Below are 141,438 nucleotides of genomic sequence, written 5' to 3' on the forward strand. Positions count from 1 at the left end.
AGATTTTTCCTGTTTCCCCAACAATAATATATCTAAATTCCCTTAGTCCAGTTTTTCAGCAATCTTACAATTCACAATTAATCTGACGTTTATATGAGTCGCAGTTATTCCCTCTTTTTGTTCACTTTTTGTCTAATTTCAACAACAGTGTTCAGATAGACACAAAGACTGATTGAACAGTCTTATTGTTAAATATAGTCACTCCAACTATGAAAAATGATTATAGCCATCACAGCCTGTGACTCTTGATTGAAGACAGACTCGTAAAAAGTTACATTATTGTCTAAGTCTGCAGTATTTTTTTTTTCTTTTCTTTGTTTAAACTTTGGATAAAGTACAGTCAATTTATCTGATAGAGCAGCAGCATCAGGGCCAGTGACAGTAAACACACACTATGTTGCATTCAATTTTATTATTTTGCTTAAGACTTAAAAAAAAAAATTATAACAGTAATTATAACAGTAGTGCAAGGAGGGAAATTTACATTAATTTACAAACAACTATCTCAGCATAGGGGTTAATTTGGGCCAGTTTAACATGGGCAGTATAAAATTCTACATGATTTGTAAATGAAGAAACCTTTCCCATTCCAAAATCAGCTGATTCGAATTGTGTAGCACCTTTTCACAACCATCATGACACCAGTCCATTCAGGAGCTGGAGACTCCTGCAGAAACCTGGTTCATTGTAACATCAGGGTTCGCAGATACAGTAGCGGTGGTCTAAGCGAGTCAGGACAGGAACTGGGACATGAAGGTCACGGCCTGGTGAAGGTCCTCTGTCAGCTCCTCCGGTAGGGACAGCACCAGCGACGTCAAGCTTTGAGTTATTTCTAATATCCTACAAACAGAATAACACATTGTTATCAGATTGCTGCGATGAGTGCCACCTCCAGATGAATGTTTGCCTGTGAATTCACCAGTTGATGTAGTGGGCTGCGAGCTGAGGTTCATGTCTGGAGCCCTCATCTATCACGAGAGATTGTTTCATCTGTTTGAAGTTGGCTTCAATATCTTTCTTTATTTCAGAGAAGACCTGAATTCCCCTGAAAGAACTGATGACTTGCTGCAAGAAAAAAACAATGAAATGGAAACAGCTTTCTTTTTTCTTTTTTTTTTTGAAAAGGCATTTACAGATGATAGAAAACTGTGGTTTATTCCCCTTACATATATAACTGAGAGCTGGTGGGCGATGTATTTATGACTTCCAAGGTGTCTGATATCTTCTTCTAACTGCTGACTCAGCACCAAGAGCTGGTTCAGTTTGGCAATGTGGAAGAAGTATTCTGCAACAAAAATATACAGAGTTTAGCAATCATATAATCATCATGCAACTGACCTACATGGAGGACGTAATCTTAACTTGTTGATTTCTGGTTAACATGACAAGATTATGAAATCGTACATTACTGTGTACTAAGAGTTTCACCTTCATCTTTTAATTAGTTTTTAAAATAATCTTGAACTGAATTCCTGCTAGCATCCTCTTGCAAGATGGGGATATGTTTCCTCTCTCACCATCCATTTGCGGCCTCTCCAACATTTCCACAGGGCTGCCTTGAATTAAGAACACCTCTACACGAGGAAACATTGCTGACAGACCCACCATGTCCAGGTAGTCCTGAGAGAAAATTCATAAAATGATAAAATAAGATTCAAGTTCCTAACCCTAACCAAAATTATAAAAAAATAAATAAATAAATTTAAAGAATTGTGTGATTTGGTGGTCATTACAAGGGAAATACTGGGAGATGTGTGCTTTACTCATATGATACCTCCAGCTGTGGCATAGGCTTTGGAAGATGTTCAAGGCACTGCAGCATCTGGTCAAGAATCTCTGATCCTTAAAGAAAATACCATGAAAATATCAAACACACATGAGCAACCTAAGTCAAATTAAGTACTGTGATTCTTTTCCACTTGTACCTTGAGCCTGGAAAGTGTCTGACTCCTCTGGGCTGCAGCCTTGTCCTAACTGCTCCTGGAACTGAGATATAGAAACTATGAATCAGAGAATAAAATGAGGCACATCAATGTAAAATTATGGGAAATGCTTATAAACAATGCCACACAGTGGACATAAAATAATATATCATGTTTAAGCTGGCAAATCCTCCTCAAGTCTAATACTGCCTCCGAGTGCTGCTCAAAGCTATCGGGCAGCCGTACAAAGACAGTCAAAAAGTTCAATAATATTGGGGGAAAGTGGAAATTGCCTCTCAGCTGGTTTTGATCCAAGTGGCTAGATGTGAATTGTGGGGTTGCAAAATGAAAAACCTTTGTGGAAGAATAAACCAACCATGAGTGCAGGGCCCTTAACAGCTCATAAATATAATTTACCTCAATTCATGGCTATACATCGCCATAATTTTTAACTGTTTCCACAGAAAATCATCCATTACTTCTGTTTTGGTAGAGACATTGGCTTAAAACTCAGTTTTATTAAATGACTGTTTATATTTTATATGGGTGATTTGTTTTTCGTTTTGAGCACAGCGCCTGCCAAATCTCATAGAAGTGCATTTATAGGACTATTATTGGACTCCTATAATTCATGAGACAACTCACAAATTTAGACCTCTCTGTACTAGTCTATCTTTATTTATTTGTCAGTGAATCATTTAATCCCTCATAGCCTACTTGAGCCTACTTGTTTGCGATGAAGTACAGGGTTAACATAAAAAAAATATTATTAATATTACTATTATATTTAATAATAAGAAAAGGTAAAGCAAAAACAAAGGTAGAGCACTGTTACTGACACCAAACAATGTATTAAATCAAGTAAATAAGGCCAATGCCAAAAAAAGGGCCTCTTTAGTGTAGGTGGAAATCATTTTATGTCAAATCCATATTATCTGCAGGTAATATTCAGTGACATCACTGACCTTTAATTATGGGTGTGTATTGTGCGTTAGATGCTTTTTTTGTTTGCTGTGGTTTAGCTGACTGAGGTGCCTTTTTGGCAAACTAAGTGTAGAAGGAACGTGTGTCTGTTACAGACATCTTTACTTGATGACAGGATAGAAATTCATGCAAACTAGTGTGCAGGTGGCACAGATGGATGCCACAGTGGAGGTGATGGGGTCACCCTACCTGCTGCATCTGTGCCCTGATGAGGAGGTCCAGTTGCCCACAGAAACACAGCATCTCCAGGCCCACCTGCTCTGGACCCAGCTGGACTGGCATCAGAGGTCTCTTCACCTGTAGCTCCACTGACCACAAAGCAAATTCACATCAGATCGGGCCTGTCTGACACACCCTTCACCTCTGAGCAAACACAAAGACCGGCCTGAGAGAGAATAAGACGCCTTGCTCTGCTCCTGCAGGTCCAAGGAAGTGATGGCTGATGGAGACTAAAGGGGAGTGGTCAGTGTGCTGAAATGAGCCCGGTCCTGCAGGGCTCAGTCCTCCGGGAGGGGATGAAAGCTGAACATCAGAAAGATTTGCAGAAATCAAATGCAGACTTACCTTTGAAAGCTTCGTGGTAAACACACGGCTGACTGAGCGGCTCTGACGTGCTCACTGCCATCTCTGACTGCAGCCGGTTGATATCACACCTATTCACCTAAATCTGTTCCGCCGATAAAAGCCATGGGAAGCCCACCAAAGCTGAAGCCATGGGAGGGGAACCAGCTGAGAGTCTATTCATTTATTTTATTGCATTTGATCGGAACCAGCTCTTGCAAAGGGTGCGTTCAAGTGTCAAACGTTCAGGCGGGACAGACAAAACGCCGACTCGATATTTCCTCGTCCGCAAGTCGTCGTTTCCTCGCAGGTGATGATGCTCATACGCAGCTGCGAGCCGGCGGATGCGCCCATCATCCCAGGAGCACCCATGGAGCTGCTGAAACACACGCCCTCTGCAACAGTCCGTGATTTGCAGTTTTGAACGCAGCCTTTAAGGATGATGTCATGTTTTAGGGAACAGCATCACCGTTTTCCACAGGCGAAATCTGGGTTCACAATCAAAACCAAACCTGACCTGAGGTGATGGAATGGACTGGATATACTCAAGTATATTCATGTTAATGCCATTTTCAGGCACTCAACCTACAATGAGAAGGATTTTTCTACAAATGTATTTCCAAAGTTACACTTTATTTTACTATTATCTTAATTATAATTGCTGACTACTCCGTTTTTTCTGCCCGGCAACACATAAGATTAAAAATTTTACGTCAAGTTATTTTTACAGATTAAGTTCAGTAGAAAATATTAAACCGTATAAACTAAACTAAGCTGCTTCCTGAAATGACTTCAGCACTAGAATTTGCTCAGTTCAATTTAACGTGACTCATCGTTTTCATGTCAATGCATGAATAGGCATGGCTGGACGTCTGGTGTTACATTATCCTCACTGTGTGAAAATACTTTCACAATGTCTTTTAAATAAAAATCCAAGTGAAAAGAAGTTTCATTTTAAATGTAAATAACAACTGAAAGTGAAGCTCTTGAAGTTAAAGTGTTTAAGAGTTGAAGAGTAATTTTAATTTCAATACTCTCCAAATGTTGCTGTACTTTTGCTGAAATCTTTAGTTCAGCAACCCCTTCATTTTCTGTTTTCATTATGTGTATTACTCAAATATAATCGTAAAGGAGCTGATTGTTTTAGAACTGCCAGTGGAGGAGCCTCAAAGCACGAACCAACTGTGGGCTTGGTTTATTAAATAGCAAAGTCAGACAAGATGTCTCAAATCTTTCAATCAAGACTCAAAATGCATCTTAGTAAAATACAACTGGCTTATAAAGTTCATCACAGTTTTACAGTATCCAAAGTGAAAGTTTGAAATAAAAAAAATTCAGAGGTCTTGACAGCATAAAGGCAAGAAGACATTTAAAGAAGGAATATATCTCCTGATACTACAATATCAGTATAGTGTAAAGAAAAAACTGAAAACTGAAGTCAAGACTCTAGCAAAATTCTAACTCCCCTGATTCTTTTCAACACTCAAATATACAACAATATACATTATTTTCGTAAACAACCATAATTTGAATAGATAATCTAGTTTACAAGTGCACCTGGAGGAAAAAAATAAAATTTTTATCCTTTTGTATCAAATGCCCCTTCCCCCTTACCTCCCCTATCTGAGATTTGCTTGAACAGTAAATGTTGTTTACAAGCTCACATCAAGCACACAGACTGTTGTCCATGCCTCAACATATTTTACTCCCTTTGAAAAAAGTGATTATACATCAGGTCCAAAGTCCAGAGGTTGAATCTGAGAGGAGACATGCTGGATTCTGATATCTGGGGACTACAACTGATCTTCTCCTGTTTTGTCTTAGCTCAGGGAGGGACCTCAGTGTGAAAGGGACTTAGCTGATTTCCAGCATTTGAATTTGTTTCTATTGACGAGTGCCAGGGGGTAGAGTGAGGTTGGCCATCAGTTCGTGAACAGAAGTAAATATTGTACACTCACCTAAGAGAAAGGAAGAAAATATGCAGTGTTAGCAAAGATATTTTGATACTACCCTCAGTTTAAAAAAATGATTTGATATGAGTTTTTCTGTATGGTAAAGTATTCAGCCTTTTTTGCATTGAGGGCTGTGTCTCACCCTGTCTTGCTGGGTGCAGCTCATTAAACCTCTTAAGGATGTTAGAGACCATGAGTGCTGCAGCCCCAGATGAGCTGTGTTGTCTGGGGATGTCAGCCTGCTGAGTGAGGCCTGTGGCCATGTCGTACACAATGGGGACAATGATGCTCACTGGCTCCTGGGGCACTGGGATACGCTGAGTCAGCTGCAACTGTGAGACAAAGCAGACCACACACACAGAGTCAGTTAATGTGTTTGAAATGATGCTCAGCAGGTAGTGTATGAAATTTGTCCTGGTTGAGGAACGTTTATAGTGAGGCTGAGCTGTGACATACAAAGAAAAGCATCTTGGACTTGAGCACCACAGCAATAGTCCCAGGTGGGGCAATAGGAGGAGCACTGGGAGGGATGGTGAGACAGAACTGAACGTTCCACTTGAGCTGTGCAGCCTGATCAGGAAACTATAGAGAGGACAGGCAAGTTTATTTATACAGCATGATTAAACAGAGAGACAACTCAAAATGTTTTAACTAAAGTAAAGAAACACATTAGGGAACTGCCTAAGAAGGTATCATTAGCTCAACAGATAATTCAAAGTAATTTACCCACTGAAACTGCCACGATAATTAAATACGCAAGGGCATCTAACAACCATCCTGAAAAAACAAAACAAACAAACAAAAATAACAGCTACTCACCAGCTCAAGCTTCATGATGCGCACACAGTCTCTAAGAATGGTAGTTGGTGCACCGAGCAGCTTGGTAAAGGCATTCAGAGTGTTGTATTTGAAAGGAGGACCAGCAACCTAAAACGATGACATCAGGAGAACAGTGAAATAACATTAAGTGTATTTATTACCAAAAACTATCTCAATTGACCATATCTGAGGTCATAGTGGTAGTTCAGTTGTTTAAATTCCTGTCCGATAATTTGAAGTTTGAGTGTTGAAGTTATTTAAGAATTGAAGCTTAAAGCACATGGTGCATTCACATACCCGTGTCTCAAAGAACTTCTCCAGCACCTGAAGTTCCTCCTGGGACCAGGGACCTGTATTTTCTGGAGTGACTTTGAGCTGCAGTGTCTGGTAGTTTTTTGGATTGAGAGCAACCCGGCACTTGAGTACATCAGTCTTGAACATGATCACCCCAGGTTCGTTAGAGTTCACAATGGACAACTGGAAGAAATTTGACAGAGTAGTGGAAGTAAGAAGAGAAGAGTAAGAGCAGGGTAAAGTAATATACCAATGATCCAGTGAGCATAATTTGTGAGCACTCACATTGGGTTCCTGCTGAATGATCCTCTGCAGGTGCCGCCTCATGATCACTGAACCCAGAAAGCGCTCCAGAGGCGAGCAGAGGTAGCTACCTGCCAGGCCTGGCACCAGACAGGGAGTGGGTGACGGTAGCAGAAGCACATGCAAGGCATTGTGGGTGAGGATGGTAGGAATGGAGGCAGCCCAGGGGCGCTGAGGTAGCTTTCGGGGTGGAGGCATACTGGAAGGCATGACTTGTGAACCTAATACAAAGCATGAAAGAAACATGCAGAGTGTAAACATTATATTTTGTATGGCAATTACACTGGTTACATTAAAAAATTTTGAATGTGAAGAAACCGTGAAGAAGCAGAACTTACTGGTTCCAGCACGCGGAGAATGGGGATCAGGGATTGGTGAGTGCAGCGATGGGTTACCAGGAGACATACCATGGATCCGTGCCCCGGGTGAAGGCCCTGAGACCTGAGGTGATCCAGGCCACTGGCCCCTATGGCTGGGAGACACAATGGCATAGGGAGAGCTGGGGTCCAGAGCACCTGGGTTAAAGTATAGATAGCCATGAGCCACACAGCAACACATCAAATGCACACTAGCCGCTACCAGATTCAGATAAATACACCACTGTGTGCCCAGATTTTACAGGCTATTTGTCATATACGCCCTCATGTCTGCACCCTTCAAGTGTCTAGTTCAGCCACTTCTAGCCTTTGCCCAGCAGATCAAAATAACCACCAGGCCAGGCTACCGTTCTGCTTACCGTGGGGGCTGGCAAAGCTGGTCTGCCCCATGGCTATGCCCAGAGAGGACGGAGATGGGGTGGGCCCAAAAGGAGAGGGTGCCCTCAGAGCCCCACTAGGGGAGCCAGAGGCATGGATGTTCCCTGCATACACACACATACACACACCAAAGGGCTCGTCAGACTCACGAGGTTGACAAGTTCTCCTCACACACAAACACACACCCTCTCACACGCTCACACACACACACACTAAAGCTGGGCGGAAGGGCAGTAGTCTCTGGCTGGTGGGCTGAGATGGCGAGGAATGGAAGGAGCAGGGCTAAATGCATGCTTTGTTCCCACTTAGCTGTGCAGTGTGTGCATGTTGCATGAAGAAAACAACTGATCTCATGGTTGTACAAAATTAAAATGGGCACACATGGTCGTTCTTCTTCATTCCCTCTGACATGCAAACGATACGCTCTTGCTGCAACTGCACAAGTCTGCAGGACAGTTGGTGACAGTAATATGATACATCGCAAAACGATGGTTTGTTGGTCATCATGCTCAATGGCAGCTTTGCAAGCTCAGATGACACAATAGCAAAATATTATCCAGACGTTCTTTTGCACACATAACTGGACAAATATGGTGTAGCAGGTTTGCTATTACCTGGTGACTGGGTGGGCATCATGGATGGTGGCGTTACATTGGCATGGTAATTTGGTGGTGGTGAGGTGAGGGGAGGATATACACCTCCTGCTCCCCCCCTTATTGTCTGCGGCTGCTGTGGAGGTTGCAGCTGGTTCATCAGACTGTCCATTACATCCACACCCACTGGTGAGGGTGGGTTATCGTCTTCGTTGACAGAGCGTCTGCGAGGATCCTGATTGCTGTCTACAAACATGTTCAGGAATGTCTGAAAAAGTGGAGGGGCAGCAGCTGATGTTAAAAGCAGGACCAAGAGCATGTACATTGTGAAATATCAAACTGCATATCTACAACATGAGAGTAAATTTAGGCCAATGTGATAATCAATTTTTTGATTATGAGGTCTTATTTTTCCTGGTTGAACAAGTTGGTTCTGTTGCTTTGCAGCACAAGTCTCATGGCCTCGTTGCATATGATTTGTTCTTGCATAACATCACCCTAAATCTAAAATAGTTGGCTCATAAACTCCTTGAAAAAGTCTAGCTCTCCGCCTCCGGCCCCAGATTTTGCACAGCAGCATGACAGCTCCCCATGTTCATTTAATGATGGGAAACCCACATTTGTTATCAACATTAATATAGGTTTACTTGTGCTCTTTAGTTTATGACCGTTTCTCCCTGGAGTGATGAGACGGGAAAAAGCAGTTAGCTTATCTTAGAATAAAGACTTAAGACAGCTAGTCTGGTTGGCCAAAGATAACAGAGTCAGCCACCCAGCCCCTTCACAGCTGAATAATTAACACTTGTTCAATCCTAACAGATAGTGTTGCATTCATTGCATGTTTTGCATGTTTTTTTTAAATTGTAATTATTCTTCCTAGAGTCTCCAATATTAATTGAGAAAAATCAATGTGATGACAAGACTTGAGAAAACTGACTTTAGTAGTGGTATCAATCCCATTGGCTAACTCTAAGCTTTGCTAATAGTATTTCCCAAAATGGGATTTTCCCCACTCTCAAATTATTGGTAGACTTTTTTTTTTTGTCCTGACAGAAACTTCAGTTAAAGAGAGGCTTATCTAATTTTTCAGATGAAGTCTGTTAATTAACAACAACTCTATCTCTGAGCTTTGTATACCTTGAGCCCTGGAGCAGGGTAGAATCCATCAACAATCTTAGTGTTGTCAAAAAGACTGTAGGCTCCATCTCTGATGGCAACCACTCCACGGCTGCGACAGTAGATGTCGATGCAGTACATGTTGCGAAACGCCAAGCGTATGTGTGTCGGTGACTGGGGTAAGATGGAGAAGCACTGGTAGGCAGTGTTGGTGCGCTGGGTCAGGCCCAACATGGGCACTGTTGGTAACTTGTTGATTGCATTCAGAGGTGCTTGTGTGTCAGAAAGCACCTGAGGAAGATAATACATAGAGACCTGGTCAGAATATTACACAGAAACAACTACAAACAATGTGTGTGATTTGAGATAAAGAGCACAAGTAATGTTTTAAAGTATTCTTTTAGACCCACATAAAAATCTACATAAAGACAGTGTACCTGCAACAGCTGCATCACATTGGGGCTCTTGTTAAACATTTCTTGTAGTTGATGGAGGATGATATTGTGGCAGTTGGAGCAGCCAGAGTTGGGCCCCACAGTCCCCAGTGAAAGATGGAAACGTTGGCTGCTCGAGTTCCATTGGATAGTAACAGAGCTGCCTTTGGTGGTGCCATAGCACAGGACTAGCTTACGGTAGTTATAAAGCCGCACCTCCGAAAACAGGCTCAGGTAGGATGGCATCTCTAGAGGGAAGCAGTCACAATCCACAGATTCATTAGATGTGCGTTTCTTGAAAGGATGAACTTCGACGAACAGATTTATCTGGATTTTTAAATATGATGTGACAACTTGTTAATTTCACTTCAAATGACAAATGTTTTCTACACATAATTAAAGTTGATCAATTTAACTGCTTAAAATAGCTTTTTCTTTAGCTGCAGGAAAACAGCTAAAGAAAAAGCTGTGAAATACTAAGCAACTGTAAGTACTCTGCTGGAGCCTAAGTATTACAGTCATTGATTTTTGCTCAAGTATATAAACTTGGCTTTTTAGACAAGCCTGTATATACCTGGCAGTGCACGAGCAAAGTTGAGAACACACTGGTAGAGCTGACTGATGGCATTCCAGTCATTGAGGAACATCTCTACAACCTTTCGTCCACCCACTGGCTCTGACAATGGGTTTTCATAGGTCAGATACACGTGTCGTGTGGATGCTAGTAGAGAACAGAAAACAAACAAGTTCTTCTTCAGGAGTGGCAGATTACCCTTCTTCATATTAGGCCATGTTCTCAGAGGTGTATGAAGGACATTCTATACTTTTAAAAACAGTCTAAGTGTCAATAATATTTTGCTTTATTCATAAAAAAAAAACGTTTCGTGATAAAGTCACAACAGTGAATGGGATGTGTACCTTGCTCCTTGCTGTGTGTGCTGTTGAGAGGACAATTTGCCAGCATAAGTTCAGCAACCCAGGTTCTGTTGTTTCTGCCCTGCAGTCGGAAGGTACAGTCTAGCAGGGACCGCTCTAAAGCTTTCCTGGTCTCCTCTCCGACTCCTTTACAGGGAGGAATCCTACAGAATAAAACCAATTTTTAGTAATAGAAAGTTTTTATTAAAAAAAAAAAAGATATTTGCCTGATGATTGTGTGCGCATAAATGAATGCTCGTGGGCCTGTGACTGTCTGTATTACTTTAGTAGACGTATTGCATGACTACTGCCATCTCCCTCCACTTGGACACCCTGGTTTGGAATCTCCATGTTAGATAGCTACCAAAAGACAAATAAAAAAGAGATTGGCATAAAATGTGTATGACAGCAATTAATGATTCAAACTGTCTGTGCACTATGACTTACCTCTGTTCTGAGGCCAACAAAAGGCATGTTGGTGTCACACATTGCTACCAGGTGAGCCAGCTCTTTGTTGAAGGCACACATTTCCCCAGACCGCTTAGGCTTCTTTGGCTCTGGGTCTCCCTGGTCTCCACATATCTACAAAGCAACAATGACAAATAAATGCACATTAAATACCAACTTATTTGGCTTTATACACCCACCAAAAACTAGCCACACATGATGCATATGACCATTACAAACAAAAAGTATATTTATATTTATATATACTGATATATTTACTAAAATAAAAGTGAAATGTTAACTTGGTAGCTGTGCCTTGTGGGTGGCTTTTAAATATGGGGATTTAATTTATTATTGTCATTTACATTTCACTTTTCCCATGCAGTCATAACTGTCTTGCTCCAACTTCTAGAGAAGCACCACATCCATTAAAACCAAATTAATATGCTGATATATAGTTTGGATGACTACTCTCACACCAACTACCTTTCTCTTAGTCCCAGGTCGAGCCCCTCTTCCTGTTGTTGTGTCCTGTACAAAGTGTTCCAAATTTGGCTTGAAATGCTGCAGTAGTTGTGCGCACATGGGTCCATCATCTCCTTCCAACTGAGATACAGACAAGAAGGAGTACTTGTATTGCAAGGCTGTGGGGCTACTAGGCACTTCAAGCATTTCCACCACCTATGAAGAGGAGAAAACAGGAAAGGAAACAGTTGAGGGTAGAAAAGCAAAAAACAAACACAAAATTGAGAATGGGGCAATAAGGAAACTACAATTTATCTTAACTTTGTAGTGGAATTTTTGTTTAGCTCCTTTCAGGAGTTAAAAAACTCACAATGTAGTACTGCGGAAGACGCGTGAGCTTAATGAAGAGTTTGTGTTTGGACAAGTTGCCAACAGGGTGAGAGGCTGAGTTGGAGAGGTGCAGGACATCTGTGCACACTATAGGAAGGTGCTTGACAGACTGCCGACAGCGCTGTTCACCCAACCAGAACCTGGCCAGAGAGCAAGAAAGAACAATTTAGTATATAATCAGTTAGTAGCTTCTATTTGCACTTAATAGATTTAAAGCTAGCACAGGACTCTCAAAGTTCAGGTAATAGATCAACTTGCATCTTGCCGGCTGCTAAGCCAAGTGTGAATTTTGTCAAGCTATAATCAGGTGTCAGACCATATATACATTATGCAGTCTATGGTAACATCTACTATAGGTGAAGGTGGACTTACTTCAATTGCTTCAGCCAAGATATAATGCGCTTCATATCATCATTGATGGTTTTTTCAATGTCATCCAGCATGGCCTGATCTTTAGAGAGAAAAGAGGTTTTGTTCATAGAGCCGAACATTAAAATCAGTCAAAGGCAAACAAATAAAAAGGATTTCTGCTCATTTTAGCCAAATAGTTTTATCCCTTTATTATAATACAAAACAATTCCACAAAGTAAGCACGACTGGGCCAATTTTTTTTTTTCCTTACAAGGACAAACATAACAGATAAACAAACAAATACAGACAGTTCTGAGTTAATGTTTGGTCCTCCTTACCTAATCCATACAGCATGGGCTGGAACATGCCAGAGTGCAGGTCAACAAAAATGTGCAAGCACTCTGAACGACCACAGGGCTCAAGTATTGGAATTACAAGTGTGGGTAAAGCAGTCTCAATGAATGCTGGAATAAACAAACACAAATTGAAGTATCTCCTTTCAATACAGCAAATGTTTAAAAACCATGGCTTCAGTACAGTCATTGAATGAGAATGGCAGAAGCGTGGAAAAAAAAAAGTTTCTATTTTCAAATGGTAGTTTTGAATGTGCAGTTGATCATAATTTTTGTCAATTAAAACGTAACACAGTAAAGGGCTGCAACAGGGAGAAAGTAGAGTAAATACATACAGTTGTCACTGGGATTGTTGGCCTTCAGAATAGCCTTCAATTCCTGTAGCTTCTGATGAGACCGTGCATGCACACTGTCAATCAAAAGTTTCTCCACCGACAGATGGTCAATCTAGAATATAAGTGACAGAAAACAAATGTTCTTAAAATGCAAGATGTTTGTACATTAGGCCTTACCAATTTATTCCTTACATTACACTGAGAATATTAATATCCTCTTTACCTTCATGGCTCTCTCCATTAATTTAGAGTCGCAGACAGGGAGAGGAGGTTCATGAGATATCTGCAATGGCTTTGATCCATCTGATTCATCAATCTTGATAGTAACTTTATGTACTGATGCTGTACCAGTTTTCCTACCCAAAACCTGTTGGCTGGAGAAATAAAATGAAAGTGGGACAGGGGGAAAAAAATAATGGGTCATTGAAAATGGTCTTCTGGACAGAGACAATTCTTGGTTTTAAAACAGTTTTTAAATGATTTAAAGATGTTGATGTGTAGCCTTACTTCCAGACAGTGAGCGTGAGGTATTTTGCAGGTACATATCTCTCCTCTTGCACCAGGTCTCCCCATCGCTCTCTGATCAGCATCAGAGTCTGAGAATGAAGCACCTCTAGCTGTAGTGACAGACAGAAGGAGTCTGGAAGCAATGCAGTTAAAGAAAACAGCGTGGGAAAAAAAAAAAAAAATCAAGTCCAGGTGATCAGACATAAAGTATTCTACAGATCTTTCCATTAAGATTCAAAACACACTCACACATATCCTCAAAACACATACACTTTGTTGGTAAAAGGGCTATTTGTGCCCCACACAGACTGCTCTTTGACACATTAAGCTGCACTGCGAGTGTTGGGGTTGGGAGAGGCAGAACAGAGATGTACTGATTAGCATTGTGATTTGCATGGTTGTGCTCAGCTTGCATACTTGATTGGGATCTTTGATGTTAAAATGAAGTCTAATGAGTTGATGTATTTTTCTCTACATTTCACTATGAGTGAAAAAAGTCTGAAGAATGGCATGGTCATCTCTCCCTAAAAATCATCCTTCAAATATCAGGTGCTGGGTTTTGAGTTTGACGGGAATCTTTTGTACTTGCCCGAGAAACAAGGACAGTTTTAAGAACAATATAAACACGGTCTTAATAGCATATCTCCAAAGAATTAACCACACATCACTTTCATAAGAGAAGGTTATAGTGAAAACAGTGTTGCCCTCAACAAACAGCAGTTGTGTTGTTTGGGTTAAAAAGGATGCAATTCTGCAGCTGTGTATCTCATTGGAATGCTGTACTCATCTACTTAACGGGTCAATACTCTATATGCTCAAACATACACCCCTGCCCCACTGCGGTAGCTCAAAGCAAACTGGGACAAAAGCCAAGCAGTTGCAGGCAGGACATACACAAAATGCTTGAGTATGTGTGCACATAGGCAATAAAACACGAAGAAAGGATACGCAAACAATTGTACATGTCCTGCAGGGGTTTTTCATCTGCACAAAGACGAGCCTGGACCAACTCATGGATGAAGTTCACCTGCAAACTGTGAACCAATGCTCGGCCATCTGTCAGTGTGGACAGAGAGGGGGATCAGATGGAGAGTTGGGATCAGGTGACAGACAGACAACCCAGGTGAGAATGAAAGGGAAAGGCAAACACATTAAATTAAATGTATTATTAATCGGCTTGTAAATGGTACCAAATGTGGTATGCAGAGGATGAGGACACACCCTACCTCCTGTTTCTTTGTCCTCCACCAGAATCTCCAGTTTAAGCAGCCTCCAGGGAATATCAGGGTCATCACCCATCACAGTCAGAGTGGCCTCAAACTCCCCTTCCACACGAAACTTTACACGCCCATTAGCTACACAAACATACAAGCAAAAATACATATAAGCTATTCTTATCTTCTACATACTGAAAAACCCATACATACATACATACATACATACAAACAAACAAAAAAAAAACCCAAAACAAAACAAAACAAGAATGCTTAAAAATATTAATGCAGCATTGATAGTGAAAGCTGCTTACCAACTGTGAGATTTGCAAGTTGGGGTGGCAAGTCTGTGGTGACAAGGCGGTGTCGCAGAATCTGATTAAGCTGATTCAAGGTGGTCTGCTTCTCAGCCTTGGTAATGGGATCTGGAGGAATGATCTTATCCTATATAAATGAAAAGACATTTAAACAAGTATGCTGACACAACCAGCATAAACAAGAGAAAGATGCATAGAGCCATGAAATTTGATATTGAAATAGTTTTTCATAAATTACTATATATTAAATAGCAAAAGCCTATCAACAAACTTACTCGTATGCATGTTGGCAAACGTGGGTATGACCCTGTGGTGAGAACATCGATGGCGAAGGGGATGGCAAAACTGGGCAAACGGGCATGAACCAGTGCATCTCTGGCTAGCGAGGCTAGCCTATCTGCTGTATCCACAAACAAGATGGTCTGCTGATCCAAGAAGCTGGATATCATCTGTTGATCCATGGATACCACAGGAGATAAGTAAGATTGAACTTGATTTATCATGACTGTTGTTACACTACATTACACTATCCTTTGTTGCTATTTTCCCCAAAGAAAGAGGGTAGGGTTTGGTTGTCAAAGCTCTTCCTAGTTATGGAAATTAAATAAAAATAAATAACAACATACCGCACATTTCTCAACTTTCCCTGCATTGCTTGCCCACTTCACCAGGGCAAGCAGACGCACGAATAGCTGCCTTGTTCGGCTGGCAAACTGGACAATCTCGATTTTCCTGAAAGAGGTAAAACGGAATAAAAATAAATAAAATCAAGAAGCAACACTTTATCTGAGCAGCCGAGGAGGCGAAGATATAAGCAGTTTCTGAAATAAATTTAACAGCACATACCTCTCCATGTCTGTTTTTCTGGGAAGCCTAGAAAAGAAAAACCCAATTAAAAGGTTTGAATTACTGCCACAATCCTCTTACTTCATTAAGGCAAACAGCACTTGAGAGCTCATCTACTATGAGTGTATGCATTTATGACAAGTGACTGTTTTTATTACAGAAAATGAAACAGTTCATCTTCATTAAGTTTACAACAGGGAGAGGATAAAAATGGCTTTGGGAGTGGTTCATCAAGTGGTTCATCCTCAACCTGATGTCCCACATATTCACGTCCCCTCCCATTTATAACATTAATTTTAGATGAATAACCATCACAACTTCAGGACCTGTAATGGGTTGTTAGCGGTACGCCCCCTCATCACTCTACTCATCTGTGTTATCAATTTAGCAGCGTTTTCCATAAGAAAGTCTCCAGTCACTTGTCGATTGCTCCTAAATGTGGACTTTTGGCGTTTGCAGCCCGTCAGTTTACTAACATGAGCCGATTAGCCCGCCAGACATCCCGGTTAGCTTTGAGGCCTACAGCGCTTCACTGTTACTTACAGCTCCGCCAGCAGGGTAATTTCATGGTAGGTCCTCTGGAGAAGGAACTCGATGAGCAGGCTCAGCCGGATCCCGTGTGTGGCCGGGGCCCCTGGTGGTGGCGGCTGCGGACCCGAGACAACCGGACCACCGAGCGGGACGAGCTGCCCATCTGATCCAATCTGCACTGGGGCCATTTTACAATGACGACTCAGGACTAGTTAGCAACGGCGACGTACAGCCGGAGCTACAACGGGAAACTATCGAGCTGTAGACGCTAACTCCTTCTAAAAGAGATCCCCTTCGTAGCCTTACAACATTTTTTCCACTACCCGAGCCACTCGGTGTGGAGTTTGTGCTCCACGTACGGCTTAAAAACCTCAACAAATGCACCAAATCTTGTCACTCATTAGGTTGAAGACTTAACGCCGCGTAGCCGCCATCTTTGCTGTCGGGGGTGATTATAAGAGAGTGGGCGGGAAAGAAAAGCAGGACTGGAGCTTTGAAGAGCGGGAGTCTGGACCAAAAGGGGCAACTGTAGACCAAACTATTTGATTAAAGTCGGGTTTACGGTGCCAGATAAGTGTTTTGATACAGCCCGATAGCCTGCACTAACTGATTAGTGTTTACATCATTCACTGAACGTATTAATAATGTTGTATTGCAAAGTATTTAATCGTTATTAATAGTCCTCCTTCGATAACATATTCAAAAAATGTAGTCAAATGTCCCTCGGTTCAGGGAAATGGCCCCTGTACTTGTATACTTGTATGTCTGTATTAAATAATGTAACTACTATATTGCTACTATATTGTATAAATGCATAAATGTTTATTGTTTGATTTTGTTTTACACTTATAGTCGTCAGAAGTGGAGCTCATTATTATCATCATTATCATCATCATCATCAAATAGTGTTCTATTTGAAGCTTTATGTTGTGTTATTCATGTGTGCCTTTTTTAAGCCGGGAGTGTGCAAAATTTCCTTTTATGTTATTATGTCCTCATAATTACAATAAAGACGCTTGAATCATTTTCTACCAGTTTTGTATAAGAATGCAATCAATAGGTTATAGGTTGATATAAAGATTATTTTCTCAGTCAAGCTCATCAAAATCAGCTATGTTGAAAATCTTTAACACACTGAAATACAATTACTGTCCTGTGCTAAATGCCACCTTTGTGCCTCTAATATCTGGTTGTCGAGGGTATTTATTTATCTTAATTCTAAGTTTGAGCCACTAAACAAGTGTGGGATGATATCTTCATCAAGTCATTCTACTGTTAGACAGGTAGGAGATTGGTGTCTAGTCAGGAATTATTGGATAGGGAAAGAAACTGAAAAAACAAAACAAAACAAAACAGAAATTGGTTCTTTGTATAAATATCACATGACTTGTTGGTTTAATCCAGACATTGTTTTGTGAGACACACATTTCAAATATTTCAAATGTCTTTGAAAATATTAGGCTTACAACATTGTAATCATCTGACTGAGATGGCCAAAACCTCAAATAAGCTTCAGGACAGTGGATTTTGTGCCCTGTCACTGACACTAATATCAGTTTAATAGACAGATTGAATATTAACATAGCAGCCTGAAACATAAAACAATCTTTTCCTCCGGCATCCAAATAAATAATGGTCAACTCATAGTTTACTTGCCATTGCAATCACGTCATCTATGAGAATAAAGGTAATCAGTAAGGTCTTTTGAATGTGCCCATCCAACCTTTCCTGTTGAGGGCTGACATGTCAGCTTGTACGCCGTGAAGCTTTGACTCAGTAGTTTTCACTTTCTTTAACCGGTACCAGATGCCGTCGGACCAGCCCGGCCGTCAGGGGGCGATGTAGGCGGGGCCCGTCCTTCCTTCGCTGCTGGTTTTAACCAAACTACGGATCGGAGTGGCGGCTGAAGCCGGAGTCGCTTATTGGAAATAGAGAAGGGAATTATGCCCTTTCCATTCAGCGGCTGTTGTGTTTTCTGAACTGCACTCGGTTGCGGCGCAAACTAGCTGGTAGACAACGCCGGTCGACGGAGTTCACACAACCGTCTGGATCTGCTTTTTTTCCCCCTTTTATTTTTTCTGTTTTTTCTTTTTTTTTTTTTTTTGAGCAGCATTTGTGTCCGACTGCGCTTCCGCCATGTTGAACTGATTCAAGTTGTGAGTGACTGCTGGGACCGAAGTGACAAGCCCTAGAAATCGGACTAGACAGAGTTAGGGGGGCTGTTACCGCGCCGGTGACGCAGGAAAAACACCCAGAAGCAGGGGGAAAACCGTAGGAATTAGATTGGTCTAGTAACAGGTTTGTGCCCAGCGAAACTGTCACCGATATAGGCCACGTTTATGTAATATACGACGACACCATCGCTGAAGGCTGGACGTAGCCCGTGAATAGAGGGGGAAGTCATATCAAATTCCTGGTGAGTTGTTAGCTAACTAGCTCGGTGCGCTGGCTGCTGATTGTTAGCTGGCTACCGCTAGTGTTAGCATCAGCTGGTGGTGGATGCAAGGTAACATTACTGCATTTGGGTTGCTTGTGATATTCAAACGTTTGTGTTTTTTCTCTCACTTGGCTGGTGCTCACTGAATCTTTGACAATGTCAACGCGATTAAACTGCAATTCATGGTCTTTATCAGTTCGTGTGTTCCCATTAGCTCACTCAGCTAGATCCACAGAAACCAAGCTAGCGCTAGCTACCCGCAGATAGTGCCCGGCACTGGCTACAAACTGAGAAGGAGCATTTCCTTTAAACGTATCATGTTTACAAGTTAGTGGAATTTGGTTCGTCCCGATATCGCCATTTTTAATATATAAATATATATTTATTATGAATAATTTTTGCATGAAAGCCACTGTGCAGTTACCGTTTTATTTTACTCTGGCTTTGGAGATTTTACTATCAGTTTGTTTTAGCTAAGTTATAAGTTAGCGTTAGATGATCCAAGTCAGAACGCTCAGTGAAATTTCAGGAAATAGACGACTCCGCTGTCACTTGCATATTTAACGTACCCCAGATAGCTAGCTAGGTTAAGTTATTATGAAGGCTGAAATTGTCGTTGAGCGACGTAAAGCCAAGTCGCAGTGATCATTTTGCAAACAGGTAAACGAATTAGTTGTCGAGTCATATCAGCAAGCTGCTTGTCAAAATAGAAATGATAGCTCAATGCACCTTTCAGAAATTTACTCGCACGTAAGCTAACGGCTACCCAACATATACTGTTTATGTGAATTGCTCCTCGTTAGCACGGCCGATGCTCGACATAGTTGGTCAACAAGGACGCCGGGGAAAGTGTTATTACATCGATCATGATTTTAGCCACCGGTCCAGACCCTTGTCCATATTGTAGCCAAGGTTTGTTGGACAAATATAATGTCAGGGCCTGACCGAATAATGAGGCCTGCGTGTCTCGGCGCAGTGGGCTTTGGACGAGGCCTTCGCTGCTCCGCCGTCTGGGCGGATCGCCTCGCAGGCTAACCTAACGTTAGTTGCCGCAGCTAGCTGGCTAGCTAGCTAGCTAGCAGCAGACGTTAACTAACTAAACCAGCTGTTAACGGTAGTTAGGGCGCTAGTTTATCATAATAGTTAAATATTGTCATCGCGTACCGTTCGTGCACCTGCACTATCTAATTCTCAACACGGTCCACGGTAAGACACATCATGTTACATGGTTGATATGACCGGCCCTGAAATGGCTTTTAATAACATTAACGGGAACGTTTCAAAGCCGGTTTAGTCCTAAAGGCCGCATTTGGATTTAGCACAATGTTTTTCTCTGTTACGCGTTGTTCCAGTGCCAGTTTCACTCTACAATGTAAAAGGTAGCATATTGGGGTTTTTTGATCTTTTTTTTGTGCGTCATGTAAGAAATCTATCCTGTACCATATTAATAGGTGGATAGCCACTGAGTGGTTTTACCGATTGTACCTCTATTTACATTTTGTGACATTTTGTCCCTGACAAGCCAAAGGCCCTCTCCAGATATTACTTATAATAATGGCTGTTGATGTCTGTAGTGACAGCTGCAACTTTAATTGCTGATGCAAAGGCCACCTGTACAATAGGAAATAAGAGATGTAAGAAAACACTGTTACAGTAGATAAGCCTAACCATTCTCTTTACCTCCTATTTATATCTACCAAAGATGAATGGCGGTTCGATTAAATAAACAAACAAATAAATAAATAAATAAAAGCACCAACAAAATCAATAAAACCCACTAACTTCTGGCCACAAAAAAGTCCAATCATGCATTGGTGTACCATTTTGGTTATAAGTTGTTTACAGACTTGAGACAAACCATTGCTTTTAGCTTTAGTAACTATTATTGTTTCCCAAGAGCATTAAGAAGTAAAAGTAACCATATTTTATGTTATACACTCAAGCTTGTTGTCTGGAGCTAGTTCAGATCTAGTATCATGAGGGTGGATGACTTGATTTATTCTACACATTTTGTATATGGAACATGAAGTCATGTTCTCCATAATGCACTGCATTATTGAATATGCAATCACTTAAGAGAAGGTGTCATTACCAGTCTGTAATTGAAACATTAGCCCCCCCCCCCCCCCAAAAAAAAAAAAAAAAGAAAGAAAAAAAAAAAAGCATATCTTAAACATGGCACTCTAAACACAAGTGTTGATTTTGATTATAGGAAGACTGAAGGGTGTGGTATTGATTGCCTCCTTGTCAGGGGCACAATGTTTTTTGGCAAGCATAGTGTTGAGTTATATCTCTTGATAGTATATTACAGTAGGTCAATCTATCAGCATAATTACAGTTATATTTTAATGCCGTTCAATGCTGTGTTTTTGGAGGACTAGTAAAAACCTGTGGTTGTTTATTTTATGGTGATATTAGACTTTAGTTTCACTGCTTGATTTACAAGCATGTGCGCCAATCAAATGGCATCAAAAATCCTTGCAGTTTATGAATAGGGCTATCATTTTGCTACAATCCTGCATGAATGCCTGCCTCTTTAATATTTTGCTGTTTCATGGTCATACAGACATTTCGGTCCAAGCTACATCTTATTTTCTTTCTTTCTTTCTTTCTTTTTTATTCACTCTACATATTGGCGATGGATGTATTGGACTCTACAATTTAATTGCTGAGCTCAGGGAGTGCCAAGATATTGCCAAAAGAAATAGGTCAGGGAAAGGAATATATGCCGATGGACAATCATAAAGGCAACCTTTTGTTGGACTATACTTTTTGAAGTTTTATCTTTGAGAAGTGAGAGGAGAATCACAGAGGGGTGCATCCAGGTATAGGTTACTTAACCACAAACCATTTTCAATGAAGCCAGATTTTGTCTCGCATTTGCTTATATGCTAAGGTTATCGAGGGTTGTTAGCTAGGTTTAGTCATTGGAACATGCACATAAAACTCTGCTATAGATGTCTTTGTACCCATCAGTTCCTTCTACCCAATGGGTACCAAGTGTACATACAATGTCCATCCTCCACTGTATATCAACTGTGTGTGAGACAGAAAAAAAAGTTGGATGCAAAGTATGTAGTGAGGCTGTGAGTGGATGCCCATTGCTACCCTCACCTCCACAATTCACCATGAACACCATAGTACAGCAGGCAAAGCTGCTTCTTGCATAGATGTTGCCAATTTGATTTAATTTAAAAGGTGCATGTTCAGAACACTTGTACATGTATGGAGCTTGGACTCCAGGAGTATAAATCAAAGGAACTTCTCATGTTTGTAGTCCATAGCTGTCTGTATCACAATAACTCAGGCCCCAGGCCAAGAAATGACTAAAAACTCTAGATTTGACAGAAGTATTCAGAGTTAACAATTATTTAACAGAAATTACCCAGACTTTGTGTGGTAAACATCCATCATGGTTCAAGGATAATTTTCCTGGTTTTACCATTGACCTGTTATAGCTAGCATGGTTATGTGACTGATATCACAATGCTCTGATCATATGATAACTTTCTATTTGGCTGTGGAATGTAATGATGCCACCATTTTCAGGATCTTTTGTAAAAAATTTTTAAACAAGCCATAGGATATATGGAAAAGAGGAAAGACTCAGGTATTCAAACCAGATTGTACAAACAGATTAAATAAATTGGGAAATAAAAATAAGACTGATCCAACTAGAATTAATGAAAGTGGGTTCAGAGACCTGTTTAAAGTTTCTTTTAAGAGAGCTGATAATTCTCACTTTCAAATTAGCAGTCTGCATCACTTTCCTGTCAGAATTGGATGATGTGAATTTTGATTGACTAATTTTGTAGCACATCATTAAGCCTTGAAGAGAAGATTTTCACAATGGAAGTTGAACGTATTTTCACTTTGCACTCCATCATAACTGACCTGGACTATAAACACCTGAGGATGTTACCATGCATCCACCACAAATTGCATATTTTGCTGTTGACTGTGGTTGAACTTGAGATGGATTCAGACAGGCATTATCAGGTGACTGCTAGTTGGCAAGATGCAACAGAATGGACGGGTTCAAATAAAAACATGAGACTATAAAGAGATGCCCTTTACCTCAGTTTTGTGCCTACCGTGGCAAAAAAGTAAATAGTGGGACAACAGGTTTATGGCAGTATTTTTCTTGCAGTAGCTGGTGCAAGCGACTGGTTGCACCAGCTACTGCAGTGTTGACACCAACTTGGTTTGAAAGCTGTTTAAAAATGTTTGTTAGTAATGTTGTTTCACCTTTGAAATATGTCTGGTATTTTACACAAGCATGCAGGGGCTATAGCTAGAATTGTAAGGGTGAAAATGACAAGTTGTTTTTTAGGAGTAATTAAGATGCAATGAGTCAGGGACAAATTTTTATTTTGTATTTTGATATTCTGGATCTAATGATATTTAAGTCAGTGATCCATATTGACCCTTCAAAGTCCGAATTCAGAACACATTCAATTGGTCAGCGAACAAAGAACCTTTTGATTGATAGTTTTTAAACTCTAGTTGTTAATTAACAATCATGGCACAGTTCAGAATGAGTTAATTTACATGGTCATTTATAGCCATCTACTTAATGTAACTTAACCACCCAGCTCATAAATCTGACCTTTACCCCTCTTCCTCGCTCCAGGTTATGCAATGGTCTCAGCGGCACATCCAGATCTCCAGGTGCTTGTGTCCCTCTCTCGTGTGTTCGGGCTCTCTTCCCTCTGCTCTACAGCTGAGGTGGCTGTGATTTCCCTCCTGGCCAGCGCTCCCTAAGAGGCCAAGATTGCCAAGATCTGCCCTGTGGCGAGCATGACTGCCACCACGCGTGGCTCTCCGGTGGGGGGCAATGACAGTCAGGGCCAGGGTCAGGCACCTGATGCTCAGAGCCAACCCCCGCTGCCACAGAACCAGGTCAGCATAATCTTTTCAACTTATACACACATCCAAATTTTTGCCTTTTGCATCGAATATTTCTGATCTTTTTTCCATCTTGCTAATACTTCCATGAAAATCTGCCCAACTGCATTTGTTTTAAGTGTCTCCATTACACTTTTAGCAGAAGACATATGTAATTAAATTAACCTGTGAAGGGAAAAGGGATAGTGCGTGTTTATTATTATTATTTTTTACATTTCACTTTTTCTTAGTTCAGACACTGCAGCAGAGGTTGTTTTTTTTTTTTTTTTTTTTTTAAACGGATACTTGCTCTTACCTAGCCACATACAGATGGCCATGGGGACGAAAAAGGGAAGGGAAGAGGGAGCGGAAAAGAGAGGAGAAAAAGTAAAGGGGAGGCATCAATGAACAGAGCCTCTTGAGTGATAGATAAAGTGTGTGTGTGTCTTTGTGTGTATACATGTGCAGGCCCGTGTTGGTAAGAAATGAGCCATGGTGAGACGTGAGAGGCAAGCTGCCTATGTAGGTCAGCCAAGCAGAAGGAGCCTTCACCACACACCCCCACATTTCATATTTTTCAGTTGTGCATCTCTTTCAACTATGTGTGTCCCTCTTTTACTCTCCCATACACAGCTGCTCTGCTGTCACTAATGTTTATACACACATGTAGGATGAGTAGGGACATAAAGAGAATGGTCACATTGGTGCTGAAATACACATACATAAATGATCATTGTGTGTTTTGTTTCTCTGATATTCTTATAAAAATATCTAGAGGTGCACCCTTTTACTTCCACATTAATACTTTGGAAACATACATGTTAGCTCTAACTTTTGGTTCTTCTGGGCAGATAAGCATAAAGAGTATTGCTCTGGATCCCCAAAACTTGAAAGGCTTTTATTTATGGGCTTTTCAGGAGCAACACCTGCCTCTTTGTACCTGTATGCATGTATACTTAGGGACTAGAACAATAGGAACCCAACTCCCATACAGTAAGCTGTCCCTAGTTCTTGTAGAGTTAGAAAAATATCTTTTAGCCAGAAGAGCTGGTCATGCACAATCTTAACTGAATTGCATCCTGAAGTCCTGTTTGCCATGACTTTGGATAATTTTGCAAGAAAGTAATGGGATCAGCCATATATTCATGAACGTCCACGGAGTGAGTGATCAGAGTGTTTCTACCATTGGTCAGTTGAATGCCGCATGACTCAGCTAAAGTTTTCTTATAGGCCAAAGATCCCTCAAAAAATATTTTCACTAAACAAGTTGTAACAAGGGAAGTGTTGTTGCTAGATTGATAGACGCAAGGCTGGAAGTGCGTGCCCAAATTTTGTGAATTAAAAAAAAAAAAAAATTAATAGCATGAAAACATCAGAAACTCCATTGAACCATTTGACACTTTTTGATGTGTTGAGTTTGTATTAATATATAATGCAGCAAATGGGAGCAACTTAAAACAAGGCTTTGTAATACAATACTGGTGTGGCCAATTGTGCATAAAAGAAGAGGCAATTAGAAATAAGGAACTGGCTCTAAGGCACACTTGATTACATTTTTTGTTGCTTTGTGCAGTTGAGGTAAATAAAGATCCTGGTCCATTTTTCAGGATTTACAGTTGTCAGAAACTCTTGTGTAGACCAGAACGATGCTGTGCTAAGAGAGAGAAGAAGACACATTCTGCCGCTTCTAACTTGCTGTAGTTTATGTTAGTTGAATTTTGTCAAATGATATTGTGGCTGAAAATTTTACCAGTGCAGAGCAGCAGTTTGATCAGGACTTGTAACATATGATGTGGTATTAATTGGCTGTCACTATTTCAAACAATAGAATGTGTAAATGAGACCCCTTATTTGTAATTCTACTCTGCGAATTTACTGTATAATTGAGAACTGAGAGAAGCAAACAGAAAAGGCTGAAACAGGATGACACTCAGCTGAAGCCAGTATGGCATGATGTCAGTTGTTTACTTCAGCTCCACAATTTTCAATTGTTTGTAACTATGTGATTAATTTCATACGACCATACACTGTCCAGCCATATACAGCTTGACGTAATCTTGTATTGCATTTATTTATTTTAAATAGAGTATCAGCTCCTTAAAGCAAAGTCTGCTAGCTTTTGTTTGCTCCAGCCACAGCAGCTATAAAAAATGCACCACTGTGCCCCATTAAAACGTTACAATCATACAGCCTTAGTACTGAGTGACCAGAGGAGTGTGCAGATTAAATAAACAGCAGTCTGCAGTTTAATGAGTGCATAATGAGCATGAAAGCTTAATGAGGCCCTGTAGCCCCACTACAAATGCATAGTCCTGTTATTTATAATCTGAATGAAGATTATTTAGATTATCAATTGTATTGGTGTTACATTTTGTGTGTGAGATACATGCAAAGATGTCTATACATTCAGTGATTATTATTTTTTTGTATTATTATTGTTTTTAATTATCTTCTTTAAATTATATATATATATTTTTTTCCTCAGACATCATCTCCTAACTCATCTAATGAGAACTCTCCACTGAGCCCACCAGATGAGCAGGGCCAGGGGGATGGGCCCCCTCAGCTGGAAGAGGAGGAGCCCGCTTTCCCTCACACTGACCTAGCCAAGCTGGATGACATGATCAACAGGTAATTTTTCATAGCCTGCTACAAAGTTTGCAATTTCTTCTCTTCTACAAAGACCATTTAAATGTGCTCCACATATAGTACGATCACTTGACACAGGCTATCAACAGCAAAGTAGACTGAGCAAACTTGGAATTTATTTTTTATTTATTTATTTATTTCTACCAGGCCTCGTTGGGTTGTTCCAGTTTTGCCAAAAGGAGAGTTAGAAGTCCTCTTGGAAGCTGCTATAGACCTGAGTAAAAAAGGTAGGAATATACACAATATTCTCCTGTTCCTGGGTTGCTTTCTGTCATTCATATGCTACAGGCAGTGCTTCTTTAGCCTAATCATGCTGTGCAGCCTGTTAATAATCACTGATTAAATTAACTGTCGAAAATAGGACCAAATTAAAACGGTTACTTTATACAAAGTTTAATTCTATATCCTTCTGGTATTGTTTGAGAACATATTTTAAGAAAGAAAATATATTTGATCAAACAGAGGTATTTATTAGCTTGGTTCAGAAAGGGAATTGAATTAGGGCTGTCCTATGTGTGCTTTAGGAGCAGTAACCTATGAATCAAGCTGTTTGTTTCAGTTAAACCATTGTGTATAATCTGCTATGTTTTGGATTCTTTGCACAAGAGTTTCTGACTTTGTAAGACTTTTTTGATTTACCTTTACCTCCAAAGTGAGATCTGGACTTAAGAAGCATATTAAAATACACACACCTATGCCAAATACTTATATCATGTTTAAATACTTTAGGCTTTAATGTCTTCTCTAGCCAAAAGGCTAATAAAATTTTCAATAAATTTGTGATAACTGGAGATAATCTCAGTTTTGTACCTAATTCATTCTTTCACATGGTAGCACATTTTGTATGAGTGGTATTAAATTAACAATGTCTTTCGTTGCAGGGCTGGATGTGAAGTGTGAGGCATGTCAGAGGTTTTTTCGGGATGGCCTGACCATCTCCTTCACAAAAATTCTGACAGATGAGGCAGTCAGCGGCTGGAAGTTTGAGATTCATGTGAGTCTTTATTGGTGCTGCGTGTTTTGTAGTGCTGGGGTGATGTGCTTAACTCCGAATTCTACCAGAATACTAGGCTACCAAATCAATGTGTTGTCACAAATGCTCCTTGAGAATAATGTTACTGAGTAAACAATGCGCACCAAATCTTTTTTTAAGTTTTATTTCAGCATCATCAAACAACTGATTCTTTTATTCTGAAGCAGCAAACAATCTCGAGGTTGAAGTGTTGACTTGTGAACTTGCAGCTTCTTGTGATATGCTGGTCAGGCTACGCAGCTACCAAAAAGAATAGCGAGTCAGAAGTAGTTTTTTCTTTTTTCTTTTTTCTTTTTTTTTTACACTCCTAGTATTGTTGTGCTTCAAAGATGAGTTTTGTTGTTTTTGTTTTGTTTTGTTTTGTTTTGTTTTTTATGAGCGAAGGGATCCATTTTAACACACCAGCCTGCTCTGCTTTCAAGGAAACATTTAATGTTTTCATTTAAATAATCAGCCCATAATTGAACTCTTCAGATTCCCTCTCACTCATCTTTAAATATAATGTCAAGTGAGTGCGTTACGCTGGCTTGTATTGTGTATTTTTACTGATATGCAGTTGCTCAGATTATTTTCATTACACAAACGTGTTAAGGAAGAAACAAGATGGCTGACAACTATGGGACTAAAGCATCTGAAAGAGAATTCTGTAGTAAGCCAGTCCCATATCGATTCTGCATATCTGGTTTCTCTAGAGTAAGCCTTTGAGGAACCATGCAGGAGGACGATTTTAATCTTAAGTAATGATATAATTAGGCAGAGTTTTTGTTTTTTGTGAATCATGTCTTTGGCTTGTCTGCCTGGTGATATCTCAGGACAGGAGCCACACAATTTCTTCAACTTGGCTAAAGTAAGCTATAGAATTAGCATGTTCAAAGTCATGGCACATAACTGGCCTCTTTTTAATTTGTGAATACTCTTGACTGTGCTGCTCTGATATTAGCAGCACAGTCAATACTCCAGCCCCATCTCCAGCTTCACAACTGTACATCACTTAACTCTACATATACAGTTACTTGCATATGCTATATATGAGCACAAATGTTCAATGGATGTCCGATTTTTCATTGTAATTCACTGCAAGTTCTTTGCCTCTCTTATTTTTCTTGAAACCCTTGCCTCACAGAGGTGTATCATCAATAATACACACCGGTTGGTGGAGTTGTGTGTGGCCAAGCTCTCTCAGGACTGGTTCCCTTTACTCGAGCTGCTGGCCATGGCCACAAACCCTCACTGCAAGTTCCACATCTACAATGGCACGCGGCCATCTGAGACTGTCCCCGCTGGAGCACAGCTGGCTGATGATGAGCTCTTTGCCCGACCACCAGACCCTCGATCTCCCAAGGTGAGTCACTGCAAAAGATGAACAGGGAATTAGTATTCTTGAAATAATGTAGTACATATACTTTTTCCAGGTTAATACCTCTTTCCTCCAATCTTTTCAGCTTGCTAGGATTTGCCCTTTTCTTAAGACTGACCACATTTCTTTCCCTTGTATCATGTAAGATGACTGTTATTGAATTAACAGTTCAGATTGCACATGATGTCAATTCACAAAAGTATTTTTTACACAGTATAGCTATTTGTAAAAATTTGAAATCATCTTGTTACAAAGACCCATGCAGAAAAGAGGACAGTCAGCTTATCTTTATTCTCTGTACACAAAATCCACTGAGGGACATTTCAGACTTACCCTTGTGGCTCTTGTGAAAGAAGGCCCCTCTGTAGAATAGGCTGATAATGAAAATGTGGAACTTAGTCTATAAGATATTTAATGCTTGAGTCAGAAAGCAGATTGTGTAAAAGAGAAGGTGGATACACCAGAGAATAGGAATTTAACAGTGAAAGAGTGATGAATGCAGCGTGGGCATGGGGTCAGTATGAACAGTGCTGAAGCAATGCTTGCCTGTCTGCCTCTGTTGGCAGAGGGCCCAGGACTACTTAGGGTTCCACAGGCCCGCTATTAAGTCAGATTTTGCTACGGTTGGTCTTCTTTCTCTCGCTTTTTTTTTTTCCTTGAAGTTGACATCCAGTCAAACTTAAAATAATTTTACTGACAAAAAAACAGCAAGGACGCTTTTGGTTAAACGCAGCTTTTTAAAATTTTTACATTCTCTAGCCCCCTTTAAAACTGTCTCTCTTCCTCATGGTCTGGAATTGCCACTAATGAGACAAGAATAAGAGCAAAAGAAAGTTATTTCTTAATCTAATTTACTGTTTTTCTCCCTTGTTGACATTTATAGGGCTGGTTGGTGGACTTAATAAACAAATTTGGCACGTTAAACGGGTTTCAAATGTTGCACGATCGCTTCATGAGTGGCCAAGCACTGAACGTCCAGATCATCGCTGCACTTATCAAGTGAGCCTATTGTTTGGTGAAAATATTGTACATATTCAACACTGCAGTAAAGGACTTTTTTAAAAATTTTGCATTTAAGCATGCTCACTTGAGCTGTGTTGGCCCAGTTTTTTTGTAGCTGATATGCTCTTGTTTCTCTTCTTTACAGGCCTTTTGGCCAGTGTTATGAGTTCCTCACATTGCACACAGTAAAGAAGTACTTCCTTCCAGTCATTGAGATGGTTCCACAGTTTCTAGAGAATCTCACCGATGAAGAGCTGAAGAAAGAGGCCAAGAACGAAGCCAAAAATGACGCACTGTCCATGATAATCAAGTCTCTGAAGAATCTGGCTTCACGTGTACCAGGACAGGAGGAGACAGTGAAAAATTTAGAGATTTTTAGGTTAAAAATGATTCTTAGGTGAGTAACAAAAGATAATGTTTTGCCCAATGTCAAATTGGTGTGTGCGTGTGTTCGTGTTCTTTTTGGGGTTTTTTCTTTTATGTCTATATATAAGGATTTTTTAAAATGGTAGCACAAGTAATGTCACACATTTAATGACGTGGTGCTCATTTAATTCTTGAATTATTGTGATTTTTGTTTTTGTTTCACCAGGTTATTGCAAATTTCATCTTTTAATGGCAAAATGAATGCACTAAATGAAGTCAACAAGGTGATCTCAAGCGTGTCCTACTACACTCATCGGCACAACCCTGAAGAGGAGGAGTGGCTGACTGCAGAGCGCATGGCGGTAAACTCTCCTCAGCTCTTCACTTTTGAACCTGCCATCAAAAAAAGCTCTCTGTTTGTTCAAGTCTATTGTTTCTGTGTCGCTTTATGCCACCACAGGAGTGGATCCAGCAAAACCACATTCTGTCCATTGTGCTCAGAGACAGTTTGCACCAGCCACAGTATGTCGAGAAACTGGAGAAGATCCTGCGCTTCGTTATCAAAGAGAAAGCTCTTACAATGCAGGATCTGGACAATATCTGGGCTGCACAGGTACAGTGCAACTTGCAATAGGTTTGGTAATCTCCACATCAATGGAATGTTATTAAGGGCTAAAGGTATGCTAATGTCATAGTTCAGTGTGTAAGTCAGTTAGGTTCAGTCCATTTCACCATCTAACCATCTCACTGAGTGTTATCACTTGAACATGTGGTGGTGTTTTTGAAAAGTCTGTAATTTCTTTTAATGCTTCTGATTTAACCAGGAGTCTCTTGAAAATGTGATTTGAACTCTCAATTGGATCTAGCATTGTTAAATCATTGATATTTGAAAGAATGTTCAGAGTATATAGTAGAAGTAGGGAGTCACTTGCCTGTAACTCAAGCACAACTGCAGTTGTAGATGGCAGACAATATGTTGGTGTTAATTGTCTATTGTCCACATTGCAGGAGCAGCATGTCCCTGACACTGCTAAGACATCTGGTTGTGTATATTAGAAATGTTTCTTAACACAACAGTTGGGCTGTTGTCTTTGTACATTTGCAGGCTGGTAAGCATGAGGCCATTGTGAAGAATGTCCATGATCTCCTGGCCAAGCTGGCATGGGACTTCTCACCTGAGCAGCTTGATCATCTTTTTGACTGTTTCAAGGTGAGTAAGAGTTGTTCTAATCAATCACACATCATCAAAGCCATTTCTAGACAATACACTGATTCTCTCCGTTTGGTTCATGTTTGATGACATTACAGATTAATTGTCAACAACATAATTTTGTACACACTATATTAACATCCTGACTTGGTTCTTCTTTTTGTGTAGGCAAGCTGGACCAATGCCAGCAAAAAGCAGCGTGAAAAATTGCTGGAACTTATCAGGCGCTTGGCAGAAGATGATAAGGATGGTGTGATGGCCCACAAGGTCCTCAACCTACTGTGGAACCTGGCACACAGTGATGATGTGCCTGTAGACATCATGGACCAAGCTCTTAGTGCCCACATCAAGATACTGGATTACAGTTGCTCACAGGTACATGTTGTTACTATGCCTTGAAGTAAATAGAATACAAACATAACAGAAAAGGCTTTTTAAAGTACAAATACTGAGGATGTTAATTTTCACTAACAGGACAGAGACACTCAGAAAATCCAGTGGATAGATCGTTTCATAGAGGAACTACGAACCAATGACAAATGGGTGATTCCAGCCTTGAAGCAAATCAGAGAAATCTGTAGCCTCTTCGGAGAGGCTCCTCAAAACCTTAGGTAAGGTCATGGTGGAAGTAAATTTTGTATTTCTGGAATAGAGGAGAATCCCATTGTTAGAAAGTATTAAGCATATCCTTTTTTTAGTTTCCGCATTATTCATTTTGTGCTGAACTAAGAAAAACTACTCTTGTTAAACCATCTGACATTTCCAATATTTATTATTTAAGCGTGACAACTTTGACGATGCCAGTTCACCATTTAACCATAAGGGGTGTTTAGTTTGTATGTTCTGTTTCACTGTGTGTGTTCATGAGATATCTTCTTAAACTAAATGTTACAGGTAGTAACCCAAAACTCTGTTATTTATTTATTTATTTATTGAAAGATGGTGTATGTGTGGTAAGAAATGCTCAGTGAACTGAAAGGAGCTGAAAAATGAAGTTACTTTATCTGCTTTGTCTTACTTAAACAAATTTTGCAGTAATGTAACTTGTTGAAAAAAGGGCGTCTTAATTTCATAGAATCAGGTCCAAGCTTAGCCACTCCAAATCTTTGCCTAAAATTCAACCAAGCAATCACAATCGGATAAAATGGGCAATTTTATCAACAGCAATGTAGCTGTTTATCTCTAAAGTCTGGCTGTTAGTTTGTGAAGTACAAGTCCAGTGAGGTAAGACCAACGCAGGTGTCAGAAATAATGTAAAAGATACCTGTGTTTTGTACCACTTAGCTGTGATAATAAGTTAAAATGCACTTAAGCAGGATCTTGATAGTGGCTTAATGGAGCACCGCCCTCATTGATTTTATTATTTACACTTGTGCTTTTCAACTTTGCCGAGTTAACTGTCTATCAGCAAAATTGTCAGTTGTCAGCTGAAGTACTTAAACTTGGGATTTTCTTTTTAATTATTTTTCTTTTTCTTTTTTTGTATTTTCTTTGGGGGGGGGGGTGCGGTTCAACTAATTTAAAAGACATGGAAATCTGACCAAGTACTGTACAATTGATATTAGGTCATACTGTTCATCATTATTCATAAATTGTTTTGTTTTGAATTAGTGTTTTGTTTTTTTGTTTTTCTCCTTTTCATAGTCACTATAGAAAATATGTAGCATACATGCCTGTTGTTTTTCAGAAAGAAAATGCCATTTAACATACAAACGAACTTAGTGGGGTAAGTTGAGTGCTAATTTCAGGGTTCTTTCTATTTCTGTGTTACGTCAAGTCTAACTTTCTCTTTAAAATGTGTATAATAAATATTATATAAAATGTAAATCTCTGCCATGAAAATGCTTAAGCAATTCTTCCTTGGGTTTCATCTCAAATGACTCTGCACATAAGTATTTCAGTCACGCAATGGGCTATTATCCGTTCCCTGCTCTTGGTGAAACCTGGGTACCACAGGAGGCATAGCTCTTGAACAAACAAAAAGCTTAAATAGAAACACAAATAGATCAATAGGACTAAAAGCTGCATCAACAGTATTTGATAAATTGCATTAAAACCCACCAAAAATGGCAAATAGAATTCTCATTTTAATTCTTAGTATTTAATTAAGTAGTGTAATTAGAAAAAATACACAGACACACACGTATCAAACACAATTTTCTCGATAAAATCGAGGTGTGGTTAATGATTTTAACCCAATTCCTCAACAATGTATGAGGTGTGGTTACATTATGTCTGAATAGCAAACATGTTTGTTCTATCTAGCATGCAACATTTCCCTAGAGGCACCTGATGGGAGTGTCTTTGCAGTTTCTTGGTACTAAATACAAGCTCTTGTACATACACAGAAACTTGTCCTTTTAAACTAGTCAGTTACATGACTAAATGAACGGTCCTTTGAGATGGAGCCCCATTCTTCCTGATGCCAGCTCCTTTCAGCTCAAATCATTCAATGCACAATATCAAGGGTATTTCATGCCTTTGACCAATTTATTCAAATAAGTATTTTGAGTTTTCACTTGAAAAATCTTGTATCTCCAGTCTGTTTATAGTAGTCGTTACTGCTGTTCAGCAAAGTGGAGTCATTTTGTGACAGGGGTATTTTTTGAGCCACCTTTCCCCCCCAAATAAAATTGGTGATTTGATGTCAAATCCCACATGGCTCTTTCTAGTATGTGGTCTTATTTGATACATGACTTTGGTATTCAAAGCCAAAGCGTTTTATTTGGAAAAGGGCATGAAATATCTTTCATTGATATGACTTCTTCTGCTGGTTATTCTAAGACAAGTACACACACATAAATACACAAAAAGCTGCTTTCTTTATGACCCCAATAGGCACAAATGGGAAATTAGTTACGCTATATTTTCTTCAACAGAAATTGTGTGACTAAAGGTATTAAAATGTCAGCCTCATTCTTCATTGATTATCTGTTTCTGTCTTCCTTACATCCATCGCTCTTCCTGCTATTCTCTCTTTAGTCAAACCCAGAGAAGTCCTCATGTGTTTTACCGCCATGACCTGATCAATCAGCTGCAGCATAACCATGCTCTGGTGACCTTGGTGGCTGAGAACCTCTCAGCCTACATGGAAACCATGAGGCAGTTCTCCAAAGGTAGTTTGTGAGGACTTTTGTGAGACATTTCATTTCCACAGGTAAAGCTTACCTGCCTGCAGACTGACTGGTTGTACATGTGCTTTTACAGAAGAACAAGCTGAGTTTGACCCCCAAACAGTCAGGCCAGGAAGTCGCTACAGCCATGTCCAGGAAGTACAGGAACGGCTGAACTTCTTGAGGTACAACTTTGTCCTAACTTAACTCTCAAATCCAAATATATCCAATCAACTGGGGTGTCATAGATCCATAAGCAGTAGCTGAAGCTACAATTAGGTATAAGCTGAAATATCAGTGTCAAATGATTTGCAAACAAAAAACACATTGTTGTATTTGAGCATACTTGAAAATTGTAGTGTTGATTTTAAGGTGTGAGCAGTGTCTGGGAGTGCTACACTCCCAGACTGGTCTGTGGCCACTGCTGCTGCACTGAAGTACCTTAGTCAAGGACAGTGGTTGATAATTGGGGAGGAGTATACTCCCCAGTGACTTTGCTCCAACAGCAATTATGATCTACTCTTTGACCTTCTCAAGCACGTTTCTCTACCTCACCAGTGTCAATGATTGATTTTCTTTTCTTTTTGTTTTTCTTTTGTCAGGTTTCTGCTAAAGGATGGCCAGTTGTGGTTGTGTGCCCCTCAGGCCAAGCAGATCTGGAAATGTCTGGCAGAGAATGCAGTGTTTCTCTGTGACCGTGAGGCCTGCTTCAAATGGTATTGTTGGGTTTTTGTCTCCGTCTGCCTTTGGCTTGGATTAATTACCTTACTTTTGTTGATCAGGAGACGTGTCAGGACTGAATTTTATGTAACTTTGCTGCAACCCAATAGGTACTCCAAGTTGATGGGTGATGAGCCAGACCTGGACCCGGACATCAATAAGGACTTCTTTGAGAACAATGTGCTTCAGTTGGACCCATCTCTGCTGACGGAGAATGGCATGAAGTGCTTTGAGAGGTTTTTCAAGGCTGTCAATTGCAGGGAGGGCAAACTGGTAGCAAAGCGCAGGGCCTACATGATGGATGACCTGGAACTAATAGGCTTGGACTACCTTTGGAGGGTAAGGACATTGTTTACAACAGGCTCTCAAAAGTGTTCTTTTTTTTTTTTTTTGAATGGGAGGCAGATTTACAGTATTTAGCCTTTCATCTTAAATGGATATATTTACAAACTGTAAATGAGATTTCCATTTCATCATTTTGAGCACCACTTAAATCACTGAAACTGAACAGATGTCTGAATTTTTTTTTTTTGAAAGTTTCTGGTTAGACCATTTTCAAGTCTGTGGACACTGAAAGCATGATACTTGGCCATATGGAGAACAGATTGATATTTTGGAGGGTATGGGCCAGGTGCACTTTGCTCTTGTCATACTCTTTTGCTCTCTCTGCTTTACACTTTAAAAACCTTGATAAATGAGTCAGACTTTTGTGTGAGAGTGAGCAACAAATGTGCTTGTTAGTACTGTACACTACATTATGAAGTTGGAATCACTTTATCAACAAAGAAATAATTCAGTGCACAGAGTAATGACTTGCCCTATTCATATTCATTTCACATCATCTTTCCCCTGAGACTACTGCTGTTAGATGTGACTGTAAGGATGACGAGCTTTACTACCATGTTTATACAATGTAAACCCATATGCAAAATACGCTAGGAACATTTATGCCAAGGGTTTGAAGCCTCTCTTTAGTCCTTTGTACTGCCAGATTTGTTTGTGTTCTGAATGTGATGAATGCAGCTTGAGCAAAAAAAATTAAGGTTTTTCTTTCATTATTTCTTCTTTATTAGGTGGTAATACAAGGAAGTGATGACATTGCTAGCCGTGCAATAGACCTGCTCAAAGAGATCTATACCAACCTTGGACCAAAACTGCAAGTGAATCAGGTAAGGTGACTGTTCTGTGTCAGTTAAAATCGTGGTTTAAAACTTTTTCGTTCCTTGCCTCCTTTTTCCCTTCTGAAGTTGGAAGTCAATGAAAATACTTTGCTGTAGGCTAATCTTTAATGTTGTACCTATTTCCTCACTTTAGGTTGAAATTCATGAAGATTTCATCCAGTCTTGTTTTGACCGTCTGAAGGCATCCTATGATACCCTGTGTGTGTTGGATGGAGACAAAGATAGCATCAATTGTGCACGTCAGGAGGCCATCCGCATGGTGCGAGTTCTCACCGTACTCAAAGAGTACATCAATGAGTGCGACAGTGACTATCATGAGGAGAGGACTATACTGCCAATGTCCAGGTACAATCACAATAAAACAATGCTACATATCGATAGTCGCCAATGATACGAGCAGTATCACGATGAAAGAACAAGAATAAATAGTCTACATTATTGCCAACATAGGTTTGTGTTATATTGTTGTTAATGTAAAATGCCATCTTAAATATGTTGGTGCCCATTGTAACTGCTATCCTTTTTAGTGCAGGCTCCATAATATAATTTTGCTTCATTGAGATTCACTGCCTTGTGAGATAAAAGGTTGGGTGTTTTTGTTGTTGTTGTTGTTTTTTTGTTTTTTTTTTTGTTTGTTTGTTTGTTTTATTTTTTTTACATATCACCTGACATCTGCTCCCCCCATTTCTCTTGCAGAGCATTTCGTGGGAAACATATCACATTGATCGTACGTTTCCCCAACCAGGGGCGACAGGTAGATGACCTGGATATCTGGTCACACACCAATGACACAATTGGCTCGGTTCGGCGCGGCATCCTCACCAGAATCAAAGCCAATGCTGCACATACGAAGATAGAGCTCTTTATTGGTGGAGAAGTTGTTGATCCAGCTGACGACAGGAAGCTAATTGGACAGCTGAATTTGAAGGACAAAACGGTGAGCATGCTCTGCTCTACCACTGGGGGGAAAAAAACATGGTCCATTGAAAGGGTTGCACTGTTTTATGAAATGTAATTGGTGATTTTGTTTTTAATTTTCATTGATAATGGATTAAAATAATATGATCCCAGCTGTTGCATTCACATAAACTTTATATTTAGAGGCCAATGTGAATGCATTTGAGAAATATATATATATATACACGGTGGAGAATTTTCTACCCATTATATCAACATTTACGTAAACTGTTGTTTGTATAGCTGATCACGGCCAAACTGACCCAGGTGAGTGCCAACATGCCTTCAAGCCCAGACAGCTCTTCTGACTCATCTACTGGCTCTCCTGGTAACCATGGCAACCACTACAGTGATGGGCCCAACCCTGAAGTGGAGAGTTGTCTTCCTGGTGTGGTGAGTTTACTGCACATGAACTATGTACATGCAACCATTTCACTGATGACTCAAAACAGCTTTGATTCTGAAATTAAATTATTAATTGAAGATATGTAAAGGATGTTGATTCTGCTGCACTCCTAACACTAATTTCTATGGATTCAAGTGTAATTTTCAGAGCTAAAACCCTATTGTTATGTTTTCTGTTTGGCCACTGGACTTATTATACAGAGGTGTGCCATTGTCTGTTGAAGCTGACAACTGAGGAGCAGTGCTGTAACACCCTCTGCAATATTTTACAGATCATGTCGCTGCATGTGCGATACATCTCCTTCCTGTGGCAGGTGGCTGACCTTGGCTGCAACCTCAACATGCCTCTGCTAAGAGATGGCGCTCGGGTTCTCATGAAACTTATGCCCCCAGGTATATGTGCACCTATGCTCACAATATTAAGTTTATTCACTTGAGAAAAACATACACCTACACAAACACACACAGACAATGGTAGCTCAGTCCCATATTTCTGTGTCCTCAGATAACTCTACAGTGGAGAATCTGAGAGCTGTGTGTCTGGACCATGCCAAGCTTGGTGAGAACAGCCTTAGTCCGTCACTGGACTCGCGTTTCTTTGGCCCCTCAGCCTCACAAGTGCTCTACCTCATTGAGGTAAGTATCACTGTAGCTTTGTACATTAACATGTGCGTAAGTATGTGGTTCTAACATACACAAATACCCCTATAACACAGTAAACTTGCTCTGTAAGACAAGGGGCATTGTTTCTGTCGCACAATAAGATGGTTCACACTATTCTTGGCCATGTTCCAGGTTGTGTATGCTTTGCTGATGCCAGCCAGTGCCACTCTGGGCGAGGATGCCAGTGACTTCCAATACAACTTCTTGAAGAGTGGTGGTCTGCCTCTGGTGTTGAGCATGCTCACTAGGAACAACTTCCTCCCATCAGCAGATATGGAAACACGGCGTGGAGCTTACCTTAATGCACTGAAGATCGCAAAGCTCCTCCTCACTGCTGTGGGCTTTGGACATGTGAAGGCTGTGGCTGAAGCATGCCAGCCAAACGCTGAGGGAAATATTCCTGTCTCTCCGGTTAGGCCACACACATAACTCCCACAGAGGCATACCAGCATAAAAACTTCCTCAATAGCTGACTACATATCTCAACTATCACTGTTTAATTTTCTCCACAAAATCATCACCTACCCTGCATTATCTACAGATTAACCAAGCCACCCATGACCAGGCCCTCGTTCTCCAGAGTGCCCTGCAAAACATCCCGAACCCTGCCTCAGAATGTATGCTGCGCAATGTAGCCATCCGCCTGGCCCAGCAAATTTCTGATGAGGTAATCTTAAATAAGGGTTGTAAGATTTGAATGCTCTGAAGTAGTGATGACCATTGATTTGAATGATTTTGAAAAAATTTGATTATCCATTAATATATTATAATATATAGTATATAGTAATGTAAGGGTTTAAGTCTGAATAAAGGTTAAATACCCACTCTTGAACTCCAATGTAATGTTGATTTTAAAGTTGAGAAGATGATTGTTACAGACGTTAAAGCAAACAGCACATGAGAAGATAGGAATTTTAGTGGTACTTTTTGTAATAATAGATTTTGTTGGACTGTTTTTTCATCAGAATTTCTTCCAGGCATCAAAGTACATCCCAGACATTTGTGTGATCCGAGCGGTACAGAAAATAGTGTGGGCATCAGGTTGTGGTACAGTGCAGCTTGTCTTCAGCTCCAATGAAGAAATCAGCAAGATATATGAGAAGGTAAATGTTCATTTGCATCAAAATATTTGTCTTATATTTTTAGATTATTTTATACATTATATATATATTTTATTTTATTTTATTTTTAAAAAGCATGACAAAAGCACATTGGAGTGATGATTTAACTCCGCATTGGAATTAAGTCTTTGCTGCTCTTCAGTCTGTATCGGTATATGGTTTGTATAACCAGGGGGCAGATCAGTAGAAGGTCCTAAACTTAAAGCAAGAGTGATGTTTTCATATCTTCATCTTTCTTTTTCTTGTTAGACAAATGCAGCTAAGGAGCCAGATGGTGAAGATGAGCAGGTGTGCTGTGAAGCCCTGGAAGTGATGACACTGTGTTTTGCCCTCATGCCCACGGCTTTGGACACACTCAGTAAAGAGAAGGCTTGGCAGACCTTCATCATAGACTTGCTGCTACACTGCCATAGCAAGTGAGTAAACCACTGCCCCTTCCAACAAACCACTGTGGCATAAATAAATAAAATGACTGAAACAGACACCTTCATCATCAGTAGCCTTTTGAAGGCTGGACTGAAAATAACAATGTTGATGTTATCTGCCTTTGACAGATCTGTTCGTCAGATGGCCCAGGAGCAGTTTTTCCTGATGGCAACTAGGTGCTGTATGGGCCATCGACCTCTCCTCTTCTTTATCACCCTCCTCTTTACTGTGCTAGGGGTAAGTGGCTGTACATCTTCTGTTAGTATCAATAATCTCTCCCTTCTTTTATTAAATGAGTCTTATTCAGTCTGATTTCAGTCTGATTTAATATTTTGCATGTCTTTGTCCAGAGTACAGCCAAGGAGCGAGCCAAACATGCTGGGGACTACTTCACTTTGCTCAGACATCTGCTGAACTATGCCTATAACAGCAACATCAACCTGCCAAATGCTGAGGTGCTGCTCAACAATGAGATCGACTGGCTGAAACGGATAAGGGTAAAAATGCCAATTAACTCTATATTCCTGGTCTGTTTTATGTCTGCCATCTAATTCTTGCCCTCACAAATGGGCTTGTGATGCTCAACGGTGCGTTATATTAATATTTTTATAGGATGAAGTTAAAAGGACAGGAGAGACTGGTGTGGAGGAGACCATCCTGGAGGGACACCTTGGGGTAACCAAAGAACTTCTAGCCTTCCAGACGCCAGAGAAGAAATATTACATTGGGTGTGAGAAGGGGGGAGCGAACCTCATAAAGGTAGAATACACACACAGCATCTGAAATGGATTCTTTAAAAAGAAAACCTTTTTTTCCTAGTATAACATGACTAAGAATGGGTCTTTCCTTTTCTTTTTAATTAGGAGCTGATTGACGACTTCATCTTCCCAGCATCCAATGTTTACCTGCAGTACATGAAGAGTGGGGAGTTCCCTACCGAGCAGGCCATCCCAGTGTGCAGCACGCCTGCTTCCATCAATGCTGGCTTTGAGCTCCTGGTGGCACTGGCTGTCGGCTGTGTTCGCAACCTCAAGCAGATAGTTGACACCCTGACAGACATGTACTACTTAGGTAGGGTGACCGAAGTTTTGGAATTTGACCAAACACTTACAGTTTACTACTTGCAACTTTCCGGATACACTAATGCGTTTTTTTTCTCACCTCTCTTTAAAGGATGTGAGACATTGACAGAGTGGGAGTACTTGCCTCCAGTGGGGCCACGGCCCAACAAAGGCTTTGTAGGCCTGAAGAATGCCGGCGCCACCTGTTACATGAACTCAGTTATTCAGCAGCTGTACATGATCCCTCCAATTCGCAATGGCATCCTGGCTATCGAGGGCACGGGCACTGATGTGGACGATGACATGTCAGGAGATGAAAAGCAGGAAAATGAGGTATTGTCACTTGTTACTGAGAAATGATGAATATCCTTCAGTCCAACAAACAGAGCAAAAATCCAACGCAAACTTTCACAAGTGACAAAATGAGGAAGTCCACGCAGGTTGGCCATATAGTAGCTTGGTGCTGAAGGACATCACAGTAACAAGAAAGAGCCATTAGATGTCACCATGATATCCAATCACAAAAAAGCATGAAGTTGTGGTTAATTCAATGTGTGTCTCTTCTCCACAGAGTAATGTGGATCCTCGGGATGAGGTGTTCAGCTACCACCATCAGTTTGACGATAAGCCCTCCAGTAAATCAGAAGACAGGAAAGAGTACAACATCGGGGTACTGCGTCATCTACAGGTCATCTTTGGCCATCTGGCTGCATCCAGGCTGCAGTATTATGTCCCTAGGGGATTCTGGAAGCAGTTCAGGTATTTTGAAGATAAATCTGTATTGGCACTGGTCCTGCTGGGTATGCAGTTGATGATGTCTGATTGCCTTTGTGGTTCGTCCCTGTTAGGTTATGGGGTGAGCCAGTAAACCTTCGGGAGCAGCATGATGCTCTTGAGTTTTTTAACTCTTTGGTGGACAGTCTTGATGAAGCTCTGAAAGCTCTGGGTCACCCTGCCATGCTCAGTAAAGTATTGGGAGGATCCTTTGCCGACCAGAAGATCTGTCAGGGCTGCCCTCACAGGTGAGTGCAGTCCTCCCTGTGTTTAGCTATTGGACATAATTCAAGGGGAAAAAATTTAAACTTAGCTTACCTGTTGATCATTTGTGTTGTCAGGTATGAGTGTGAGGAGTCATTCACAACACTCAATGTAGACATTAGAAATCACCAGAACCTGTTGGACTCCATGGAGCAGTATGTGAAAGGAGATCTGCTGGAGGGAGCCAATGCCTATCACTGTGAGAAGTGTAATAAGAAGGTGAGAATGAGGCACCCATCTGGTTGCCAGTTAATCAGCCATGAGAGAATAGACCTGCTTTCTTCTCCTCCTTAGCCTCTGTAAGATTATGAAAGGGCCAGAGAGGTAATCTAATGTTTTCTCTCCTCGTCAGGTGGACACAGTGAAGCGCTTGTTGATTAAGAAGCTCCCACCAGTGTTAGCCATCCAGCTGAAGCGCTTTGACTATGATTGGGAGAGGGAGTGTGCCATCAAGTTCAATGACTACTTTGAGTTCCCCAGGGAGCTGGATATGGAGCCGTACACGGTAGCTGGTGTGGCCAAGTTAGAGGGTGATGATGTCAACCCGGAGAACCAGGTTATTCAACAAAACGAGCCCTCTGAACCTACGCCTCCGGGAAGCTCCAAGTATCGTCTGGTGGGAGTGCTGGTCCACTCAGGCCAGGCTAGTGGCGGACACTACTACTCCTACATAATCCAGAGGAACGGGGGTGATGGCGAGAAGAATCGCTGGTATAAGTTTGATGATGGTGATGTGACTGAGTGCAAGATGGATGATGAGGAGGAAATGAAGAACCAGTGCTTTGGAGGGGAGTACATGGGCGAAGTGTTTGATCATATGATGAAAAGGATGTCATACCGAAGGCAGAAGCGCTGGTGGAATGCTTACATCCTATTCTATGAGCGTATGGACTCACTGGACAAGGATAGCGAGCTTGTCAAATACATCTCTGAGCTGACCATCTCCTCCACCAAGCCAAATCAGGTCAAGATGCCTGGTGTCATTGAGTGCAGTGTCCGCAAGCAGAACGTCCAATTCATGCACAACCGAATGCAATACAGCCTGGAATATTTCCAGTTCATAAAGAAACTTCTGACCTGTAACAGTGTCTATTTAAACCCTCCTCCAGGTATGCATCTTTTTGTGTATGCTGATACGTGGGTTTTTAAATGAAAGACTAATTCAGTGGATGATTATTTATTGTATATATTAGAAGAAAGAGTTGCGTAGGTGAGGTAAGTATGTTAGCTATTAATGTAAAATCAAACATTGGGGGCTGTTGTAGAGGCTCTGTGCTGTATGAATTCTGGAATCTTGTTTTTATTATGTCCTATCTGTTTTTACCACGTTGTGTACTTGGGTCAGAACAAATCCACGTTCTTGGCATTAATTTTGTTCTGAACTACACAGCTTTCAGGTTTTGGACTGTATGTGACAAGGTTGCACCACTATTGTGTATAAAAAAAAAAAAAAAGTTTACATAGGCAGACACAGTCACATTAACATTTGCCGAAGAACTCACAAGTACTCCCCATGACCATGTTTTGTCATAACAACACACACACACACACAGACTTTCAAAATGAATGCAGTCCTGCTGTTCCAGCTGATAAATATCAGACAGACCATTAAACAGACAAGTAATTAGTCCTTATGTGTTTTTTTTTTGTTTTGTTTTGTTTTGTTATTTTTGTTTGTTTGTTTGTTTGTTTGTTTATTTGTTTTGTTATGTTTTGTTTGCCCCCGCCCCACACACACAACACAGGCAAATACAACTGTCACAAACTGACAATATACCCAATGGGAAAAATTAAACTATATAGCTATTGTCTTTGAATCTTGAGAAGAACATGATCTCTTACAGTTGCTTATGTCAGACCTCTGGTTATGACTTTGCGTATTTAATAGCTCCATTGAGTACCTGGGTACCTCCATTGATCTTTTGCACTCTTTTTTTTGAATTCTTTATTATATCTACTGCAAATTTTAAAGCTTCCCTCTAGAAGATGATTTAATCACAGATTTCTGATGTTCTTCAATTGGATTTGTAAGTGATGCTTATAAGCAGCATTACTGTAAAGAATCTGTGGTCATAGCATTAGCATGGGCTCCCAAGGACTGCACTGCTTCTGCACTGGGCATTAAGAAGGTCATTATTGGTATAATGCATTATTAATGCACCCAGAGCCCTACAGTGCTTCACCGGAAAATACAGTTTTTAGGGCAGTCATCAGCACAGAAGCACTTGATTGTGACTGAATGATTCATTTGATCAAGAATACATAGTATTGGTCTGTCTGCTACTGTGGATACAGCCAATATTTCACTTTAAAATGCTTTCCGAGCCGCTGTGATGTGAATTAACAACGGATTGGTTTTGAGTCTTGAGATGTTTGATTTGGTAAATGATTGACCAGCTTTACTCAGACCAGTTGGCATGTTGTTTTGTAGCTTGTTTGTACCCTGTAGCTGCTGTCTCACATTCTGAGCAAACTCATCCCCCGGTTGCTGTATTACATCACATTTTTTTTTTTTTTTGGCTTAACCTCTAGAAAACAATAATCTAAATGAGACAGAAAGAACATTTGAATCTGACATTTTTTTTCTCAGTTTCAGTATCTTTTAGATCACTATTCATAATATGATATATATGTAACTACAGTCTACAAGTAAGGAGACATTCACATTTTCATTGTGTTGTTGAGTCTACCACGACACTTCGTGCATCTGTCAGCTTTAGTTTGTGTATTTGGTCCTCCCTAATTAAGTGACAGTTGCATGGACAAAATTATAATAACAGAATTAAAGCTGAAAGGCTGAACTGTAACTTTATAGTCATCATTCCAGTGTGTTGGAAGTTTGAAACCAAAACAAAGAATGTGTCACTGCCCCACTATATGCATACTGCAAATATTAATGTATCTTTCTGTGTGTACTGTATATATTCACATAAGTAATTTTCTTCATGTACTTGAACTTTGGCAAACCTGTAAGACTACTGCATGTTAATCATCGCTCTCTTTTTATCAGGACAAGACCATCTTCTGCCAGAGGCAGAGGAGATTGCTATGATAAGTGCTCAGCTGGCTGCTAGGTTCCTCTTCAGCACAGGTTTTCACACCAAGAAAGTAGTACGGGGTCCTGCCAGTGACTGGTAAACTTCCTCCGCCTGAGTATTTTGTGTTTTCTCTCTGTTTTGCCAGTTTTATAAATATTCTCCTTGTCCTTCCCTCTAGGTATGATGCCCTTTGCATCCTGCTGAGACACAGTAAGAATGTACGCTATTGGTTTGCACACAACGTTCTGTTTGCTTACCCCAACCGGTTCTCTGAATACCTGCTTGAGTGCCCGAGCGCTGAGGTCCGTGGTGCATTTGCCAAGCTCATTGTCTTCATCGCTCACTTCTCCCTGCAAGATGGCCCCTGCCCCTCCCCCACTGCCTCTCCTGGAACCTCCACTCAGGTTTGTGCCAGACTGACTTTTATTAGCACTTTCTGGGGATGCTTTAAAGTGTTTTTAAACACCATTTTTCTGGATAACGTTTCCTGTTGTAGCTTCAGAGAGAGGTTTCCTGTGATGTGCTTTTGATCGATCTAACCCAGCTGTGGTTTTTAACTGCTCTTTTCCATCTTTGTACATCAGGGCTGTGATAACCTCAGTCTTAGTGACCACCTGTTGAGAGCTGTACTCAACCTGCTCAGAAGAGAGGTTTCTGAACACGGCCGTCACCTGCAGCAGTACTTCAACCTCTTTGTCATGTACGCCAATCTAGGTAAGGAGCACAATGTCATCGTCCACCTGTCATATACATCTGTTCCTCTGTGAATTGTATAAGAGAGATTTCCACAAGATATAACTAACGATTTTGGATTTAAAACGCTACTTTGTGCCTCAGGCTTGGCAGAAAAGACCCAGCTGCTAAAGCTGAACGTCCCTGCCACGTTCATGTTGGTTGCACTGGATGAGGGTCCTGGTCCTCCCATTAAGTACCAGTACGCTGAGCTTGGCAAACTCTACACTGTGGTTTCCCAGCTGGTTCGCTGCTGTGACGTCTCCTCACGAATGCAGTCCTCCATCAATGGTGAGTGTATTTGAGTCTCATACCACACAAAACATGACATAAAGTCAGCTGGTGTGAAACAGCCTGGAGTAGTGGTGCTTAGAGTTGGAGCCCCATGAGGATTTTCATCCTTGCTCAGGATCTAGTGACTGACAAACCAGCCACTCCAAGCCTCCGTATTGTGTTGGCAGAGCTTGGAGCTGAGGGCTTACAGGAGGAATTAAGGCAGACAAGAAAGGAGGAGAACCTGTATTTTCTCCATATTGCATATCAGGATATATTTACCTCTTCTTTTGTTTCTCCAGGTAACCCCCCTCTTCCTAACCCATACGGGGACACCAACCTGACAGCCCCAGTGATGCCTGTGCAGCAGCTGGTGGCAGAAATCCTGTTCGTGAGGACCAGCTACGTAAAGAAGATCATTGAAGACTGCAGCAACTCTGAGGAGACTGTGAAGCTGCTTCGCTTCAGCTGCTGGGAGAACCCACAGTTCTCTTCCACTGTGCTCAGTGAACTGCTCTGGCAGGTAAATACCTAATTGCTTCTTTTGACAAATAGGCCATCACAAACTCTGGGGTACATGAAAGGAAAAGCCCAGCAATGTGTCTACATTCATTTAAACACATGGTTTGTCCGCAGGTGGCATACTCCTACACCTATGAGCTGAGGCCTTACCTGGACTTGCTGCTACAGATCCTGCTGATCGAGGACTCGTGGCAGACACACAGGTAAGTGTAAATTATGAGTGCTGCTTGTTTTCATTGTGATCATAGATAAAACTACTTCTTGTTTTTGTTTTTACAGGATCCACAATGTGCTGAAGGGAATTCCAGATGACAGAGATGGGCTCTTTGACACCATCCAGCGATCCAAGAACCACTACCAGAAACGAGCTTACCAGTGCATCAAGTGCATGGTGGCACTGTTCAGCAACTGCTCTGTGGCTTATCAGATCCTGCAGGTGCACCAATCACACATGGATATGTCTTGTTACACGACATATATGCCATGAAATTGGTTTCTGATTTGGAATCTCAAACTGTAGCTCTTGGTAAAACTTGCCAACTACTTCGTGCCTCCTAATCAGCTCTTGTTTTCTGGTGTGTACAGAGCAATGGTGACCTGAAACGAAAGTGGACATGGGCAGTAGAGTGGTTAGGGGATGAGCTGGAGAGGAGGCCATACACAGGAAACCCCCAGTACACCTACAACAACTGGTCCCCTCCGGTCCAGAGCAACGAGACCTCCAACGGATATTTCCTGGAGCGTTCACACAGTGCACGTATGACACTGGCCAAGGCCTGTGAGCTCTGTCCTGAGGAGGTAATGGAACTGAAGTTGTACTCTTTTCATACATTCACACACTATTCCTAATTTCCACATTACGTTATCTTACAGTATACCGGAATATTTATTAGCATACTAGTATCTGAAGCTCAAAGACCGGATGTAATCATTATGATTGAGAATGAAAGACGTTAGACTTTTCTGATCAAGTCAAACATCAGTATAAAAGGGGTCTTTCTGTTATATGCGAATACAATCAAGCAGGCTGCATGAATATTGACCTAAAGAAACACCACAGGATGATAAACCTAAAGTATTTTAACAATGGTGTAGAGTGGTGAAAGTAACAGAAAATTCCCCAGAAATACTGAATGACTTTGCCAGAGGAGCTTTATCAACGTCAACCTGATGTGCACCATCGCACATGAGCAAACCTTTGAGTTGCATGATAGTAGCATTACAGTATTTAACTGGCTCGTCTGTATATGTAATAACAGTGAAAGGACGAGCCAGAAAATTTGTTAACAATTTTAATGATATTTGCCGTTTTTATCTCTCATGTATTATTTTCGCCTTCACACTTGATGTGATTTTTATAGTCAGAAAAATTAAAACCCTGATATTTAATGGACTTGATTGATCAGAATGTTTTGTATTGATTCATGGCTGCAATTCACAATGCATACCAATATAATATTTTTGCTCATCAGTAAACTAAGTAACTTGTATTTTTATGTTGACAAATCCAGTCAAATGACACACTTCTCCTGTAATATTCCATACACAGCTCAAGTGTACTCAGGGAAGCCCAGGGAAGGTCAGTATTCCAGGCACCACAACATCAAGGCAGGAAATGAGACAAAATTTGATTAAAGAATGAACAGAGAATAGTTTATCAGGGTTTAGGTCTCCAACACAGTCTACACTTGTTAGAATTGCATAAATTTTATTTTTCCTATTATGTGGACAGTCATCAGTGGCACAAGCTAGGAACACTGTGTCATATTGAGTTTTTACGTGTTTCTTCTTCATTTTTATTTTGGACACAATTTGAAACAAGTACAATATAAAACATTATGAATAATAGAAGTCAGAGCTGTGTTTCATTTGATTTCCAGAGCATCACCCGTTGAAATGGATATTATTTTTCTTTTCTTGTGTATGCTTGCTTTTCAAATTATACTCATGTTCAAGCTGTGCTAGAAAAACAGATGGTGACATACCATACAGTGTAACAGGAATAAGTAATCATGTAAAGCAGCTGGAGACGATGAACTGGTCTTTGTTCTCCTGCTGTCCTGTTGCCCAGTCCCATTGATTTGTCAAAGCAATATAAAGGCTTTTTTGCAGATTTTGGCGTCCTCCCCTGATAACTAAAATTGTGGTGCTGCCAGTCAACTGCGTCTGATTGGAAACCCCAGGCCCAGCTATTGTTCATTTCAGGAGTAGTTACAATATTTGAGCTTAGACCTGGACGGTGCTCATATTAGGAGAGAGTTTGTTTTGCAATTGTAGCTGAAAATTCTGAATATTTATGGGTTTTTATCATTTTGGAAGTGATAGGATAACATCAGATTTGATATAAATCGAAATTTAAAACTGGTTAGTAAAAGGGCACAAGAAAACAAAACAACCTGAAACCTCATCAATAAGTTCTGAGTTTACAGCTGAGGCAGTCAGTCTTTCGTTAAATATTGACTAATGACTTCTTTTGATAACACCCTTGCTTATAACATTTATAAACAACATCAGCATGATCACTTACAACACATGTTCATGGTCTTAACATCGTGCAATTTTGTTATTACTCGGAAAAGGTTGTGTTATTTTTCAGTTTTACTTGTTTTTATATGTACATGTTCCAAAAATAGATTATCTATATGCTCTAACAGGAAATTATCCTTTGAGGTGGTTCATGTGCATACTGTGGTAGTCTTTTCTTTTCTAAAGAAACAGCAGCTCTCATGGAGAGGATGCTCTCAGGTGTAGAATCCACCCACACACAGAATTAAACTCATTTAAGCCTCATTTACTTGATAGAACACCACAGTTGGAAATTTGACTTTCCCACACAATTGTTTAAGCTTAAAATCAAACCTGCTTTTTTCAAATAAATTCCTATCGTATATATATTTTATATATTGTCCTTGATTATTGAAACTTATGATCATTTTCTCACATCTGCTAGGAGCCAGATGAACAGGAAGCACCTGATGATCAAGACTCCTCCCCGCCTGAAGACACCTCTCTGTACCCACATTCTCCTGGAACCACACAGTTCCAGCAGGTAGATCTCACGTCCTCGTGTCCCTCTGTGATATTTAAAGGATGTTACATGAGATGATTTTCTTTATTCGGCTGGCATAATACATTTTACTATCTGCCTTGGCTATAAAAGCAGAGCAGAGAGGTACAGCATAGAGGTTTTCCTTATTTCTGTAGCCAGTCTCTCACATTAGCTGTGCATAATGCCAGTGACCATGGCAACAAAAGATTTTTCCTTCACCTATTGTCAAGTTTTTTTTATTTGTGCACGAGTCTTCACACAGTCAGTTTAAGCTAATACAACACATTTCTCAACATTGATAAGAATAATAAATGGTTTAAAACAAACTGAATGTGGTTGTAAGCATGTTTTAGTGGTAACAGCTATAAATCTAATCTAAAAAAAGCTGAATTGGAACCTTGGATATTACCAGACTATGTAAGACAATATAATAAGATAAGATGTTGATTTAGGAATTTACATAGATAATACTTGTTAGCTTAGTTAATTGTTGATAACCTTTTCATGGGATTTGTTAAATGCCAAGAAATTTTTTTTTATATAAACAGTGTTGTAATTTAAAGCCACTGATTTAAAAAAAAAAAAGAAGAAAAGAAAAAAGTAATAAATATTTCCCCCCCTTTCTCCCCCCAAAACAGAACAACCACCCCCATGGGCAGCCGTACACCGGACCTGCTGCTCAGCACATGAACAACCCCCAGCGTCCTGGTCCCGCCTCCGCTCCGACTCCTGGCCCTACCCAGACCCCCACCCCAGGCCCTGGTCCCACTCCTGGCCCAGGTCCGCGAGCACAAGAGAACTGGGAGAGCACCGAGGAAGTCACCCCCGCCCCAACCTCCACCCCAGCACCCGCCCCGCCGAAGGAGTAATGTCCCCTCCCCTTCTGCTGTGCCTCGAGCCTCCATCGTCCCGCTCTCCTTCCTCTCATCCTTCGGTCAACAGAGCTCCTCATCGGGCCTCTATCCTTCTCTTTCTTTGGCCCTAGGCCAGGGCAGAGCCAGGCCTCCCACCATCTCTCCAGGCCACTTGTCTCGACCGTCAGCCGGAGGGGAGGTGCTCTTCCCTGGCCTGGGGCTGCCTGACCGTGTGACAGGGGCCTGCTGGTGGCTGCAGAGGCGAGGGAGTGGACAAGAGTTCTAATAAAGAAAACAAATTTACCCAGAGCTGACGATGCTGATGCGCTTGTCTACACGACAAAAAGGTGTACATAGTATGTTAATGTTTTTGACTGTTCAGGTCCCCCAGTAGCATAACTCTGTGTGGTTTGCTGTTGGGAGATGTTGCAGATATTATGAAAAACAAAAATGGATATTATAAATAAGAAAAATACCCAAAAAAAAAAACAAAACAAAACAAAAAACTGTAAGAAGACAACAACTTCTCTTTGTTTTATCACCCATGCTCAGCAGTAAAGTTTGTTCTACCATGGGACAGTTACTGGTCATTCAACTGTAGAAGGACGCATTGTTATTATCATAATTAATATTATTATTCTTAAGCTCCTTGGCAACCTTACGACCCATGCCAAATCAACTCACGAGCTGTGGTTGGTTTTAGTGTGAGATGTAGAATGGTCGGGTGGACTTTTACGGTGTTTGGTTGATGTGAAAAAGCAGTGATGCAACATTGTTCTGAAACTCATTGCCTTTCTTTTTCATTTTTTTTTTTCTTTTTTCTTTTTTCTCTTTTTCAGGTAATTAATTCAACCCTTTTTGAAGCTGTAGTTAATATGCTGTAACATTTAGCATGGCTTCTCACCAGACTAGTGTAGCCCAAGGGAAGACTTGTGATCATAACGGCGTAAAGATGTTCTTAATCCACATCTCCTGAGGGTGTTGTTGACCCTTAGGTTTTTTGTTTGTTTTTGGGTTGTTTTTTTTTTTTTTTTTTTTTTTTTTTCTTTTCTACTTGTCTACCCTGTCTACAATGAGGGCGATATTTTGAACCAATGTATGAATAAGTGGCTTTTCAATTGCTCATCATAATCCTACAACTTTACATTTGGCAGCCAGTTTTGATGGGATAGACAGCTTAGCTTTCATCTATAGGAAACCTGAAAAATGAAACACATATGCAACAGAATTGCTGCACTGGGCTGTCTGGTGTATTATAGACTGTGTGGTTTGCTTCTGTCTCTTCAATAGAGCCTAGTTGTAGACAGACCTGTTGCCCATCGGCTTCCCTTTTCTGCCACGGAGCTGGTCACGTTTGGCATCTGACTGTGGTTCGGGATGAAGTGACAGATCCTGAGCGGCAGTGAGACCTCGGTCCTCCCGCTCTGTGGAGAACGGGTTCCACGGCAGGATTGCACAGTGAGATTAGCAGCTGGTTAGTCATGTTGCATCTTCAGATAACTTGTAATTCTGTAGGAGTAAAAGGTAAACATCAGTAAATACTGTACTTAATTGGTAACTTGAATGAGTGTATTTTTGATTTTTTTTTTCTTTCTTTTTTCTTTTCTTTTTTTTTTTTTTTTTGTCTAAAACATACCAAATACTCCTGCAAATGAAAATATTCTGCCCACCGTATTATATTTAAATATTTTGCTCTTATTTTATAGAATTTATTTTGTTGTATTTCACTAAAAATAGAATTTGATTTAAGAGGAACATTTTGTCCTTGTGTTATTTTTAAAGAAGATATTGACTGTACAGAGTTCTGCGCCCTGTTTTTTGCCGACTTTTGTTTTGGCCATGGTGTGACGTTGAATTCTGGAGCTACAGTCGCGATGTGGACTTTCACTTTGTGAGGTTTTTTGTGCACAGAAATATAACAAAAAAAAAAAAAGCATTGCGCCCTTAGCAAATAAAGAACATGGAATCTTGCCTGTGTCTCATTTCTACTTGTTGATGTCCAGAAACCAACCAATACAACACACAAACAGCAACTAACAACCAATTTCATTATTAATTTGATTGGGGGGAAAAAAACAGGTTAACCTTCAGTTTTTCTGGAGCTGAAGTTGATTAAGTCAAACTACATAACACATATTCGTTAAGGAGCCACAACCAGTTTATTTTTCATTTGAACTTTAATAAATGGAAAAGGAAAATACTCTGCCATCTCAATAAATACATTCAGCATTGATTTATAGCATAACTCCCTAAAGGATGACTGTTACTGTTGGTTAATTCTGCTTTGAATATTAAAATGGCCACACTTAACTCCTTTGTTTTTTTTTATTACAGTTTTAATACACATGGAGTCAATGTTAATGGTTTAAACTAATACAGTAAATAAGTTCTCACTTCATCAGGCTGTTGAGGCCTTCAGGTCCCTGTGGAGGCTGCAGTCAGTAAAATGCAGCACAGCAGATGAGATTCTTCAAAATGGTGACAGTCGAATCAACATAAAGCTAGAATGGTTTCAACACATGAAAGGAGGATTTATTACAGAGCTGTTGCATTAGACAGCATGAGTTTTAATTTGACAGTCGATGGAATCATCTGTTGGTTTCAATGCAGCACTGAAGTCGGATAAGATGTGAAAAACTTAGTTTCCTCATACATTTTTTTATCTCTTTTTTTATTTTCTGGATAACCACTCCTCAACCTCATCCTGTCAGCAAAAAAGTGAATCTCCTTCATATACAGCTTACAAGAGTCACGAGCTCACAACAACTGAGGCCCTGTTCCATAATGGACACCGTCGATCCAGCACAGCAGAGGAACTCCCTCTAGTGTCAGTATACCCTGCTGGTTGTGTTAGTTTAATGCAGTTATTTTATGGTGAATCCTTCCTTCATGGTGTGGCTTCAGCTTTATTTAATAAACAGAGGCATTATGGTTACAGCTTTAATTCTTTCCAGGTACTCTTACTTCTGTTAATTTCAACCCTTTGGGCCCAACCTGCTGTGTCATCAGTCCAGGCGCACTGTTGGTATGAGGGCATTTTCTTGCCACTTTTGGCCCATTCACACCAATCAACATATCAGTCATGGTTTACAAGCCACTGCGTCTTGGTTGCTCAACACCATCTGATTATCTGGTTTATAGATCAATCAGTTTACTATTAAGAGTCGCTAATGAAATCTAAAAGTTGTGCAGCTGTAAAATCACATCACATTATAACATATCTGACTAAAAGGGGAAGTGATGTGTGTGTACCCAGACACAAAACACACAGACAGATTCTTTTGGAACATGTTTTATTATCAAGAAATTCAGGTTTAGTTCTCCTTCTCCTGGACGGTCTTTGTTCCACGCAGTCTGCCTGTGCGACGGGCAGCGATAAGACCGACCTTGCGACCAGCAGGTGCATCCCTCCTGATTGTTGAGGGTTTGCCGATGTGCTGATGGTTACCACCACCGAAGGGATGCTCAACAGGCTGCAGGGAGAGAGAAAAGGGGTCAGTCTGAGGAACCTGGGCATGTTTTCACACTGAGACAGGCTGCGACTTCGTCCCCCCCCCCCTTCAGGGTCATGGATGGACTTGTGTCTCGCCTTCAGGGATCTTTTTTTTGAAGCTGGTGTATAAAAAACTCCAAACCCCAGATTGCATCATATTAAATATCTTAACACCAACAAGATTTCACCACCTAATGTTTTCATTAGACTCCATCTCAGCCGCTGATGTCCATTTGATAATTATGATACATTTTTACAAACTGCTTCACACATTGAGAAGTAAAAGAACTTAATGTGGTTTTCTAAGATGTAGACATACAAAAATGCAATCAGAAAACTCTAATGGCCTCAGGACTCTCCTGTCAGTGCCACCTTGTTGGAAACATTTGCTATCAAACAAAACTAATGACAGACTTATGTTATTAGGTTACTTAGGTTATTAGCTATAATGTTAAAAACCTCCCAAAGTGAATCAACAAACTGCTCAAATCTGCCAAAAAAAAGGAAAAGGAAAAAGAAACACAAGGCAACAGTTTTGCTTGTTTCAATCCATTAACAATATAGTTGAATTGCTTGTCTGTTGATTAACTTAATGTTGCAGTGCTACAAGCTGATTATTCTAAGCAGACACCAGACAATAAACCACCTCACACATTCACATCGTCTGGCAACTTTCTAAAACATTAGTGTATATTGTTTTTGTCATCATCTCTTTAAACAGAAAATCGATTTTTTGTCTCTGCTTCCCCAGCAGATTAACTTCCGCTTCTTTTCCTTATTTATAGTGAATTACTTAAATCCCTCATGATGAAACTTTTTTCCTCCAAGTGCTACAAAAATGTCCTACAAGTAAAACAACCTCATTGGATCAGCACATCTACTCCCAGATTTAGTAAAAAGAATATGGAAAAGGAATAAAACAGTTTTAGTCTCTTCACTTACGTTCATAGCCACACCACGGACACGAGGCCAGCAGTTCCTCTTGGCCTTGTACTTATGGTAAGCACGACCAGCCTTCAGGATGGGCTTGTCAATACGACCACCTCCAGCAACAACACCTTCAACAAACAGGACAGAGCTGCTCAGGTTGTGCACCAATACAACCAAACCCTTTAGTTCAGAGGCTGAACATGACCAGTGCAAGGACTGAAGTATCTGAGGTCCTTACCAACAACAGCTCTGTTGGCTGAGGAGATTACTTTCTTGGAGCCTGAGGGCAGCTTCACTCTGGACTTCTTGGTCTCAGGGTTGTGGGAGATGACTGTGGCGTAGTTTCCTGAAGCGCGGGCCAGCTTGCCTCGGTCACCAGGTTTCTCCTCAAGGCAGCAGATGATGGTACCCTCAGGCATTGTGCCAACGGGCAGGACATTACCGATGTTGAGCTGAGCTGTGGGATTAAAGGTCATGAGCATAGGCTTCACTCTGACTCAAAGGTCCATTGAGCAATGTGACCCAAATTTTAATCAATTGCAGGCGCGGCATTTGGCTAAACCTGCTTATCTAAAATTTCAGCCAAAACTACTGTGCTGTCCCCACAACTTTCAATGTCACATATTTGAAATGGCAAAATATAAAAACTGGACAAGAGAGGGCAGCAGTTAATGAATATCAATTAACTAGCCATTATATAACACACACTGGCAAAAGTACATGTTAATATCTGTGAGCACATGGGACATCACTAAAAGTTGTCACTTTGGCCAATCCCCAAATCATAATCAACACAACAACAAATTTTCATATTTAAAACCCCAGTGGCATTAAGTGTACATACTAAATATTCACAGCATACCAATACAGCAGGTGCATTATTAGATAAATATATAGAGGCAAATATAAGACCTCAAATTCAACAAATGTGTCTAGTTGTCTGTATATTTTATGCAGCTGGTGCACCAGAAGCTGTTAGGTTTATACATCAACACTGAAGGACTCCTAAACATCCTGAACAAATACTAAGTTGTGATCAGAGCGACAACAGGATGTAATTTAGCCTGCTAAAGCTTTGATCTACTTTGACTTTCATACCCTTCTTGCCGCAGTAGATGAACTGCCCAGTGTGGATGCCCTCAGCGGCGATGAAGAGCTCTGTCCTCTTCTTGAAGCGGTATGGGTCACGGAAGACCACTTTGGCCAGGGGAGCACCACGGCCGGGGTCATGGATAATATCCTGAGAGAGGAGAAAACAAGACAAATTCAATGTTAATACACTCAAATTATGTGATATTCACCTTCCATCAAAATAAGTCACAGGTCCTAACTCACCTTCACAATCCCCTTGATGTAACCATGGCGTTCAGCAAAGTCAACGTGACGGAGTCTAGCAGCACCTTTTCTGTGCTTAACGTGGGCTTTGAACACGGAGCCCGCACCTTTTCTCTGTCCCCTGATTACACGTCCCATCGTGTACTGAAACAGACAACACTGTGTTATTTCAAGGCTCCTCCAGCTTCAAAATGTGTACTTAAGCCTATAATGAGAAGCCTGAAATTTGCCAGGTGAATGAATTTGACTTATTAAACTACTTTCCTGCCATTAATCACAAATACTCCAAATAATACAGAACCCTGGAAAAAAAACCTAGCCCTGTGTGCATTGGTCCTGGGCAAGATCCTCAAATACTTATTTAGGTGAAGGATGTTTGACAAACACATCAAAAGCCTTAGATAATAAATAACAAATAAACATGGTGGCTGTAGTACAGATTTAAATGACTTGGTGGTGATTCTTAGCTTTGGGGCCTGTGGATAACAGTAGATGGCTTATTTATCTGACCTGTAGAGTGAAATCAGCTAAAAGTGACAGAAAGTAAAAACACATGTCCAAGTCAGACTAAGTTGTCAGCTAACTTGCTAGGCTAACTAGCATGCTAGCTCCGCAGCTTATCGATGGTCACTTCGATTTCCGCTAGTTTCTATTTACCGAGTAACACCGTGACATGTTAATAAAGCAGACAGTTTTGGACCACATTAACGCAAATACAGCTTCTCTAAGCGGCTCATGTCAGACAGAGCTGGCCGGTGTGGAGGGACCGGCCTCCGGAGCCGCTTCACACCATCTCTGCGCCATCTCACCAAAGAGACACACAACCATTAAAACGTCCAATCACTCATCTGCCGGCAAAATGCTCAGCGGATCTTAGTGGCACACATTTGCAGCACATGTAGAAATGTTTCATTAGAGCGGATGATCAGAGAAAATGGAGATTTAGAGCAGATTTAAAGAAGCGAATCAGACAGTCGGTGTCCTACCTAAACTCCGCTGACGGAAAGAGGAAGAGCAAAGGCAAATCACAGGTTTTCTTCCGGAGAAACAACCGCGGGGGGTGATGGGAGTTGTAGTCAAAGGGGGACAGTATCTGGGTCGAGACGCGTTCAGGAAGGGAAAGACTTGAAAAAATAAATTGAGATAAGAAGATGGAGAAGACGAAAGTCAGATTCTAATTGTTTGTGACAAATGTTATTGTTATTATTATTTTTTTTTCCACAATAAAGCAAATCTGTTTCAGGATGGTGAGATATCATGATAGCCCACAGCCTAAGCAATAATAATTTAAAATTTTTGTTTGTAAAATTTTGTTTTATTTTTTAATTGATTAATTATTTTATGACAGAAAATATTGGATATTGTGTGTCTTTAAATAGCTTGCTATGTCTTTGAAACCCTAAACATTCAGCCAAGCCCCAATTCTAAGGGCCGAAATCTAACAAGGAACTCTAATCCTGAAAAATACTCAAGTTAAACAAATACATCCTGAATTATAGGTAGACACTCTTTTTTAAACAAACATATCTAATAAGGAATGTGTCTTTTTTAAGTAAGAGTCATGAACCTGTAATTCTCATCACATACACAGTTTAGACATTCAGGGCCGCTGCAGCCAATCCAAGTTGACACCGGGCCCAGCGAGCAGATGTATTTCAGAGCCAGCACACCCAGAAAATGACCTACAACCCACAGGACCGGGAATCGAACCCGGAACCTTCCTCTGCTGATGCAGCGGGGATGACCGCCACACCTTCCTGCAGGTGCAATCAGGCCAATCACATGGTCAAGGTGTTCTTTCTGCACATGCGCAGAGCTGATCGGAAGTCCTCCTATAAGTATCAGTGGGCAGCGTCAGATGGCGGTCAGTGTACCTGCCGACTGAGGCCAGAGGGCTAATATCTGAGGAATAACCCTTTTTTAAGTGAACTTACTCTGCTGACAGCGGCCTTGGGTGAGTCGAGTTTGCATTTTCCTCTTTAAAACAGCCCGTAAAGTCACAAAGGTTGGAGTTTGTAAGAGGCACATTTTCTTTTTGGGTAGCAAGTTGCCTCATTTAACTAGCTGGCGATTCAGCCGCCTGAGGAAATCAATTAAGGAGGGCAGTTCTCCTTTCTTTCACTTTGACTCAAACTGCTGCAAAAATCATTGAAAGGTGTTCATAAAGTCCAGGTTTGGTGACTCGGACAGTTTAACGACTTCGTGTTACTTTGGCAAAGCAGAAACTTTTAGTTGGCTCACGGAGGGTGTGTTTACAGCCGTGTACGTCATCTGTCTGGCGGGCTCAACTTAAAAATACTGAGCCCTTTTAGTCGAAATGGGCCCGCAAGGCCTCCGTCCGTTATGACGGCAATGCGGACTAAAAATTGTACATTTGAAACACACCTGTGGAATTTACCTGCACGTTTTTAAACATTGGACTCGGTCGTGTTGTTTCTCCCTCTCTCTGACTTGAAGTGCGATTTTTTTTTATTATTATTATTTTTTTTTTTGCAAATGCTTGATAAGACCTGTTTCTCTCAGGGTGAAGACTCACGTCAATTGGCATTTATATTTATTGTATTTCTTTTATATAATTATACTAATGGAAGAGAGTAAAACTATCAATGCATTTCATTACCCCTTTAAAAGTCCCTTAAAGATATTTTCAGCACACTCAATTCTTATGTTATTATCGTGGCTCTGTATGATGTTTCAGACATGTAGTCTTTACCCAGGAAAGCCAATTTTAATGGAAAAGAAAAATCAAAGAAGCCCCTACAGGTTGGTGGAACTGAACTCGTTTCTTCTTTCGTTTTCTCTGCACCAGTAACATTATGTCAGACAGATATTTCCAGGACAGATTCCATTCCCAATATGACTGTGAGGCACCAATAACTTTGTTCAGACTCTGTATGGACCGTGCGGTTTGTGGTCCAGTTAACATACAGTTGTTGCTAAATTGTGTGCAATGCCGATCGCTGATTGTTCATTGTTATGTGAACTTTGTCAGCTAAAGTAGACTCTAGATTTTTCAGATTTCTTTAAAAGAGAAAATTTATTTGAAATAAGTCTACTAAACTGACGTTGTTGGTTGTTATTCCTGATGGAAGCTGCTTCCCTTTTTTACTTTATATTTATTGAAGTGCTCTACAGTTAACTTAGTCTGCAGGAGATCTGCTGTGAAGTGTGTTCAGCTCTCTTTTTCACAAAGTTGACCAACATGTGGCTGTTGAATGAAAAAGAAGCATGTTGTTTTCAATTTATCTCAAGAATTTTAAACTGAGGTTTGACACTGCATTTTTTGTTTTAGCTGAAGTGTCTTCATTAATGTAATTCTTCATGCTCTCGACCATTCTTGAAAAATTTATAATCAGTCTGATTTCTGCTGTGGCTGCTTCCCACAGAACTGAAAATGAGTAGCTTACTTTCTCTTCTCTTGCTGGATGGTGCTGCAAAAATATTCTGTAGACAAGAGCTCATCAGAATTTGAGAAATCATTATTTTAATGTTGACCGCTGTTTTTATCCTGTTCTGTGCTGAACAACCAGCATCTATAATTGCAGAGTTTCTGATGACGGGGACTGTGTCTGCGCTCTCACATTAAACGTGTAATGGAAATAACTTCTGTCTTTGCGGGTTCTTTTTACATGTAGAAGTTTGTGTAAATATTTGCAGGGAATTACTGCTGATTACTTTCTCAAAGGAAACAGAAAGTTTTCATAATTAAGAAACAAATATTGTTCTGGTGGTAGAAACTTTTTGATGGCATGAAGCTGCAAAGTGGTGATCTGCATCTGGTTGTGAAATGAGCCAAGCAAGTAACGACGATGGAATTGTGTTGTTAACGCATGTTTTATTATGTTATGTTATCGAAATCACACAGAGGAAACTGGAAATGAAATGCTGCTGAAACAGTATTGTTCCCCCTCCAGATCAATAGGTGGCAGCAACAGGAGGGTCGATTACTCATCCAGAGCAGGCAAAGAAACAGGAAGTGTTTGTCACGTGGGAGGGTAAAATCTGATTTGAGTTTTCGATATTTTCTTTGATTTTTCAAGTTTCTTCCAGTCTGATGTGGTTTTGTTTCTCTTGAACTTGTATTTGGACTGCGGCTTGTTTTTTAGAAGGAAAAACGGATGAAATCGATGTCTCTAAGTCAGATTTTGTTGCGGAAGTGCAGCATTGCATGCTGGGAAACACAAATATCAAATTGAAGATGAAATAAATGAGATAAGAATGAAATGTGTCGCTCCGTATTGTCTGCAGTGACTTTGTACACATCCACAGCCCCTGTAGACTGCGGCTCTGTTGGCTGCTGTGAGTCATGGGCACCATGAGTGGAGATGGTTTGTCGGTGACAGAGACCCCCTCAGTGTGATGTACAACTCATACTTACCTGGCAGGGGAGATACCATGATCAAGAAGGTGGTTCACCCAGGGCGAGGCTCAGCCATTGCACTCCGGTTGTGCTGACCCCTGCGAATTCCCCAAATGTGGGAATCTCGACTGCATAGTTTCTGGTAGTGGGGGACTGCGTTCGCGCTCTCCCCTGATCAAGTGTTCAAAGGAAACATGTGGATTAATATGGAAGAAGTCAAAGTGAGGAGGAGCGGAGAAAATATTCTTTAAGTGCTGCTTCTTTCACAGAACGTGTGTCAGAAGCCCAAATCTTACCGTTTCTATAACTGAAGTTCAGATGTTGTTGAAAGTTAAACTATTTACCCAGATAATTTTTTTTTAAATTAAAAGTCCTATTTTTTTTTCTGGGAATCACACGTTATCATTAAGTAATACTTGTTGTTATTACATCTGTATGACGTTTTTGTGCACGCGAGGAGGTTGTGTTTTGACGTTACTGGCTGTTATTGGAGGAAGGAGTGTCATGTGACCAGGAAGCAGCGTTTGCTTTGTGTCCTGGGAAGGAAGTGTGTTGTCTTCACCGTCATATTTGGAAATGAGACAAAAGTTACAACTAATCAGGGTTTGAAATTAAAGAGTTTTTTTTCGTGACATTTCTCAGATTTAAAGTGAAATGTCACTTCATTTTTCATGTTTCTCAGCCATTCTTTAAAGGTGGAATTTCAATATCACTAATTTCTGCTGCTGTCTGCCACAGAACTGTAAAGCTTAGTAAGAACTGCAAAGGCCTGTTGGTCCTTCAGAGGATGTTGTGATATATGACAGGACGGTGTATAACAGAAATGAAGTGGAGTCACAGTCTGATGGAGCTGCGTCCGTTCTCACTTTATGTTGTTTTCAATGCTCTACAGTTAACTTAGTCTGCAGCAGGTCTGCTGTGGAGTGTGTTCAGCTCTCTTTCTCACAAAGTTCACCAACACGTGGCTGTCGAGTGAAACCGAAGCGCGTTGTTTTCAATTTAGATCAACAATTTTGAAGTGCGATTTTAGACTGCAGTTTGTGTTTTAGCTTCACTTCATCAGTCTGATTTGTGCTGTGGCTGCTTCCTACAGAACTGTAAACAAAAAGTTCCTGTGATATGAATTGAACTGGAGGTCTCTCTGTCTTAAGTAATCAATACTTAAAGATGCACTGTTATTACATCTGTATGACGTTTTTGTGCACGAGAGGAGGTTGTGTTGTCATATTGTCATATTTGGAAATGAGACAAAAGTTACAACTAATCAGGGTTTGAAATTAAAGAGTTTTTTTTCGTGACATTTCTCAGATTTAAAGTGAAATGTCACTTCATTTTTCATGTTTCTCAGCCATTCTTTAAAGGTGGAATTTCAATATCACTAATTTCTGCTGCTGTCTGCCATAGAGCTGTAAAGCTTAGTAAGAACTGCAAAGGCCTGTTGGTCCTTCAGAGGATGTTGTGATATATGACAGGACGGTGTAATAAACAATAACACGAAACTAGACCAACATCAGGTTGGTGTACTCCTTATATACGAAACAGACAATGTGTTGTAGAAGAGTTTGTCTTTGAACACGTTTAGGGACCCTGCTGTAGAAGCAGGATATCAAAAATTGGAGTAATCTCTTGTTGTTCCTCTCCACGGAAATCTTTAGTAAAAGGCGAAAGATTTATACGATCTGAAGAGAAACAAGAGTTTGACTCCGCTCCTGTTTCAGACTCCTTCCTGTTGCGGGGACGCGCACTTCACTGCTGGTGTTTTATTAACCTATTCATAAATTACAATGAAACACACGTCTTAAACACAGTCCCTCATAAAAATGTCGAATTTGACCCCGTTAACTTTAATATTTTAGTCAGACATTTTCAGAAAAACGTCCGTTTTCTTTCGTTCTACCTCTGACGCAATGCATGATGGGATTGGAGATTTTGGTTTAAAAAAGTTGAGTCATTTTCTTTCAATTCAAACAAAAAATTATCTTCGAATCAAAAGTGATAAATTGTTAGCGACAGGGTCGATTTTCGGATCGATCAGAGCTTTAGGGGTGCTGAGCACTCCGTGCTGGGTGGCAGGCAAGATACATTTCACTGTTTTGTACATCTTAATGCGTTTTGGGCCATCATTTCCACATTTATGAAAGAAAAGCATAACCCAATTTGGGTAGAGAAAACACTATGACGAAACCAACAGGTCTAAGAAAAGTTATTCAAATGCTGAGCTACAGCAAAAGAGGAATGGATTGGACTCATAAAAGAAATGTATAACATAGAAAAGCAGACTTTATCCCTGAACCTATGCATGGACAAATTTACAAAGTTCTACAGGAAGACAACTTATTTTGATACAGCAGCTCATCAACAACAACACATACACAGTATATATGTATGTTTCTGGAGAAAAACAATCCTCTATAGCGAGAACCAAAAATACCAAAAATGGACCCGAGTCTTATTTTTGGGCTTTTATTTGAAATGCAATGCACAACATGAGAAACGCATGAATTAATTCTGCTATTTTCTTTCTTGTCTGTATTATATAATAATAGACACATCAATAAAATTAAACTTCTCAAAAGAATAAAGTGCGTGAACTCGCCAAAATAATCATGCTAATAATAAATAAATAAATAATTAAAAGGGAAGCAACCCTGCCTAAGGTACAATGTTGACTGACCACCTGTAGCGTTTAATGGCAAGAAAAAACGTCAGCTAACTCCTACCTCACAACATAAACAGTGATCTACGATTCAGTGCAGCTGAAATAGGACTGGTGATGATAATGTGTTGGTATTGAGTGGTAGAAGTAAAGAAATATGTCACATATCCTGGTTTAGGCCAGGCACCACTCACACATCACACTTTGGAAGGGCTTTGTGAACGCTGTCTGCAGACGAAGCGCTCAGAGCCGAGAATGGGGTGGATCAAACCATTTTCGAAGCTTGGGGGGGGGTCGTTACTCTATTTTTGTTTAAAATTTTACGTTTAAACCATATCATTGCGTGGTTTTGACATTTTTTTTCAGCTTATTAAACATGGATATATAGTAAAAATGTCTTAAATCGAAAACGAGCTAGAAACGCCTTTGGTTAGCGAAGAGGTTTGACGTGATGACGTTACTGGCTGTTATTGGAGGAAGGAGTGTCATGTGACCAGGAAGCATCGTTTGCTTTGTGTCGGTGGTTTTGTCTCTGAAAAAACAGACTCGGCCCTCTGAATGAGCGGGTCGGTGCAGAGAAACAGTCGGTTACCTCCGACAGCTGGTCGGTATCGCTTCTCGGCCTTTTGGCTAAGATCAAGTGTAGTATCTGTTCTTATCAGTTTAATATCTGATACGTCCCCTACCCGGGGACCATATATTAAATTGATTTTTGGAACAGGGAGATGGAATAGGGGCTTGCTCCGTCCACTCCACGCATCGACCTGGTATTGCAGTATCTCCAGGAACGGTGCACCCCCTCTGAGTGTATAACAGAAATGAAGTGGAGTCACAGTCTGATGGAGCTGCGTCCGTTCTCACTTTATGTTGTTTTCAATGCTCTACAGTTAACTTAGTCTGCAGCAGGTCTGCTGTGGAGTGTGTTCAGCTCTCTTTCTCACAAAGTTCACCAACACGTGGCTGTCGAGTGAAAACGAAGCGCGTTGTTTTCAATTTAGATCAACAATTTTGAAGTGCGATTTTAGACTGCAGTTTGTGTTTTAGCTTCACTTCATCAGTCTGATTTGTGCTGTGGCTGCTTCCTACAGAACTGAAAATGAAAAGTTCCTGTGATATGAATTGAACTGGAGGTCTCTCTGTCTTAAGTAATCAATACTTAAAGATGCACTGTTATTACATCTGTATGACGTTTTTGTGCACAAGAGGAGGTTGTGTTTTCATATTGTCATATTTGGAAATGAGACAAAAGTTACAACTAATCAGGGTTTGAAATTCAAGAGTTTTTTTCGTGAGATTTCTCATATTTAAAGTGAAATGTCACTTCATTTTTCATGTTTCTCAGCCATTCTTTGAAACAAACAAAAAATATATGCAAATCACACATCTTTTTGTAGTTGTCTCAAGTAGTAGTAGTATAGTAGCTAACAAATTTCAATTTGTTTTCAATTTAGATCAACAATTTTGATAATTTCTCTGATTTAAAATGAAATGTCACTTCATTTTTCATGTTTCTAAGCCATTCTTTGAAGGTGGAACTTCAATATCACTAATTTCTGCTGCTGTCTGCCACAGAACTGTAAAGCTTAGTAAGAACTGCAAAGGCCTGTTGGTCCTTCAGAGGATGTTGTGATATATGACAGGACGGTGTAATTAACAATAACACGAAACTAGACCAACATCAGGTTGGTGTACTCCTTATATATGAAACAGACAATGTGTTGTAGAAGAGTTTGTCTTTGAACACGTTTAGGGACCCTGCTGTAGAAGCAGGATATCAAAAATTGGAGTAATCTCTTGTTGTTCCTCTCCACGGAAATCTTTAGTAAAAGGCGAAAGATTTATACGATCTGAAGAGAAACAAGAGTTTGACTCCGCTCGTCTTTCAGACTCCTTCCTGTTGCGGGGACGCGCACTTCACTGCTGGTGTGTTTGACGCAATGCATCATGGGATTGGAGTCTTTGGTTTTTCGGTGCTCCAGTGTTTTGTTTTGTTTTTTTTTTTTCAATTCAGCAAATCACACATCTTTTTGTATTTTTCTCAAGTACTTGTATTTCTGAGTTGTTCTCATTCACAGCTAATTGTACTCCGTCTTTCTTTCTGTTTTTGTCTCATCGGTGTGCTCTGTGATGATTTCTGTCTCTCGGAGTCATGTTGTCAGTGAACCAGACTCGGCCTCTGAATTTGCGGGTCTATTGTTCTATAGTTGTTTAGTTTCTGATGACGGGGACTGTGTCTGCGCTCTCACATTAAACGTGTAATGGAAATAACTTCTGTCTTTGCGGGTTCTTTTTACATGTAGAAGTTTGTGTAAATATTTGCAGGGAATTACTGCTGATTACTTTCTCAAAGGAAACAGAAAGTTTTCATAATTAAGAAACAAATATTGTTCTGGTGGTAGAAACTTTTTGATGGCATGAAGCTGCAACATGTTGATCTGCATCTGGTTGTGAAATGAACCAAGTAACTGAGTGAGATGATGGAAATGAAATGTTTTACTGTCACATGGGAGGGTAAAATCTGATTTGAGATTTTGGTATTTTCTTTGAATTGTCAAGTTTCTTCCAGTCTGATGTGGTTTTGTTTCTCTTGAATTTGTAGTTGGACTGCAGCTCATTTTTAGAAGGTAAAACGGATGAAATTGATCTTTTCAAGTCAGCCTTTGTTGTGGAAGTGCAGCACTGCATGCGGGCAAACACAAATATCAAATTGAAGATGAAATAAATGAGATAAGAATGAAATGTGTCGCTCCGTATTGTCTGCAGTGACTTTGTACACATCCACAGCCCCTGTAGACTGCGGCTCTGTTGGCTGCTGTGAGTCATGGGCACCATGAGTGGAGATGGTTTGTCGGTGACAGAGACCCCCTCAGTGTGATGTACAACTCATACTTACCTGGCAGGGGAGATACCATGATCAAGAAGGTGGTTCACCCAGGGCGAGGCTCAGCCATTGCACTCCGGTTGTGCTGACCCCTGCGAATTCCCCAAATGTGGGAATCTCGACTGCATAATTTCTGGTAGTGGGGGACTGCGTTCGCGCTCTCCCCTGATCAAGTGTTCAAAGGAAACATGTGGATTAATATGGAAGAAGTCAAAGTGAGGAGGAGCGGAGAAAATATTCTTTAAGTGCTGCTTCTTTCACAAAACGTGTGTCAGAAGCCCAAATCTTACCGTTTCCATAACTGAAGTTCAGATGTTGTTGAAAGTTAAACTATTTACCCAGATAATTTTTTTTTTAAATTAAAAGTCCTATTTTTTTTCTGGGAATCACACGTTATCATTAAGTAATACTTGTTGTTATTACATCTGTATGACGTTTTTGTGCACGCGAGGAGGTTGTGTTTTGACGTTACTGGCTGTTATTGGAGGAAGGAGTGTCATGTGACCATGAAGCATCGTTTGCTTTGTGTCGGTGGTTTTGTCTCTGAAAAAACAGACTCGGCCCTCTGAATGAGCGGGTCGGTGCAGAGAAACAGTCGGTTGCCTCCGACAGCTGGTCGGTATCGCTTCTCGGCCTTTTGGCTAAGATCAAGTGTAGTATCTGTTCTTATCAGTTTAATATCTGATACGTCCCCTACCCGGGGACCATATATTAAATTGATTTTTGGAACAGGGAGATGGAATAGGGGCTTGCTCCGTCCACTCCACGCATCGACCTGGTATTGCAGTATCTCCAGGAACGGTGCACCCCCTCTGAGTGTATAACAGAAATGAAGTGGAGTCACAGTCTGATGGAGCTGCGTCCGTTCTCACTTTATGTTGTTTTCAATGCTCTACAGTTAACTTAGTCTGCAGCAGGTCTGCTGTGGAGTGTGTTCAGCTCTCTTTCTCACAAAGTTCACCAACACGTGGCTGTCGAGTGAAAACGAAGCGCGTTGTTTTCAGTTTAGCTCAAGAATCTCACTTCAATCTTGAACTGAGATTTCAGACTGCAGTTTGTGTTTTAGCTTCACTTCATCAGTCTGATTTGTGCTGTGGCTGCTTCCTACAGAACTGTAAACGAAAAGTTCCTGTGATATGAATTGAACTGGAGGTCTCTCTGTCTTAAGTAATCAATACTTAAAGATGCACTGTTATTACATCTGTATGACGTTTTTGTGCACGAGAGGAGGTTGTGTTGTCATATTGTCATATTTGGAAATGAGACAAAAGTTACAACTAATCGGGGTTTGAAATTAAAGAAGTTTTTTTTTCGTGACATTTCTCAGATTTAAAGTGAAATGTCACTTCATTTTTCATGTTTCTCAGCCATTCTTTAAAGGTGGAACTTCAATATCACTAATTTCTGCTGCTGTCTGCCACAGAACTGTAAAGCTTAGTAAGAACTGCAAAGGACCGTTGGTCCTTCAGAGGATGTTGTGATATATGACAGGACGGTGTAATAAACAATAACACGAAACTAGACCAACATCAGGTTGGTGTACTCCTTATATATGAAACAGACAATGTGTTGTAGAAGAGTTTGTCTTTGAACACGTTTAGGGACCCTGCTGTAGAAGCAGGATATCAAAAATTGGAGTAATCTCTTGTTGTTCCTCTCCACGGAAATCTTTAGTAAAAGGCGAAAGATTTATACGATCTGAAGAGAAACAAGAGTTTGACTCCGCTCGTCTTTCAGACTCCTTCCTGTTGCGGGGACGCGCACTTCACTGCTGGTGTGTTTGACGCAATGCATCATGGGATTGGAGTCTTTGGTTTTTCGGTGCTCCAGTGTTTTGTTTTGTTTTTTTTTTTTTCAATTCAGCAAATCACACATCTTTTTGTATTTTTCTCAAGTACTTGTATTTCTGAGTTGTTCTCATTCACAGCTAATTGTACTCCGTCTTTCTTTCTGTTTTTGTCTCATCGGTGTGCTCTGTGATGATTTCTGTCTCTCGGAGTCATGTTGTCAGTGAACCAGACTCGGCCTCTGAATTTGCGGGTCTATTGTTCTATAGTTGTTTAGTTTCTGATGACGGGGACTGTGTCTGCGCTCTCACATTAAACGTGTAATGGAAATAACTTCTGTCTTTGCGGGTTCTTTTTACATGTAGAAGTTTGTGTAAATATTTGCAGGGAATTACTGCTGATTACTTTCTCAAAGGAAACAGAAAGTTTTCATAATTAAGAAACAAATATTGTTCTGGTGGTAGAAACTTTTTGATGGCATGAAGCTGCAACATGTTGATCTGCATCTGGTTGTGAAATGAACCAAGTAACTGAGTGAGATGATGGAAATGAAATATTTTACTGTCACATGGGAGGGTAAAATCTGATTTGAGATTTTGGTATTTTCTTTGAATTGTCAAGTTTCTTCCAGTCTGATGTGGTTTTGTTTCTCTTGAACTTGTAGTTGGACTGCAGCTCATTTTTAGCAGAAAGAACGGATGAAATTGATCTTTTCAAGTCAGCCTTTGTTGTGGAAGTGCAGCACTGCATGCGGGCAAACACAAATATCAAATTGAAGATGAAATAAATGAGATAAGAATGAAATGTGTCGCTCCGTATTGTCTGCAGTGACTTTGTACACATCCACAGCCCCTGTAGACTGCGGCTCTGTTGGCTGCTGTGAGTCATGGGCACCATGAGTGGAGATGGTTTGTCGGTGACAGAGGCCCCCTCAGTGTGATGTACAACTCATACTTACCTGGCAGGGGAGATACCATGATCAAGAAGGTGGTTCACCCAGGGCGAGGCTCAGCCATTGCACTCCGGTTGTGCTGACCCCTGCGAATTCCCCAAATGTGGGAATCTCGACTGCATAATTTCTGGTAGTGGGGGACTGCGTTCGCGCTCTCCCCTGATCAAGTGTTCAAAGGAAACATGTGGATTAATATGGAAGAAGTCAAAGTGAGGAGGAGCGGAGAAAATATTCTTTAAGTGCTGCTTCTTTCACAGAACGTGTGTCAGAAGCCCAAATCTTACCGTTTCTATAACTGAAGTTCAGATGTTGTTGAAAGTTAAACTATTTACCCAGATAATTTTTTTTTTAATTAAAAGTCCTATTTTTTTCTGGGAATCACACGTTATCATTAAGTAATACTTGTTGTTATTACATCTGTATGACGTTTTTGTGCACGCGAGGAGGTTGTGTTTTGACGTTACTGGCTGTTATTGGAGGAAGGAGTGTCATGTGACCATGAAGCAGCGTTTGCTTTGTGTCGGTGGTTTTGTCTCTGAAAAAACAGACTCGGCCCTCTGAATGAGCGGGTCGGTGCAGAGAAACAGTCGGTTACCTCCGACAGCTGGTCGGTATCGCTTCTCGGCCTTTTGGCTAAGATCAAGTGTAGTATCTGTTCTTATCAGTTTAATATCTGATACGTCCCCTACCCGGGGACCATATATTAAATTGATTTTTGGAACAGGGAGATGGAATAGGGGCTTGCTCCGTCCACTCCACGCATCGACCTGGTATTGCAGTATCTCCAGGAACGGTGCACCCCCTCTGAGTGTATAACAGAAATGAAGTGGAGTCACAGTCTGATGGAGCTGCGTCCGTTCTCACTTTATGTTGTTTTCAATGCTCTACAGTTAACTTAGTCTGCAGCAGGTCTGCTGTGGAGTGTGTTCAGCTCTCTTTCTCACAAAGTTCACCAACACGTGGCTGTCGAGTGAAAACGAAGCGCGTTGTTTTCAATTTAGCTCAAGAATCTCACTTCAATCTTCAAGTGAGATTTCAGACTGCAGTTTGTGTTTTAGCTTCACTTCATCAGTCTGATTTGTGCTGTGGCTGCTTCCTACAGAACTGTAAACGAAAAGTTCCTGTGATATGAATTGAACTGGAGGTCTCTCTGTCTTAAGTAATCAATACTTAAAGATGCACTGTTATTACATCTGTATGACGTTTTTGTGCACGAGAGGAGGTTGTGTTGTCATATTGTCATATTTGGAAATGAGACAAAAGTTACAACTAATCGGGGTTTGAAATTAAAGAAGTTTTTTTTCGTGACATTTCTCAGATTTAAAGTGAAATGTCACTTCATTTTTCATGTTTCTCAGCCATTCTTTAAAGGTGGAACTTCAATATCACTAATTTCTGCTGCTGTCTGCCACAGAACTGTAAAGCTTAGTAAGAACTGCAAAGGACCGTTGGTCCTTCAGAGGATGTTGTGATATATGACAGGACGGTGTAATAAACAATAACACGAAACTAGACCAACATCAGGTTGGTGTACTCCTTATATATGAAACAGACAATGTGTTGTAGAAGAGTTTGTCTTTGAACACGTTCAGGGACCCTGCTGTAGAAGCAGGATATCAAAAATTGGAGTAATCTCTTGTTGTTCCTCTCCACGGAAATCTTTAGTAAAAGGCGAAAGATTTATACGATCTGAAGAGAAACAAGAGTTTGACTCCGCTCGTCTTTCAGACTCCTTCCTGTTGCGGGGACGCGCACTTCACTGCTGGTGTGTTTGACGCAATGCATCATGGGATTGGAGTCTTTGGTTTTTCGGTGCTCCAGTGTTTTGTTTTGTTTTTTTTTTTTTCAATTCAGCAAATCACACATCTTTTTGTATTTTTCTCAAGTACTTGTATTTCTGAGTTGTTCTCATTCACAGCTAATTGTACTCCGTCTTTCTTTCTGTTTTTGTCTCATCGGTGTGCTCTGTGATGATTTCTGTCTCTCGGAGTCATGTTGTCAGTGAACCAGACTCGGCCTCTGAATTTGCGGGTCTATTGTTCTATAGTTGTTTAGTTTCTGATGACGGGGACTGTGTCTGCGCTCTCACATTAAACGTGTAATGGAAATAACTTCTGTCTTTGCGGGTTCTTTTTACATGTAGAAGTTTGTGTAAATATTTGCAGGGAATTACTGCTGATTACTTTCTCAAAGGAAACAGAAAGTTTTCATAATTAAGAAACAAATATTGTTCTGGTGGTAGAAACTTTTTGATGGCATGAAGCTGCAACATGTTGATCTGCATCTGGTTGTGAAATGAACCAAGTAACTGAGTGAGATGATGGAAATGAAATGTTTTACTGTCACATGGGAGGGTAAAATCTGATTTGAGATTTCGGTATTTTCTTTGAATTGTCAAGTTTCTTCCAGTCTGATGTGGTTTTGTTTCTCTTGAACTTGTAGTTGGACTGCAGCTCATTTTTAGAAGGTAAAGAACGGATGAAATTGATCTTTTCAAGTCAGCCTTTGTTGTGGAAGTGCAGCACTGCATGCGGGCAAACACAAATATCAAATTGAAGATGAAATAAATGAGATAAGAATGAAATGTGTCGCTCCGTATTGTCTGCAGTGACTTTGTACACATCCACAGCCCCTGTAGACTGCGGCTCTGTTGGCTGCTGTGAGTCATGGGCACCATGAGTGGAGATGGTTTGTCGGTGACAGAGGCCCCCTCAGTGTGATGTACAACTCATACTTACCTGGCAGGGGAGATACCATGATCAAGAAGGTGGTTCACCCAGGGCGAGGCTCAGCCATTGCACTCCGGTTGTGCTGACCCCTGCGAATTCCCCAAATGTGGGAATCTCGACTGCATAATTTCTGGTAGTGGGGGACTGCGTTCGCGCTCTCCCCTGATCAAGTGTTCAAAGGAAACATGTGGATTAATATGGAAGAAGTCAAAGTGAGGAGGAGCGGAGAAAATATTCTTTAAGTGCTGCTTCTTTCACAGAACGTGTGTCAGAAGCCCAAATCTTACCGTTTCTATAACTGAAGTTCAGATGTTGTTGAAAGTTAAACTATTTACCCAGATAATTTTTTTTTTAAATTAAAAGTCCTATTTTTTTCTGGGAATCACACGTTATCATTAAGTAATACTTGTTGTTATTACATCTGTATGACGTTTTTGTGCACGCGAGGAGGTTGTGTTTTGACGTTACTGGCTGTTATTGGAGGAAGGAGTGTCATGTGACCAGGAAGCAGCGTTTGCTTTGTGTCGGTGGTTTTGTCTCTGAAAAAACAGACTCGGCCCTCTGAATGAGCGGGTCGGTGCAGAGAAACAGTCGGTTACCTCCGACAGCTGGTCGGTATCGCTTCTCGGCCTTTTGGCTAAGATCAAGTGTAGTATCTGTTCTTATCAGTTTAATATCTGATACGTCCCCTACCCGGGGACCATATATTAAATTGATTTTTGGAACAGGGAGATGGAATAGGGGCTTGCTCCGTCCACTCCACGCATCGACCTGGTATTGCAGTATCTCCAGGAACGGTGCACCCCCTCTGAGTGTATAACAGAAATGAAGTGGAGTCACAGTCTGATGGAGCTGCGTCCGTTCTCACTTTATGTTGTTTTCAATGCTCTACAGTTAACTTAGTCTGCAGCAGGTCTGCTGTGGAGTGTGTTCAGCTCTCTTTCTCACAAAGTTCACCAACACGTGGCTGTCGAGTGAAAACGAAGCGCGTTGTTTTCAGTTTAGCTCAAGAATCTCACTTCAATCTTCAACTGAGATTTCAGACTGCAGTTTGTGTTTTAGCTTCACTTCATCAGTCTGATTTGTGCTGTGGCTGCTTCCTACAGAACTGTAAACGAAAAGTTCCTGTGATATGAATTGAACTGGAGGTCTCTCTGTCTTAAGTAATCAATACTTAAAGATGCACTGTTATTACATCTGTATGACGTTTTTGTGCACGAGAGGAGGTTGTGTTTTCATATTGTCATATTTGGAAATGAGACAAAGGTTACAACTAATCGGGGTTTGAAATTAAAGAAGTTTTTTTCGTGACATTTCTCAGATTTAAAGTGAAATGTCACTTCATTTTTCATGTTTCTCAGCCATTCTTTAAAGGTGGAACTTCAATATCACTAATTTCTGCTGCTGTCTGCAACAGAACTGTAAAGCTTAGTAAGAACTGCAAAGGCCTGTTGGTCCTTCAGAGGATGTTGTGATATATGACAGGACGGTGTAATAAACAATAACACGAAACTAGACCAACATCAGGTTCGTGTACTCCTTATATATGAAACAGACAATGTGTTGTAGAAGAGTTTGTCTTTGAACACGTTTAGGGATCCTGCTGTAGAAGCAGGATATCAAAAATTGGAGTAATCTCTTGTTGTTCCTCTCCACGGAAATCTTTAGTAAAAGGCGAAAGATTTATACGATCTGAAGAGAAACAAGAGTTTGACTCCGCTCGTCTTTCAGACTCCTTCCTGTTGCGGGGACGCGCACTTCACTGCTGGTGTGTTTGACGCAATGCATCATGGGATTGGAGTCTTTGGTTTTTCGGTGCTCCAGTGTTTTGTTTTGTTTTTTTTTTTTTCAATTCAGCAAATCACACATCTTTTTGTATTTTTCTCAAGTACTTGTATTTCTGAGTTGTTCTCATTCACAGCTAATTGTACTCCGTCTTTCTTTCTGTTTTTGTCTCATCGGTGTGCTCTGTGATGATTTCTGTCTCTCGGAGTCATGTTGTCAGTGAACCAGACTCGGCCTCTGAATTTGCGGGTCTATTGTTCTATAGTTGTTTAGTTTCTGATGACGGGGACTGTGTCTGCGCTCTCACATTAAACGTGTAATGGAAATAACTTCTGTCTTTGCGGGTTCTTTTTACATGTAGAAGTTTGTGTAAATATTTGCAGGGAATTACTGCTGATTACTTTCTCAAAGGAAACAGAAAGTTTTCATAATTAAGAAACAAATATTGTTCTGGTGGTAGAAACTTTTTGATGGCATGAAGCTGCAACATGTTGATCTGCATCTGGTTGTGAAATGAACCAAGTAACTGAGTGGGATGATGGAAATGAAATATTTTACTGTCACATGGGAGGGTAAAATCTGATTTGAGATTTCGGTATTTTCTTTGAATTTTCAAGTTTCTTCCAGTCTGATGTGGTTTTGTTTCTCTTGAACTTGTAGTTGGACTGCAGCTCATTTTTAGAAGAAAGAACGGATGAAATTGATCTTTTCAAGTCAGCCTTTGTTGTGGAAGTGCAGCACTGCATGCGGGCAAACACAAATATCAAATTGAAGATGAAATAAATGAGATAAGAATGAAATGTGTCGCTCCGTATTGTCTGCAGTGACTTTGTACACATCCACAGCCCCTGTAGACTGCGGCTCTGTTGGCTGCTGTGAGTCATGGGCACCATGAGTGGAGATGGTTTGTCGGTGACAGAGGCCCCCTCAGTGTGATGTACAACTCATACTTACCTGGCAGGGGAGATACCATGATCAAGAAGGTGGTTCACCCAGGGCGAGGCTCAGCCATTGCACTCCGGTTGTGCTGACCCCTGCGAATTCCCCAAATGTGGGAATCTCGACTGCATAATTTCTGGTAGTGGGGGACTGCGTTCGCGCTCTCCCCTGATCAAGCGTTCAAAGGAAACATGTGGATTAATATGGAAGAAGTCAAAGTGAGGAGGAGCGGAGAAAATATTCTTTAAGTGCTGCTTCTTTCACAGAACGTGTGTCAGAAGCCCAAATCTTACCGTTTCCATAACTGAAGTTCAGATGTTGTTGAAAGTTAAACTATTTACCCAGTTTTTTTTTTTTTTAAATTAAAAGTCCTATTTTTTTCTGGGAATCACACGTTATCATTAAGTAATACTTATTGTTATTACATCTGTATGACATTTTTGTGCACGCGAGGAGGTTGTGTTTTGACGTTACTGGCTGTTATTGGAGGAAGGAGTGTCATGTGACCAGGAAGCAGCGTTTGCTTTGTGTCGGTGGTTTTATCTCTGAAAAAACAGACTCGGCCCTCTGAATGAGCGGGTCGGTGCAGAGAAACAGTCGGTTACCTCCGACAGCTGGTCGGTATCGCTTCTCGGCCTTTTGGCTAAGATCAAGTGTAGTATCTGTTCTTATCAGTTTAATATCTGATACGTCCCCTACCCGGGGACCATATATTAAATTGATTTTTGGAACAGGGAGATGGAATAGGGGCTTGCTCCGTCCACTCCACGCATCGACCTGGTATTGCAGTATCTCCAGGAACGGTGCACCCCCTCTGAGTGTATAACAGAAATGAAGTGGAGTCACAGTCTGATGGAGCTGCGTCCGTTCTCACTTTATGTTGTTTTCAATGCTCTACAGTTAACTTAGTCTGCAGCAGGTCTGCTGTGGAGTGTGTTCAGCTCTCTTTCTCACAAAGTTCACCAACACGTGGCTGTCGAGTGAAAACGAAGCGCGTTGTTTTCAGTTTAGCTCAAGAATCTCACTTCAATCTTGAACTGAGATTTCAGACTGCAGTTTGTGTTTTAGCTTCACTTCATCAGTCTGATTTGTGCTGTGGCTGCTTCCTACAGAACTGTAAACGAAAAGTTCCTGTGATATGAATTGAACTGGAGGTCTCTCTGTCTTAAGTAATCAATACTTAAAGATGCACTGTTATTACATCTGTATGACGTTTTTGTGCACGAGAGGAGGTTGTGTTGTCATAGTGTCATATTTGGAAATGAGACAAAAGTTACAACTAATCAGGGTTTGAAATTCAAGAGTTTTTTTTCGTGACATTTCTCAGATTTAAAGTGAAATGTCACTTCATTTTTCATGTTTCTCAGCCATTCTTTAAAGGTGGAACTTCAATATCACTAATTTCTGCTGCTGTCTGCCACAGAACTGTAAAGCTTAGTAAGAACTGCAAAGGACTGTTGGTCCTTCAGAGGATGTTGTGATATATGACAGGACGGTGTAATAAACAATAACACGAAACTAGACCAACATCAGGTTGGTGTACTCCTTATATATGAAACAGACAATGTGTTGTATTAGAGTTTGTCTTTGAACACGTTCAGGGACCCTGCTGTAGAAGCAGGATATCAAAAATTGGAGTAATCTCTTGTTGTTCCTCTCCACGGAAATCTTTAGTAAAAGGCGAAAGATTTATACGATCTGAAGAGAAACAAGAGTTTGACTCCGCTCGTCTTTCAGACTCCTTCCTGTTGCGGGGACGCGCACTTCACTGCTGGTGTTTTATTAACCTATTTGTAAATTAAAATGAAACAAGGAAACACGCGTTTTAAACACAGTCCCTCATAAAAATGTCGAGTTTGACTCCGTTAACTTTAATATTTTAGTCAGTCATTTTCAGAAAAACGTCCGTTTTCTTCCGTTCTACCTCTGACGCAATGCATGATGGGATTGGAGATTTTGGTTTAAAAAAATGAGTCATTTTCTTTCAATTCAAACAAAAAATTATCTTCGAATCAAAAGTGATAAATTGTTAGCGACAGGGTCGATTTTCGGATCAGAGCTTTAGGGGTGCTGAGCACTCCGTGCTGGGTGGCAGGCAAGATACATTTCACTGTTTTGTACATCTTAATGCGTTTTGGGCCATCATTTCCACATTTATGAAAGAAAAGCATAACCCAATTTGGATAGAGAAAACACTATGACGAAACCAACAGGTCTAAGAAAAGTTATTCAAATGCTGAGCTACAGCAAAAGAGGAATGGATTGGACTCATAAAAGAAATGTATAACATAGAAAAGCAGACTTTATCCCTGAACCTATGCATGGACAAATTTACAAAGTTCTACAGGAAGACAACTTATTTTGATACAGCAGCTCATCAACAACAACACATACACAGTATATATGTATGTTTCTGGAGAAAAACAATCCTCTATAGTGAGAACCAAAAATACCAAAAATGGACCTGAGTCTTATTTTTGGGCTTTTATTTGAAATGCAATGCACAACATGAGAAACGCATGAATTAATTCTGCTACTTTCTTTCTTGTCTGTATTATATAATAATAGACACATCAATAAAATTAAACTTCTCAAAAGAATAAAGTGCTTGAATTCGCCAAAATAATCATGCTAATAATAAATAAATAAATAATTAAAAGGGAGGCAACCCTGCCTAAGGTACAATGTTGACTGACCACCTGTAGCGTTTAATGGCAAGAAAAAACGTCAGCTAACTCCTACCTCACAACATAAACAGTGATCTACGATTCAGTGCCGCTGAAATAGGACTGGTGATGATAATGTGTTGGTATTGAGTGGTAGAAGTAAAGAAATATGTCACATATCCTGGTTTAGGCCAGGCACCACTTACACATCACACTTTGGAAGGGCTTTGTGAACGCTGTCTGCAGACGAAGCGCTCAGAGCCGAGAATGGGGTGGATCAAACCATTTTCGAAGCTTGGGGGGGGGTCGTTACTCTATTTTTGTTTAAAATTTTACGTTTAAACCATATCATTGCGTGGTTTTGACATTTTTTTTTCAGCTTATTAAACATGGACATATAGTAAAAATGTCTTAAATCGAAAACGGGCTAGAAACGCCTTTGGTTAGCGAAGAGGTTTGACGTGATGACGTTACTGGCTGTTATTGGAGGAAGGAGTGTCATGTGACCAGGAAGCATCGTTTGCTTTGTGTCGGTGGTTTTATCTCTGAAAAAACAGACTCGGCCCTCTGAATGAGCGGGTCGGTGCAGAGAAACAGTCGGTTACCTCCGACAGCTGGTCGGTATCGCTTCTCGGCCTTTTGGCTAAGATCAAGTGTAGTATCTGTTCTTATCAGTTTAATATCTGATACGTCCCCTACCCGGGGACCATATATTAAATTGATTTTTGGAACAGGGAGATGGAATAGGGGCTTGCCTCGTCCACTCCACGCATCGACCTGGTATTGCAGTATCTCTAGGAACGGTGCACCCCCTCTGAGTATGTAACAGAAATGAAGTGGAGTCACAGTCTGATGGAGCTGCGTCCGTTCTCACTTTATGTTGTTTTCAATGCTCTACAGTTAGAGCATTGAAAACAACATAAAGTGAGAACTTAGTCAGCAGAACTTAGTCTGCAGCAGGTCTGCTGTGGAGTGTGTTCAGCTCTCTTTTTCACAAAGTTCACCAACACGTGGCTGTCGAGTGAAACCGAAGCGCGTTGTTTTCAATTTATCTCAAGAATCTCATTTCTCATCAGAACTGAGATTTCAGACTGCAGTTTGTGTTTTAGCTTCACTTCATCAGTCTGATTTGTGCTGTGGCTGCTTCCTACAGAACTGAAAATGAATAGTTCCTGTGATATGAATTGAATCTCTCTCTTTTGCCCCGGACCCGTTTTCTAGCTTCTTTTCCTTCATCTGTGTGTCCTGGGAAGGAAATGTGCTGTGTACACCGTCATATTTGGAAATGAGACAAAAGTTACAACTAATCAGGGTTTGAAATTCAAGAGTTTTTTTTCGTGACATTTCTCAGATTTAAAGTGAAATGTCACTTCATTTTTCATGTTTCTAAGCCATTCTTTAAAAGTGGAACTTCTAATTTAAAATATCAGCAAATCAAACGTCTTTTTGTATTTTTCTCAAGTACTTGTATTTCTGAGTTGTTCTCATTCACAGTTAACTGTACTCCGGTTTTCTTTATGTTTTTGTCTCATCGGTGTGCTCTGTGATTGTTTTATTTCTCTTGAACTTGTAGTTGGACTGCAGCTCATTTTTAGAAGGTAAAGAACGGATGAAATTGATCTTTTCAAGTCAGCCTTTGTTGTGGAAGTACAGCATTGCATGCGGGCAAACACAAATATCAATTGAAGATGAAATAAATGAGAGAAGAATGAAATGTGTCGCTCCGTATTGTCTGCAGTGACTTTGTACACATCCACATTCCTTATAGAGCTATATAGGGAATATACACTCACCGGCCACTTTATTAGGTACACCATGCTAGTAACGGGTTGGACCCCCTTTTGCCTTCAGAACTGCCTCAATTCTTCGTGCCATAGATTCAACAAGGTGCTGGAAGCATTCCTCAGAGAGTTTGGTCCATATTGAAATGATGGCATCACACAGTTGCCGCAGATTTGTCGGCTGCACATCCATGATGCGAATCTCCCGTTCCACCACATCCCAAAGATGCTCTATTGGATTGAGATCTGGTGACTGTGGAGGCCATTTGAGTACAGTGAACTCATTGTCATGTTCAAGAAACCAGTCTGAGATGATTCCAGCTTTATGACATGGCACATTATCCTGCTGAAAGTAGCCATCAGAAGTTGGGTACATTGTGGTCATAAAGGGATGGACATGGTCAGCAACAATACTCAGGTAGGCTGTGGCGTTGCAACGATGCTCAATTGGTGCCAAGAAAATATTCCCCACACCATTACACCACCACCACCAGCCTGAACCGTTGATACAAGGCAGGATGGATCCATGCTTTCATGTTGTTGACGCCAAATTCTGACCATACCATCCGAATGTCGCAGCAGAAATCGAGACTCATCAGACCAGGCAACGTTTTTCCAATCTTCTATTGTCCAATTTCCATGAGCTTGTGCAAATTGTAGCCTCAGTTTCCTGTTCTTAGCTGAAAGGAGTGGCACCCGGTGTGGTCTTCTGCTGCTGTAGCCCATCTGCCTCAAAGTTTGATGTACTGTGCGTTCAGAGATGCTCTTCTGCCTACCTTGGTTGTAACGGGTGGTTATTTGAGTCACTGTTGCCTTTCTATCAGCTCGAACCAGTCTTGCCATTCTCCTCTGACCTCTGGCATCAACAAGGCATTTCTGCCCACAGAACTGCCGCTCACTGGATATTTTTTCTTTTTCGGACCATTCTCTGTAAACCCTAGAGAAGGTTGTGCGTGAAATTTCCAGTAGATCAGCAGTTTCTGAAATACTCAGACCAGCCCTTCTGGCACCAACAACCATGCCACGTTCAAAGTCACTCAAATCACCTTTCTTCCACATACTGATGCTCGGTTTGAACTGCAGGAGATTGTCTTGACCATGTCTACATGCCTAAATGCACTGAGTTGCCGCCATGTGATTGGCTGATTCGAAATTAACTGTTAACAAGCAGTTGGACAGGTGTACCTAATAAAGTGGCCGGTGAGTGTATATATCGAGAGAGAGAGAGAGAGAGAGAGAGAGAGAGAGAGAGATATTCATCGCATTTAAGTTTTGATTGGCTGATTTTCCTGAGGTTTAAAAACACTGAGGATCATTTGTATTGCTGCTTATAGAGCAAAAGAAAAGCACATTCACCGAGCATGTTTTAATTTCTTAAGTTATCGAAATCACACAGAGGAAACTGGAAATGAAATGCTGCTGAAACAGTATTGTTCCCCCTCCAGATCAATAGGTGGCAGCAACAGGAGGGTCGATTACTCATCCAGAGCAGGCAAAGAAACAGGAAGTGTTTGTCACGTGGGAGGGTAAAATCTGATTTGAGTTTTCGGTATTTTCTTTGATTTTTCAAGTTTCTTCCAGTCTGATGTGGTTTTGTTTCTCTTGAATTTGTAGTTGGACTGCGGCTCGTTTTTAGAAGGTAAAACGGATGAAATCGATCTTTTTAAGTCAGATTTTGTTGCGGAAGTGCAGCATTGCATGCTGGGAAACACAAATATCAAATTGAAGACGAAATAAATGAGATAAGAATGAAATGTGTCGCTCCGTATTGTCTGCAGTGACTTTGTACACATCCACAGCCCCTGTAGACTGCGGCTCTGTTGGCTGCTGTGAGTCATGGGCACCATGAGTGGAGATGGTTTGTCGGTGACAGAGACCCCCTCAGTGTGATATACAACTCATACTTACCTGGCAGGGGAGATACCATGATCAAGAAGGTGGTTCACCCAGGGCGAGGCTCAGCCATTGCACTCCGGTTGTGCTGACCCCTGCGAATTCCCCAAATGTGGGAATCTCGACTGCATAATTTCTGGTAGTGGGGGACTGCGTTCGCGCTCTCCCCTGATCAAGTGTTCAAAGGAAACATGTGGATTAATATGGAAGAAGTCAAAGTGAGGAGGAGCGGAGAAAATATTCTTTAAGTGCTGCTTCTTTCACAGAACGTGTGTCAGAAGCCCAAATCTTACCGTTTCTATAACTGAAGTTCAGATGTTGTTGAAAGTTAAACATTTGCTCAGATTTTTATTTTTTTTTTTAATTAAAAGTCCTATTTTTTTTTCTGGGAATCACACGTTATCATTAAGTAATACTTATTGTTATTACATCTGTATGACATTTTTGTGCACGCGAGGAGGTTGTGCAAAGGCCTGTGGGTCCTTCAGAGGATGTTGTGATATATGACAGGACGCTGTAATAAACAATAACACGAAACTAGACCAACATCAGGTTGGTGTACTCCTTATATATGAAACAGACAATGTGTTGTAGAAGAGTTTGTCTTTGAACACGTTTAGGGACCCTGCTGTAGAAGCAGGATATCAAAAATTGGAGTAATCTCTTGTTGTTCCTCTCCACGGAAATCTTTAGTAAAAGGCGAAAGATTTATACGATCTGAAGAGAAACAAGAGTTTGACTCCGCTCGTCTTTCAGACTCCTTCCTGTTGCGGGGACGCGCACTTCACTGCTGGTGTTTTATTAACCTATTTGTAAATTAAAATGAAACAAGGAAACACACGTTTTAAACACAGTCCTTCATAAAAATGTCGAGTTTGACCCCGTTAACGTTCATATTTTAGTCAGTCATTTTCTTAAAAACGTCCGTTTTCTTCCGTTCTACCTCTGACGCAATGCATGATGGGATTGGAGATTCCGGTTTAAAAAAAAAAAGAGTCATTTTGCACTTCACTGCTGGTGTTTGAACTTCTTCATCAAACACAGTAAAATAAACAAATAAAATAAACAAAGACGGCCCTTCATATAAATGTTAAGTTTGACCCAATTAACTTTAATATTCAAGTCCTTTGTTTTCATACAACAGTCGGGTTTGATCGGTTGTACGTCTGACGCAATGCATGATGGGATTGAAGACTTCGGTTTTCATTGCCCCAATTGTTTTTCATACTTGTAGTTAAACTTGTTGTGTCTAGTTTCGTGTTATTGTTTATTACACCGTCCTGTCATATATCACAACATCCTCTGAAGGACCAACAGTCCTTTGCAGTTCTTACTAAGCTTTACAGTTCTGTGGCAGACAGCAGCAGAAATTAGTGATATTGAAGTTCCACCTTTAAAGAATGGCTGAGAAACATGAAAAATGAAGTGACGTTTCACTTTAAATCTGAGAAATCTCACGAAAAAAACTCTTGAATTTCAAACCCTGATTAGTTGTAACTTTTGTCTCATTTCCAAATATGACACTATGACAACACAACCTCCTCTCGTGCACAAAAACGTCATACAGATGTAATAACAGTGCATCTTTAAGTATTGATTACTTAAGACAGAGAGACCTCCAGTTCAATTCATATCACAGGAAGTTTTCGTTTACAGTTCTGTAGGAAGCAGCCACAGCACAAATCAGACTGATGAAGTGAAGCTAAAACACAAACTGCAGTCTGAAATCTCAGTTCAAGATTGAAGTGAGATTCTTGAGCTAAATTGAAAACAACGCGCTTCGTTTTCACTCGACAGCCACGTGTTGGTGAACTTTGTGAGAAAGAGAGCTGAACACACTCCACAGCAGACCTGCTGCAGACTAAGTTAACTGTAGAGCATTGAAAACAACATAAAGTGAGAACGGACGCAGCTCCATCAGACTGTGACTCCACTTCATTTCTGTTATACACTCAGAGGAGGTGCACCGTTCCTGGAGATACTGCAATACCAGGTCGATGCGTGGAGTGGACGGAGCAAGCCCCTATTCCATCTCCCTGTTCCAAAAATCAATTTAATATATGGTCCCCGGGTAGGGGACGTATCAGATATTAAACTGATAAGAACAGATACTACACTTGATCTTAGCCAAAAGGCCGAGAAGCGATACCGACCAGCTGTCGGAGGTAACCGACTGTTTCTCTGCACCGACCCGCTCATTCAGAGGGCCGAGTCTGTTTCAGAGACAAAACCACCGAGAGACACAAACTAACACAAATCACATCGATCAGACAATGAAACGGCTCGGAAACGGCACCAAGATTGTTATTTTTAAAAACAGTGTTGGATTTTTGCACACAGCAAGCGCTGTTTCCTGGTCACATGACACGCCTTCCTCCAATAGCAACCAATGACGTCAGCTAAGTGGACTTATTTCAAATAAGTTTTAAATTTTAAAGCAATCTGAAAAATCTAAAATCTACTATAGATATAGTATCAACAATCTGCATCACACAAAACAACAACTGTATCTTAACTGGACCACCAACCGTAGCAGTAGCAGTCAGTTTTCGTGGCCAACTATTGACGACAGAAACAGGAAGTGATTTTCATTTGACGGCGTAAAATCCGCTTTGAGTTTCCGCTATTTTCTTTGAATTCTCAAGCTTCTTCCAGTCTGATGTGGTTTTGTTTCTCTTGAACTTGTAGTTGGACTGCGGCTCGTTTTTAGAAGGTAAAACGGATGAAATCGATCCTTTTAAGTCAGATTTTGTTGCGGAAGTGCAGCATTGCATGCTGGGAAACACAAATATCAAATTGAAGACGAAATAAATGAGGAGAATGAAATGTGTCGCTCCGTATTGTCTGCAGTGACTTTGTACACATCCACAGCCCCTGTAGACTGCGGCTCTGTTGGCTGCTGTGAGTCATGGGCACCATGAGTGGAGATGGTTTGTCGGTGACAGAGGCCCCCCTCAGTGTGATGTACAACTCATACTTACCTGGCAGGGGAGATACCATGATCAAGAAGGTGGTTCACCCAGGGCGAGGCTCAGCCATTGCACTCCGGTTGTGCTGACCCCTGCGAATTCCCCAAATGTGGGAATCTCGACTGCATAATTTCTGGTAGTGGGGGACTGCGTTCGCGCTCTCCCCTGATGAAACTGTGGAAAATAAACTAATCTCTCTAAAACAAAGACGTCATTGTTGAATCTGTTGTGATTTAACACAGAAGTATTTCTGAGCTGTTCGATGTTCCTGTTACACTCAAACACGCTCAGTTGACGTCATATCAGTTAGTTTCCGCCTCACTGAGCTGAGCTCCTCTTCATATGCAGCCTCAGTGACGTTAAACCGTCTAACCTGTCCAACCTGTAGTCCGCTTGTTGTCCACTAGAGGCCGCTGGTGCTCTTTCCGTAGTGATTCTGTCTGTTACTGGAAGAACTGCACTAACAGAAGCATCAATTCAGGCACATTGTTTTTGTTGTGTGAACTTTGGTGAACTTTGGTGTCTTTTACCACTGAGTGTATCCTGCCTGTATAGTTTTTGAACGTCACCACTCAGATTAGTTTCAGATTATTTATCCACAGACATGAAATACTTATGTATTACTTAAATGTACTTATGTAGCATAATTGCTGTGTGAAGTCTTAAAATATCTAAGTGGGGTTTTTTTTTTTTTTGAGCCCAATAAATTCGGTCAAAATTTGAAAAAGGGAGAGCAATTTTTAGACCAAAGCAAATGAGTGAAAGGCATGAGCATCTACCATCAGGAGATAACAATGCTAGTTTACAATCTCACTGTCTGGATCTTATCATTTGGAGGAAGTTTTCGTTTGAGAACTAGACAGAACATCAGTTTTCAGTGTTTTCTCTTTAAATTTATTCATGTGGTTACAAATTTATTTATTTTTACAATATGCTATACATAGTTTTAAGGAGACTGTTGTTGACCGAAGATCGAATTTTTAATGAACTGGTTTGGTTGTATTCAGTTTTTTTTTTTTTTTTTATCATCTTGAATGTTTAATGCGCTCAGTTAGAAGTCGTATGTGTTTTGTGTTTCTCCCCAGAAAAGGTGTTGAGCAACAGATGGTTCCCCTCCTGAGATCAGAGCATCCCGCAGGAGCAACAACACTGCTGTGATTAATGAGAGTGCACATACACATGGCTGACACTGCAGGTGATAAATATGTGGTTCAGTTAATATGATGCTGCATTGTTTTATATAGTCCCACTGGATTATCATGCATAAATAGGACTTTTTTTTTTTTATAGTTTTTATATACTTATATTTCAAATACAGGTTTGTATTCTGTGAAGATAAAGATTTCAGTCTTTCAGTCTAAGATACTCCAGTCTGTTGGTGCAGTGGACACTAAGGACCACTCAAAAATGAGATTAATTCATCTGTTAACAGTCATGGTTGTATTCAGTATTTAGCGTGCCATTACTTGACGTATGCTTTTAATTGAGATGTTCAGAAGTCGTTTGTTTCCTCACAACAAGGAAGAAATTCCATTCACACTGAGACCCAAGTTTAAGCTTTAAGACATCAGATGTGTGAAGACTGCGAGGAGGTGCTCTTTGACCTTTGACCTCCCAGCGGTGGAATAATCTTTGACCTTTGTAAGAAAGAAAATGCAGAGCTGCAGATGTGACAACAAAGCTCCATTCTGCTGTCCAGCAACTAAACACTGTGTGTGTGTACGGGGGGGAGGGGTATTAATTTATCATTAATATAGTTAATTTTGTCAGATCTGGGACAAAACAGAACAATGGAGAGCTAAAACACTAACAACACACATAGACCTGGTCCTGCTCTTGCAGTTGGAGTTATGGGACATTGTTGATGAAGAACACAAAGACCACAAAAAAGATGTCTGAAAGACGTCAATGACATTAAAAATTTGAATAAAAATCTGAAAAAAAAACAACAAACAAACAAACAAACAAAAAAAAACGTTTGGTTTGTTTTTTATTTCACATTCACTGCAAAATGTTTAGTACAGCAACCTGGATTCTTGTGCTGTATAGTTATTATTGTGTGTTGCATTGCTAGACAATCAAACATCCCCTGAGTCTCTCCCACGGTCACCATGGGAACTGAGAACAGGAAGGACAAATTTAAACTTTCATTAGACATGGTATTTATATGCACACACACATTTACTCACACAGTTATTATATGCTCTGAATCACATTTGCCATTTGACCTCTGTGTTTAGCTGTCTGTGTTTATCCTTGAATTCTCATGATGTAGTCATTTTGCTTTAGTGCTTTTTCCGTTATTTTGTTTTCTTTGAGAAATTCCCTCAATGATTTCATGTGTAATGATGTCCTTTTGCCTTAAAACATTTTTCCCTTCATTTTTATTTTTTTTTATTATTTTCTCATTGTAACTCATTCATTAATATCAAATTTGTTCCTTTCCAGACACAAGAAATGGATTATACACAACTAGTCCACCTCTGATTGGTCCATTGAAGAATCTGTGATTCAATAACAGGCTCCCACACTGTATAAGGATAGATCTACTTCAGTTTCAGCTCCTTCATCAGTGTATATGTGCTTTTGTTTCTCAGCTCACTGACAATTTTAGTCAAGATAAAGAAAATAAAATTGAGGTTAGGTCGGCTTCCTTAAACAGCAGATGACAAGCCAATGCGATTGCCATGACATACTCACCTAGCACTTGGCCTTTTTCGGTGTCTTCAACCAAAATGGCAAAACTAGTTTGCTGATTCAAGTGTTCATTCATTCTAATTGATCATTTTCTGTGGTAGTAAACGCAACATATTTGAACTTTTGACTTTAGTCAGAAAAGATATTTGCAAATTTATTTGGGCTGGAGAGAATGGGCCCGTCTTACCTGGTTTGTGAGTGTAGAAATGCTGGACAAGTAATGTCACTGCCAAGTCCTGCTTTTTGTGAATTGACGTTAATTTTCATCTTTTTCTAGGTCTCTTGCCCCTGGACAGAACAGCTGTTTCGCTCTTGAGATATTGTAGGTCTGCGTTGCTGTGGCAATGCCTCCAGTTATGCCAGCTGTTCTACTTCCTGATGTCAACATTTGCTACTGGCAACCACAATGAAGATAACAACAACAACGTTTTCATCGACACAGTCTCTACCATGGTGAGGATTAAAATCTGGCTTGCTTTATTATTCTGAATTAAAACCTAAAAAATAGATTGTGTTTAACTGTCAGGGTTGTTTCTGCTGTATGCATATATATATGTATATATATATATGTGTGTGTGTGTGTGTGTGTATATATATATATATATATATATATATATATATATATATATACACACATACAGGAAGTGACATTGCTGAAACTCTAGTTTCAGATTGGAGGCTTTACTCTTTCTCTTTCCACACAGGATGTCCCATTCCTGCCACTCTGCCTCACTTTTTGTTTGTTTATTTTAGACAAGAAAGCAAATAGCAGAATGGGGTATCTGGAAACCAGTTACCACAAAGACACATGTGTACACACACACACACACACACACACACACACACACACACACACACACACACACACACACACACACACACACACACACACACAAACACACACAAACACACACAAACACAAACAAATTCTGAGTGCAGCTGTCAGCTGGTTGAGAAGACCTCCTTGTTGTGGATGAATAGTAGAGATGTTGTTAGGAAAGCGTTCAACAAACACCACGTTACAAGTTCTACGTGATGAGCTCCGGTTTGAGAGAGCGTTTAAAAATAACACTCTGCTCAGGGTGTAAACAAAAGCCAATGTTAAATAAGCCAAAGGGAATATTCAAGTGTGTGTGTGTGTGTGTGAGTGAGTGCACGCGCACATGTTAGTGGAGGATGTTGTTTTTCTCTCTGATAGAGGTGAAGGACTGAACTCTTACTTTGACAGGCGGTTAGTATTCAGTGCTTTTATTTTGATGTCCATGAGCAGGGGAGGCCTTGACAGAAGTGAACTTCCTGACGACGGGGAGAGGGAGTGGGGGAAACTGAGGTTGGGCCAACATCTGTCTCCGGGGTCAACGGGTGCTTAAACTTTTACAGCATTGGTCAATTGACCCTTAGTTCCAGACTGTCAAAAAGCAAAGAGGAAGTTCAGTACAGTCGCCATGGATACTGACCACCTGAGAGTAAACAGCGGTCAGCATGGTGACCTGCAGATTTTTTTTTTTTTTCCAACTACACACACATTTCCTTTGATAAAACTAAAAATACACACTTACTTATGAAGTGTACTGATATACTTCCACTATATTCATCAACACTTAATGGACATCTTGTTGCACTTCTAAAATTAGAATTTTTACTCCACTACATTCATCTGAGTAAAGTGTTGATAATAATTTTTTCACATGAAAAAACAGTTTGTCATGTTTCAGATATCTGAGTGTAATGGCCAGCAGGTACTGGCACCAGCCTAGTACATGTTGCTCTGAGACTAGGAGCAATTGTGTGTGTGTGTGTGTGTGTCATGTGACGGCCATATTGCATTTGGGTCACCATGTGATTTCTGGAGAGTTCACAGTAAAAACATGTCATTTCACTGTTGGACTCTCTCAAAACATTTCTGTCAGCTGTGAATTACAGTCTGTCTTGAGTCATATGTTTAAAGTCCTGGAGGTCCAGAAGTCACATGACAGGAAGAAAAAAGAAGAGAAGACCATCACTGCCTTAAATCTTCACCTCAGCCCAGCATGTCCTCAATCAGTTGTGAATTTCAGCTTGTTGGTTTTACAAGTACAGAAGTTGTGGAACACACCTCCTATAATCTGACATAAAGCTGTTGCTTGGAGCCTGAACTGGACCATGGTGTCATCACGCTGACTGCCAAAGCAGGAGCAGAGGCAGTTTGTAGGGCGAACATTAGAAAGCACTTTTACCACAGTGCACTATGTCAGGAGGAAGAGCTTTACCTCCAGCAGAGTCTGTTAATGAATCATCAACAGTTGGAAACCAGTCAAAGAGCTGTGGGAGACAACACAGCTGTTAATGAATGTGTGTGTGTGTGTGTGCGTTTTGCAGATAATGCCACAGTACGACCTCACACTGCAGTCTCTGTCTTAACACTGACATCATTTTCCGTTCCATAAAAAGGGTTTAGTTAACATGAAAAGAACCTCTGATCTGTTGAGAAATTTAGGGTCCGGTTTTAATCCTTCCCCGACAGCACTAATCAATGTGCAGTTCGTTGCTCTGTGTCCCAGTTCCACACTTCACACAGACAACAACATACCGTGTAATGATGCTGACAGGGCATCATCTTGCCAGAAAATTAATATTCTGTACTGTTCTGTATTAACAGATAATACAGTCACAGTTTAAATTCTGTAGAAACATTTAATAATGGGTCTAATCTGTGTATTGATATGATTCTACATCAAATACAGTATTAAGTGGGCCACATCAGCTCTGTTAGACGCTTGAGATGGAGCAGGTAACTGCAGCTATGTAGAGACTCGCCACTAATGGAAAACTTTACTATCGACAAAAGGCTTGTCATTTTCACACCATTCCTCCACCCAGAAATCTTATGGAGCACAGCTCCGTGTCTCTTCTGTTTGATAATGGGTGTAGACATGTTGAGACCGAGAACAATGCCTGATTTCATCGTAAATGAATTTCAGCTGTCATGTCGAAAGGACACAAGAGACAGACCACGGAAAAACCACACGCGACTTACTGACCTAATTCGACTACGTGAGGCATGAACAATCTTCAGTCCTTTGAGATGTTGCATTTACACTCTTTCAACATCTGCTTAGATTGACTATCATAACAATTCTGGGGTGATCTAAGCAATCTGATTCAATGTTTCGTGTTAGAAAACGTTCTAATCTTATCTGTGATGTGACAGTGCTGATTAAAGTTTGATTTAGGTGCAAAAACAACTTTATCAGGCAACAAGTAGCAAAAGTAGCAATAGTTCATGTTTAGGTCAAAGTTGGCCCACCCCTCAACCTAAAGTTCTCCCTTTTCACCATGTGGAGAAGAACCATAGTTCCTAAAACTATTTAACGAACAAATGATAATTATCATGGAATCGTGGATTCTCACTTAGCAATATTTAATCTGAATGCATGATCTTTCTACAATGGAAATCTAAGATTGTGCTGAGAGTTCCTCCAAACACAGTTACACTCTCACCTTCACGGTTTCTACCTCTGACAGTTAAGACTTAGCCTTGCACTAATGAAGTTGGACTGGAAACTGGAAAAGTTGTATTACAAAACCTGAGACCATTGTTGTGGTTTTCACCTGTTCCCATCATCAAATGAACTCATCACCTGGTTAATAAGGCTTTTTGTCTTTGGTTTGAAAATCTGTTTTCATTACCACAACTCCAACTTTGTTCCACCTGCTGCGGTGTATATCAGAAGAATGTCCTCCATCTATCTGTCTGTGATGTTTGTAATTTTGTCTTTGTCTTTGAGAACACTCTGTCACAATATGTGACAGAGCTTATTTATTAATAATACAAAGCAGTTCCTCACCAGTTTCCTTAATCTAAACCCAATTCTGGCCTAAAATCTTAATACCGAGTCTTAATTCTCAAACAACCCTAAAATGTCCTCAATCATAACTTAAACCAGCTCAACAAAGACAGCCACACAAGTGTAAACGCACATACAGGAGCCTCATTAGAGACGATTTTAGTGTGAAGCCGTTATAGCTTCCTTCCCCCAAACATACACACACACACCCACCACAGGAGGTCACAGATATGAAGCCAGCAGCTGGATCCAGCACACACACACACACACATACACACCTTTTCCTGTCTGGCAGGAGACCAGCGTGGGACAAGGACTTTTGTGTGTGTGTGTGTGTGTGTGAGCAGGTCAGGACCACAGAGAGATACGGGGGAGGAGATACAGACCTTCTTCCACACACACTGGCTCTAACGGCCGTTTGGACCAATCGGCTCATCTCTCGGCTTTCAGCTCGTTAAAAGACTATCAGTTTCCCTCCAGGAGAGAATTCAGCTGCACCTCATTAACATAATTAATTGATGCTCGTTAGCTTAATGAGGCTGCAGGTTAACAGGCAGAACAAAGTCCTGGGTGTCTGTTTAAGAGACGACACAGCAGAAGAGTCAATTTAACACTGAAAGTCCTATCAGCTCAACGAACAAACAAACAAAACATGTAAACAGTCTGAAAAATTAACGCTCATTAACAAATGTGGCAGTGTTCAAAACAACTTAACCACACAGCAATACAGCAATATAATAATGATGTAATACCTAACAACTTAACCTTAACTTTTTATAATATAATCATGTGATATTTCTGTTCAAGCTGTCGACACAGTTCATTTAATTGATTTGATCTGTATGTTAATAATAGTTCAGGGAATGTTTTGTCTATTAATGTGCTTGCAGACGTTGAGTTTTGCCCACCACTCCCTCCATTGTTTCTAATGTAAACATAACGGAGAAGACCGGAGGGTCTGTGTTTTTTCTGATATCTGATGCACATTTTGACTAGTGGTCAGCAGATGCATCGGTCTTAGAGCAATATTGTTGGTGTCAGGTTAATGTGCTCTGCTTAGTTTTAATATGCTCATGTACTACGATAGCAAACAGAAGAACAGGGATCGAACAGCTAATGATAAAGAGAAAACTAATATAATTCCCTTTGCCTTTTTAGTCACATAGTAAGAAAAAGGTCACACCTTTCACAAAAATATTTGGACTATTATTCACATTTCCATTTCCTCCAAATTGATCAGTAGCGCCTTAATCATACAACAGACTAGTGCATGTGGACACATACTGAAAAGAGGACAGACACAATTTCTGCTCTTATCTGAGACACTAACTAAACAGTGCTAATGTTGAATTCATGTGGACATCGCTTCCTGTTGCACAGAAGTTCCAGTCAAACTGCACTGACTCAACCTTTTGGAGAGAAAAGCGGGCTGTGCTGGGGAAGTTCACTTCCTGACGAGCACAATGCCTGTTGTTTCAGACAGGATGTGACATCATCATCAAGGACTTTGGGACAGGATGGAGAAGATGTTGGTAAAACTCAGCATCTCCTCCTGTAAAGTGGAGGAAAGTACTCTGTATCTGCCCTTCTGTGTCCTGATCCATGTCCACAGCACTGTTTCACTCGCGGTCACAGACTGATGCAGCAGATGAGTTATGAAGATTTATTTTTTTTTTTTGCTTTTTGTTGCGGCTCCACTGAAAACGCAGATACATGCTCTACTTTATCAGATCATGTTGTGTATGCCAAATAATCCTGTTTACATTCTATCGCTCCACTCCATTGTGGGGATAAAAGGAACAATGATGATGTGGTTTACGGAAATAGCTTCACAGTTTATATGGGACTGAGCTGGGCCAAAATAGTCACCTATAAATATCATGAAATGTAAAATCATTCAGTTAAATTTTGTGTTAAAAATTACCTTTCCAGTTATCTCAATAGTCCCTTTATTTTTTTATTTCACTTTTTCGTCTAATGAGGTAAACCTTGCCAATCACATACCTCCACCTTTTCATCAAGCTCAGCTGAACCTGAGGTGATCTGGGCCACATTTGGCTCTCCTCCTTATTTAATTCTCTCTCACATCAGCAGAGTGGCCATGGCCCATCTATCAAAGTGTCACTGGTACTTGGTTTATTTATTAAGAGGTGAGATCTGATGATCACAATTAGTCATTTCACAAATATGTGGAAATGCATTTGAATGCCAGATGTGAACTGAAGTAGTTTGATGATTAGAGCTGTCCAGCTGTGATTGGATCACTCAAGACGCATGCTAATGCCATGTCTGAGCACGAGCTTGTTTCTTTTTCTCAAACTCAGATTTTTCCTATGTGGTCAGCCAACCACCAGCTCTTAATGAACATATGGTTACAACAGGACAAAGGAGAGGATCTCAAAGTTGTTCCATCATGGCATCTGAACCTATTTCAACTTGCAAATCCCAACACATGTGTTGGATAAAGTGCAGATATTGTAAGGTTTGTTCCAGTCAGGTCTGAGGGATATAAATCTAGCTCTGTTTAGTTAAAGTGGGAAGGCTCAGATACCGTTCTCTGCTTGTCCTAAACACAAGATTTAAACTTATCCTGACTGAATACACATACCTGAAGTGAGACACACCAGACTCCACAGTAGTCATACCTGCCCTTCACACATGCACGTTTTGACGTTAATGTGATGGAACGCCTGAGTTGCTTTTACCTAAATGTCACAAAACATCTGCATCACTTTTAACTCGGCATGAGTCAGATTAACATGAAGGCTACAGCAGCAGGAGGTTGTATGAAGAGAAGTAATGTAAGACTAATGAACTCTAAAAACACTGCAAACTTGAAAGCATCAAGAAATTCAGATCAGTCTGTAGAAATGTGTTGTAGTCGGACGTCACGAAAAACCTTCAGGTAGTATCTGAGCAGATGTCCCCTCCTCACATTTGCAATTTCTGTGCAGTGTGTGGATGAATGAATAAATACTATACATACAGCATATTAGTAAACAAGAATGAAATGGAAATCACAGTATAACTTATCATTCAATACCTTTACATAGTCATGTTATAAAATAGGCAGCAGATCAACACTTCAACTTGTTAAATCAATATGTCAGTACAATGCCTTTGATGCCTTTTTAGTAAATCATCAATATTATGACTGGAAAATGAATATTTAAATTCATCAGTGATGTGTGTTGTGAGAGCACAGAAAACACTCTGGTTCCTCCACATCAAAAAACTGTGAAACCTTCCCAACAAGAAAAAGAACAACATTTATAGTTTCTGTAAATTGTCACCAGACCACAGTTTGATGGTTTGCTTCCTTCTGAAATAAATGTTGGTCTCCTAAAAACTTGACCACGATCTCTCCTCAGCCTTAAAGTGGTTATTATTCTAACCATGATAACAAAATACCTCCCTTAATCTTAACCATGATCTTTCCATTCTTGCGGCTCAACTTAAGCAAACCTCATCCACAGTCGTATCATAGAAAAGTCATTTGTAACACTTGTCTCAGTCAGACAGGACAATTACTTTTTTATGCCTCTGACATGAGATCTGAAAACCCCTTTGGTGTTTTGTCTGGATGGAAAATACAAACAGTTTTTTTTGTTGAATATAGGAGACTTGTTTGACCCTTTTGAACTCTCTGCTGTTGGCTCTTCCTGTAAATATTCTGTCACGTCTGGATAACGCTGCAACATGTATGAATGGACACTGCACATTTCAAAGATGAAACATCCTCGTGTTTAATCTAAGTTTGGAGGTTAAGGCTCATTCGTCTTTCTAACGCTGCAACAAGCTCCTCAATTTGCTTCCAAACAGACAATATGATGAATTTTACTGCAGGAGACTTTAATGGAGAGAAAAAGCTGTGAAAGCATCTGAGCCACTGTGTGTAGCTATTTCTTGTGTGTGTGTGTGTGTGTGTCCGTCCAAAGGCATCTTTTTCAGTAACAGCTTGTGTTGCCTGTGGGACGGCACACACAGTATAAATGCCGTAGGCCTGTAGCTCATTACTGATTCAACATATGGCTACACACCACACACACAGAGTAAACGGTCTAATTCTTCTGATGTTGCCGTTAATTACTGTTGTATTAAAAATAAGACAGACTGATGAGATGAAATTTGGCCCTGTTCACCAGACCGGATTTATTCATGTACAGTCTTGCAGTTGGTTCTCTTAGGGCTCATACTTCAGTTTGCTGTCAGGGAACAGTAGAAGGCGTTCATTTCATGTATCAAGATTATCCATTATTCAGGTTGGAGCACTAAATCAAGAGCTTGTGGGTTTCTGAGAAGCTCCCCTAACTAATGAGAATCTCCAAATATTTTTAACTTCCTTTTTTCGTCCATCTATTTTTGGTATTTTTTCCACACAGTCTAACTTCCATTCGCCTCACAGAACTGTCCTTGTCTATGGTATGACCCTGATATTCTGAGACATAGCTGTGGACTTGAACCGCTGCACACACAGCCATGTTCACATAAGCATTGTTGGTGCATATGCTCCATATAGACAGATTTTTAAATGCTAGGCAAAACACTGTTGGTGTCTTGAAAGCCTGTTTGGGCTGGGTACTTTGTGTATGACAAATATGTCCTGTAGGAAAAAACGAGGTGCTATATGTTAAGTGTTATAACTAATAACACAGCGGCTTAGTGATTAGCACTGTTGCCCCCCAGAAGGTTTCACGTTCAGTTCCCGGCCTGGAGCCTTTCTGTGTGGAGTTTGCATGTTCTCTCCGTGCTTGGGTGGGTTTCCTCCCACAGTCCAAAGACATCATGTTTGAGTTAACTGGTGACTCTAAATTGTCTGTAGTGTGAGTGGTTGTTTGTGTTTCTCTGTCTCTGTGTGTCGGCCCTGTGATGAACTGGTGACCATTCCAGGGTGACCCCGCCCTCGCCCAGTGTGAGCTGGGATTGGCTCCAGCATCCCCCATGACCAGGAAACAGATAAGTGGTAAAAGATGAATGAATGAATGAAAACATTGGACCAATATAAACTTCTAGTACCTCAAAAATTCAAATTCAGACACAAATTCAAATGGCATCGATCCAGCTCTGTAATTCATGATGTTGCTGCCTTAAATGGAGCAAAGCGCCAACTGTGTTGAAGTCAGAATTTTGAAGTAGTCTTTGATGTTTCACCCTGCTTCTTACCTCTTCAGGCTCTGTCACAAGCTGGGTGTTAGTGAGGCCTCCTGTGACACAGGTCACACTGCCAGTCTTGTCAGAGTTGTTCACACAAACGTAGGTGAGAATTGGTGTGAAACCACCTGGGAAGGATATTGGGACTTGGCATCAGACCCTCGTCCTTTCACCTTCTTCGGCCAGGTGAACTAACTAACACCATTCCAACACCGCAGCTGCATCTTGTTGTTTTGTTTAGTTTCTTCTTCACATCAATAGTAGCTTTCCTTTTTGCTCACTAAATGTGTTTTTGAAAACTTGAAGGAGTTTTCTATGGCCTTACAGGCTGTGCTAAACTGTGAATGGCCGTGTGATAGATCAAGTAATCATTACAATCACACACACAGACTCACTCTGAGGCCTGATGGAACCAATTAGCAGACGTTATCATGGCCTGGAGACGTCACAAGCTGTTCAGACACCCCTCCCCTCCTCTCCTCCCTAGAGGGGGTCCATGAGCGTGTGAGAGAGAGAGAAAGAGAGTGTGTGTGTGTGTGTGTGTGTGTGTGTGTGTTAGGTTGTATGTGTCACTGCACATACATCACTGCTAAAATATTTACAGTCCTCTGTGCTTTACAGTTTATATTACTGACCTACATCCATCAGTGTGTGTGTGTGTGTGAGAGAGAGAGACAGAAGGAGAGATGTCATGGCTGTTACTGACCTCAGCTGGACAGGAAAATGTCCATATAAGGTTGTGAACACAAAGAGCTTCCCGGAGCTATTTGTGGTTAAAGGCAGTCTGTTTTGTCTCATCTGTGTTTATCAGCATTGCTACAAAACAGCTTCCATCCACGTTGATGCTGATAGATAGTAAACAAAATGGATGTAGACTCTGGGACTGAAAAGTGAAGCCAATACTGCAATGTATCTAATGACAATCAGGGCAGCTTCACAGGTTGTGAAAAGAAGTCGAATTGTATTGGAGTCTATGGGAAAATGGCCATGCTTCATGCTTGATTTGTTAGGCAATGTAAAGTCTTCCTCATGAATTTATGGTCTCAGTCTCTATTTTCAATCCTTCTTCCAAACTACATGATGTTCGGGAGGATGTCTAATTTTTAGCTCGAGGATTCAAAACAGCAGATCACAGACCACTGGGTGGATGCCGCTTGTGGGAACAGTTTGGGCGAATCGGATGACCATGAAGTTGTCTTGTTTGAAGCACAAGGAAAAAAAGATTAACTACTGTGATATGAATCTGGCTTGATATTAGCAAATGGTAAGAGCCTTTACATAAGGAAAGACTTAACAGTTACATGACAGGCCAAGTAGTTCTGTGACTTTGCTTTTCCACTGTGTAAGTGACTCTGCCTTTAATGACTCCTTAAACAGACAACTAACAGCCAATCAGAGACCAGCATCTGTGATTGTATTTCAGTGGAGAATGAGGCGAAATGCGAATATCTGTGGTCAGTAGTGTGTGTGTGTGTGTATGTGCGCACAAGCATACAGAGGAATAAACAGTCATTTCCGTCCATTTTCAGTAATGTCAGCAGCTCTGCCCCATCTCCTCTTGAACCCATATAGCTGCTTCCTACACACACACACACACACACACACACACACACACACACAACTCTGACATCAAAGCCTTGTATCTGGATCTGATCAGTCTGATCTGTGATCAATTGATGTAAACACAACAGGGATCAGCAATCTATTAGCATACCACAGATAACATGAGCACACTCTTTAAGCCTCTGCTTTCACATGGAGCTCCTTCAGCAGAGAAGAAAAGCAGTTACAGACTTGTTGTGTCTTTTTCATTGGTTAGCATTTATCTGGTTTGTCTTGGAATGAAGAAGCTGCCCTGTTGCTACCAATGTATTTTGTTTTAGTTTAGTGGACTAAACTAAAAGTAAGCAAAAGCTGCCCAGATAAAATACACTTTAAATCTTAACTGTACTGGATGACTAAAGAAATTAAAACTTGGCATCAAAAGTAAAACAAAAATAATTATTATGTTTAAGAAAACATAACTTTAAACATCTGGCTCTAAACTAAAAGCAGCTTAAACAAACTAAACTAATTAAACAGCTGTTAAAACCTTAAGTTTAACTAAACTAAACTCAGCAAAACAACAAAAAAGAGCTTTCTCTAACGCAGTGAACGAGCACTGTGTAAAACATAACAAAAGGCCCTAACTTCCCTCGCAGCTTTGAACCTTGTTGATTTCCTTACCTTACTGATTTTAACTGTTATTGATAACTCGGGGGATTTTTGTGGTTCACTATCACACCAAACAGATGTTGTCACTGACACACTACTTATTTAATTTCTTAGGATCGCTGAAGTGTAGACTGCTGTCGTAACAAAGTTGTTTCCCCACATTAGTAAAAACTGTGACACATCATGATCATTTCGAGAAGCTATAAAACAGGAGAAAATGCTGAATCACTGTGAAACAAAGAAGAACACTTTAGCTTTAAGATGCTTTTCTTCTGTTCTTCTTTCTTCTGTTGTAAGCAACATTTAAACGCACACAACCTATCTTGGGCCAGATTAGAGTTGTGAAGTTTTCTTTATTTAAGTTGTGAAAATATCCTTAATGTTGCTCTACTGAAGCCTGTGACTCCTTTAGGTTTATGCTGTGGCCACCAGTTTGTTATTTCAGGTCTGTTATTATGGCTCAGTGGACAGGTGTCAACTTGTTTTTTCCATCAACTTGTAGCGTTAGTCCTGTACTGTCCTGTAACTTCTAAGACTAATGGGAAGGGTTACTTGAATGAACAACAATATTAGATCAATTCCAGAGAACTGATGTTTTTAAAACAGGAAGGTTCAGTGTTGCGGGAGGAGCTTTAAGAGAATAGGAAAGATATTGACGTTGGTACTCCTTCTGGGACAGTCTCCCTGACATACCACAAATAGTAGGAGAAAGAGTTCCTATCATTGCATAGAAGTGAAACTTGAGATGAGGTCATATGCATCACCAGTCAAACTCTGTCTGATACTCTTGTATTTTACTTTTGTGGCCTTAAAAAGTGATGCTTGCAAGATTAATTAGTGCATAGTAGTTCCCACGAGCACCTGTTGTTGATTTTGTCGTTTCATTGTTTTTTCCTGATATGAAGCACAATGTCTGTTATTCTGCACTTGAATCTGATGAGTCAGGTTTCCTTTTTACTGAACCACGTCAATCACCTTTAAACTCTTACTGGTGTTTCACACACGAGGTCCTTTGGACTGCGTTTTACAGGCAGGTGTTCATTTTATTTTATCCACTCCATTTACATCACTGATCATTTCGTATACTTCACTGACTGAAGTATACTAAATGACAGAAACATAGTCAACATCTGGTCATGACTGTTCTGGATAAGGAAATCATTATTTTATGGAGATGACATCAGGTTACAGAATCAACATAAATACATTTTAATGAAAATATTTTTGTGATTAGTTTTACCAATTTTGAAGATTCCATGCGAAAGAGATGAAAGTAGACCTCTTAGCTTTGGGTAACACATTTGCCCACCCTTACATCATCTTTCGGGAAACTTCTCTTTTTGGGGGAAGAAAAATGCTGCTCCAGTTTGGACTTGGGGCTTAAACCGTGAGGAAAAATATTTACTGGTGCGGTCTGTACATATTTTTCACGACTGTGTGGAAGGAGAAGTTAATGACGGAGCACAGAAGAAGTGTCATAGCTGTTTTTGAACATAACACAATCAGCACATGATGACTGTATGACTGAGATCTCAGCTGCAACTTTCTAGGCATGTGAAAGAGAGCCTGTTTTAATCTGTTGTTTTTGGCCTCTTTCCTGAAAGCAGTTTGCTATCTGTAGTCACCTTTTGTCTCACTGTAGCAGTTTATCTCTTCTCCCATACTGTCTGCTTCAAACTTTCACCTCTGACCTTCTAATTGCTGTCTGTGGTTCACAGTGACCTGAGTGATCCCATCACACAGCTTGGGGGATGTTGTAGATGGTAGCAGGAAGTAGTTCGGTGAGTTTTGAATGCTGTTTTCCTTCAGTATATTGGGTGTGGATGTGTGAATCTAGTCAGTATTTTGTAAAATTGTATGCTAGATAAGGATCATAATGTATGAAATCAAATAACAGTAATGTTAATTGTGTGTCTTATGGCAGGAGCAGATATAAGAATTGATTTAGAGAGTGTAAATTGTATTTATTAAAATTAACAAAGTTATTTATACTAATCAGTGCAAAAGTTGTGTAATTTACAAATTGCAGCAGCAAGTCACTTCATAGCAGGCAGGAATCAGAATTAATAACCACAGCCAACTGGCTAACAAGCACTCAGTCTGCTGTCTGACTGTGGTGCATGAATGAATCTGATGAGCCCCAAAGCTGTGAAGCGGTTTCTTCAGTGGTCTTGTTGGCACACAGGGTGCTGTATGAGCAGCAGCCAAGTTGAGTTCAGTATGGGATTGTGCATTTACAGTATTAAACAATCCCAGCAGTCAGCACAGAGCTACAGAAAGAAAACCAGGCCAGGCCATCACATCCATCGCCTGGACAGGACCGGGGCAGACAGTCCTGTGACTCGGGTTCAACAGTGAACTTGTTCTCACTGAAAGATTCATCACTTTGGTCATAACTGGACTTCTCATGTGAGTACAGCTCATAAAAGTCCAACACGAAAAAACATAAGAGCAGAGAAGTAAAGAATGGATTCAACAGTGTGTTTGTCTCACTGGAGGACACAAACATTAGCATGCCCAGCTAATCAGATTAGTAACTATAGTTGTTACTGGTCATTACCTCCAAGGCCAAGGAGCACATCCTTAACTACATTAACCAGTGAGCTACTTGGTCTACAAAATACTAAAACCTTTTCACAACCAGCTCATCCACTGTAGCTGAACTCGCTGACTCTGCTCTGCTGCCTATTAGATTTGGGGAAGTTTACCCTTTGGTAACCTTGACTAGCTAAACCAGAGATAGCACCAGTATCAGCTAAATGCACAGGAAAGTATGTGTTTCCTTCTACCACTATCAGCTACAGAGCAAGGAATTGTTCAGCAGCTGATTTTCTCACTTGTTCGCTTAAAACATGGATTTGTTCAAGCAAAGGAGTGACAGCACCAGATAGTACAGCGTATCCTGTGTTTATATATCTGGAAATCTCCCTCATTCCTTCTGCTACTGTCAGCAAAGAATCCACATACATTAACTTCCTTTTTTTCTTTTTAACATGTTGCCTGCATGTCTTCATAGTTTATTTGATTTTTCTTTTAAACAACGTGTACTGTAGCTGATAGTCAACCACATCCACCTCCCACCTGCCAGATGTACACCACTGAATAAAAGTTAGACATTTCAGCTGCTGACAGGGAGAAAACAAAGAGAAACAACATGCTTTGAATATAACAGGGTTATATTTTCTGCTTTTTTTTCTTTATTTTTGTCAAATTATATTAAATGGACAATGTATCTTGTCCCAGCAGTTTAGCTGATGCCTCTTATCTAGTTCTTGGCCACGTTGCGATTGTTACTGAATACTAGATGCTTTTTATGACTGTTAATGCTTACTGCTAAATTATTTTCTGAATAGGATATTCTTTCGTGGTGGTGGATCTTTTGATTTTGACTTTTGAAATGCCATTGTTGATGTGTTCATTCCATCAATTCCATCAATTGCCATAAAATTTAGGCCACTCAAAATTTTACACCATGAAAAGACACTATAAGCAGCGTTACTTTAAATTTCTTGTAGTATCTTTTCATCGCTAATTGAATGGCAGGTATTTGTAAGAATCATAGGTCCAGTTATTGACAGTACTTAGTTAGTACTCATCACACAGTATGTTAACAGCGCTGATGCTTCAGCTCTATTAGCAATTATCTGACTGTTGAACAAACAAATCTCTCCATGGATTAAAGTGACTAAAACACAGCCTCTCTTTCTTCACCTTGTCATTGGATGTGTTGTAAAAGACAAAGGAGAGAATCAGGTGATTTGATATCAGACAATAATTGATTTAGATGGAGAAATATATATATATTTTTTTTTTTAGTTAAATATAATTACATTCAGGGTGTGTGGGAGTGGGAACAAGCAGCAGGTCAGATTCCAGTATAATAACTGCAGGGTCAGTAACAGGAAATACCAACAAACACCCAATGAATGTGTATGCGTATATGTAGTGCAGAGTTCCTGTCCGACATCTACTCAAACAGTCTGTCTGCTCCACGATTGTCCCGCTGTCTGGGAACTATTTCTACCAGTCTGGATAAAATCAGACTAGGAGCTGATGGAGCAGCCATGTAGTGTTCAATCGAGATCACAGATAGAAAATGTTTTTCTTGACCAACTCTGTTATTTAAGTATGTTGAGAAAATTTCCTAATGTCTGCATGCTGAAAAAAAAATAAAATAAAATTACAGACTCTTTCAGGACAAATATTCCCCCAATTCTTTGTTGCCTTGGTGACAAAGAAACAACATGATAGTCTAAATGCTAGATCCTACTTAATGTAGGAACAGAAGTTCATTGAACGATGTCATAATCTTTATTGTGTAACCTTTATTTAACCAGGCCGTGTCATAGTAACCGAGATCTGTAACCCGAAAGATCGGAAGAAACGCAAACTGAGATAAACTTAGTATTAAAAAAGGATAACTACATGTAAAAAGGCTGGATATCTGAGACACCTGTTGGGTCACCTGATCATTTCACTGGTACAGTATCTGAACCAACCCCATTGAAATATCAGCAGCAATTGAAATTAAAATCCCTCTCAGGAAATTATGTATAGACATTTCAGTCGCCAGTCACTATATATCCTCTATTTATTTCATTTAAGAATCAAAATAGTGAAATATAAGCCGTAAATATTCCCTTTCAAAATTACGACATAATTGAAAAGCAAAACTAGCGAGTTTAAAAACAATGATGCAAAATTACAATGATTCATTGGTGTCGGAGGTCTGTCATTTATGGAGAAGTGAATGACTGAATCAGGGAGTGACTTCAGACACATCCTTTGTCTTACTACTTACTAAAACACAATGTTTGTTTACAGCTCCAATTATCTAGCTTGATGATTTTGCATCACCCTCTCATTAAGTGCCTTGTTGTTTCATGCAGTATTAATATTTGTCTGAAAGTAACTGTAATTATACTTTCTCCTGTCACAAGTGTGACTTCAGATGACCAGGACTGTTCTCCACATGACAGCTGTGATGTCACATGTCCTCAGGACTGTTCCTCATTTATGGACCAGCAGTGACAACAGAAGTATTCAAAGAGAGAAGTAAATGTAATTTTCTCTATATTCCACCACTGTGGTATAGTCTGACATTTATAACATCTGTATAAACTGTCCACACAATCTGACTGAACGCAACACCGGGAGAGTCCTGAAAGGCCCTTCATATGTAAGATCTGTTCATATCTGAAATCTGACTTTTATTATTGTCAAAAGCAAACGATTATTCTAAACAGATTATTTCTTTAATCCAAAAAATACAAGGGCCTCTTGTCTTAAATATCATTCAACAGGCAATATTATACATTATTTTATTTTAAGTTTTAAGATTTAAGTTTTAAAGAGATCAGTTTTAAAATGCATTAAAATTTTATTGATCTCAAGTCAAAATTTCCATGTTATAGTAGCACAATTCGATTATGAAGAACGGAAAACAAATAATACTTTGCAAGTAAGAATTAGTTTTTATGATAAGATCTGGTGAAGCCTGTGTAGCTGGCATACTGAAGAATGCTTTTCATTTTTTTTATTAAACTTGCTTTGAAATATTAATATCAGTGACAGTATGTTGAAAAAAGCTCAGAAATGCTGATGATTCAGATTGTATAGACTTTTGTTTAACTTTATGAATTGCCATGATAAGAACTACACAGGCACAGACTGACTACTGAGTCTATATTTTCATGCTACAGGATGTGTATCAGGTCGTGTGTCCATTTGTTGTCTAAAATGAAGCATCCTGGAGATGTTGTGTTGTGTTCGTTACTGAGACAGTAAAATCAGATTACAGGCACAAACTCCATTCACACTACAGTGATAACTGAAGAGGAAACACCCTAGACACACACACACACACACACACACACCATGAAGTCCCTGCACTCTCACGTGTACTTTAGGCAGACGTTGTGGAGAGGAAACACCGTTACACACACAGACACACAGACACACAGACACACCCGGGAGAGGGAGGGAGGGAGTCACAGTGCGCTCAGCTCTGCCACAGTGACTTCATCTGAAACTCAGAAGCAGCCGGCTTTAGTTTAGTTTAGTTTAGTTTAGTTTAGTTTAGTTTAGTTTAGTGTTTGTTTTTTTTATCTTCTCAGTTTGTACTTCACACTTTCATCGCCTGACTTTGTGTGTCGGAGCCTCGTGCGCTGGTGTTGCCTCTCGCCGATGGACCCGCGCTGCACGCGCTAGCCCGTTACCGGACCGAGGAGGAGCAACAGGAGGCTGTCACACCGGGAGGCACCGGGAGGATTAACCGACTCCGCTTTTCCCATCCTGTATGTCCGGTGCTGTTCCTCCGACGCCCCGGTACCGACCACTTGACCCGGGACAGCTGCTGTCTGAACGGTACCGTAAAGCTCCGGTGTAGAAACTTTTGGGATGAAACGCCGTGAAGAGTTTCCAGGCTAAACATTTTCTTCGCTTCTTTGCTGCTCGTTAAAACGCAGAGTTAAGCCGATATTTGCCATTTTCGCTCAAGATAAACCCTTTATGAATGAATCAGATAAAAATGGGCTTATCGTTCTTTTAACAAGTCAGCCTGCTGTCCCACCAGAAGTTTTTAAGAGATGATGAATGTAGAGGTAACTCATTGTATACATGTAAATGTGTGTTACAGAGTTACAGTTTGGGGGACCTGGACAGCATTAACTCTGTCAGCTTTCTCCAATTCCTAAATCTGTTTCACATGAACAGATGACTAAGACGTTACTCAGCCACTATTCTGATAAATGATCAATGATTTCAACAATTCTTCAGGGAAAAACAAACACTGCGAGACCCCCCTCCCATTTTCTGAACAAAAAAAAAAAAACATTTGAACGTGTAATAATCTCAGTCTTTGGTTTGCACCTAGTTTGATGTTTCACAGAGTAAACATAGAGTGCCTAAAAATGTTTTATTTGTGTTGTCTTTGGTGGCTAAGTTAATGGACACAGCTCAGAGATGATGAATGTCAAATAACAATGTTGTACACTAACAGCTGGAAAACAATCAGCAGCTGACTAGGCTGTTTGTTTTGTGTTGTTTTTTTGCAGTTTTGATTGATTATTGTTGTCTTTTCTTGCAGTTTGCCCTCCATCATGTATCCCTCAGCGGCCAGAATTCGTTTCCACTGCAGTATGGCACTGGTCCTGATACACGTCCTGTTGCTGGTCTGTCCTGCAGCAGGATACAACCTGGATCAGGAGCACAGTTTGGAGTTCAGAGGGGCCCCCTCCTCCATGTTTGGATACTCCGTCCTGCTGCATCGCCACAGAACTCACAATTGGTCTGGATATATATTGTTAATTTGATGATGATCAGTGCTTGATGCTGGCAGAAAACCTGTGCAACTGAATTTCCTGTCGTGCATGTTGGCTGCCCACATCATAAAATAACATAACGGAGATTGTTGCTAACATGTAATGTAGACTGAACTGTATTTCTAAATCTTATGATTGTTCATAATATTGATGATGAACTTCCGCAGTCATAAATTTTGACCTTAAAAGTATGTGCCCAAAAAGAACTGTAGAGATCTGTGTGTGTGTGTGTGTGTGTGCATGCTAATGATGCAGTATTTGTCAGTGACAGAGGCTCTTTGATGCTTCACACACAGATGCCATTCAGACACAGAACAGAAAGCCAGATCCTGGCTAATTCCCTCTCTCTCCTTCAGGTTGGTGGTTGGAGCTCCAGTAGCAAATGCAACCTCTGATGCTTCAGTCCAGTCTCCAGGAGCTGTTTACCGCTGCAACATCACTGCTGAGTCCCAGCTGTGTGTCCGCATGCCTGCTGGTGTGTTTCTCTCCATTGACTAGCCATATGAAGCAATGTGTTCACACCAACAGCCCCTCTGAGGCTTCTTTGGTTGCAGCGTTAGTGTTGGTTGAACTACAATTATACCAAATCATCTACCGCTTATCTGATTCCGGGTCGTGGGGGGTGCTTGAGCCAATCACAGCTCCCATTGGGTGAGGGCAGGGTACACGCTGGACAGGTCACCAGTCCATCACAGGGCCAACACACAGAGACAGACAGAGACCAACAACCACTCACACTCAGGCCTAAGGACAATTTAGAGCCACCAGTTAACCCAAACATGATGTCTTTGGACACAAGCACAGGGAAAGGAAAGGCCCCAGGCCCAGGAACCAAACCCACAACCTTCGTGTTGTGAGGCAACAGTGCTAACCACTATACCAACATGCTGCCTATACCAGATCAGTGCAATAACAATTTCATGTCAAGGGCAAGGCAGATGTGGCTTTTAATAGTAAAGCACAACTAAACTTTTTGCAGTTGACATTATTAATGCATGTATGTGCAGATGTGCGAGACTGTGGGAAGACGTGTGAAGCGGAGAGTGATCACCAGTGGCTGGGAGTCAGTCTGTCCAGACAACCTGGAGACCAAGGAGGACATGTCATGGTAAGCACGTATGTTTGCTGTCTCACACACTTCGGCACAGAAATGCCGTCAGTGAACTTCTTCAAACTTGGTGTAAATTCATTTAGACTCAACGACAAGCTGAGTAAAGGTAATTCTGGTCTTTTCTCGTTAATGAGCACTGATTTTGTATTGTCTCCTCTAAGAAGTATTCCGTCATTTGGACTGAATTTAATTTGTCAAGTGACGGATATTATATATGTGTGAGCTGACCCTGGTGTCAATGGACACACACGTTTTTGCTTGGACCTCACGTCATGAATTGAGTCTGAGGTCATTAGGCTCTTCTTGTCAGTGAAGTACCTTGGCACCTCCTTACATGACAGGTTTAATTCAATTCCATAAAAGTGTTCCCCAGGATGATTTATTATTTGTATGTCTGTTGATTTTATTTTGTACACATGGGCTACCTCAAAGACAAAACTGCATGTACATTTTGGCAAAGCCAAAGAGGAAGTTATTTGACAGTAGGGAAAGTAAATGGCAAGTGTTTTTGACACCAACATACTTTTCCTGTCACGTGTGAAAAGAGCATTATTACATAACAAAGAGCCGTTGGCCTCACCAGAGAGGTGAGGTATTTACATCTTTGAGAGTTTTCAATTCAGTACTTGGCAAAACTATTAACACAAAAGAATGAAAGATTACCACAGGGGGAAAGAAATGCACAATAGGGCAGATATTCCACACGCTATTGTACACAAACAACCATACAAACACCGATTCTCTCAGTGTCATGGGAACAACAACAGTCCACTGTGACTTTGTTTGTGAGAGTAATGAGTTCATGTCACATGTTGTTTATTGGATGCTGTTTGTGTGTGTGTCTGTGTTTAGGCATGTGGGCACCGCTGGAAGAACGTCTACTACTCAAAGAAAGACAGTCAGAACCACAAGTTGCCTAATGGAGTCTGTTATCGCTATGACAGCAACTTGAGTGAAGGCCGACCCATTATCCCCTGCTACAGAGGTACACACACACACGCAGTATATGGATTATTTTTTGTTTTCTTCATGCTCCAAATTACAGCAGAAGAAAATTAACCCCTCTGCAAAAGGAGCTACTTTTTGGTAACTAAACTAACTGAAACTAAATTCCTTTGGTTTACAGCACCAACACAGAAATAAAAGTTGGCTGGGTTTATTAAAGACTTATTGAAAACATTAAAAACTTGCATATCCCAAAATGGACAGGACTTTCATTGCTAAGTGCGTCATCGTTGTCATGAAAGTTTTTGCAGCCATAAAAATATAAATTACAGCAACATCGTGTAATTCAGATGCTCAATGGCTGCAGAAATAAAGGCCCTGCAGTTTGCAGACACTTTAGAAAGTGAGGGCATTCCTTCGTGTATCATTTAGGATATTAACTGGTCTTTACTTTGCTCATGTTTGTGAAAGCAGCAGCTGTTCAACTACAGGGGGAAATTATTTGGATATTATCTTCATATGAAATGTGTTTGTTTACTTTCACCTTTTAACATGTCTATTTGTCTCTGTCTCTTTCTTGCAGACCACCAGAGGAAGTTCGGTGAAGATTATGGGTCATGTCAGGCTGGTATTTCCAATTTCCTCACAGAGGTCAGTAACGAACCATATAAAAATGCTCTATTTGTCGCAGGTGTCATTAACTGCACCATGTTTTTAACAGCACGATGTAGAAATGAAATGTAGAACTTTGCTTTATACCATGTTAAAAAGAGATCTGTCAGTTTCCTGTCTTTTACAGAAACTGAGTTGTGATGTTTAGCTATATCACATTTGTAAGGCACATGGCATGATGGAGACTGAAATCTGCCTATCCCTCGCAGGATCTGATCATCATGGGGGCCCCGGGGACGTCGTACTGGATGGGTTCAGTCTTGGTCTATAACACATCCAGTAGAGGAATGTCAGTGTACCTTGATGATGACACAGGATCAGTCAGCTTCGGAAGCTACTTGGGTAGATGAAACATCTGCTTCTTCTTACGATGTACCTTTGGAACTGCCCCAATATCTACTATAGAAAATCCTGCTCTAGTACCAAAAGACATAATAATAATAATGCAAATGTTTTATTGTTTCTTTATTAATTTTTTGGGAAAAAATCCAAACACTGGTGCAGTGGTGACCAACACCTAATTCCACAATAATTTAGATTGGAGTTGTCCCGATACACTTTAGTCTTATTCACTACAGCTGTAGCCAGAAGCATCTTTTTAGTCTCTTTTCTTCAGTCTTGAAAATTATACTGTGCATTGAGCTGTGAAAACACCTCTGAGCCCACAGCAGTACTGCAGCATGTTTCCTGTGCTACTGCCACGCTGCTGACAAGCTTTCACTCAGCAGTGCGGGTACAGAGTTTGTTTGGTATCAGCTTCACAAATAGTTTCATAGAACAGCTGTTGGTTTGGTATTTGGTGCAGACAAGTCCAAACAAATTAGCAGGATTTTACATTTCTCATTAATGTTTTTGAACCCAAGACCTTCTTATTGTGGAGCAACAGAGCTAACAGCTATGCTGCCACACCTAAGTGGTTCTTATTAACAGTATTATGAGAAAATTAGTAGTGGTATATTCTGGCCACATATTTACTAGATCGGTTTTAAATGTTCAATGTAATAGTATGAGAAGAAGCAGCCATGTGAGATGCTAAGATATCAATGTAAATGTCTTTTATAATGCCATGCTGCGTTCTAAAAGACTATTTCCAAAGCACCGACATGATTTAAATGATCACTGTCGCTCACTTATCGCGCAGCTGCATATGATCGTTGCTGCCGAATATCAAAAGATAACCTGGGGATCAGCAGCAATTTAGGGAATATTTTGGGTGGTTGATGATGAGTTAAGATGCAGAAACAGAGAAAGACAGAAGGGAACACCTACATTCTCACTGTGGCGATATCTCTGTTTCACTCAAAGTGCTGACATCCTGGGAAAGAATTTATGATAAACCTGCAGCTGTTTCTTTTGATCCTCGTACATTAGCGTTTATGGTGATTCTTTCTTCTCCTACCAAACTCCTTGTCCCAAACATTATCTGATGGTTTGTACGGTGCTACTGTTAGCAGTAATATGTTGTATCTGGCTTTGGGCTATCGGGAGATGTTAAACATATGGTTGGGTCCAAAAGTCGCACATAGTTTCAGCCCCTAGTGAACATTTTTAAACAAAAAGGAAGGACTGTTCTGACAGTGGAATGCACACAGATGCCTGTAAAATCCTTTTTTTTTTTTGTGGAGTTAGTTCCAGCACAATAAGACCTATAGTCAATATTTGCAATCCCCAAGGGCTCAGAAGTTGTTCTCTCACGGGCAAAAATGTATTTTTAGCATTTGTTAATCAATTACTTTCCTACCACCTGTACAGATCCAGGATGTTTCATTTTAATTAACTATTACTTTTGGGGAAAAGTACAGAAAAATGGATAAGAATGAATAATTCTCCTTTGATGTTTTGGTTTTTTGGGGGTTTTTTCACTTCACTATCTTACTTAAGCCAGTAAGATTGATTTAAATTTCAATGTGCATTTCATAAAAATGACCTTAAAAAGTTTTAAATTCTGCTCAGTGAATGCTGCCCAAAGTCTTTATATAAAAACTCATCTATAGAAGTTGCTCTTTTCAACAACACAAAAACTGAAATCTTGACTGAGTGTTGATACTGAACAGATAAGCAGGAAGCTGAGATGTGATGTTTTCAGGCTGAATCTATTTTCACCTTTCTGTCAAAGGCAGACTTACAGCAGCTCGGGCTATTAAATGTTGGTTGTTGCCTCTGATTGTACCGGAAACATTGAGTGTGTTTGTCTGTGTGGTGAGTCCACTGTGGTCTAACTCACTGAACACAATCCAACATAGGGTGATGGTTTTGGTGAAAGCTGTGGTTGTATAACTCTCTCTCTCTCTCTCCCTCTCTCGCTCTCTCTCTCTCAGAAAACCAAACACATACACACAGTTTCATACAGTTGCACAGTTTCAGTTGTCAGTTGCATAATTAGTATGACCAACACACACTGTTATGATGAGAAATAAAAGTCACCACTAGCACATGAAATAATCTAATCTTTTACTGCACCTTTGAGACATTATTAAATACTGCATGACACAAAAGATATTCAATATCATAGTTAAGAGGAAGGAGTAGAAGTATCAGCTAAATAAAGGAATGATGAAAAAATTTAAAAGGTTCACTTATTTTAATTATATTATTTAACTGTTTAGTCTTCAAAAGTAGCATATTCAACTTGAAACTGTTGTTTGTTTCAGAACTCAGTAAATGACTCAGATGTAATCTGACTATGTGATACTGTGTCCTTCTGCTGATCAGGTTATTCTGTCGGAGCTGGTCATTTCCTGAGTCCGGCTACTGTGGAGGTGGTAGGAGGAGCTCCACAATACAACCAGAGGGGCAAGGTAGGACCAGTTCATCTTCCACATTGTTTGCTAATTGTAATGAAACTGTCTCCAGGATAAAGTTCACTTTGGGAAATATATGCAGTGTCAAAACTCCTCACTTTCTCAAGAGTTTGCTTGTGAGTTTGTGTTTGATATCTTGTACTGTTATACATTTATATTTATGTCCTGATAAAATTGTGTGTGTGTTTGTGTGTCTTGGTGATGTGCAGGTTTTCATTTTTACAGTAGTGAAGGACATGTTACGCATCATCTCTGAAGTTTCTGGAAGAGAAGTAAGAGGCCACCTAGCATAAGCATCATCCATTCAAAACAGTGCAATACTTGGTGCTTAGCCTGCGTGTCTTTGTGTTTGTAGCTGGGATCCTACTTCGGCTCCAGTGTGTGCATCGTCGATCTGAATGCCGATGGTCTGTCTGATCTATTGGTCGGTGCTCCCATGGCAACAGGCGTCACCAGGGAGGAGGGACGAGTACATGTGTATATCAACCAAGGCCAAGTGAGCATGCCTATTGTTTTACTTTAGAAACCTGAGCTAAATTTGGATCTAAACAAAGTGCTTTATTTTATCTCTATACTGGCAATTTTGTTCATATTTCATTTAGTTTTTATTGTTTGAAGTCTCAAAACCTGCTCTGATTAATTTGCAGTCGGCAGTAGGAGACATTTTAAATAGGAACTTGAGCTAAAGCTAAAGTTTTATTAATAACATTAACAATGGCTCTATTCACGTGTCCTACCAAGTCAGGGCAGTGCGACATCAGGGCTCTTTAACTTTCATTAGTGGTGCTCGCAGGTGTGACTCTTCCCACTGTGACATGTTTGTGTTTTCTCACAAACCAACTCTGTCTCAGGCCCAGCTGTTGGAGGCGGAGTTTCAGCTGACAGGCAGCGATGCTTATGCTGCCAGGTTTGGACAGGGCATTGTTGACCTGGGAGACCTGGACGATGACGGTTACAACGGTAACACCCACACCTGAACAGTCTGTTCAGCTTTTCATATTCACAGTGCAACCAATATGACTACTGCTAATTCGAAATATAATTCGAAACAACTAAAAACAAAAAAATCCTGCAAGAACAACCCACCCAAGGACAGCAACTTGTATGTAACCAAAAGACATCAACCACCCACGGCCCTAAAGCAAGTGACCCCTCAAAGTGGGTGTGTGTGTGGTGTGTTGTTAGGGGTGGAGTGTGTTATTAAATTCATTAAAGCTGTAATGACAACTCTTCCTGCTGTTTAACTCAACCCTGAAACTGCCTTCTAATCTGCCCCAACTAGATAAAAGAGTGTGTGTGTGTGTGTTCCAGTAGCTACCTCTGTCAAAAAGAGCTGATTTACTTTCCAGATCTTCACATCTTCTAAAGCCTCAGGTTAAATATTTAAAGGACAATGCTGGTGTTTTCTTGTTCCTGTACGAATCCTGAGAACAGGGTGGGTCCACCATTTTAGAAACATAGATGAACGATTACCCCAACTGTTGTATTATTAACTTTTTTTTTTTTTTTTTTGCTACAAAAACTGCTAGGATTTTCTTAACCTAGCATAACAGCTGCAACTGTCAGTGCCTCCAGTGCCTTTTCGTTACATTAATCAAAGTTTAAAAGGCTGCAGATTTAGAGGGGATCATGTTCTTTTGTGAACTTTGACCAAAATAATTCATGACTCAACCTTGACTGTGTAACAAATGTCAAGTGTAATCGCCGTCTGGCAGGAAGGAAGTGAAGTTGTACATTAAAGGTTTACATTAAGTTCATGGGTTGTAAGATGGAGACTGCAAAATACTTCACAATGAGTTACATTCATTTCCTTCTGCTTTTGTAGATGTGGCAGTTGGTGCACCACAGGAAGATGACCTAAAAGGGGCCATCTATATCTATAATGGCAGGAAGGAAGGCATCTCACCCACTCCATCACAGGTACAAACACTAATGCTGACATAAAAGACCCGTATATGACACTAAAACATTAATAAACTACTCGTAACACTAACAATGGATTCTTTCAGTCCAACTTCTTAACATTTGACCACCAGTTCTGTCATTTTTAGCATGGAGTATTTGTGTGTTTTCAGAGAATTACTGGATCTACCTTGGGTCGTAACCTCAGGATGTTTGGCCAGTCCCTGAGCTCTGGTGTTGACATTGACAGTAATGGCTACAAGGGTAAGCCCAATCACCATTGTGTGTCACATCTTCTGCCCTGTTTTACATTTACGTTCATCATAGATCAGCTTTAAACCAGGTGAGGCTCTCTGTGTCTCTGCAGATGTGGCAGTTGGAGCATTCCTCTCAGACTCGGCTGTGGTTCTCAGGTAAAGCTACTTTGCTTTATGTTTATGTAATCAGGTGTCCTGAATGTAATCTGAATGTTTGTGAATGCATCCTGTTGGCTGCAGGACACGTCCAGTGATTCAGGTGAAGGCGTCGCTGGCTCTGCCTGAGCAGATTGACCAGCAGATGTCACTCTGCCAAGAACACAAGACTCCAACAGTCTGCTTCAATGTCACTGTCTGTTTCAGTGTCCGGTCCAGACAGTTGACAGGACTTATAGGTAACTTTCAAGTACACAAGGCTCATCTTAGACACAACTTTCTCATGTTTATCATTCAAATCAAACCATATTGAGCTGAAGTGGGTTGTCAATTTTTTTTGTTGACTTCAAGTAATTCAAACAATTGGCTGTTGATTTCAGACAGAAGTTGATAAAAGCAGCCTTTTTCATTTCTGTGACCACTGTCGGCTGTCTTTTTAGCATTCTGAACCAAACAAGCTAATGGTAGCGCCATTCGACTCATGATGAAACAAGAATGCTCTAGAGTATCTTATTATGTACCTTGGGACTTCATACATATCCTTTTTTTTTTCCAGATCTTCAATATAATTTGACCTCCGACCTCCTCCATAAACCGTCCTTCCCTCATCGTTTCTATTTCCATGGTAGAAACGGGTCGTCCAATAGCACAAGGGGGCACGTGAGAGCACGCCATGGCCATGTCACTTGTAAACCACACTTGGTTTACCAAAGGGTAACAAACGCATCAAAAAACACACAATGAAATACATTTATTATTGGCATAATGACATGTGAAAGACCGAAAGCAATATTAACCAGTTTCTCCTTCCTACAGAAAGACGTGAGAGACATATTTACGCCAGTCCAGTTTGAAGTTTCCTACAGTTTAAGAGAAACAAAAACCCACAGATCCTCTCCAAAAATCTTCCCCCCATTAAAACCCATCTTGCAGCAGAGAGCAGGACACCAGAACACCATCACCAACCAGGTACTGAGCAGTGCTTCCACCAAATAGCTCTCTATCTATATATAGATCTCTAATGTTACAACTAGTTCATATTTTAACAAGTCTAAAGCCTCAGTGCCAGACTATGGAAGGACATAGAGTCAATACCAAGGTACTAAACAATAAGTAAACACGGTACTTGGCCTAACACTAGCAGTTGTTTACAAAAGGTTTCAACACACATACATTCAGAAACACTCCACTGTGTCATCATCCACTATTTTTAATCGTAGCAGTATCGTAGCTCTCTACACCTGTTGAGCATAGATTCAACTCTCAGGTTCACTACTTTATTCAGATGTACCAATAATGTACAGTGCAGTTTATTTGCTTCTCCTTCCAGAGCAAAAATCTTTAATCTGTCAGTTTCAGTGTGAAGTCTATCTGTCAATCACCAAACTGATCCATTTTCAAAGGAAGGAAACAGAAAATCTGATTTCCACCACTTTCATAATGACTTCCTGCTAATCCAGATGTGTTTACAGCTGCAACACATTAACCGACATCGGTGCACTCATCCTGTTTCCACACCATGTCCCACTGGCTGAAAACATAGCAGGAAGAGTTAACACGTTGGAATTTACAGCTACAGTTAGTCATGAGGACGTTCATTGTATGCTAATCATGGGTCAGAGGTCACCAAAGGAAAATGAAGACCACTCTCTTCATCATTATTATTTGAAATGCTGACATCATCAAAAAATTCCCTGCCACTCTCTTTCTCTCTCTCTCTTTCAGACCCAGTTTGCTCGTTCCTGTTCTCTGGTAAATTGTTCAACTAACATGCAGCTGTCGGCTGAACTAGTGCTGCCACAGTAAGAACGCACAAATGCGCGCACACACACACTTTTAGTGTTAAGTAATGTTGTCATGTTCTGTACCTTGAAATGTGTTTGTTTTGAGTGATAAATCACCCAGAGGCCACAGTAATGATGACACAAGATCTACTCAGTTCTCTAAAACAACGTGTAGGGGATTGCCCACAGATGATGCTATTTAGCTGCTGGCTAGGTTACATTTAGATCAGCAGCAGTTGTTTTTGCATTCTTCTTTATTATGGCAGAAACACAATACCAACTGTTTGACCCTAACCCTAACCCTAACCCTGAAATATGCCCCCTCACACGTCTTGGCCACAGTGACATAAGACCAATACTGATGTGGTTCGCCGACCTTGGTATAAACACTGGAATCAAGAGAAACAGTTGTCAAATGTACAAAAACACACCTTCAAACACTTAGGATGCCACTTTACCATAAATGAGTTCAACAACTGTAATAGATTTAGTTTATTAGTCAGTTTCTGAATAAGACTACTGTAGAACTAATGCGACGCAACAAGAGTTCTCTCAATCTTATTTCTTTCTCTCAAGTAACTGAATGAGCTATTTTAAAGATACAGCATCAATATCAAAAGCTATTCCTTGAAGTTTGTATCTTTCTTTATTTTGAGCATAAATGTTTGAATGGCCAACAATTATGTGAACTACCACAACAAAACCTAGAAATTTCATCAAAATAAAACCAAATCTGGTCAGTATAAACGTCTCACATGACACGTCATGACTCTGTGTGCTATCCTTTGAAGTTAAGCTTGCCTCTCATCTTTCTCACAGATGATACCAAACCATGTGTTGTATGATTGACGCTCAAAATGGGCTCTGCAGAATATGTTAAATGATTGGTTGCAAGTATTCGTTGAAGTTCGGCTGGCGATGTTTGCCCTTGACATTGGTGTTGTTTTTTGTTTTTGTTTTTGTACTCAGTCAGGAGAAGTATTTTTCTCTCGGCTCTGGACAGACCATCATGTTAAAAACTGTACTGCTGAACTCTGGAGACGATGCTTTCCTGCCACGACTGACACTGTATTTCCCAAACAACATCCACTACATTAAAGTCCTGCAGAATGTGAGTTTACAGTTTAATCTCTTAAAATTTACACTCATAGTCTAACGTATTAGAAAATATAATAAAATGATGTCAACTAGACTTTGCTGTTTGGAGACTCAATAGCTGATATATATAAAAAAACTGGTTTGCATTTCATAAAAATTTTAAGGATTATAATTTTAACAACAAAATATCTATTTAAATAAAATACATACAACAATGCATGTGTTTATCTGTGTGCACAGCAAGACAATACAGTCAGTTGTGATGTGACTGAGGAAATCAACAGTACAACAGTGGTTGTTGACTGCAGCGTCACCAGCCTCCTCCTCCCCGCCTACACTCAGGTCAGCTTCACACAGCCCAACACTTCTACTGAAAATGTTATACGACTACACAGCCACAGCCATGTTACTGCTCTGTGAGACTGCTTGTTAGCATAATGGCACTGTGCGCTAAATGGTAATATTTTATTGAGATTCAACTCCTATAGAGACAAAACAAACAAACTCAGCTACAGTGTAGCTTTCACCTGATAAAGAAATGGTTCTGTATTTTGGCATTGGCATAGTTTTTATTTTAAGAGGTACAGTTTGATAAAATGTCTTTTACCAGGGATCCACAAGGCAGAGGTCTTTTCTAATGGCTTACACTGACAGTTTGCAAACACTGGTCCTCAATTCAGTGTTACTCAGCACCACATGGGGTGCAGAAGTGAGATGCAGTGTGTCTGTACTTTCTGTTCTCCATCTTTTGGCTCATCAGCAGATACTTGATGTATTTTAGTGAATATTGTGAAAGAAACTGTTGAAATACAAATTCCACCCCAGCAGCAGTTTTAATGTGTAATTTATTAAGCTCAATAGAACTCAATAATTCAGTTTAACATGATAACGGAAAGGCAGGTCAGAGTTTACAGTAAGGGGGAATGAGTGACACTGAAAACTGGCATTTCCTGTGGCTCTTAGATGAACATCAGCTTCCTATTGGATGTGAACCAGAACAGCACACCTAGTGACATCTACATCCAGCTCAACACCAGCAGGTAAGGGCAATGTGTCTTCCTCATCTCCAAATGTGAAGGAAGGAAGGAAGGCTCAATGAAGGATTGACTGATTCTTCCTCTTCTTCTTCTTATTATTATTATTATTATTAATTGATGATTTAACCTCAAGATGAGCCATGAATTAAAGGTTGGATGTTTACAAGTTTATTTACTCACGTTGTGTTAATCTATTTTTTCCGCAGTGATAACTATGAGAAGAAGGAGTATCTCCTTGACAACTCCATCAGTCTCCCTCTTCATCTTAAATATGGGGTAAACGTCAATGTCCACGGGTGAGTCAGAAGCAATACTAAAACAGTTTCATAATAAATAATAATCATACTGATGATTATGATTATATTAATAACAATCACCCAGTCTGCAGAATTTCCCACGAAAATTTAAAATAAAGTAAAGAGAAATCCCATTTATGTAAAATGAAAGAACCAAAATGTGTAAACAGTAAAACTTATTTGTTGAGTGCATGTTTACCTGTCTGTTTGCAGTTTTGTGACTCCCACCTCTTTTGTGTTTGGAGAGGAAGAGTCAACTCCAGTTGACTGCTACACTGAAAGATTCAACTACACATACAAAGTAAATATCAGTCTGCTTCCTTAAGTGTGTTCAGACTACAGTGAAAAAGTGAGACTTGGATGCTACAAAATCAGTCAAATTAATACAGTGATAGTGCATTAGGCATCAACACTGGTGCTAAATCTACTGAAAAAAAAAGAAGATGTTTTTACATCACTCTTTCAAAAGCCACATTGTATTTCCTGAGAAACTCTTATAATTGTTCTGTTATTCGGTTTGTCTGCAGGTGTTAAACTCAGGTCCCAGCAGGGCAGTAGATACTGTGGTTGACATTGCTTTACCAAAGATCCTTGCACCACACGATCACAGACTCCTGCAGGTGGTCGACTGGCAGGTAAGGGAACTAAAGCTACCAGCAGTAGCACAAGCAGAACAGCACAGAAAGTACAAAACCTGTACAGCCATCTGTGTGGTTTTCACAGGTTTCTAAAGATGGATTTCAAATGCAGGTGCTGGACTCACCACTTACTGCTGCCTTTATCAGTAACTCTTCTCAGTTTCCTAAACCACAGAACTGTGGTTGACTGAGATAGAGCTTCAGTGCTGCAAGAAACCAGCAAAAACATGAGGTTGCACCAGAAACTCAGACAAACAGACCCCTCACAGCCACTGATCATCTTAGACTCACATTAGAGGACTTAAAATGACTACTGAAGTCATTCTTGAACTGAAGTCTCCAAAAGAAGTCTGAATGTATTTATATTTTTATTAAAACCTTTTTGCAGCAGCATCTAGTGGCCATGAGAGGAACTACTACTGTTAAACTCAGTAGACCCCAAACTAACTTTGAAGAACTGATAATGACAATCAGCAGTACAAAACTGCACATACATATCAATAGAGGTAGACAGACAGTATGACACCATGTGTTGGCATTCAATAGGCAGTAATGGGCTTTTTGAGGCACTGTTGTCTTAAACATTTCACCACTGGCAGATACTAGTTGCTAACATAGGCAGTTGTGGTGGCAGCTGCTGTAGAATACATGAATTATTGTGGTCAAATCTGTAAACCCGTGGCAGTGGTGTGTCTATAGTATTTATATGTTGCTATGAACCCTCTCTCACTACAGACGTCTCATGGTGTGTGTTCGATCAGTGGCACAACTGTGTCGGTCAACGATGACTGTGACGTCCCTCAAGCTTCCTTTATCAAACAGCTGATCTTCTTCTTCTCCCCCATATCCACCCGCAGAATGGTACATGAACACACGCATGCACTAAGCCTTGACTGAAATTATTTCTGACTTTAAAACCAGGCCTTATCTTTCAAATGGTCATTTGAAAAGGTGAGCATTAAAATGTCCTCACAAAGATACCAGTGCAAGGAAAGAAAGCCTGAAATGCTCTCCTCCATTCTGACCATCTGACACTGAGCCAAAAAATACTGGTTCATTGTTTGAACTGAAAATTACAGGACTTTTGTTTACTGTAAGTCCCAGAGTGCATTTCTGTAAGTAAGCCAATTAGAAAGCTTTTAATTCTATTGCGATGTGGCTCAGCTGAAGTCGGTGGCTGAACTTATCTGACCACATTTCCAAATTTTACTTTCAATTTAGGAGAAAAATGACTGAAACCACATGGAAGCCTTGACACGTTCGTAGTTTTGGTTTCAATATGTTTTCATGTGTTTTTAGTTCTGTGGACGAGTCGACAAGCTGTGTGAGCGGCTGTTGTGTCATCTTGGTAATCTGGAGGTGGGAAAAGAAGTCACCATCCAACTGGAGACCAAACTGAACCCTGCTGTACTACTACAAGCACCGGTAATACACACACACACACACACACCCAGGAAACCCCCGAGCTTTCAATCTTCTGCCATATAGCTGCAACCCGCATTTAACGTGTTCTGTGTCTAACAACAGTGATTTTTGAAGAAAGCTTTACTTAATCAGGCATCACTGTGAAACTCCAGATCTTCTTTACACTACCTGAGAACAAGAAATCATCATAATCAGACAGGCACAAGAAAAAAATGCACATAAAATCAGATGGTGAAGTTTTAGGAGGTGGACTAGCTCCAATAGCCGGTAGGCCAGTGGCTCAGCCCTTCCCTCCACATCCATCAATAGCTAAACGTGCACTGTAGAGATAAGGCTTGTGCATTTTGTCCAGCTCTGATATACCTGAATGTAATAAAAGAAATACAGTGTTATGGTAAATCTACAGTTTAATGCGTCTGGACTCTGACATCTGCCTTTGTCTCTGTCTCAGGGTCGTCACAGCATCATGCTGTTGGAGAGCACAGCACTGATCACATCTCCTAGAGAAGATCATCAGACCGTCCTCATCCAGAAGCAACCATCGGCTCAGGTAAACCAGGACTGATGGTATGTAATCTGAGTGTTCTGTATGTCACTAATAATCATATATTGTATGTGATAAATTTCTAGGTCGTGGTTGAAGCTGTTTTTACCCAGAAGCCTTCAATGGCAGTTAAAATCTTCATCATCATCATCAGTTTAGTTGCAGGTATTTTGATCCTGGCTGGTCTCATCTGGTGTCTATGGAAGGTAAATCTTTTTTTTTTTTTTTTAAACATCTTTATTTGTTTTAATTAAAGGCCTCTGATAAACAAACATCTTTTAATTGAATGAATTTTTATGGGTTGATGGAAAAAAATAGGTGGTAAGGAAATGTTATAAAGAGAACTTGTCATGTCAAAAAAAATTTACCTTGACATATAAATTGCAGTAAATGTGTAAATTAATGAGCTTCATTGATCAAATGTCTCTGTCCCTCAGGCTGGTTTCTTTAAGAGGGGCGTTCATATGAAAGAGGAGGAGGAGTTCAAGAGACGCAGCTGGGACTACGTTCCTAAAACCAGTGAAAGAGAGAGTTTTTCCTAACTTTCACTTTGACCTTTGACCTGTGATTACATGGTGGACTTCACATTGGGACCATACAGCAGTTCACATGAGACATACCAAATGTGTTGACGGACAGTGAGGATCAACAGCCAGTGAAATCTGACCGTTTGAGTGTGGCGGATGATGAACATGTCTCAGGTCAACACCTGAATCTGACCGCCAGCTTTTAAATTATTTTGCCTAATGTGCCTTCACCGATGCAGACAAGTTAAAAGACTGCAGGGTAATTAAAAAGGGAAGCGACTCTGAAACAATCTGTGGACCAGCTGGAAGGTCTCAGGGCTTCCTGGAATCTGACTCTTTTTGGAGGAAGCAAACCAAAGGCAGGGGGCTAAAACCTCAGGGGATGGGAACCTGGCCCATAAGTCTCAGCTTTCTCCATCTACATTTTTAATACACCTGCTGACGAACGCTGCATGCACTGGAGACGCACAAAGAGCTGCCTCACTGACAGAAGAGTGAGGGAGTGCTGGCAGCTGGAACAACATCAGTTTATGTGTTCACAATCAGCACGAGCGTTTCACTGGAGTCTAAACATCAGTTTGAATTTCATCCTGTTTCCACTCTGGGATTTGTTTGTTCCATATCACGTCACCTCAGCATTTAAACCTGCAGCGTATCACAGTGGATTCGTTCACGGTGGTAAATTCTCGCAAATTCCTTGTGTCGAACTTTGTCAAGTTTAGCAGCGAGCTGTCTTTACTGTGGCAACCTTTGATGGAGCTCAGTCAAACATACTGGAGGAAACTGCAGTGTAAGCTGTGATGCACCGTCCCTTTTTACTGACGGAGTACAAACTGCTCCACTCTGGAGCTCTGCAGACCACCAGACCATCAAGCCATCACCGAGACAATAACCGAGAGCCGCTGCTTGTGCTAGCTAGCTTTTTACCTTTTCATTTCTTTTAAAATTAATAAACAAGCAAAGGTTTTTTTCACGGCTGCTCCAGTTGCTTGAAGAAAAGAAACAACATTGGATGTACACTCCTGGTATGTAACCACAGAGCGGAGCAAAGAATGGAACAGAAAGAGCAGGATGGACATGAAGAGGCAAGAAAAGCAGATAAAAATGTCACCCAGTTTTCAGATCCTGCACATTATTTTTATGAATAAAGAGCCATTATTCCTGTTTACATTTTTTACATCTCCAGGAGAAGTCAGGTAACGTGATTCAACAAAAGCCCAAAGCATTCATTAGGTTGATGATGACGTCATTCAAAAATTCCTTCATGTCTTCTGAGAGGACGTGGTTTGTATTTCTTTGATGTTGGTTGCTTTTCAGAGAATCTGGAGATGAACTTCTCTGCGCTGCAATCGGTGTAATTTTACTTGTGGTTTCTGTTTTTGTGCTTTTTTTTTTGTAGAATTAACTGACGCTATAATGAAGCAGTTCGGAGAAATGTATCAGGTGCTCTGCACAGGAAATTTTAAAAAAGCAACCCACCGAGAAACACATAGTGTTTCATCATGGTGAAATTCAGCACGAGGTGGTGATTTAGAAAAATCTGGATTTAGATTTACTCATGAAGTCAGACTGAAAGTAAAAGTACTGACAGCAACACATTGAGCCACAGGGTAGAATAACAGAAGACTACTTGAAAATCAGCATTTAATAAAATATTTAAGGTATTAAAGTATTAAAAAGCAAAAGTTTCAACTGTATGTTCAGTGAATGAAGACAGTTAAAACTTTTCGTACAAAAGCACATCACAGAGACGTTTATATTATTTGAATAAATTACTTTGTTTTTGTTTATGTAAAGTTGTTCTGCACTGGAGCGTCACACTGCTTTTATCAACACATTTGTATTAAAATCAAAGATTTTCTATTTAAATCATTTGTATGTGTCTTCTCACCGTGTTCGGAGCCATTCAGTCAGTGTTATCGCTTAAATTACTGAAATGTTTCTACACAAAAACAGCATTTCATATGTTCACATATGAAACTTTGAGTCTTCAGAAAAAATCTAATCTATGTCGCAACAGAAATATTGCTGTTTGTGCAGAAACCAGGAGTGTAATATTTCATCTTTAAACTTGCAAAAAAAAATGCAACACGTTAAAGACAATTCTTCTGCCAAAAGTTGGTAGTTAAAATCTGGTAAAATGTAAACATGAAGTTTGATATAAAATATCCACAATCAATCAGCTCAACAACAAACAGATAAAGCACAGTTAGAACACAAGTTCTCTTAAAGCTGCAATAATCAATCAAGTGAAAAAAAATGAGAGCAGCTTTAATAGGAAATCTGTTTTTGTATCAGTTAGCTTTGTCGAATGAAAGTTTGTTATTGATACGCATAGCCATGGTAACCATAGTGACCAAAAGGCCACTGTCATTGTGGTAACTATGAAAGCCCCAATCAAAAAAAAAAAAAAATAAATAAAACACACAGCGCCTTCAGCTGGACTCAGATGCAGCTGCAGGAAATGGTCGACTCAGCTTCGTCCACCTCCTCTCCATACAAGGTGATGAGCCGTGGGTGCACCCTGAAAACAAACACACACACAGGATGGACACAGGTACTGTGGAGCACTGATTTCATTATAGCACATATTCAAATGGAACACAAAGGTCAACTCTCCCAAAGAAAGACAGGCCTGACTTTTCTTTTAGTTTATGGTGCTCACTTTGACCTGGAAAAAAAACTCAACCATATTCATCTGGACGAGTCTTTAGATATAATAAAATATAAAAAAAATAATCCTGGTACTGTGAACACGACTACTTCATAGGAACTTTTTGTTTAAATATTCCATAGAAAAAAAAAGCATAAAGCATAAAAGCAAATGACCAAATCTAAAATATTCATACTCATTTATTAAATGTTTTTAATTTGGTGATTTTGGATTTTCTAATACCTCAAAAAAATCTAACCGGCATATTAAATAAATGTATTAATTTATTAAATATTAGGTAGGTGGGTCATTGTTTGCAGTTGTGTTTCACCACGTACAGCAGTTATCAGTTGTTTTTTTTCCCCTTCAGGGATAAATCACCGTACCTGATGAGCACTTCGTTGGTGATTTCCACTAGCTCTCCATCGATGTTCCAGGGGAGGGCAGCTCCCTCTGATTCGATGATGGCCGTGGATTTGGATTCCCCGTCTTCCTCACTCTCCTCCTCTGATGAACCGATCGAGGAACGGGGACGGATCCTCACTGCTGACACTGGATGTGTCTCTACGAAGGAGAAGCTGAACTGCAGACAGACAGTGAGACATAAAGGGGGACGGGCCGGCTGGTGTGAACGCAGGAGGAGGAGAGTGGTGGTGGTGTGTGCATGTCAAAGGTCATCTGAGGTGACGAAAGCAGTGGCCGGGTTTCTTCCCGTTGACTGTCCTGTTGTCAGGAGACTCCAACAGGGGGCAGCAAAGACTGAGTGAATGTCCTCTCTGTCTCTGTCCTCCGCAGGTGAATTAAAGCTGAAGGGATGACCTCACAGTTTTGATGACAGATTCGGGTATTTCATTTAACTCGGTATTTTAAGGACACCTCATACTTCTACTTCAGCGTATTCTTTACTATAGGTCCTTTTTTAAAAGACTTTACAAACAAAACATTTTGACATCATTAAAAATTAAAAGAACTTAATTTTACCTTAAAATTGTAATCTATTTAATTGATTTCAATTATTTTGTTGCTCTGATTATATTTCTAAAAGGAGTTATTTAAGTTATTTTTCTTCAGCTTGTTTTAGTTGATATGCTGTTTTTTGATTTTTAATATAAAAAACAGAATAACCAAATCCGGTCCTGGATGTTTCCTGATTCAAATGAGTGACTCCTGATCAGACTTCAGCAGAGCTTGATGACGAGATAATCATTTGAATGCGTTGGAGCAGGACACCTCTGACTTAGCGGTTTAGACTGTGACCAGCCTTCTCAGCCCTGGGTGAATTATGAAGGGCATTTTATTGCTGTAAATGCTGCTTTACTTTCAGTGTTTCCTTCAGACCTCACCTGGTGAGACTCAGACTCAGGTAAAGTTCAACGTCCACAGTGGGACTCAAACCAGGGTTGTCATGGTTATATGTGTCCTGCCTCATCAGGATGTCCTGTCTCGTCATGTTTAACGTTAAGCTGTCCGTCCAGATGTAGGTCAGTGAGTAAACAGCCTGTTTACTCTGCAGGACAGTGAGCGCCACACTGTATATTTAGTAAGTGGGTTAGTGTGTGGTCTGATGGGTCAGGCCTGCCTGAACCGGGCTAAACTAGTCATTATCTAGTTTGGGTTTGTTTGTTTTTTTAGATTAGCATCTGAGGTCTGAGCTCATTTTAATTACTTAATATATAAGTCTTATCGTAGCCTAAAATAATCCATCATTTATTTTTTTATTATATTTTGTGCAAAAAATCACAAAATACAGTAACTAGAAACCTTCAATATAAGTACAAGTACCTTAAAATCATACTGAAGTACATGATGTACAGTACTTGAGTAAATGTACCACGACACATTGATGAGGTCACTTTTGGATCCAGTTCCTGGTAGACAAAATACTGATTCCTTAAACTCTGATGCTAACATGTTTTATGATACCTTTAAACTATACTCAGTCTTCGTTTGTAAAGAAGAGAGGAAGCAGCTTCATGTTTTCTCTCCAGCAGCTGATTGACAGCGTCTCAGAGAAATGTTTGTGTTGTCTGTTGATTACTGGATTCTCACCTGTCCACTAGAGCTGCTGTATCTCTTCAGGTGTTTGATGAACTCTGACCTGGAAGTGTTTCCCACTGTGATCAGCGCCGCGCTGCCATTTGCCAAACTGCCAAAAACAGGAAAGAGGACGTTAAGGCCCCATAACACAGGAAACCTTGCGTTAGGAACATACAGGTGCGTACCTGGTGTTGGGGGCCAGTCCTCGAGGTGCGTGTGGACTCAGACAGGGGATAGACATGATGCTGATACTCAGATACAGCCCTTGCCTGGTTATCCAAGACTCTTCCCCCTCTGAATTCACCACAGAAAGATAAATAATAAAGGCAGATGAGTCAGTGACAACAAAAACCTGAACCAACTCTGAATTTCTGTCCAAAGACACAAAGTCTCCAACTAAAGATGGATATGTCTCACCTGACTCTGGATCCTGGTCCAGATCCTGGCTCTCGCCTCTGAGGAGAGAGATCAAATTTAGTTTCAAGTTTGAAACATGGTATATTAGAGTTAAACATGACGGTGAATCCCGTGAATCATACACCTCTACTTCACTGGCTAAATGGCCATTCAGAACAGAAAGAAAGTTTTGGTTCGATATTTTCAGAAAAAAAAAAAAAAAAAAAAAACTCCTTGTGACAGTTTTTATGACGAGACATTTCATATCTGTCTGATACATGAAGCTTTAAGCACTCACTCACTCAAAACAAAGCAGTTAATGAGTGAGCGAGATGAGCTGGTTCCCTGTTTCCAGTGTTGATGCTGAGCTAAAATAATTGGATTATGTGATGAATAATAATTTTTTCATTTGAACACTGATCTTCCTTTTGTCTCATTACCGATGTTCAAACAGATTCTTGGTTGATTTCTTTGCTGGGAGGAAAGACAGCTGACAGTCCTCTGGTCTGAGGGAGACACAGAAAGCAAATGTCCTTTTTTTTAAATCACAACAGAGGTGTTTGTGAGCTGATCGTATAGATCCATATGACTCAAACAGATGTCTCTGTGTTACCTCAGTCTAGCCAGTGTCTTCACCAGAGCATACTCTCGTCGCCGGGATGATGACATCCACCTCTTCTTCTCTGCCCGTGCTAAGCTCCGCCCACCAAAGCCAAACATGGCAGAGAATCCGAAGCGCACCAAGTGCCCGAGAGACGAGAAGCTGCACATGTCCACCTGCTGCAGGTGACCTGGGAGGTGAGGGAGGCAAATACAGATGTTTGACAGGGATCATTGTGATGATGAATAATCATCTCACACACACACACACACACACACTCCTGACCTCCTTCTACCACCCACATTTGGAGTGCTGCTTCTCATGAATATTAATGAGATGCTCACCATAAGACCACTTGGCCTCCTTACAGGGTGTGTGTGTGTGTGTGTTTGCAGCGGAGGGAGCAGTTTCTGGCTCTACATCAGTCCAGTCTGACCGACTCTGAAGCATCAGAATTCACAGGTCATTCACAGCAGATTTAGGACAAACATGTCTGCTGCTACTTACTGAGGCCACTTAAGTTAAACGCTTCTTCTTGTCATGATTTATTTGTTGAGCCATTTTCCATTTCACTCTGATGAGATTTTTTTTATTCTTCTAATCTTCTATTGTGCCACTGCAATTGACTTTAATTGACAAATTGTGTAATTTTTTATTGTTTAATTTTTTTACTTTTAACTTTTAAATACAATTTAAATGTAAAACATTGATTTATTGATTTTTTTTTTTTAGGAATATTGTTACTGTGGTTAGAAGTGATTAGTAATAATAACATTATTATTCATATTAATAACTCACAACTGCAATAACAAAGTCTTAACTAAAGTTACCAACAATAGAAGCAGCTGAGATAAAAACAAACAATCTCATCAAACATATTTCACCATTTCAGGCACACACACACACACACACACTCTGCCATCTGGCCACATACCTGCTGTAACCTACTGAACTGCTGTCTCCCCACCTGTCTATCTGACTGCCCGCCTGTCTGTCTCTTTGGACAGAATCTGATTTCCTCACCATATGGCTTGTTATCTGTGTGTTGTGAGGATTAAAGCTGAGATGGTCAGTGTGTCAGTGAGATCAAACCTTCTTTAAAGTGCAACCAATATTGGTTTAGACCGTATAAACTCCAGGTGGAGTTTTATTTATGAAGTACAAGAAAAAAATAGATTGTCTGCAAGCTGCCCTAATATTTGTTTTATTCACCTTTTTTTATTAAAAAAAAACAAAACAAAACTGATGCATTCACAGCTCAGGACTATTTTTCAAAATGAATCTAAATATTTATGATGTTGTCTGACTTAATATATATAAAAGAGCATTTATTGTTATATATGTTTTTCCTATATTTTCTCCTACCTACGGTAAATAAAACCAAATTAAATGTTGTATCATATTGCCATATTTGTTTACAAACTGTTTAAAACTTGTCGATCAGTGAGCCAAAGGTGGACAGAGCCTAATCAGCTGCTTCCTGTTTCTTTGTGCTGAGCTAAATGATTGCTTTAATGCTACAATGGAGAAGCTTGTTGTTCAAAACATTATGAAGGATTTAGAACTGAAACAGACTCTGGAGATATTTTCTTCAGCTGAACGGAGCAGTAGAAGTTGTGAAAAGCTGTGTGTGTTTGAGCCTCTGCTTTCATTTCCATTCTGCAGAGCTGCACTGAGCCCTCGCTCTTTAGTCTCAGCAATATTTATTTATTTTATTCTATTATTTTTTTTACAATTGTTTCTACCTAATAATTTAACAGTTCTGTTGCCACTGTTCAGGTATGTTCACAGTGTTGAGTTGTAAACACAGCTGAACTCACCTGACCTAACCTGGTGTCCGTGGGAACAGCTTCCTGCCTGGTAATTTTAACTGTTATTATTATTAAACCGTTCCCGTCTACTCCCATCTGTCACACACATAAATACACAGCTTCCAGCGTAATTAGTGTTAATGAGCCCCCACGTCACCACAAACTGTCATTCATTCACAACAACCTCGGCTGCTGTTGGCTGAATGGTGGGCAGGTTACCTGAGAGGGGAGCCTGGTAAAGGGGGCATGGCCAAAATGAGCAAAGCTGTGATTTAGAGTGAAAGTGATGCTGCAGTCAGACACCTGTTTCTCACCGCCTGATCCTCAACTCCTGTCGTTGTAGGCTCGCTTGATTGCTATTAGCTCATGAATGACCATCATCTAATCACATCAAAGCTCAGCAGGAACACAAGCACCTGACTGGCTCCCAAGTAAATGAAATTACGACAACGATTGGGGCTGATTATAGATTGATATCAGATATAATCCATCCCTGATGACTCTCACTGGTGACTATAAATCTATAGAAGATACATTTTGCAGAGTGAGATTTAAAGACTGCCTTATTGATTCATCAGCATCAAAAACCAGATGGAATCAAACCATGAATTTAATGTGACAGATCAGACGTTAAACCAACCTGAGCTAATATGGCAGCATATGGTCTGAGCAATGAACACTGATGTAATGTGGAACCAGTAGAACCTACCCAGGACAATGTGCAGTGCTGCAGTGACTGGATCTCTGACTCCATGAACAGAGCAGGGGATCACATCTGTCGACCCTGGAATGATAAACAGACATCAACACGACCTGAGAGCTGATGTGTGACATGGATGTTTGCTGTTTGGGTCTACACGCTGTGGGTCTGCACAGTGTGGGTCTGCACAGTGTGGGTCTATGTGCTGTGGTCTACGCGCTGTGTGTATACGCACTGTGAGTCTACACAGTGTGGGTCTACACACATGGGTCTACACACGTGGGTCTACACAGTGTGGGTCTATGTGCTGTGGGTCTACGCGCTATGGGTCTGCACAGTGTGGGTCTACACGCTGTGGTTCTGCACAGTGTGGGTCTACACAGTGTGGGTCTACACGCTGTGGGTCAACACGCTGTGGTTCTGCACAGTGTGGGTCTGCACAGTGTGGGTCTGCACAGTGTGGGTCTGCACAGTGTGGGTCTACACGCTGTGGTTCTGCACAGTGTGGGTCTGCACAGTGTGGGTCTACACGCTGTGGGTCTACACGCTGTGGTTCTGCACAGTGTGGGTCTGCACAGTGTGGGTCTGCACAGTGTGGGTCTACACGCTGTGGGTCTGCACAGTGTGGGTCTGCACAGTGTGGGTCTGCACAGTGTGGGTCTACACGCTGTGGGTCTACACGCTGTGGTTCTGCACAGTGTGGGTCTGCACAGTGTGGGTCTACACAGTGTGGGTCTACACACATAGGTCTACACACGTGGGTCTACACAGTGTGGGTCTACGCGCTATGGGTCTGCACAGTGTGGGTCTACACGCTGTGGTTCTGCACAGTGTGGGTCTACACGCTGTGGTTCTGCACAGTGTGGGTCTACACGCTGTGGGTCTGCACAGTGTAGGTCTTGATGTGGGTGTCCCGTGTCTCACCTGCAGGAATGATCCCCAGGGACAGCACTGGTTTTACTGGTTTCTCTGGATAGTTTGCATCCAGCTGAGCTCTGAGGACCAGAGCGTGACACATCTCTGCCACGGAGCCGTCCCCTCCAACACACACCAGCCTGACAGATGGGTGGAGACAGACCAGAGTCAGTACAGGTAGAAATCATTTGTGTCTCTGTAAAAGTTCCTCAGTGTCCCAGCTCAAAATGAAGCTCCTCTCAACTTTATTGTAAATTCTGAAATCCAGTGTTCCTGAACACAGTAAAAATGAAGCGCCATATATTGCTTCAACTCGTCAACATGACATTTTGCCCCTCAGATTTATAATTCACACAGCTTCTTGCTGACACTTGAACAGTGCAGACGTGAACTATTAAACGTGTACAAAACGAAACATCATAGTTTTTGAAACATTCCATATTTTAAAGGTGTGTGACTTTTTGGCAGTTTGTGGCAAGTCAAACAGTCAACACAACAACGTAGAAGTATTCAACCCAGTTTCTCCTTACAGATGTGCCTTTACTTTGGATGTTGTGTTGAATTTTAATCATGATTCGACATATAATGTCAGGTTTTGTGCAGGTGAGCAGAGTTTGTCAGCTGTGGTGTCTGTGCTTGGTTTGTCTCTGTTTCCTGGAGCTCATTGAAGGTTCTGTGAGGTGAAGTGACCCACCACCCCCTGTGTATGGGATTACCTGAAGCTTCGGTTGCCACGGTGACAGCCAGCCTAATTGGCAAATGTAGGTTTCAACCAAATCCTCACCAGAGCAGTTTCACACAAACACACAAACACACACACACACACACACTCAGCAGCTAGCTTAGCAACACTGAGCTAATCTTCTATAAGCACATTAAGCTTTATGAGGGCTGAGCACAAAAGAAGCTTACATACACACATGCATGTACACACACGGAGATGGGCCATCCCAGATAGAGTGATGAGAGACCTGATCAATGCTTTTGTGTTTGCAGTTATAGTTGCTATTTGTTTCAGTTACATAATCCGTTCACTTTTATTGAAGAAGTTAACTCAGTTGATATTTGGCATTTGACTTCACCTGATGCTGCGCGTGTGTGTGTGTGTGTGTGTGCGTGTGCGTATGCGTGTGCGTGTGAGCAGTCTGGGTCAGTATGTTTTAGTGTCAGGCTCTCAGAGTAAACTGCTGTTTATTGAACTGGTTCAGTTCAGTTCCTTATTAAAGGACGATGCCACTTTTGATATGTTGATAATTCTTTACCTTCAACTAACTAATCTAAAATTTGGTTCTTTGTTCTTTGTTTGGTCTCCACTGCAATAAAAACAAGAACACCCTGGTGTTCTTCATCGAGGTTCACAAGCTGCCGACTTTTAGCCTCTGACCTCCAGCCTCTGAAATCCATGGCTGCTGGCTAAAATTGAGAAGCTGCTTTTGTGTCTCCCTCTGTCTGAAATCAGGGAATCATTCTTTCAAAAGTTACAAATAATTTCAATAGTAAATCTGCACCATTACACAATAAACTGCAATTATAAGATTGACCTTCAACTCACAGAGCTACAGTAAAGGATGAATCCACTATTTCCAGACACGAACACTAATGTCACCAGGCCAATGCAAAAAATAAAGTATGTCCCTGAAGACTCTTCATTCTTTATTCATTCATTCATACATTCATCTTCTACTGCTAACCCGTGGGGTCGTCATTCTTTAATAAAACAAAATAGCTTTAAACTGCTAATCCTTTATTTTATAATATATGGTTGATTTAGCCCCAACATATGTTGTAAAATGAGTAAAGACCACTAACCCATCATATTCATCCAGCTTGCATTCCTTCATCACTGAGAGAGCGTGACCCTTCCTCTCTGTCACTGGAGAGAGAGACAGGTAGAGAAAAAGAGAGTGAGTAAGCAAAAATGAGAGATAAACAGATGGAGGGACATTGAGACAGAGTGTTCATGCATGTGTGTGGTCACATGTACTTAAGTGTGTGTTCAATAGCTGCCAAAAAAAAGTCGGACAACGGATATCACACCATCTGCTCAGAGGAGGAGAGGAAAGAGGAGTACAGCAGGAGAACACAGAGGAAGAAAGGAAAGGAAGTAAAAAACGAAAAGGGAGACAAGGAAAGAAGATGATAGGAAAGCAAACAAAGGAGATGAGACAAGGAGATGGAAAGGATGCAAGAGAGCATAGGAGGAAAGTAAAGGAGTAGATGACGGAGGAGAGGGAAGACAAGACAAGGAAAGGAAAGGAGACAAAAGGAGAAAAAGAAAGGAAACAAGGAGAGGAGAGGAGAAGGTTGTCTCCCTGTGTCACAACAGATGGGCTTGGCTCCGCCCCCTGTATCAGGTTACCTAGCGACCAGAGACTGCCATTAACTCTGACCTTAGGACCTCCTCTCCACATACAGACTTCACATCTTCCCTCATGTCGATAAAGACTCAAACTGCTGCAAGAGTTCATTGCCAAATCAGAATATTGTCATAACACATGTGAGGCATAACATCATTCCATCATCATATCTGTCCACTGCCACGGAAAAGCATAAAAAAACTATCCATAGTAATGTTGTAAAACCAGTCAGTTGATAAGGAAACAGTGGAATGGACTGACCGGTGATATCGGTGCGGATATCCGCCATCTTGAAGAGCGGAGCGACATGTTCCCTGTAGATGTGAACGGCCTCCTTCTTGTGGCTGCTGGGGTTGATGAACACCTTCAGATATTTGGGCCGGCTGCTGAATCCTGCACACACACACATGAAAACAAACAAAGAGTAAGAGGTTTGGTCTGCTGCAGCTTTATATTACTAATAGTTTTCTTTGGTCCAAACTGTGGTCCTCCATTGAGATGTCAATGCATCTAATTGATACAATTGCACCAAAGTTGTATTAAATTTCATGTTTCCACAATGATAAGCCCAATAACAAGAGATTTTACATCTCACCCAGCAGCACATCTGTCTGCGACCAGAAAATCTACAAAGCTAATGACATCCCTATCATCTTTAATTTATATGAGACACCACATTTTTCTTCAGATGCAAAATGTTTAAAGACAAACATAACGCGGCCACCTCAGCTTATTGTGAAATAGAGAAAAGTCCATCACAAAGTATGAATGAGTGATGAGAGACGTTCCCACAGCTCTGTTTTTGATTGGCAAATTCTGGACAGATGAATTGTATTTAGAGGAGTTGATGCTCCGTGTGTTGTTATATGGTATCACCTCTGAACGACAGGAGCACACAGACACACACTGAACCCCTCTACAGCTCATCATTAGACAGATTTAGAGACCGCATTATAAATCCCCATAGACCAGCACAGATCAATACACACAAACACACACACACACAGGCACACACACACCGGCTCCATTATCCTGCTCATTACAATAATCTGCTCCCAAAAGGCCGTGACCTCGCCCTGTTAATGACCCCACACACATACACACAGTGCACCTCCTGCCATCACTCCTCCCCATGGCTCTGTCCGGGCTCTCAGGAGTTCCTGTGAGGAGGAGCTACCTCACACCCCCACCATTGTTCACTCTACTGGACCCCCACCATTACCAGAAGCTCCACCACTTTGGTGCCCCAAATAACTGAGGCCCTTCACAAGTCTCACAAACATGAGTCCTGTGTTTGGTCAAACCCCTACAACATTTACCTGATGCAAACTTTTATTTCTACAGTAAAATCGTATGCAAATGTTCAAACTATTTCATTTAAGACAAAGGAAAGCAGAAACGTCTCAGATGAGGACGGGAGAGCATCAAACGTTTGGCATTTCTACTTAAAATATTATATTACTATATATTATTTTATTATTCCACCCTGATAGTTCCTGATCCATCCAAAAGTACTATGATAGGGAGTACAGCCTTGTTAACTGTTACACATTAATTAAATATCGGCTCTTGTTACTAAGTTTCTGAGTTCCTTTAAAAGTTCCCTTCCACCTGAAACTTTTCCCAGGGAAGAGTTGAAAAATAAGAGGCATGAAGCAAAGCTACTGCAGAAGGTGAAAGAGACAGGAGCATGTGAGTGTCCTGGGAAAAAAAAAATGGAAGTTAGTTATTGTAGTGAGGATGCTGGTTAGGCCCAGTGGTTGCTGTGACAATGAGCTTATGCAGGAAATTAAGGTAGTTAAACTGCTTGTTCACGACTGGCGCGATTAGGTTGTAAAAAGCATGTTTTCTCCAAATCAAGTCCAGTCTCCACTCCACAAATCTGACTACAAATCCGAGCAAAAGACACAATTTACTGTGGCGAAGAGCCACAATGAGAACAAAAAGGAGCGGCATTTGTCAAAGAATGCTTGTCAACTGTTTGTTCTAATTATTTTAAGGTATCTTAAAGGAAGAGTGGGTTTCACCTTTTCTCTTTCTTTCTTTCAATTCACAATTAAGGCTCTCTCTGTCACACACACACACACACACACACACACACAGTCTTACAGGAGATGATGTCATTCACTATGTTGATATCTTTCGAAGAACAGCAGATAGACACAGAGATGTAGAGAGATCAAGTATCCATCAGATCATCTCAGATCCTCGGCCAGTGACAGGTTGCTATGGCACTGCTAGAGCGTTACCATGGTAAACAATCCTGATGTTGCGAAGGAGAAGTGTTAAGTTTCTGACAGAGCAGAAGCCTGAGCTTTAATTCACTCTAAGCTCTCGTTTCTGCTTCTCCGAGGGTGAAATGGCTGCTTTTCTCTGTTCCATAGAGTACATTTGATATATTTTGATTGCTGTTGGACAAAACAAGATATTCAAAGGTCACTTTGACCACATTACAAAAAGTAATGGCACAAATCATAATCATCAATAAATCCACTGGTTAGACTCTGGATATTTTATATTTCCTCAACTCAACTCAATTCCTTATTTATTTCTTCATGTGTTAAAGAATTTGTTTGTGTTCACTTGAACCTTGTGGAACATTGATAGATCATTTCAACTTTCATTTCATACCTCGAACAGTCAGTTGATGGATAAAACAATATTGTCACATTATTTAAAACATTTTCAATCATGTTTAAACAGTTTCAAGCAGATGGACCTTTTGGACCATATAGGTAGAGATGTGTGCTACTGTACAGAAAACTTTTTGTCCTTTTCCTGACATGTTTTACCTGAATATTAAAAGAGGCAGGTAGGCACATCACTATGGATACAGTCAGTGACTTCATGGACATTGGTTAATATGTAACGCGCACACACAGACACACAGACACACACACACACACACACACACACACACATTGAGTCCACATTAAGTTTCAGTCCACTGACTGAAACTGAAGATACAAACTAGATGAGAACAATATTGACTCAGTTGAGTTGATATTTTGAGGTGAGAAGCTGAACTGTTGTAAGTGATTGGAAAAAAATGTATTGATACTCAAATAATCATTGATGTGGTCATATGGTTCCTCATCTGGTAGTCCCTATTTCTGCTGCTCTTCTGTTTTATAGCATCATAACTTAAACAAGCAAGAGATGAATGAAGAGTCCTGAAAGCATCTGATGTGTGTTTGGACATTTTGATGTTGAGTGAGTGTTCTTCTAGTCTGATGTATTCATCAGATGTATTCATCAGACTAGACATGAATATTTATTTAATAATGCATTTCATACACTTCACTTCTCTTATTTTCACTATCAGTTATTCAATGCTGTTATGCTTCTGCCTGAAATTCAATAAGGGACCGAAAAAGGATTTGAATTTGATAAAATGCTATCAAACTTCACTCCTGCTTGCCACACAATGTGCGCTAATGTCATTTTGACCTCACAACAGGTTATAGCATTACCAACCAGCCATCACCACCTCCCATAGATTATACTTTGTCACAGTGAGCCAAATCTAACAGCTCTGTAAGCGAACAGGAAAGTGGCATTGGATTGACAAGACAATTGATCTGGGAGGAGTCGTGACGGCACCTGGCGGCCAGGGCAAGCTCAGTCCGACCGCCCCATGAACTCCACCGCGGGGCTGTCAGTCTGCCTGTTGTACTGTTAAACAACTGCAGTCAATCCATCCCACCAACTGACTGTGCGTATGGAAACAGACTCTTTACAGCATCGCTGCTCGCCTTTTGTCACTCTGACTGCCATTCACTCTCAGCACAGCATTCTGCAGCTGCTTCATGCAGCAAATGACACAGAATAACCCTCTGAAAACAGGAAGTGTCTGCTCTCTGCTCACCATTGTGCTGGTGAATGTTCGGACCTGAAGGTTAAGAAGTGGCAGCGGACTGCCAGCTCTGCAACACCACGATTGACAAAACAATACGCTTTTCACACTGACCTCTGGCTGGAAAATAGGCTTAATGTCCTCACAGCAGCACAGCCACCATATGTGTGTGTTTACCTTCCACGTACACACACACGGCAAACTTGTCCGCTGCGGTGTGTAAAGTCACAAAAGCCATCACAGTTTGATGTGCAGTGTGACCATGTGAGCTGACACAAGACCTGCAACCCATTCGTGTGTGTGTGTGTGAGAGACGGAGAACGACAGAGGCCACAAACTTAAAGAAGTTGTGACTTTGCTGCTGGGCCTCATGGGTAATCTGGTTTGATGAACAGATGGACAGATAGACAGACAGGTGACCAGCGATAACCTGTCAGACCGATGCCATGGTGACAGGACAATGGGAGCATGCATGCGTGACCTATGACCTCTTCATTTATGGATAGCTTGTAATGTCTCTGTTGGAGCTGACATCACTGGATGAACGTAGAAAATCTGAAATGTAAAGTGTGTCTGTGTGTGTACGTGCATGTGTGAGAGTTAAATCCATACACACATTCAATCACAACATTTCTATTGTGTGTTAAGTGTCAGCCAGGCCCCGCCCCCTTCAGTACACATGGTAAACCAGTGTCTGGGAACTTCAGCGCACAGCAGTGTCCTGAACATTATTAATCAGGTGCTTTCCATTAAACCTAGTAACTGTATCCATTGTTAATCCAAGAAAAAAAGCTACCTCCAGAAATCAGGTGGAAAGTCTGAAACCAGAAGACTGTCTTCAGCTTCTGTCACATCATTTTGTCCTTGCAGTTTGCATCAGCGTGCATTTGAAGACTGATTTTAAATTAAGATGCAACAGAGACACATGTTCACGTGGGCAGTTGTAATTTAGCTAATCTCTCTCACAGACAAAATGAATCAACTGATTACACCATGTTACTGAGTACTGCTGAATGTGTGTGTGTGTGTGTGTGTGTGTAATCTGTGTCTCTTTGTACTGGTGGATTACCAGATTAGCTCTTGTGTCTGATGTAATGGTGACTCACTTTATTAAACTGAGTGATGAAAAAGCTGATATAAATATTGAAATTATAATCCGATCAGCTGCCACTGTCTGAAAACTAGCTAATCCTCAGACACGGCATAGTTGGCGAATCTTATCTCCTATCATGTCACCCACAGGAATACAGGCAACAAGTGGGCACAAGTGGATTTGATTGATATGGGATGGATAACGTGTATATTTGAATCACCAAGAAAAAACTCTTGAGGTGAAATCCTCTCATTCGGATCATTCGGACTGACCCAAGTTCCTTTGCCCAAGGAAAAGACCAGGCAGATAGAAGTTACAAAATCATTACTCATGAAGGTCTATTGGAGAAGATTTTAGAAGGTCAGATTTTAATGAGGCAGAAAGCACAACAGGGATTTTGGGGGCAAGTAGACAATTAATGAGATGCGGTAAAATCCTATTGTCATCACCACCCTCAGACTGGCAAATCAAAGCTCTAAAATTCGAAAAACAAAATAACATGGCTATTATAAATCGTCTTGTTTTAGAGTCAGTACAAAGACAACCTGTAAGACTGGTTCTTCACTGTGATTTTGTTCAAATGGGCAGGTTAATATATACAATGCTTCATGCTAATTACAACAGATTACTTGATGGAGTGGTTATTTATAATCTTATAATCTTACAGTATGACGTCCACAGAAGTAATGAGTCGTGTATTTGGGCTGTTATGTAACACAGACAAGCTCTTACTCTTACTCAGTTTGTTGTTTAATAAGACTATAGGTGTTATATCTGTAGTTTGATGGTCACATAATCTGAACCACAAAAAAATATGTATTTCCAGTCACTCAAAGTTAGGCCACTGGGCAGACAGTTTAGGTATGATTTATCAAAGTCAAGCATTTTAACTGGTTTATAACACTAAAGGTTTCCACTTGTCAACATCATCAGGGTATTTTGGGAATCAGTGTGGGTTTTTGTTTGATTCTACTCGACATCAACCAATGATAATATGCAAATGATTTGATGTGTTTAAGAAACATAATTGCCGACAGTTTAAATTTTGAAGAACTGCTTTACACCAAAGAAAAATTATTTGAGGTCTCAGCGCTGATGAAGGGATTCACAACAGTCACAAGATCTGAACTTTTCAGCTCACTACTAAGATCTACCCACGTTTATTTATTATTATTATTTTTATTTCAATTATTGCTGTCCTGTAGGTATGGACATCTTATTGTTGGTGCAGTGGCTGGAAATGATTCGTCATTGTAATCTTCTTAATGTTATTTTCCACTGCTGCTGCTTGTGGTGTTTGTATATTCGTTTATGCAGGTCTAGGTGAAGAGGGTTTCCATGGGTCTGCTGTCGATTATGAAGACGGTGTATCTGATTGTGTGTGGTACCTGTGAGCAGCTCCTTCAGGGTGTTGTACCAGGTATGTGTGTGTTCGGCAGAAGCATTATGGAGGTGCAGAGTGTCCTCCTCGAGCCTCTTCCCTCTCCTCCTGCTGTAGAACAGAGCCACACCAAGTACGGGTCCTCCTGACTCCTGGCCCGCTGCTCGCCGCCGCTTTACCTTCACTGCGAACACATTCTGCAGCAGCACCACACCTGGCTCTGGCACACAGGCCTCACCTGCAGAGGTAAGGAAAAATATAATGCACAATACCTGAACACAACATACATGTTACTTCAATAACAGTGTAATTCTTTAAAACTTATTGCTGACTATGAAGTGTCTGGTGCTAACTTCGGTCATGTCCATGTTTCAGAGAGAAGCAGAAACAGGATTATGCTCCTGCCTTTATGCTAAGGTAGGATAAACACTTCCTAGTCTTATCTCTATGCTGGTGGCACATGAAAAACCATTCACCATTTTGTTTGACTTTTTTTTCTTGTTTTCTTGTTTGTTTGTTTGTTTTTTTTTTATTATTTTCTGTTATAACAGCTATTATTACTATGCTATGTTTTATTCCATGTAGTTGTGTCTGCAAAGTCACTATTTAGTGTTTTATTTTGGCATCCAAAAATAATATTACTATAATAATAATAACTCTTTTTTGTGAATTACTTAGGGATGTTCACATTATTCTGTCCTCCCTGTGAACCATTGGCTACTACTACTACAAGAAGTAGCTAGATTTATCTGTGGTCACTTTACATAATATAATTAACTCCATTAATCACTAATCCATTGATCCGTAGACTGTGTAGTAACACCTGTCAATCATTCAGTATAATCGGGGGGAAATCTGAAATCTCATTGGTTCACTTCTGATTACTCATCTGATCTTCTGAGGATAATGTCAGCAAACTTCGGAGTTACATAACATACGCACGCACGTGCAGACACACATTACTCACACCTTGCATGTCAATAATCGAGCTGCAGAGACAATCTGTTTGCCGTTTTTCCGAATGGCTGACTGTAGCACAACAACTAAATAAGTCCCCAGAAGAGAACAAAATGTATTTCCCAGTAGACCAACTTCATGAAAGAGACATCTGAAAACTTTGCACAAAGCACATCCAAATGGAAACAGGGTCAATTATATATTTTTTTATTCAGAATTTTGACTTATAGCTCACATTTTGTATTTGTCAGATTGTATCTTGCTCTCAGTGCCTAGAAAGTGTGTTTGAGCACAGGGTTAAAATAATCATATGAAATGATTAGTCATCTTAAACAACAATTACTTTGTAAAAGGAAAAAAAACTAAACAAAACTACAGTACCCTTTTGTCTGCCTGTGTAAAGTCTTCCCTAGCAATTGTTATTACAGACACATCTAAACTATTTAATGATTTGATAGAGGATGTTGAGACTTAACATTTTTACGATACCATCCTACACTGAACACATTAACTACCCCTAACCACATAAAATTGGGGAGAAAGCTTTTTTGGTCAGCATGGCCAAGAGAAGTGAATTGAGCAAGCAAAATCTGTGTTAATGTCCATATGTGCATATGTTTTTGTTATGTTTTTGATATTGTGGATCAGCCAATAGAATTTATTGAGCAAGTGTACCTAGTGAACCTAGCTGAGGATTTCTAAAATAATCCACAGATTACTCAAAGATGAAATTAATCCTTATTTGTTTATGTTATTATGTTACTGATGTCAAAAATGACTTTGGACAAACATCTGTCCATGGAGAAATATATTAATCCACTTTGATCATTAGAAATGCTAAATCCATTCAGATTTTTTAATTGTTCATCTTTTTAGATTTAAACCCTTCAATAGACAGAATATAGTATTCAATATTATGTGATATATAAAAGAGGTTAGAGCCCAAACCAAAGTGTAACCTATTTTGTATTTACTTTATAACAGATATTTATAGCTACAGATCTTTGTATTGATGCCTTCAAAGCTGATCCACCCAGCATGTTTAATCTCTGAAGAAGTCCGGTCATTATTATTTTATTTATAATAATCTCATATTGTTTGACAATTCAATGAACAGTGATGAAAAACACTCTAATTTTAAGTGGAGGCATATTTTGTGATTAGAATTGAGTGGATTATACTACACAATCCCCCCCCTTTGAGATCTATAGGTATACTCTATAAATATCATGTTGAAATTTAAGGACTTTTTGTATTATTTAATAAGTGCAGGTGTTTATTAATGTACCATATTTCTCAATAAATGCAAGTTCCACAATTACAGTATATTTTATATTATTAAACCTGCAAAATATAAACAGTTTTGAACAAGTCAGATGGCACAAAGCTATCGTCTATAGTTAGAATTAGTGACAGTTCATTTATCCATGCTGTTGTCAAATATCATATACCCATAACCACCCACCCCTTGTCCACCCAGAGAGGCCACCATCCATATGTCATTTAATATTGTAACAAACAGCTGTGTTCGGTTTTGTGAAATGTGAGTTCTAGTTGCAGGACTAATTTGGAGCTGTCTGTTAAAATTTCTTGAATGCATGTTTAAGTCAGAAATGACACAAATATAGCTCTCAAGAAGCTTATTCTTACACTATTTTCACCACCTAATTACTAATCTGTCGTTAGAACTGAGCAGATAGTGTACATACTTTGGGTTTGTCAGCTGCCTGCTACCTGCTACAGCTGGAAACAAGGTTCAAAAGGGATGGAAACAATAAATGTGTAAAAGAAATGTCAACACAAATTCTGTCCAGACAACAAATGTAGAAGAAAAATGTCTATGTTCATTCAAGAGTGAGACAGATTTTCCATCCACCCCAATAGAGATGACTCTGATCTGAGCTGACAGAACCGACAGAGCTGCTGGACACAACACACAACACACATACATGCTGTGCATCAGCCATCACAGGTAGTGTATTAGCTGGTTCCAGATGGAGATGAGCTTCCTCCCATCATGCCCTCACCAACCCACTGCGCTAACACACACACACACACAGGTTGGTGTGTGTGAGGTTACTGACATAATTCATTCCCTGGCCCTTTACTATAGCCATAATCATTGCATCTAACCGGCAAAACCTTACACTACAATTAAATCTTAATCCAGCATCTCTTTGTTGTGAGGACTGAATGAAATGTCCAAATAGCCATAGAAAAACCACACACACAAACACAAGCAAATATATATGTATTACGTAAGGTTAGTATTATCGTACAAGCTTCCTTTTGCTCTGTAATAACAACAGAAATACATCCAACAGCCTCTAGCCGCTATAAATAAATTGGACTTGTAAGGACAACAAAACACCAGGCATACACACACACACACAGTGCCAGTCCAGTCCCATGGTGACCAGACCATGTGGCTGACTGTGGGGTGTAATGGCTCGTGGTTTACACGCACAAACACACTGGCACATTGAGGCTGCAACTCTACATCACTCCCTTAGTGTCACTGATGACAGTGGTCACATAACCTGCTCCATCACTGTGATATCATTGATTGCTTGTAAATTGATCAGTTATCATTCTTTCACACTTGACCAGATACTTTACTGAC

At 40.4% G+C, this 141,438-nt stretch overlaps 5 protein-coding genes and 21 non-coding genes across 31 annotated transcripts in view; 15 read left to right on the forward strand and 11 right to left on the reverse strand.

The window, feature by feature from the left end:
- Positions 1–4,632: 4,632 nt before the first annotated feature.
- med14 (mediator complex subunit 14) lies at positions 4,633–16,844 on the reverse strand. 2 transcript variants are annotated; one of them, XM_029530368.1, is made up of 29 exons: positions 16,417–16,844; positions 15,874–15,900; positions 15,654–15,759; positions 15,303–15,476; positions 15,025–15,154; positions 14,723–14,851; positions 14,445–14,552; positions 13,497–13,629; positions 13,213–13,363; positions 12,990–13,101; positions 12,640–12,765; positions 12,323–12,401; positions 11,931–12,090; positions 11,582–11,776; positions 11,096–11,230; positions 10,932–11,008; positions 10,652–10,812; positions 10,308–10,454; positions 9,737–9,981; positions 9,321–9,590; positions 8,205–8,451; positions 7,572–7,694; positions 7,174–7,350; positions 6,818–7,056; positions 6,536–6,715; positions 6,239–6,346; positions 5,876–6,001; positions 5,562–5,751; positions 4,633–5,425 (listed from the first exon to the last, which is right to left on the reverse strand). In XM_029530368.1, the coding sequence occupies exons 1-29, from the start codon at positions 16,590–16,592 to the stop codon at positions 5,352–5,354; spliced, it is 4,305 nt and encodes a 1,434-aa protein (XP_029386228.1). In that variant the 5' UTR covers positions 16,593–16,844; the 3' UTR covers positions 4,633–5,351. The 2 variants fall into 2 exon arrangements, with proteins under 2 accessions (XP_029386228.1, XP_029386229.1); XM_029530369.1 differs by lacking the exon at positions 7,572–7,694.
- A 1,696-nt stretch (positions 16,845–18,540) lies between these two features.
- usp9 (ubiquitin specific peptidase 9) lies at positions 18,541–52,469 on the forward strand. Of its 5 annotated transcripts, none has more exons than XM_029529816.1 (48): positions 18,541–18,820; positions 23,475–23,743; positions 26,214–26,359; positions 26,525–26,604; positions 27,259–27,371; positions 28,534–28,752; positions 29,651–29,766; positions 29,915–30,166; positions 30,362–30,497; positions 30,596–30,748; positions 31,241–31,345; positions 31,514–31,720; positions 31,820–31,956; positions 33,033–33,071; positions 34,328–34,461; positions 34,553–34,643; positions 35,061–35,174; positions 35,289–35,517; positions 36,252–36,347; positions 36,493–36,704; positions 37,056–37,296; positions 37,560–37,709; positions 37,994–38,114; positions 38,227–38,357; positions 38,517–38,795; positions 38,926–39,051; positions 39,350–39,487; positions 39,755–39,921; positions 40,060–40,168; positions 40,282–40,428; positions 40,544–40,690; positions 40,795–41,002; positions 41,105–41,325; positions 41,564–41,751; positions 41,841–42,014; positions 42,108–42,249; positions 42,383–43,139; positions 45,041–45,164; positions 45,247–45,472; positions 45,653–45,782; positions 45,906–46,091; positions 46,376–46,596; positions 46,710–46,798; positions 46,875–47,031; positions 47,181–47,393; positions 48,145–48,174; positions 49,546–49,644; positions 50,283–52,469. In XM_029529816.1, exons 2-48 carry the CDS (start codon positions 23,642–23,644, stop codon positions 50,511–50,513), a joined length of 7,833 nt encoding a protein of 2,610 aa, XP_029385676.1. In that variant the 5' UTR covers positions 18,541–18,820; positions 23,475–23,641; the 3' UTR covers positions 50,514–52,469. The 5 variants fall into 5 exon arrangements, with proteins under 5 accessions (XP_029385676.1, XP_029385677.1, XP_029385678.1 ...); XM_029529817.1 differs by having other exon boundaries at positions 39,362–39,487; XM_029529818.1 differs by lacking the exon at positions 48,145–48,174.
- A 1,305-nt stretch (positions 52,470–53,774) lies between these two features.
- On the reverse strand, positions 53,775–57,271 carry rpl8 (ribosomal protein L8). Its single transcript, XM_029530000.1, has 6 exons — positions 57,243–57,271; positions 56,257–56,400; positions 56,020–56,161; positions 55,160–55,378; positions 54,934–55,049; positions 53,775–53,971 (listed from the first exon to the last, which is right to left on the reverse strand). Exons 2-6 carry the CDS (start codon positions 56,392–56,394, stop codon positions 53,813–53,815), a joined length of 774 nt encoding a protein of 257 aa, XP_029385860.1. The 5' UTR covers positions 56,395–56,400; positions 57,243–57,271; the 3' UTR covers positions 53,775–53,812.
- Positions 57,272–60,626: 3,355 nt separating this feature from the next.
- Positions 60,627–60,790, forward strand: LOC115035287 (U1 spliceosomal RNA). Its single transcript, XR_003840321.1, has one exon. It is a non-coding gene; the product is annotated as a U1 spliceosomal RNA (small nuclear RNA).
- Positions 60,791–62,200: 1,410 nt separating this feature from the next.
- LOC115035299 (U5 spliceosomal RNA) lies at positions 62,201–62,314 on the reverse strand. Its single transcript, XR_003840331.1, has one exon. It is a non-coding gene; the product is annotated as a U5 spliceosomal RNA (small nuclear RNA).
- A 1,568-nt stretch (positions 62,315–63,882) lies between these two features.
- Positions 63,883–64,073, forward strand: LOC115035288 (U2 spliceosomal RNA). The gene has a single exon (XR_003840322.1). It is a non-coding gene; the product is annotated as a U2 spliceosomal RNA (small nuclear RNA).
- A 951-nt stretch (positions 64,074–65,024) lies between these two features.
- Positions 65,025–65,138, reverse strand: LOC115035300 (U5 spliceosomal RNA). Its single transcript, XR_003840332.1, has one exon. It is a non-coding gene; the product is annotated as a U5 spliceosomal RNA (small nuclear RNA).
- A 1,019-nt stretch (positions 65,139–66,157) lies between these two features.
- On the forward strand, positions 66,158–66,321 carry LOC115035285 (U1 spliceosomal RNA). The gene has a single exon (XR_003840319.1). It is a non-coding gene; the product is annotated as a U1 spliceosomal RNA (small nuclear RNA).
- A 453-nt stretch (positions 66,322–66,774) lies between these two features.
- Positions 66,775–66,965, forward strand: LOC115035290 (U2 spliceosomal RNA). The gene has a single exon (XR_003840323.1). It is a non-coding gene; the product is annotated as a U2 spliceosomal RNA (small nuclear RNA).
- A 791-nt stretch (positions 66,966–67,756) lies between these two features.
- Positions 67,757–67,870, reverse strand: LOC115035302 (U5 spliceosomal RNA). Its single transcript, XR_003840333.1, has one exon. It is a non-coding gene; the product is annotated as a U5 spliceosomal RNA (small nuclear RNA).
- Positions 67,871–68,890: 1,020 nt separating this feature from the next.
- LOC115035298 (U1 spliceosomal RNA) lies at positions 68,891–69,054 on the forward strand. Its single transcript, XR_003840330.1, has one exon. It is a non-coding gene; the product is annotated as a U1 spliceosomal RNA (small nuclear RNA).
- Positions 69,055–69,505: 451 nt separating this feature from the next.
- Positions 69,506–69,696, forward strand: LOC115035291 (U2 spliceosomal RNA). The gene has a single exon (XR_003840324.1). It is a non-coding gene; the product is annotated as a U2 spliceosomal RNA (small nuclear RNA).
- Positions 69,697–70,486: 790 nt separating this feature from the next.
- Positions 70,487–70,600, reverse strand: LOC115035303 (U5 spliceosomal RNA). The gene has a single exon (XR_003840334.1). It is a non-coding gene; the product is annotated as a U5 spliceosomal RNA (small nuclear RNA).
- A 1,022-nt stretch (positions 70,601–71,622) lies between these two features.
- On the forward strand, positions 71,623–71,786 carry LOC115035310 (U1 spliceosomal RNA). Its single transcript, XR_003840340.1, has one exon. It is a non-coding gene; the product is annotated as a U1 spliceosomal RNA (small nuclear RNA).
- A 452-nt stretch (positions 71,787–72,238) lies between these two features.
- On the forward strand, positions 72,239–72,429 carry LOC115035292 (U2 spliceosomal RNA). The gene has a single exon (XR_003840325.1). It is a non-coding gene; the product is annotated as a U2 spliceosomal RNA (small nuclear RNA).
- Positions 72,430–73,218: 789 nt separating this feature from the next.
- Positions 73,219–73,332, reverse strand: LOC115035297 (U5 spliceosomal RNA). Its single transcript, XR_003840329.1, has one exon. It is a non-coding gene; the product is annotated as a U5 spliceosomal RNA (small nuclear RNA).
- Positions 73,333–74,352: 1,020 nt separating this feature from the next.
- LOC115035311 (U1 spliceosomal RNA) lies at positions 74,353–74,516 on the forward strand. Its single transcript, XR_003840341.1, has one exon. It is a non-coding gene; the product is annotated as a U1 spliceosomal RNA (small nuclear RNA).
- A 452-nt stretch (positions 74,517–74,968) lies between these two features.
- On the forward strand, positions 74,969–75,159 carry LOC115035293 (U2 spliceosomal RNA). The gene has a single exon (XR_003840326.1). It is a non-coding gene; the product is annotated as a U2 spliceosomal RNA (small nuclear RNA).
- A 789-nt stretch (positions 75,160–75,948) lies between these two features.
- LOC115035304 (U5 spliceosomal RNA) lies at positions 75,949–76,062 on the reverse strand. Its single transcript, XR_003840335.1, has one exon. It is a non-coding gene; the product is annotated as a U5 spliceosomal RNA (small nuclear RNA).
- A 1,572-nt stretch (positions 76,063–77,634) lies between these two features.
- On the forward strand, positions 77,635–77,825 carry LOC115035296 (U2 spliceosomal RNA). Its single transcript, XR_003840328.1, has one exon. It is a non-coding gene; the product is annotated as a U2 spliceosomal RNA (small nuclear RNA).
- Positions 77,826–80,692: 2,867 nt separating this feature from the next.
- LOC115035313 (U1 spliceosomal RNA) lies at positions 80,693–80,856 on the forward strand. The gene has a single exon (XR_003840342.1). It is a non-coding gene; the product is annotated as a U1 spliceosomal RNA (small nuclear RNA).
- Positions 80,857–81,307: 451 nt separating this feature from the next.
- On the reverse strand, positions 81,308–81,421 carry LOC115035305 (U5 spliceosomal RNA). Its single transcript, XR_003840336.1, has one exon. It is a non-coding gene; the product is annotated as a U5 spliceosomal RNA (small nuclear RNA).
- Positions 81,422–82,641: 1,220 nt separating this feature from the next.
- LOC115035294 (U2 spliceosomal RNA) lies at positions 82,642–82,832 on the reverse strand. The gene has a single exon (XR_003840327.1). It is a non-coding gene; the product is annotated as a U2 spliceosomal RNA (small nuclear RNA).
- An 826-nt stretch (positions 82,833–83,658) lies between these two features.
- Positions 83,659–83,822, forward strand: LOC115035286 (U1 spliceosomal RNA). Its single transcript, XR_003840320.1, has one exon. It is a non-coding gene; the product is annotated as a U1 spliceosomal RNA (small nuclear RNA).
- A 19,711-nt stretch (positions 83,823–103,533) lies between these two features.
- itga4 (integrin alpha 4) lies at positions 103,534–121,944 on the forward strand. Its single transcript, XM_029530575.1, has 29 exons — positions 103,534–103,909; positions 104,631–104,831; positions 105,222–105,340; positions 105,873–105,973; positions 106,829–106,961; positions 107,505–107,572; positions 107,803–107,935; positions 110,306–110,391; positions 110,604–110,666; positions 110,750–110,890; positions 111,246–111,354; positions 112,220–112,314; positions 112,470–112,560; positions 112,664–112,709; positions 112,794–112,948; positions 113,266–113,423; positions 113,526–113,678; positions 114,435–114,511; positions 115,463–115,604; positions 115,832–115,933; positions 116,555–116,631; positions 116,835–116,924; positions 117,138–117,225; positions 117,452–117,559; positions 118,298–118,423; positions 118,862–118,987; positions 119,439–119,537; positions 119,618–119,737; positions 119,969–121,944. Exons 1-29 carry the CDS (start codon positions 103,842–103,844, stop codon positions 120,071–120,073), a joined length of 3,180 nt encoding a protein of 1,059 aa, XP_029386435.1. The 5' UTR covers positions 103,534–103,841; the 3' UTR covers positions 120,074–121,944.
- Positions 121,945–122,325: 381 nt separating this feature from the next.
- The window catches only part of cerkl (CERK like autophagy regulator), a 23,106-nt gene continuing 3,993 nt past the window's right edge, over positions 122,326–141,438 (reverse strand). Inside the window, exons 4-15 of the mRNA XM_029530772.1 lie at positions 137,866–138,096; positions 131,790–131,921; positions 130,981–131,044; positions 129,181–129,311; positions 128,266–128,340; positions 125,758–125,935; positions 125,585–125,650; positions 125,166–125,203; positions 124,934–125,042; positions 124,761–124,857; positions 123,098–123,294; positions 122,326–122,582 (exon numbers count right to left, since the gene is read on the reverse strand). Coding sequence (XP_029386632.1) covers positions 122,504–122,582; positions 123,098–123,294; positions 124,761–124,857; positions 124,934–125,042; positions 125,166–125,203; positions 125,585–125,650; positions 125,758–125,935; positions 128,266–128,340; positions 129,181–129,311; positions 130,981–131,044; positions 131,790–131,921; positions 137,866–138,096 — 1,397 coding nt within the window. The 3' untranslated portion in view covers positions 122,326–122,503. The remainder of the gene's footprint in view (positions 122,583–123,097; positions 123,295–124,760; positions 124,858–124,933; positions 125,043–125,165; positions 125,204–125,584; positions 125,651–125,757; positions 125,936–128,265; positions 128,341–129,180; positions 129,312–130,980; positions 131,045–131,789; positions 131,922–137,865; positions 138,097–141,438) is intronic.

This window comes from Echeneis naucrates, chromosome 21, assembly GCF_900963305.1.
Source record: "Echeneis naucrates chromosome 21, fEcheNa1.1, whole genome shotgun sequence".
In the NCBI taxonomy this organism is placed as follows: domain Eukaryota; kingdom Metazoa; phylum Chordata; class Actinopteri; order Carangiformes; family Echeneidae; genus Echeneis; species Echeneis naucrates.

Coding starts and splice junctions, on each gene's coding strand:
- med14 (XM_029530368.1), bottom strand. CDS start 16,592: ATGGCCCCAGTGCAGATTGGATCAGATGGGCAGCTCGTCCCGCTCGGT. Junction 9,982..10,307: donor CTTTGCTCGTGCACTGCCAG/GTATATACAGGC, acceptor GCTTCCCTCTAG/AGATGCCATCCTACCTGAGC. Junction 6,002..6,238: donor GCATCATGAAGCTTGAGCTG/GTGAGTAGCTGT, acceptor TCCTCTCTATAG/TTTCCTGATCAGGCTGCACA.
- usp9 (XM_029529816.1), top strand. CDS start 23,642: ATGACTGCCACCACGCGTGGCTCTCCGGTGGGGGGCAATGACAGTCAG. Junction 26,605..27,258: donor TATAGACCTGAGTAAAAAAG/GTAGGAATATAC, acceptor CTTTCGTTGCAG/GGCTGGATGTGAAGTGTGAG. Junction 30,749..31,240: donor ACAATATCTGGGCTGCACAG/GTACAGTGCAAC, acceptor GTACATTTGCAG/GCTGGTAAGCATGAGGCCAT.
- rpl8 (XM_029530000.1), bottom strand. CDS start 56,394: ATGGGACGTGTAATCAGGGGACAGAGAAAAGGTGCGGGCTCCGTGTTC. Junction 56,162..56,256: donor ACATCAAGGGGATTGTGAAG/GTGAGTTAGGAC, acceptor CTCCTCTCTCAG/GATATTATCCATGACCCCGG. Junction 55,050..55,159: donor AGCCAACAGAGCTGTTGTTG/GTAAGGACCTCA, acceptor TGTTTGTTGAAG/GTGTTGTTGCTGGAGGTGGT.
- itga4 (XM_029530575.1), top strand. CDS start 103,842: ATGTCCGGTGCTGTTCCTCCGACGCCCCGGTACCGACCACTTGACCCG. Junction 107,573..107,802: donor TTTCCAATTTCCTCACAGAG/GTCAGTAACGAA, acceptor TATCCCTCGCAG/GATCTGATCATCATGGGGGC. Junction 117,560..118,297: donor TGCAGGTGGTCGACTGGCAG/GTAAGGGAACTA, acceptor CTCTCACTACAG/ACGTCTCATGGTGTGTGTTC.